Consider the following 138,531-nt stretch of genomic DNA (forward strand, 5'->3'; position numbering starts at 1 on the left):
GCTTCAAATTCACTTACCAATTGCTTACATTTTTTTTTAATTATTATTATTATTAGAACAGCATTTTGTATTTCTTCAATTCAACTGATGTAGACTTCTAACTTCTCTGTCGTTGAACAGGAAATTGAATCCCATGTACCACACAGCATCACCAGGGCTGCGTTCCAGGGCTGCGTTCCAGTTCGGTTTTAGACACGCACTCGCGAACTTCCCTAAACACTTCGCGAGGGAAGGGCATTTAAAAACCGAACTGGAACGCAGCCCAGTTCGGTTTTTAAATGCCCTTCCCTCGCTAACTTCCCTCGGTCTCGTTGACTCGGATGTACGTCATTGCTTACGTTGCACGAGTGCCCACTTCTGGCGGAACCTTTGCAATGGGCTGAACTGGAACGTCCTAAGCCCTTGATCACTTGGAATCCGCAATGGAGCTGATTTATTATTTTTCCCCCTTACAAATTTGTTTAATACAGCATTCTATATGTATATATGTGTGTTTTATATGTTTTAAAAAATAATTAATATGTCATAGAATTGTTTGTGGTAGGGTAAATTAAACGCGATATGCGGTGACGTCATAATCGTGTTGCATTGTGGGTTATGGAGCTGCCTGAAGTGTACATGTGAAATAGCAGTTAAAATCGAGGGAGCGAGGGTCTGTCCATGTAAACTTCCCTCGTCCACGAAGTGGAACGCACTTCAAAATGGCGGCAGGGATTCCCCCGAGGGGAAGTGTGTAGGGAAGTTCGCGAGTGCGTGTCTAAAACTGGAGTGGAACGCAGCCCAGAGCGCCATTTACCAGAACCAGTCTGTTTCCACCACCTATGACAAGGACAAGGGATTTGGGCATGGTGGCAACAAAAAAAAAAAAAAAAGAGGAAGAGGGTTAAGCCTACTCTGGCTGCGTTCCACTCCAGTTTTAGACACGCACTCGTGAACTTCCCTAAACACTTTCCCTCGGGGGAATCCCTGCCTCCATTTTGAAGTGCGTTCCACTTCGTGAAGTGGACGAGGGAAGTTTACATGAACAGACCCTCGCTCCCTCGATTTTAACGAGGCTACTTCACATGTACACTTCAGGCAGCATTATGACGTCACCGCATATCGCGTTTAATTTACCCTACCACAAACAATTCTATGATATATTAATTAAAACATATATTAATTTTTTTTACATTTAAAACACACATATATACATATAGAATGCTGTATTAAACAAATTTGTAAGGGGAAAAAAATAAAATAAATCAGCTCCATTGCGGATTCCAAGTGATCAAGGGACGTTCCAGTTCAGCCCATTGCAAGGGTTCTGCCAGTAGTGGGCACTCGTGCAACGTAAGCAATGACGTACATCCGAGTCAACGAGACCGAGAGAAGTTAGTGAGGGAAGGGCATTTAAAAACCGAACTGGAACGCAGCCTCTTGAAGCTGCAGTCATTAAGTTTTGCCTCTTTGTCGCCATCTCTATTCTAAACCTGCAATTGAAGTTATTTGCAGAATTATCATCTTTATGTGGGTTGTGCATTGGCACGGCTCCTCAGCGCAGATTAATCTAATGTTTTGAGGAGAATGTGTGTCTGTCAGTCACACACAGGTACTTCGGAATCACAGATTGTAGTCTTGGAAGTATGACCAAAATAGGAATAGAAATTGAAAATGTCATTTGAACAAGTAAGTATCATGTCTGCCATTTTTGTTCTGACCATCTGATAAAAAAGCATTACAATAAATCACACTATAGGTGATTAAATTTAACAATCGCTAAGCTCATATCACATCAAACCGTGCAAATTATTATTATTGTTATACTTTGTTCTCAAATTGTTAATGTTAACAACATCAGCATTGCTGTATTTAATGTGTTACCTGTAGATTTCAATTTCTGTACACTGTAAAAAATGACCGTGATTTTAACAGTAAAAGACTGTAAAAACGCTGCGGTGAAAAACTGTCAATTGGTTTACAGAAAGTTTCTGTACTATATACGGTGAATAACTGTAATAGATCTAACGGTACATTTAATGTAATTTTACGGTAAAATACCGTTAAATTCACAGTTTTTGGACGTGAAAAATAACAATTCATTGTAAAATTTACAGTGAAAAACCGTAAATTGACATTCCCACAATTCCCTGCGTGACACTTCACATTTGATATATTTTCGTTGAAATAACTCTGTTTCTTCTTAGTTTTTCTCATTTTTTTCTAATCAGTTATGTACTTTAGGGTTTTATGTTACATCTAATGTTGTTAAATTAATGTTTATTGCATTTTTAAAATTTCATGCATGTTACCATGATGGTGTTTAGTGTGTGTGTGAATGACACTGTGTGCACCTTCTATATATTAGTATTGTGCTTCTCAGCTTGTGGAAAAGCTGCTTGTGATGAACTTTGATTCATCATGTGACTCTCATCACCACTGTGTTTGGTGACTGTCAGTGTATTATAAAGGTATAAAATATAGTACTATATTACAGATATTAGTACTTCATTAGGTTGGTAAATTAACATTATATCAGTTAATGAAATACGTTATTTTACCGTAAATTTTACTGGGATTTTTTTTTACAGTGTGTAACAATGATGTTAATATTACTGAAATCCAATGTTAAATATACATATTTAAAATGTAAAATTCACATGTAACTCCGTAAGTATGTTTACGGTTTGATGTCATTTTTACAGTATTGTTCTGGTAACCACAGCTGCCGGTATTTTTCCGTAGAAACAACGGGATTTTTTTTACAGTGTACAGTCTAATATCTTTGTCCGTTTGTCATACCATACAATCTACCGTCAAAATAAATTTAATTATTGCAGCTGCTGTGAGAAAAGGGTATAAATGATCCTCCACCTGCAGCATCCTCACATCATATAGCTACTAGCTGGGACTCATTCTTTATGTAAATAGACGTGATGTAATGACGCAAAGACGAACGGCTGCATGCTCGAATTCACAGCAGAAACCTACCAGTACCACTACCGTTGTGAATCGGGCTAAGGTAAGGAGATAGTTTTGAACACTGGCTGAATTTTGGATCATTTTTTACCAAAAAAAGTTAGGGACAGCACAGAAACTTTCCATCACACAAGAGATTCTTTACAGTGGCAAAACGTTCCTTTTTATTTTTGAAATGTTCTTCACACTAAGAAAAACAAATTGGTTCCATTAAAGACTTTTTACTGAAAGGTTCTTTAACCATAAAATGGTAATTTTATGGCCTCACTGTAAAATGGTAAATCAGCATGCATATTTGGTGTGCCTTGCCTTCCAATACCTCAGATCCCAGGATGGCCAGAACGTTTTCTTCCTCTGCCGTCAGAGGAGGAACAGAACAGGTACCACCACCAGTCTTTTTGCTTCCCTTTTATGTGCTGCAACCCTTCACTTTGTGACACTTGCAAAGTCTCTTCACTTATTCCTTACCTCTTTAGGGTTTTGCTTGTATCCAAAGCCAGCTGCATTTATTTATTTATTTATTTATTTTTTGTGTCTATCTGCCCAGTGCCTTGGAGTGTGGTGCTTGCACCATCAGCCAATGAATTGCTGTGATTCTATTCTATTTGTGAGACAATTTCCACACCTGAAGGGTGTTCCCACAGTGTCAGCTACTGATGCAGCGGGGGGGGGGAAATCTGTCTTTAGTTCAGACAGATAACATTATTAAAGCTCATAATCATCTGATGCTCAGCTGATAAAGATGTCAGATACTTGAGAGTGGTTCTTTTGAAGTACTCCATTCATCTCAGATCTCCATCTCTTGTGTTGCTCTTAGGAAATCCAGGCTGGCAGTCTGATTTGTTTTTGTGCTTTTTATACAAATGTGTTTTTGTACATCAGAAACAACTTACTTGTTTCTCTTCTCTCAAGTTGCTATACAATGATGTCTCTTATGAAAATAATAAAAAAAAAAAATTGACAAAAGTGGTCCTGACAGAACTTATTCCATGCTTATGTGTGCGACAGAAAGCTTTTGCAAGCACTTGTGTTGGGTGCCGAGGGCCATGGCATCATAAACATGCCAGTGGCATTACTCTGTGTTCGCATGCAGGTGTTCTTTTTTACACGGCAGTTCAAAAAGACTTTTATGACCTTGCACCGAGATAGAGAGAGACAGTCTGTGAGATGAAGAGAAAACGTATCCAGTCTACCCTTACGAAAAAGAAGTTTATTCTAGTGTGCTTTTAGTATACTTCTTTTAAACTAAAAATAAGACTTTCAGTCTACTTATTATATACTTCTCAGAAATATACATAAAATTGCCCTTAAGTATACTTGACTTATACTGACAGGAAAGTCTAAGTATATTTGGCCTGTACTTGGATTCTTGGACATTTGATTGAGATATACCTAAACATATATTTATAAAAGTATAGTATAAAAGGACATTGTTTGAAAACAGGCACGTGCACACATAGACATAAAAGGGGGCTTGAGCCCCTGCCCTTTTTCTTCCTCGAGAGAAAGTGCCCTTTTTCCTGGGGTGCTTTTTAAAATTTTTTTATAAATATTCCTGTTTGCACACAGCTTCCCTGTCAAAAATATATTTACTGAATAAATAAATAAATAAATAAATAAATAAATACTATATATCAGGTTGGCTTTGTCGAGTTCAGCCGCCCTCCCTCCGCGACATGACATTCATTCCCGCACGCGTGCGCGCGCGCCCCGCTCCACCTCATGTTTGCTGCTGGCTGAAAACTTGTGACAACTATGCCCGGGAAAATACAACTGCTGTCTGGCGATGAGAAGCGAAAAGGAAAAAAGCCCTAGATGGATCCATCCCGTGCATTTCTTTCAGGTGGCCTATGTATGTTCACAAACGTGAAATTTGTGAAACTATTGAAATCGGTGAGATTATTTATACGTTTAACGCCGCGTTAATAGTTTGACCACCAGAAACGCATCTGCCTGATTTGATACTAATGTAATTTATGTCATATTATAATATCAATTATTTTAATGTGCTATGCATTGCGTTTTGAACCATGTTAAAGATATCTGTAGGGCTGTCAATACCAGATGAGGAGCATCCATGAACTGCATTATTAGACAGTTTTCTAAGGATGCACGATTTATTAAAACTATTTAAAAATCATAATACATCATTACATAATGCTATTTTTAAATCTATGCTTACACAGGAGAATACATCAATAAAATTGGCTGTAGCATTTTTATAAAAAAAAATAAATAAATAATAATAATAATAATAATTTAAAAAAATAAGTGACCGAATATTATTATTTTACTAATAATATATTTTTTTAATTATGGTGGTTGGCTTTAATCGTGGATTTGATCGTGCTGTGCTGTGTAACAACAAAAATCAGCAGGCTTTTGGCGCCCTCTGCAGGCATTTGTTATAATATATAATGAATTTATAACATTTCAGGGGGAAAAAAACTCTTGATGTATTTAAAAATGCAGATTAGCTTGTTTTGGTTTAGAAGAAATCTACAGATGCAAACAGATGGATGGTAGTAGGCTTAAAACTAACACCATCGGATTAGGGTTAAGTTTTCTTTCCATTAGAGTAAAAGACATGGCAGCAAAAATGGACCACAATCTTAAAATTGCCCACTACATGAAAGAAGTATTCCAATAACACCAAAAGAACGATTTATTGATTTGTGCAAAATAAACAAATTATTAGTGAAACTATGTCCCTCTCCTTGGTGCAGTCATTTATTCTAAATATATAACTACTTGAAAATAGTAGTGTAGAAAACATGCACACTGTGGCATCCTTTGCTGTTGTCTGCTCTTGTGATAAACCTATGAATACTAAAGGAGACCAATACTAATGAAGACCATGGTCTCTGTGTGAACTGATTATTTTGTAGAAATCAAGAATAAAACAATTCCGTGAGTGTGAGGGAATTAAATTGGTAAGAAAAACAGAGTTGTCTTTATATATTTAAGGGTTATTATTTTTTTAAATAAATAATTATGACAAGTGCCCTTTTTTCTACTTGAGCCCCTGCCCCCCAAAATGTCTGTGCACGTCCCTGTTTGAAAATATTGATTTATAAAGAAAACAGATATATTCCAAATTCTGAGTATCTGAATTTTGTGTAGGCTAGTCCACTGGTAGTGTACACAGAAATTTACTTAAAATCTACTTTACTCTTTTCTCGCCATTGACTGAATTTTCAGGCTATACGATAGGGGGCGCTGTTACGCATCTTCTGAAAGAGTACAGAATCTCCGGATCAAAATGCAGGAGAAGAAGAAGCTGAAATAAGGGATAGAAGATTACTCACGGAAATGTAAAATAAACAAATGTAAAAATCATCAAACATACATCATCAAAACTGCCTAATGTTACTGAATGAGGACTATGAAGCTTTGGGGTGTTTATGGACTTGATCTACTCCACCTGTGTTTGATCATCATTCTGAATCCCACCCGGACATAGTCTTTGACAAAAATGCAACTTTCTCAGCTTTTTGTTTAAAATGTTTCCTTAAAAAAAAAAAAAAAAAAAAAATGAAACTTACCCACATTTAAGTGTTGATAAAAAGGATTCATGAAGCTAGTAGCCTATAAAATGTTTTTAAAATGGAAAGAGATAAAGGTATTTCAAGTACAAAAAATAATACCTAAATAGGAACATAGAAGTATACTTAAAGTGTAAAAATTATATATAAAAAGTAAATTATACGTGTGATGTTATGTTCAGTATACTTGCACTAAACTAGAAGTACTGAGAATATCTTTCAAAGTGTACTTTCATATGCCAAAAATGTAGCTACTACTAGTATTAAAATAGTAAACTACTTATAAGTTCACTTGTAGTACAGATGCAGTACAAATGAGAAACGTAGCTGTGAACTAGTTGTGTACTTAAAGTTTACTAATTTTACAATTATAGTACACTTAAACGTACACTTCAATTGGGCCAATTTAGTCCCAAGCGGTATTAAAATAGTACACTACTAGTACATTGATACTAGTATACTTACTACATAAAGAATACTTAAAAATATACTTGAACATTACTTTAGTATACTTGATCAAATGAACTTGAAGTATACTAGTTTTTCATAAGGGTATCAAAGAATAAGAAAGCACATCTCCTCAAAATATACTTGCTGAAGTTACTCTGAATGTTTCTTTAGCTCGTGCCATTCAAGTAAAAGTCGAAATACGGCAGTATGTATTCAAACATAAGAAGCAGTTTATTGAATAAAATAAAACAAGGGTCTTTGTATATTAATGTGCATTTTTTTTGGAGGATAAAGAGGCAGTGTTCCATATGGATGTCTAACAACACAATCCTCTTAGTGTTCTTGGAAATGTAGGGCAATAAAAACAGTGATTTTGAAAAGTGACTTTATCATGCACGAAATGTCTTTTAATGTGTCTAGACAGAAAATATGTTACTGAGAAAAGCTTCTGTCTATGGTCTGGTTGTTAAGTTTGGTAACTTGACAGAGAAAACTCATTGTTTACAACTTGGCGACCATTCCAATTTTGATTTTATCAATGACAACAAGATTTACTGCTGTTGTGAGTCAGAAGTCTGCAATCTCCCCCTTTTATGTGAGACAAACTAACCCCACCAAGTACGCAGTAGCGCCACCCTACAGGCAAATAAAAAGAACAACAATAAAATTGTCTTGTTTTCCTCACCCATCCTCCACTTTTACCATAACTGTTCATTCATAAAACCTGCCTTCCCCCACCCTGAATTTACTCTTGTTGATGGAAAGATTGTGGCAGAGGCTCAAAGCACTATAGGTAAACCCGTATTTTAACATGACACTGTGGTCATGAGCTTTGCTGGCAAAAAGGCATGCACATCCGATTCTGTAGCAACCTAAACCACAGTGAAAAACTTGACATTCTCAGAACAGTTTTTCATTTAGCTGCATGCAGAATCGTCACTTTTTACGCCATACAGCTCAGTTGCCTGTATAAAATGCCTGAGAAACTCCTTGAACATTTTATAGTTGTGGCTGTTGAGCTGTGTGCCCTTAGGTTTTTATATTTTATTTATTTATTGCTGTGTTGCATGATTGTCTAGATGCTATTCTGCATATGCAGACTGGCTTACACAATACACTTTTCTGTACTGTGGAGAATGCATGACTTCTGCATGATGACTGAACAATCTACAAAGATTCTGATCAGTCACACTATATTCCCATGACCTTCTGAAATTACAAGAATTATATATAATTATGCTCCTTTGCCAAGCCCTAAAATGGTTTAACTTGTGAATTTTACAAGAAAATTAAATCAAAATAGCATGCACTTTGTTGGTAGCGCTGACATAATGCAGATGGAAAACAGAGTTTGGAGGCTCATGAAAGCCAGTATGCTGTAGGTGGCAGCAAAGACCCCAAAATCTCTATGAAAAATAGAGACATTTAATTCTAATTCTGAATGAACAGAATTACATTTCTAAATAGTGGAAAGATACATATAAAATAAAAGAAAAAAATATGCAAACAGTTTTTCTGCAGAGTTGAGTTTTGCTGCTCTAACAAAATGGATTCAGGTTTGTGGTTGGATAATAGTTGGAAACTGTGGATAGTGGTTGGAAAAAATGTCTAATTCTAAACTTTGAAGAACAATGACAAGCTATTTGCTAAAATAGCAGTATGAAGACTAAATGATTAGGGGCCGTTTACCTGGCACCTTTTTCAACTAAAACCGGAAAAATGTATGCATTTTGGCCGTCCATTTACACGACAACTGTGTTTTGGGATCCTGAAAACGCAAACTTTTGAAAACAGGTATCAAAGTGCAAGTTTTTGAAAATGAAACTGATATCGTCTCCTTGTAAACTACAAAAACTTAAATTTGTGAAAACGGTGTCCTCATGCGCATGCGTTTTATGTGTTCATTTTATAGGAGCATAGTCTTTCTTTACAAAGTGACATCGCCAACAACTGGCCTGGCAGCAGAATACAGCGTTTATTCATTTTCGCGAATCCTTGTGAATCATTATGACAATGTTGTTGTCTGTACAAAAAATGCAAAAGAAAAATTTTCAGTTTATAGTAGCTACATTGTTGTCATGTAAACATACCCTTAGACACTCTCAAGTGTTTGAATCTCCTTAAAGAGTAAAACTACAAAATAACAACTTTTTCTCCTCTACTTTTCTGTTTCTCAATTTCTCTTCTTTCAATGCTCCCTCTCTATCTCTCTTTTTGCACTTGTCATAATTAATATTCTAGTGCCGTACAACTGCAGTACAGGTGTAATTTATCTAAAATGCTGCTTTTTTATTGTCTATTTTGCCTTAATCAGAGCAGCAAAAAAGGCAATTGATGGCTGATGGCACCACTGACTGTGCAGCATTTTTATGGCAAGATTTACAGGCGATCTGCTGCAGGGCCACTTTATGGCTCATGCTTACCAAAAATGCTTATTTCCATAGAAGGATTAAACTCAAGGGTAAAGCAAAGAGGTGTGTGTAAGAGCGAAGGTCTACATTTCACATATTTACTCCAGTAGCACGGATAAATATGTAAATATGTGCTGTGCGCTTTACTCTTAATAACAAAATAAACATACAACAAACATGACAGCAGTGAGAAAACCGCAGTTAAGAAAACATCTGATCATAGTAATAATGTGGATGTGTTTGCAATTCGGCACTCCAGTCAAGTCACGTCATGGTTATAGCACTTTATACAATAGATTGCTTTAAAGGAAGAAGCTTTGCAGTATTAACCATGAAAATAACTGTGTCTATTTAAATTAGAATTACTACTTCAATTTCTAAAGCAGCTCTCCAGTGTGTCTTTAATAAGGATTGGTGTGGCCTGAGAAAAAAAAAAACTAAAACAAAGATACAAACCCGATTCCAAAAAAGTTGGGACACTGTACAAATTGTGAATAAAAGAGGAATGCAATAATTTACAAATCTCATAAACTTATATTTTATTCACAACAGAATATAGATAACATATCAAATTTTGAGACATTTTGAAATGTAATGCCAAATATTGGCTCATTCTGAATTTCATGAGAGCTACACATTCCAAAAAAGTTGGGACAGGTAGCAATAAGAGGCCGGAAAAGTTAAATGTACATATAAGGAACAGCTGGAGGACCAGTTTGCAACTTATTAGGTCAATTGGCAACATGATTGGGTATAAAAAGAGCCTCTCAGAGTGGCAGTGTCTCTCAGAAGTCAAGATGGGTAGAGGATCACCAATTCCCCCAATGCTTCGACGAAAAATAGTGGAGCAATATCAGAAAAGAGTTTCTCAGAGAAAAACTGCAAAGAGTTTGAAGTTATAATCATCTACAGTGCATAATATCATCCAAAGATTCAGAGAATCTGGAACAATCTCTGTGCGTAAGGGTCAAGGCCAGAAAACCATACTGGATGCCTGGATGGATCTTCGGGCCTTTAGACGGCACTGCATCACATACAGGAATGCTACTGTAATGGAAATCACAACATGGGCTCAGGAATACTTCCAGAAAACATTGTCGGTGAACACAATCCATCCTGCCATTAGCCGTTGCCGGCTAAAACTCTATAGGTCAAAAAAGAAGCCATATCTAAACATGATCCAGAAGCGCAGGCATTTCTCTGGGCCAAGGCTCATTTAAAATGGACTGTGGCAAAGTGGAAAACTGTTCTATGGTCAGACGAATCAAAATTTTTTCGGAAAACTGGGACGCCATGTCATCTGGACTAAAGAGGACAAGGACAACCCAAGTTGTTATCAGCGCTCAGATCAGAAGCCTGCATCTCTGATGGTATGGGGTTGCATGAGTGCATGTGGCATGGGCAGCTTACACATCTGGAAAGGCACCATCAATGCTGAAATGTATATCCAAGTTCTAGAACAACATATGCTCCCATCCAGATGTCGTCTCTTTCAGGGAAGACCTTGCATTTTCCAACATGACAATGCCAGACCACATACTGCATCAATTACAACATCATGGCTGCGTAGAAGAAGAATCCGGGTATTGAAATGGCCAGCCTGCAGTCCAGATCTTTCACCCATAGAAAACATTTGGTGCATCATAAAGAGGAAGATGCGACAAAGAAGACCTAAGACAGTTGAGCAACTAGATGAATTGAGCAACTCAATTCATTTACTGCTTTACGAGAGGAAGAATTGTCTAAACTTGTTAAATCATCAAAATCAACAACATGTATGTTAGACCCTATACAGACTAAGCTATTGAAAGAGATGCTTCCAGAGGTCATAGATCGTCTTCTTAATATTGTTAATTCATCTTTATCGCTAGGATACGTACCAAAAACTTTTAAGCTGGCTATTATTAAACCTCTTATTAAAAAACCACAACTTGATCCTAGAGAATTAGTCAATTACAGGCCGATCTCAAATCTTACTTTTCTGTCAAAAATACTAGAAAAGGCAGTATCATCACAACTATGTTCCTTTTTAGAAAGAAATACTATCTGTGAGGATTTCCAGTCAGGATTTAGACCGTACCATAGTACTGAGACTGCTCTCATTAGAGTTACTAATGATTTGCTCTTATCATCAGATCGTGGTTGTATCTCTCTATTAGTGTTACTGGATCTTAGTACTGCATTTGACACTATCGATCACAATATTCTTTTAAATAGACTCGAAAACTATGTTGGTATTAGTGGAATTGCATTGGCATGGTTCAAATCATACTTATCTGACCGTTATCAGTTTGTAGTAGTAAATGAAGAGAGGTCATATCGATCACAAGTTCAATATGGAGTACCGCAAGGCTCAGTACTAGGACCGTTGCTTTTCAGTCTGTACATGCTACCCTTGGGAGATATCATTAGGAAGCATGGCATTAGTTTTCATTGTTACGCTGATGATACTCAGCTCTATATTTCTTCGCGCCCTGACCAAACTTACCAATTCGCAAAATTAACAGAATGTATAGCTGATATAAAAAACTGGATGACCAGTAATTTCCTACTGCTAAATTCAGAAAAAACAGAGATTCTAATTTTTGGACCGAAAACTTCTTCACGTAATAACCTAGAATACTGTCTAACACTTGATGGCTGCTCTGTTAAGTCTTCGTCGTCAGCTGCTCTTTGATACCAATCTTTCATTTAAAGGCCATGTTACTAGCATCTGTAAAACCGCATTCTTCCATCTTAAAAATATATCTAAACTACGACATATGCTCTCAATGAAAAATGCAGAACAGTTAGTTCATGCGTTCATGACCTCAAGGCTAGATTACTGTAATGCTCTACTGGGTGGTTGTTCCTACAGCTCATACAAAATGCAGCAGCTAGAGTTCTTACTAGAACTAGGAAGTATGACCATATTAGCCCAGTTCTGTCATCACTGCATTGGCTTCCTGTTAAACATCATATAGATTTTAAAAATAGGTTTAGCTCCCCAGTATCTGAGCGAGCTCTTAAAGCATTATAGTCCTTCACGTTTATTGCGATCTCAGAATTCAGGCCAGCTGATAATACCTAGAATATCAAAATCAACTGCAGGCGGTAGATCCTTCTCCTATTTGGCACCTAAACTCTGGAACAATCTTCCTAGCATTGTTCGGGAAGCAGACACACTCTGTCAGTTTAAATCTAGACTAAAAATGCATCTCTTTAACCTGGCATACACATAACACATTATAAATTTTCAAATCCGTTAAAGGATTATTAGGCTGCATAAATTAGGTCAGCCGGAACCGGGAACACTTCCTATAACACCAGATGTACTCGTTACATCAGAAGAAGAATGGCATCTACGCTAATATTATTTTTTCTGTTTATCCCAAGGTTTACCGTAGTCAACCGGATCCGGGCCGTATCCAGATGAGACCGAGGACCGGTGCCCTGACACGACCACAACGCAGCCCTGATGTATCAACATAGATCGAGTCAACTAGATCATCCACTGTGAAGGCCTCATCGACACGACAGCCAGTGCCACAGTTCCTCAACAGACCGTCCATACCGGCGTGATGAATACGATCCTCAACTGGATGGTACTGAAATAAATACTTTGAATGTTGTGATCCTATCAGACTTATGATAGCAACCTGAATCGTAACAAAGCACTGTTCGCCAGAGGAGAACTGGCCCCCCGACTAAGCCTGGTTTCTCCCAAGGTTTTTTTCTCCATTTAACACCTATTTGCCACCTGTTTGCCACCTGATGTCACCTGTTGGAGTTTGGGTTCCTATCGCCTTTGGCTTGCTTAGTTGGGGACACTTGACATTTGACTTGACATTTGATATTCAACAGTATTCTTGACATTTATTCAACAGTGCTTTGATCTGCCTGCATTGACACTATTCTTTAAGTGCTGCTGTGCAGCCAAATTATATACCAGTTATCACTGTAAAGCTGCTTTGAAAACATTGCATTGTAAAAAGCGCTATATAAATAAAGGTGACTTGACTTGACTAGAAGCCTGTATTAGACAAGAATGGGACAACATTCCTATTCCTAAACTTGAGCAACTTGTCTCCTCAGTCCCCAGACGTTTGCAGACTGTTATAAAAAGAAGAGGGGATGCCACACTGTGGTAAACATGGCCTTGTCCCAACTTTTTTGAGATGTGTTGATGCCATGAAATTTAAAATCAACTTATTTTTCCCTTAAAATCATACATTTTCTCAGTTTAAACATTTGATATGTCATCTATGTTGTATTCTGAATAAAAAAATTGAACTTTGAAACTTCCACATTATTGCATTCTGTTTTTATTCACAATTTGTACAGTGTCCCGACTTTTTTGGAATCGGGTTTGTAAATAGAGAGTGAAATTCCAAGAATCCCCTCAAAAAACAAAACAAACAAACAAACAAACAAACAAACAAACAAACAAACAAACAAACAAACAAACAAACAAACAAACAGGGAATTTGGTCATATGGACAATCAAACACTATTCCCTTTTCCTCACTATTTCTCATTCCCTTTTTGCCCACCAAGCATACAGCTGTCATTAATTTTGTGAAATTACATGAAACCCATTCTTTATGTGGCTTGCAGCCCAGTGACAGTTATATGACGGGAACTGATGCACTAGCAGATGCTACGGCTTGGGTTTGCATACTAACTACCTCCATCCCTCCTTCTAACCCATCTTTCACTCTTCATCATTTTAGTTTCATCCTTACAGTTTTATTCTTGTCAGATAGGGAAAATTCCTTTCTATTGCTCTTACAACATTTTTACCAATTCATCATTATGGCATTCATCAAAGACACTGTCACTCACACACTGCTTCCTCATTCTCTCTCTCTGCTACGGTTCCTCTCACTCTCCTACCACACCATTTATGGGTGATTTATGTCTTCTATGCATAATCTAAAATTTTCCCATCATCCTTTTCTGTAGTCCTCATTATCACTGTTCCACATTAGCCCACTCCTATGCTAGAGTCCAAACAAGATTGAAAATTTCATTTTTCTCCTCAACGTAGGGAATATCTGAACCACACACACACGCACATGCGGGTTCCTATGTTTTATGGGGGCATTCCATGACTTTTATACTATATACTGTGAAGTAAATACTACAGAAAAAACAAACAAACAAAAAAAAACAATGTAATTTCAGGCATGAATTTTAAAAAAAAAAAGTAAATTTTATATTAGTACTCAATGTCATAGCTTATCAACATTATAAAATTAAGTAAAACCTACTCAGCTTTTCTGATACTGGTGTTCCCATCATGCACTGGGCCTTGAATAATTAAAGGATTAGTCCACTTTCAAATAAACTTTTCCTGATAATTAACTCACCCCCATGTCATCCAAGATGTTCATGTCTTTCTTTCTTCAGTCGAAAAGAAATTAAGGTTTTTGATGAAAACATTCCAGGATTATTCTCCTTATAGTAGACTTCAGTGGAGCCCAAAAAATTACAGTTTCAGTGCAGCTTCAAATGGCTTTAAACGATACCAGACAAGGAATAAGGGTCTTATCTAGTGAAATGATTGGTCATTTTAGAAAAAAATACAACTATGCTTTATAAACACAAATGATCACCTTGCACGTGCTTCTGCCAGAACAGCACTTTCGTATTCTTCAAAAAGCTTACGCTGTATGTCCTACGCGTTCCCTATTCTACTTACGGAAAAAACAGAACTGGCACTGAAGTGTTGTTTTGAAGTGCTGGTACAGAAGTGCTGTTTTGGCGGAAGCATGTGCAAGGCGATCATTTGCTTATATAAAGCATATATATTTACATTTTTTTTTTCTAAAATGACCGATCGTTTCGCTAGATAAGACCCTTATTCCTCATCTGGTATCGATGAGGAATATCAATACCAGATCGATATTCCTCGATATATCGAAGGTCAAAACTGCAATTTTGACCTTCAACTGTTTGGTGCCCATTGAAGTCACTATAAGGAGAAAAATCCTGGAATGTTTTCATCAAAAACCTTAATTTCTTTTCAACTGAAGAAAGAAAGACATGAACATATTGGATGACATGGGGGTGAATAAATTATCAGGAAAATTTTATTTGAAAGTGAACTAATCCTTTAATGAGGTTGATTTTTCGCTGTTTTTCAGCTGTGTTTACACGGTTTTATCATTGCTGTTGTTATTAGGTTTAGTAAGTTGCTGTTTTGTGACTTATGGAGAATGGGACCAAATTCCAACACCAAAAAATTCCAGAAACTCATAACCTTGATGCCCAGACATCTTTAAACTGCTTTGAAAAGAAGAGGAGATGCTACACCATGGTAAACATGCCCCCGTCCCAACTATTTTGAGACCTGTAGCAGGCGTCAAATTTGAAATTAGCTCATTTTGTGCATAAAATTGTAAAATTAGTTTAAACATTTATGTTATCTATGTTCTATTGTGAATAAAATATTGGCTCATGTGATTTGAAAGTATTTTTGTTTTCATTTTATTCAAATTTAAAAAATGTCCCAACATTTCCGGAATTCAGGTTGTAATATTTCACTATATAAATGAGGATATTTGGCCCTCACAAGCATAGCCAAACTTGTACACACACACACACACACACACACACACACACACACACACACACACACACACACACACACACACACACACACTATGTAATGTAATCTTCCTTGCAATCCTTGCAAAGTGTGACCTTGCTCAGTGATTGGTGATGTTTTGGACTTCATTTCCCAGAGTGCAACAAAGGGGGCAGTTCATCAACATGTGCATTTGTTATTGTTTGTTGCACTCACACAGTCAGTTTAAGTCTCATCAAGATCACAGGCACACGTACAAGGACATGAAAGTTCTCAGGTGATCTGATTCTGCATTAAACCTATCTTTGTATTAAGGTAAGAGTAAATTTACCCTGTTATTGTAGCAATGGTGTTCCTATGACATTTTAAAATGCATATTTAAACTTTAAAAACTTCCTTGTGGTATTTGTTGTTGTTCATTTGAATGCTCATTTTCTGCTGTTCATGATTGGAGTTCCTGTAGCTGAACTGGTTGAGCATTTAAGGGTTTAATTCCTAGGCAGCACACATATATAGTGATAAAATGTGTACCTTGATTCTCACTTTGTGAGAAACTTTTTACCAAATGCATAAATGTAAATGAATGTGTCAAATGTGGCATTTTACTTATTGAAAAGCTCTCTGCTGACTGTGAGACCATTCAGCTGTCAATATGTCTACACAAGACTTTATATTTGAAAACTGTAATGGATTTTCACAGAAGGGCCCCAGTGGGTGTGTTTACATATACAATGATTAAACAATTAGAAATGTTGAAAATCATGAAATGAGAATGATTATAGTCCATTAGATTCGACTGCTACTTCTGCTGTGTAAACATTCACAGAAAGAATGCGGTTACCCCATCTCTCATGCAGTTTCACAACACATGGAAATCTAATATAGTCGTCTGCAGTGTCAAGCATTCCTGTAGTTTGTAGTTTAATGGAAAGACACTAAATATAGCACACAAACATGACTTGTACATTTCCAGCCACTTGAGTTATTTCGAAGGACTGAAAATGTTCAGCAATCGTACATCTGATCTATTTGAACATCGGTGTTATGGTCTTCGATGCTGCACACACACAGTCACAAGTTTTCAGAGTAGGTCTTTGTCATGTCCGCTGTTTGATTGATTTCTTTGTCAGCGCAGACATCTGACCTGATTTATAACTATGGAAGAAAACAGAACTGTGAAATTCAGAGATGTTGCAGAGAACTATTTCTCACAGACGAGGGTGGACTGTCGCTACACTATAAGCAGTCAACACAGTTGGAGCAGTCATGACTGGATAGGTCTATTTAAGGTAAAACACAGTGTTTATTCACTACAGAACACAATAGCTTTGTCCCAATTCAGAGGCTGCATCCTTCAAAGTTTGAACCGAGGGTTGTTAAATGGGACGGTCTAGCCTATAGAGGATTGCTCTTGCTATTTCGCCATTTGTACTGGAGATAATCAGCCTCTGAAATCAAAACATCATCTAAATGTGTTCACCTTGGTCCATTTATGTACATGATAAAGAGTATAAACTACCTATAAAATAGATATGTCATATGAAACCTAATACTTCCATTTAAAAGTGTAATCCGGCATTTTCTCTCAAAAAAGGCCACGTTAGAAGGAGCCTTCAAATTGGGAAAGCCTTCTTCACACCGCTGTGATGCATTCGGCCTTCAAGGGATGCAGCCTCTGCGTATGTGTAGGATGGATCCTGCAAAGCAAATGCATTTTTTTAATATAACTCATCTTGTTTCACAGGTGGGATGGCTGACAGTGAAAGATTACCACACTTTTGCCTGGGCTCTAGCACCAGAAGGGTACCAAACAGGAACAGATGCAAACTGTAGTGTGGCCTTTTACTGTATGTTTACATTTGATATATAATATACTATCTTATTTATGTTTGTGCATATAAAGTAGTCTATTTGATACATTTGCCTGTCATGTATGCGGTCACATGTCCTACACCAACAGAGACAGCAAGTGAAATAACAACTGCAGTTCTTGGTAAAACAAGACCACTCAAGTTGCCATCTGATACTTTATAACTATTGCAACACTTTTGCAAGTGCCTGACATCTTTAAGGCTGTAGCAATTTAGCCCAAATGGAAATATGAATAATTAATTATAACTAGTTATAAAAAATTTTTTAGTTTAGCTGTAAGAATTAACTTGATGTAGCAGAATAAAAGGGATAGTTCACCAAAAAATTAAAATTAGCTAATTTACTCACCCTGAGCCCATCCTAGATATAGGTGACTTTTTTTCCCCCAGTAAAAGAGTAAAGAAGATTTTTAGCTGAAACCGTGGTCTTCGGTGATTCATATAATGAAAGTCAATGGGTGCCATCACTGTTGAGATTCAAAAAAAAAAAAAAAAAACATATGCAGACAAAACAAAATGAATACCCGCTTCTCCTGAATGAATACACTTGAGGTCTTAAGAAGCAAAACGATCAGTCTGTGCAAGAAACTGAACATTATTTACAACATTTTTACCTGTAATCCACAGCCTTGGCAAACAGGTCCTGAGCGAATTCACGACAGTCTGGAGCTCGAGCTTCCTGTCGCATAATGATCGAATGCGCTGGAGCTGAAACGTTGGGAATAAAATTCAATCATGCCAATTGAGACCACGCATATATAGGTTGTAGCATCCAGGGTAAGCACAAATAAGTACAATTTTGATGAACAAAATAACACATGCGTCAAGGAAGCTCTGCACTCCAGACTGTCGTGAACACGGTCAGGACGTTTGCCGAGGCTGTGGATTACAATTAAACATGTTCAGTTTCTTGCACAGACTGATCGCTTCAGTTCATAAGACCTCAGTGTATTGTCAGGAGTTGCGGGTATTAATTTTGTTTTGTCTGCATGTTTTTTGGACCCACTTTATATTAAGTGGCCTTAACTACTATGTACTTACATATAAATTAATCATTTAATACGATGCACTTATTGTGTACATGCATGTTTTTACATTGTACTTTTATTTTTAAAACACCTGCATGTAATTACATCTGTAATTAATTTCTGTACATTACATTTATAATTACACTGTTGACCCATCCGTTAACCTTACCCCACCCTTAAACCTACCCATACCACCAAAGCTTTCCCTAACCTTACCGTATCCCACCTCAATAGCTGCAAATATGTTTTGCAATTCAATATGAATCCAATAAGTACATTGTACTTATTTTTTGATGTAAGTACATAGTAGTTAAGGCCATTTAATATAAAGTGGGACCTGTTTTTTTTTAATCTCAAAGTGATGGCACCCATTAACTTCCATTATATGAGTCACAGAGGACCACGGTTTCAGATAAAAATCTTCTTTACTGTTTTACTGGATAAAATAAAGTCATCTACATCTTGGATGGCCTCATGGGTGAGTACAATTAACAGCACAATTCTCATTTTTGGGTGAACTATCCCAGTAACACCATAATCAACTAACCTGTTTGTCCAGGGAATTACTTGTTCAATAATTCTACGAAATGTTAATTTCCGGGGTATGTGGAAATAACTTTCTTACTGGACAGAGCAAATCTGCATAATTTGGGACTCCAGTATATGAGTATGAACCACAAACAAGTTTATATGTGACAAGAACAAGACTTTATTAACTAAATGAAATTCAGCAGATTCTTAGTTTTATCCAAGAGACTAAGTTTGATACTTGCATTTCTCGCCCATTTGAATAAAACATGCCCAGATGCAATTTGTTGAGGCTCCAGTTGATCTTTGATGAAGTTATCTTGATGAGAGAGAACCAGTTTGAGTCAGAGGATCTTTGATGAATGGAAAGACAAGGCCACAGCCTGGCCAAACTTAGGGCTCCTTAGAAGACTTCTAGCTCATCTTCAATTTCTCAGAATCAGCAAAGGGAAAAAAGGAGGCCTGGTCTTGTGATTAGTGATCCTTTAAAGCATGAAGATGTCACAAGTGAGAGGCAAGTGAGCCAATTAGGAGCCGTTCCTTTGGAGGGAAACTTTACGATCCTTAGTCTTCAAGCATAGTGTTTTGCATATGTAAATTGATTAGGTGTCGATGGAGAAACCTATTAAAGATTCTTATAATACTAATATGCTACATAGGTTTTGACAAATAATGTTCATGATCATTCAAGAAATTAAAATAGGAAATCACAGATACCAAACATGATATACATGTGATCTTAATTAAGTAATGCTAACACATTCAATCAAAGAGTTTAGATTAATACATAGGCAAAACACTGATTGCGTTGGGAAATTGGATACATGATTGTATATCTAAAGTGACTATTTATAGAGGTTATAGGATTAGGATGGACTGTATAGAAAAAGGGTACATTTGTCTATTTCAAAGTGAATTTAGCCTGAAACTCTACATCCTTTGAGTTGTAAACAAGTCTTTGCTCATTTGGTGAGGGGTATTGTGGATTATTTGTTGAATATACCAAATAATTGTGTGTCTGATCTGTCTTAGTCACTACAAGGCTGTACCTGGCCATTTATGTGTATCATGTTTTTTGGTTTTCTGATCTTTATTCCACTTTTCCTGCCATCTTTCAGCATCTTATCTACCAAAACCCGACGGGGAGGCGTATCAGTTTGTGTATGTGGATGAACATGGCGAGATTTGTGCGGTCAGTTCCCAATTTACTTTCTGTGCTCCAAGACCTCTGGATGAACTTGTTACTCTCGAGCAGGAGAAAAACGGCGAGGAAGAGGAGGAGGGAGATGACCTGCTGCTGGTGGTGCCGAAGGCTCTGATCCTGCAGGTGGGGCTTCCTTCAGCACAAGAGATCAGATAGCAGATTTGACTTTAACAACAAAGCTTTTTAAGAACCCCAAATAATATTTGGACACTTAAGATACAAAAATGTCTGTCATTGCATCATATGACAAAATATCAAAGCATTATTTTAAAATGAAAAGTTATTTCAAGCAAAATGTTTCACAAAGTTTGAAACCAGTTGGTTCAAAATAGCTAGGAAAAAGCTCTAGCATCATTTACAGATATATTGTTAACAACATTCAGAATTTTTTTTTAAGTGTGACTTTAGTGTCCAAAAAAACTTTTTTAGGCCACTGTTTCTGCCATACTGTTTTGCTCATTCTCTTGCTATGTTTTGAAATATTTTTACAGAGTCTCTTAGAAGGATGTCAACGTGAGTTACACGAGTTGCATAAGAGGCTCGAGGTTGCAGATGATGAGGTGGAGAGGGAGAGGGAGAGATGGAAGACGGACAGAGATGAGTTTGAAAGAGCGCGGAAAGAGATGAGGAGTCAGATTGATGAGCTTAAAAGACAACCTGAGGCAAAGCACTGAAAAAATTGAGGAATTGGAGCAAAAACAAAAGGTACAATCAAAGTTAACACTTTATAATAAGGTTCTATTAGTTAATGTTGGTTAATGCATTAACAAACCTGAACTAACAATGAACAATACATTTCTGTCAAGACAATTCTCAGAGTGTTTAGCATGGTAATGGATATGATAATCAGATCTATACAGGTGGAGCTAGGGAAGGTGGAGGGTTTCTGAAAGCATGCTGCAACTGCTACAGCAAATACTGACCAAGTATTTGAAGGTTGAGCAGCGAGTTCATTGGCTGCTGATAGAGCAGGAACCAATCAGCTGTGCCTTATAGAGAGGGATGTGATTGCAAGCAGATTAAGTTAAGAACCTATTAGCTTGCGCCATCTAGAGTTTCATGACAGAACTTAATTTTTCATTGTTAGTTCATGTTAACTAACATAGTTAACTATGGAACCTTACTGTAAAGTGTTACCAACTCAAATTTTGAGCATGTTTCTGGACCACCACAAATTTGTAATCAGAAAAGCAAAAACAAAAACGCAGAGACCTGCTGTGTATGAAACCCTAAACTCTGGTATCTTTACTATCAGGATGTGCAAAGCACACATGAAAACCTGTCTACTGAACGTAGTGGACTTCTAGCAGAGAGAGCTGAAAACCATCAGCAAATCAAAGAACTCGAAAAGGATGCTGCCACTCTGACTCAACAAAAACAGGACATAGAGGCCGAGCTGGACAGGTGATTTGGGACTTCATGCTTCACAATCACATATTATACTTTGTTTATGGACTGTTAATTTCTATAATATAACCAACTTATTAAATCAAATAGCAGTTAAGGAAAAGAAAACACATTACGAATAGAAACATGCCGTTTTTCTCGGCAGAATGAAGGAAAGAGTTAAAAAGATGACCACACAAAGGCGGGATGAAGAAAAGGAGAAGAAAGATTTGCAGGTGAATTAGATTGAAATTTTGTGAAGTCAAGTCCACCTTCATTTATATAGCGCTTTATTCAATGCAGATTGTTTCAAAGCAGATTCATAAAGAGTAGGGGTGTAACAATATATCATGTCACAATATATCGCAATACAGAAATGCAACAATATGTATCGGGGATAGTAACAATATGTATTGTGTATAGTTCACCCAAATTGAGAAAAATTCAAGTTTACAGAGTTTTAGTGTCAGTACTACATTAAGCTACTATATATAATGTTGAGTATAATGTATAATAATGCAATGGGGGAATATTTGAGGGTTCTGAAAATGCCAAATGCCAAAAAAGTGGCCTACATTATTTTAAATATATCTACACTGTAATAATTTATTTTCATGATTTGTTATCACAACATTGTTTTCTTTTGTTAAATCAACTTAGATAATTAATGTGATTCAGTTAACATAATATTTTGAGTTTCTGTTGAATAAACCAATCGCCTTCACTGTATTAAAGGATTAGTCCACTTTTAAATACACTTTTCCTGATAAATTTACTCACCCCCATGTTATCCAAGATGTTCATGTCTTTCTTTCGTCAGTCGAAAAGAAATGAAGGTTTTTGAGGAAAACATTCCAGGATTTTTCTACTTACAGTGGATTTCAATGGCTGAAAATGACCGATCGATTCGCTAGATAAGACCCTTATTACTCATCTGGTATCGTTTAAAGCCCTTGAAGCTGCACTGAAACTGTAATATGGACCTCCAATCTGTTGGTAGCCATTGAAATCCACTATAAGGAGAATAATCCTGGAATGTTTTCCTCAAAAACCTTAATTTCTTTTCGACTGATGAAAGAAAGACATGAACATCTTGGATGACATGGGGGTGAGTAAATTTATCAGGAAAAGTGTATTTAAAAGTGGACTAATCCTTTAACACATTTTTTTTAATTTCAATGAACTAAAAATTTTAAGGCAACCAGATAATTTACTTTTTTTAAAAGTTAAACCAACAATTCTTTTTTACAGTGTAATCAGTGACAGAGTGCAAGCATAAAATAATTCTGTATTTTCAGCTTTAAAATCATGAATATTTTTATTCTGGTTGTCACCATTGTCCTGTGCATTGTGTTACCAGCATCAAGTGCAAGCCTATTCATTCCCACTGCCAATGTAATACCAAAAGTAGCATTTTAATTAACAGTACATTTTTTGTTAACCTTTTACTATATGTCTTGGAGTATTGCAATAACAACAATGACCAATGAACTCTGTTAGAGAGCTACATATGGTGATATATCTGTTCAATAAAACTTGTTACTCACCTGTTGAATAAAAAAAAAAAAAAAAAAAAGCCATCTTTGCATCACTTTTACAACATTTCAATCCTTCATTTCCCAAAAAGCCAAGCCAATGTTGATTCTGGTTTTATAGTGAGCTCTGCAGTCTCTCCTCTGTCTAGTGTTTGTTTGAAACAGGTGATGCTACGTTACGTGGACTTCAGAATTTATATCTCCGAATAACGCTGTAAAACTGCATGATTTGTATGATAATGAATATTTCCTCTGCAGATTGAGAATGAGCAGGCACATGCTGAACTGCGGAACTTGCAGGAGCGTCTGGAGGCCAGCGAGCGCAGCACTGACGCCCTCCGCAGGGACCTGAGTGAACTGGGCTCCATGCAGAGTCACAGCCATGCAGAGCTGCATCAGGTCAGACTGCAGTCTGCACAGATGAATTTACAACTGTCCCAGGCTAACCTGGCTCTGCGTGAGGGACAAGCCACCTGGGCCCAGGAGAGAGAGACTCTGAGACAAAGTGCAGAGGTTACTACGTTACTACCACTTTAATCAGTCCAGCCATAACACTACTAGTAAGTGTGTGACTCAAACTCTTTGTGCTCCTGTTAAAGTTGGATAAGGATCGGGTCCAGAAACTGAGCCGTGAGCTTCAGAAGAAGGAAGAGTGGCTCCAGGAAGAGAGAACGGAGCGAGAGAAACTGGAAGTGGAGCTGGGGAACGAGAAGGATTGTAACCGGGTAAATATTCCATGACAAACACATGGCCTATAATTAAACTTTCACGTCATTCAGAGCCTTCTGTATACCCGGCACATATGTGGGTCAGGTTACTGGTCTTGGAGTAACACCAGTATGAGGCAAGAGTTGCTTTAAAAGAAACATGTAAATAAGTCGACCAAAATAGATTTAAAATACAGCTATAAATTGCACATGTATATGTTTACAGAAGTGTTTTCCCCCCGATTATTCATGTTAATGGACACCGTGGGACACTAGTTAACTTGGTTGATAAGAAATACTTAAGAAAGTGTTTAAATCAAACACTTGATCTCGTAATATTGAATGTGGAATCATATTTTAATTTCAAATAAAAGCACAATAGTATGTATAACATATGTAATTGCAATGAAAGGATAACATTGGCTGATATATGAACAAACATTTAAGTTAACAATGAAATGTTTAATGTTACATTATTTAAATCGATATGAAGTTTCAACAGTCTTTTTTTCCCTGTTGTGACATACACTGATGGGGCATAACATTATGAGCACTGACAGGTGAAGTGAATAACACTGATTATCTCTTCATCACGGCACCTGTTAGTGGGTGGGATATATTAGGCAGCAAGAGAACATTTTGTTCTCAAAGTTGATGTGTTAGAAGCAGGAAAAATGGGCAGTTTGACAAGTGAGTTTGACAAGGGCCAAATTGTGATGGCTAGACGACTTGATCAGAGCATCTCCAAAACTGCAGCTCTTGTAGTATCTATCAAAAGTGGTCCAAGGAAGGAACAGTGGTGAACCGGCAACAGGGTCATGGGCGGCTGAGGCTCATTGATTCACGTGGGGAGCGAAGGCTGGCCCATATAGGCCGATCCAACAGATGAGCTACTGTAGCTCAAATTGCTCAAGAAGTTAATGCTGGTTCTGATAGAAAGGTGTCAGAATACACAGTGCATCAGTTTGTTGCGTATGGAGCTGCATAGCTGCAGACCAGTCAGGGTGCCCATGCTGACCCCTGTCCACCACCAAAAGAGCCAACAGTGGACACGTGAGCATCAGAACTGGACCACAGAGCAATGGAAGAAAGTGGCCTGGTCTGATGAATCACGTTTTTTTTTTTTTTTTAAATCACGTGGATGGCCAGGTGCGTGTGCGTCGCTTACCTGGGGAACACATGGCACCAGGATGCACTATGGGAAGAAGGCAAGCTGGCGGAGGCAGTGTGATGCTTTGGGCAATGTTCTGCTGGGAAAACTTGGGTCCTGCCATCCATGTGGATGTTAGTTTGACACGTACCACCTACCTAAGCATTGTTGCAGACCATGTACATGCTTTCATGGAAACGGTATTCCCTCTTTCAGCAGGATAATGCTCCTGCCGCAAAGTAAAAATGGTTCAGGAATGGTTTGAGGAGCACAACAACAGTTTGAGGTGTTGACTTGGCCTCCAAATTCCTCAGATCTCAATCCAATCGAGCATCTGTAGGATGTGCTGAACAAACAAGTCTGATCCATGGAGGCTCCACCTCACAACTTACAGGACTTAAAGGATCTGCTGCTAACATCTTGGTGCAGATACAACAGCACACCTTCAGGGGGTCTAGTGGAGTCCATGCCTCGATGGGTCAGGGCTGTTTTGGCAGCAAAAGGGGGACCAACACAATATTAAGAAGGTGGTCATAATGTTATGCCTGATCGGTGTATATTTGAGTGAAACAGATTCTGGAATGTAGGGCGGGAATTGGATTTGTCCATGGGGAATTGATTGGATGGTCTTATATGAGTGACAGGTTGCCCCGCCCTTGCGCCAGTAAACCAGTAAAGAGAAGAACTCTCAGCGAACAGTCCCTCCTCTCACACTGTATGAAGTTTTCTCTATCATGTGTGTAAAAAATACAGGAACTGAGAGCCAGTCTGAGAGCCCTGCAGAAGGAACAAGAGCAGCATCAGCTGGAGAAACAGGTCAAAGCTTTCTGAAAGTCTGAATCTTTGACTGGTCTGATCTCATCTGATGTCATGCTTGCTGACTAGTGTTTTATTCAAAAACAGGAGCTCTTAGATCATATCCATGTGCTGGAGCTGAGGCTAGACACTGAGACAGATGCTAAGTGGGCTGAGGCAGCGGCTACACCAACATGTCAGTTCACGTGATGCGTCATTTCCTCTCATTCTTTATGCAGATATACATAAAATGATGTAGTGCTAGTGATATTACAGTAAATCATCATCTTATTTTTTTGCAGCTTGCACTGATAGTCCTCCATCAATTGAAGAAGAGCCACCACAAGAGTCTTTACCCGAGCTATCTTCAAGTGTGCTAGATAGTGAGCAATTCAACTCTCATTGGCCAACAGAGCAAAGCCAAAAGGATAATGAGAACGATATGATGGCAAGTACCACACAAATGAAATAAGGTTGATTTAATATTAAACAAAACTTAATGTACAACTAAAGCATTTGAAGCACGACTTTCAAAAACACAGTATTGCCCTCAGCAGGGATTTTGCATTGTGTGACCACAAAGTAAGAATGATGTACTTTTTGCAAAATGAACTATAGCTTCAAAATATTATGGTATTCCAACACATTAATGATGTGGTGCCAAAATTAAGTGAACCAAATCTGCCTCTGAACACTGTAAATCTGTTACAAATATTTCACAAACCACTTATTTGTGTTCTTTGTAATATCGTATAATAACTATAATTTGTCACAATTTCAAAACATACAGTGACCCCAAAAGGTATTTGAATAATTTTGGACACATAAATCTTAATTCAGTGAAATGCACACTTTAAAATGTCTGCTTTTTACTTAGATATAAAATGTCAAAGTGACAAGTGACAATTGAAAACAACTGATGCTGGAACTTTTGTTGTTGTTGTTTTACAATGAACTTCACTTTTCTGAGCCACTTTTATTTTAAACCACTTGGTCACTTTTCATGGAAGTAAGTCAGTTCAGATCAACTTCACACTGGTATTTCTGCAGGAAAACCACCGTTGATATTATTAGCATTTGAACATGTTCCAGAAAGTCTGACAACCAGGAAGTGAAGTGAGAAAAAAAAAAAAAAAAAAAAAAAAAAAAAAAAAAAAAAAATCATCACAAGTAGCTTTTCCACAAGATGAAGTATATACTAATATAAAGAATGTGAAGTCATTCATGCAAACACAAAACACCATCATGGTAACCCACAACAATTAAATAATGCACTAAACATGAAGATGTGAAGAAAGAAACATGATTATTTAAAGGGGGGTATAATGCTATTTCATGTATTCTGACTTATTTACACTGTTAAAGAGTTATGCTAAGATTGAGATTCATGATTAAAGATTCATGCTAAACATGGGCAAAGTTTCAAAACACAAGATGGACGTATGAGTATTTCTGTGCCAAAAATTCTCTTCCAAATCCTCATAAACTTCGCAATCTTTTTTTTTTTTTTTTGAGTATGGGCCTTTGTAAAATCATTAAGGTCGGAATTCCTTGTACGGGCACTTCCCCCGGAAGAGGGCACGCGCACTCGTCAACCAGAGCGACAGAGCAAGAGCTAGAGCACGCCCATCAGCGTTCTTCATTTGGCTTTACAGAAGTTGTTGGCAGCCCTGCACAGGACTTGCTCGAGAAAGATTTATCATTTTGTTTTTAGACCAGGAAATCAACAATGTCACCAAAGAAGTGTGTTTTTGGTTGTGAGGGAAAGATAACCTTGCTTCCCAAAGAACCCAGTGTTCAGTGGAGCTGAGAGATTTGTTCTCACGCATTACATTGATGTACTCTCGATATGTGTCATTAAAATAACCATAGATAACCAACTGATAGTTGCGATCACTTTTTTATTGGTTAAAATGAATGGAGAATATCTCATGTTTTTCCGTGGCTGCTCGAGCCCTCAGGATCGGCGCTTATGGTTTTATAAACAAGGCCCAGTTCTACGCTGGATTTACAGTTCTACCAGAAAGACTCGGGAGGCAAGGATAACATAACAATGAAATTTATTAACAACCAGTAAGCTACAGAATAAGATAAAGTTCTTTGGCGTAGGCCCCATCCGTAGCACACATCCAAAGGGTTGTAGGCTCAGCATATCCTGCCCGGAATTAAGGCAGGGGCGTAGCCGACCCGCACGGGGGTATGGACAGGGACCATCCTGGTGGTGGTGGGGAGGATGGAGGTGGAGATTGGCGTCAGCATCTGCGAACTCAGATAAGTGTAAGTACCGATGCTTTATACCCAAGTGTTCGATAACGATTGGTTAGATCTGATCTAATGGATGACGTAACATTAGAGTCTTCCCGGCAGAACTTACGCTAAAGCTTTCATATCGTTTGAAACTGAAAGATGGAGCGGTTACAGCGATAACGATCCCGGTCATGAGTCAGAACCGCAGGTGGTGAGTAAAACTGCATCAAATGTCTGTTTTGTTGGAAATAGGCGCCTAAGTGCATATTATGTAAACAACACAAATGTAAACAACACGAACGTATTCACTATACGCTATATTCTTTATAGTGATCCAAAAGTTATCCAGGGATAATGTGATGGTGTATTGTGTGTGTTTAAATACATTTGTTTAGCTGACCATTGATAGCTTGCAGACGGTCGATACGCAAAAGCTGCGTGTGCTCATCACTCTTTAGCTCCGCTCACACGGCACGCCTCCAGGAGCTCGGCTGTTTTCGGGAAGACTTGGTACAGCGTATGTATCTTTTATAAATATGATAAAACTAAAACTAAAGACTTTTCGGATACACTACTACTCTATAGATACTCAAGATTAACATGAGATTAATCTTGAGTTTACATGCAAATGACCCCCCCCCCCCCCCCCCCCCCCCAACCCCCCTTTAAACAAAATACTTTCAAATGTGGAGTGTCAAACAGGGAATTCTGGGAATATTAGTTTACAGTTTTTGACTATAAATTATACATTGATTTGTTATTTTTTGTTATTTTTTTTACTGTAAACTGTAAAAATTAACAGCATTTTACTGCAAAATTACATGAAATGTCTGGTTAGTGCTTTTACAGTTTTTCCCTGTATATAGTATGGGAACTTACTGTTAAACTATTAACAGTTTTTTTTTTTTTTTTTTTCTGTAGCACTTTTATGCTGTGTTTGAGATAAATGCTACTTGGTTTGATATCTTCAGAAAATAGTGAAATTTTCATCAAATATCATGAAAGTTTATACAGCTACTACTGTACATGCATAAAAAATGTGATTAACTTTTTTTTGTACCAACCCCCTTATAAAAAGCAAGAGGATCTAGAAGTGAAGCCTTATTCCAGTGTGACTGCTGACAAACTGACAAACCTTTACTGCTTTCTGAACACAAAGACGGTGTCTTCAGGTGATTATGATGCACAGATTCAGTGAACTGGAGCTTTTCTGTTGTAGAACTCAAGCCTGCTGCATCTTAATGTTTCAGGGACATTGTGCTCCTTATGAACAAAACGTGTTTGGAAAGTATTTCATATACCTTTTCTCAAACTTATCTCACTCGTCACCATGATGGTTAAGTTTATCGAAATTAAAAGAAACAAGTTCATAAAACTCAAAACAATGAAACAATTCAGATTACTTAAAATAAGTCAGTTTTGCAAACTCAAAAGAAAAAGAAAGTTCTTAATACTCATAAAAGTTAATTAGATTGAACTAATTTAATTTGAGTTTGCCTATACTTCAACCAATTAATTATTTTGAGCGCTAGGGTTTACAGTGGGACTCTTGTGGCATGTTGCATTTTGATTAAGTTTCATTCATATAGAATGTGGATGAGCCATAACAGCACATTTACAGCAGACAAGGCCAATAAAAACTTAGGCCCTGTCCCAAATCGAACCGTAAGCCTTCGCAATCTTCCTCCAATTCCACACTTTTGTGGTAATGCCGCTTACTGATGAAATCCCGGAGCTAGCTTGAGTGTAGCCTAAGCAAAATGAGCATCAAGGAATTTAACGGACATACAGCATCCATTGTAAGACCACTAGTGCACATAAATTTTGCCAATTGGGACAGGGCCCTCTGATGGTTGGAGTAATGGGCATGCTGAAAGGTAGAGGCCTGCCAAAAGCCCTTTATGATTGGTTGTGAAAACTGCCTGTTAATGTGTAGGGTAGGGTTAGGGGTTAGTTGTAGCATTGTTTAACTTACCTTTCGTAGCGCTCATTTCTCTGACCTGTAGCTATCATTTGGAACTGCTCTAATATACTTATCAGTTTACCATATTCTTCATGGCAGAAATAGTAAGAGTAGTATGCGGTTCTGAATTCAGCACCTATCTCTGTTTCCCCTACAGTTGTCTTACTGACGCCCCCTTGTGGTGAACCAGAGGTGGAACAGAAGAACCTGTGTGCAGCTTGTTTACATCAGCGCATGAAGATCATGTGCTCCTTATCAGTGTGAAATATCAAAACAGTTTTCTGAGCTGGCTTATTATGTAATCTAATAATCTAAGAGTGAGGTCTGTGGTAGTCCCAGCAGTGTGAATGTGAAGTCTGTCAGTATGAGTTTCCTTTAAGAGTAAGGTGATGTGAACTTCTGTATGTTGTCTAGATATGCCATTTATAGAGCATTCAACATGAAAGATCACTTATGTATGATGAAAAAAAAAAAAAAAATGCCATTATGGTGTGCTATAACACAGGTTTAGATTTAAAATAATGGGAATGAATTGTTATACATTTGATGTAGCATAAATTAGTTCATTTTAGATTTTGAAGGAGCAAGTCAAGTGTTTCTGATCAGAGGAGTTGCTAGAAGAGGAAAGGTGGGGAACTATTTGGGGTCCCCAAAATATCCCCTCAGGGGTCCCCCAGATAGCGATCTTAACCGAGGAGACAATTTCAGCTTTTGATTTAACCTTTCTCTGTTCAGAATGTTATCTCTAGGTGTGCTGGTTTGTTGTTCTGTATCACCTGACAATGACTTGAATGCATTCAAGTGATCAGTTCCCTATTTTAGATTTTTTAAATAAATTTTATCACAGTTTGTTCTCTTGTTCTCTTCTCAGTTTGTGATGCTGTTATCCTTGATCTAAACTCTATATGTTCTCAATCTTGATCTCAATCTCTTCCTGTACTACTCTTTTCTCTCTCATTATGAATTTAATTGTGGCATACGCCTTGTTTTACTGCCTCCTCTAAACCTTTAACCAAGAAATAAAAGGCAGAATGATGGCCCTCTGCTCCTTTACCTTTGATCATTAGAAACACAGAAGGCATGGAGTCCACAATAGATGACGACTCTATTCTGTCGTTGAACCTCGAGCATCTGTCCTTTCCCTGATCAGTAAGTTTATGCTAAACTTATTCTTTTCACTATTTTTATTTTTCTAGGCATCTCCTGGTTAACCTTTCTAGCACTGAAAGAAGAAAACAAAAATTACTAATGTGAAATACTGTCAACAAGTTTAAGACTTATTTTTAGACACAGACATATTTAAAGTTTAAGCACAAAATGCTAGCAAGGAAATAGACAAAGTTAAAAAAGGCACCCTTTGTACTCAGCATGTCCTTACTCATTTGCATTGCCATATTACATTACAGTAGCCTTATTTCTAGCATATCAATTATACATGAAGACAGAAGCACATAAAACAAAGTAATAAAATATATGGCAGAAACCCTCTAACATGTTAAGTTACTATGGAAACAGCCCTTGGTGGTCAGATAAATGAGGTTGTTAAATGCTATAGCTTGTAAAACAATGTATAATGTATGGACCTAGTTTTAGTCTGAGCAGCACATTATCGATCTCTGTTCAGAAGAACCTTAATTATGGCAGTGATTTAACTATTGTCTAAGACTATTATCTTATCCTCTTTCTCTGTATTGCTGTTCGCTATTCATAATTAATGAACTTCCTAACCAAAAGCATCTATCTTGTGGTGCCAATAAGTCTAAAACATGATGCATATCTCACGTGTAGACCAGATTTGGTAGGCTAAATGTCTTACTAGTGGTTTGGCTTTTGGGGAGCCACCTTAGGTCACTTGCCATCCTGAAAGACATATGTGACCAGTGCTGACAAAATGCAATTAGCAAATGATCAAAAATGAGTTATCATTATTTTCACATTCACTATAATGGTTTATGATTTGTTGGAATCTGGAAAAAAAAGAAAAAAAGACTGAGCTACACCTGTTTGAAGTCGATAGAGTCAGCAAAATCAATTTTAAGAAAAATCGAGTTAAAGTTTTCTGAATGTTCCAAAAATAACCTAGCAACAATACCTTAAAATCCCCGGTAACACCACCAAGTTTGGCACAAATGAAGTCAAAACCCATATCTATAGGAAGAAATATATATTCAACTTTTTTTCCATTCCACAATTAATGAAACAGCCTATTTATTAATGGCCTGCTGTATCACATGGATGTAATATAATGTTACTGTAACAAAGTTCAACGTCAGGAAGGAAGAGGACAGGGTCAGCTTGACTACTGACTGCTTTATTTGTGTTTTCAAAAATAACAAAACAGGTGTGCAGACAGGCACAAAACGGTCAAATATAACATAAGCAACTCCAGCAGATAATTCCAGCATCCAGGAGGTAAGCAGTCAGTAGTCCTTCTCTCTCTCTCTCTCTCTCGGCCACTCCTGTTTCTCCTGACGTTATATACTCTCTCCACGCCAATTACTGAAACAAGAAACAGGTGTTCGTCATTTACATTTAACCCACTCACTCAACCGCTCGTCTCCTGCCTCTCTCTCCCGCTGCGGACTTCGCTGAACCACGCCCCCCTCGCCACAGTTACACATCAGATGTTTTTCCCCAACAGTTAACCAAACGTTCACTTAAGACATAACAGATAATGTCTGCATGAATACTCGTCAAGACAGATTTCTTTTAAAATGCTGTAATTATTTATATATGTGAATATTGGGATCGCGCGCTGTCTGAGGCGTCTTTGTGCTCTCGTTTCGGATCTGTCAGTCAGGGAGAGTATGATCGTTTTGTTTACATCAGCATGAGTTTGAAAATCAAATTTCATTGGTTCAGACTCAAACCATCGAGAACTCACTATGAATATTCACAAAGTTGGAATGCTGCACTTTACATCAATACTAAACTTGTGCTGAGGGAAACGCCAGTCGTCCAGAAGTGAGCAGAGAAAAACAGCATTTTTCATGGACAGAGGAAAGGTACTTCTCTCAGAAAACATACAAATAAAGATACTTTTAGATATTCAATTGCTATTTGGAGCATTGGGATGGCTAGATGAGATCTTTATGAACTCATTTTTGTGAAAACCTCAAATTCGACTAAAATTGAAATTTTTCACTTGTTTTGCACGTAACTCAAAATGAACCCGTGCGCATTCCCACTCATTTTGCCAGCACGGGTCACATATTGTCTTAAGAGACCTGCAGAGTAAGGTTTTACTCAAAAATAGTTCAGTTTCAAATTTTGTTTGTTTCAAATAAGACAAATCCTACTTGAGATTAAGGGGTAACTTAGTTGATGTTTTTGTTCATTCCTAGCAGTTCCACTGAGGTGTCAGTCACCCTAACTAGTTACTTCTTTATGGCTATATTTTAGTAAACTGACTAAACAGTGTCTTTATCCATGACATATCAAATCTACTGATTTCCTGTCCTGTATATTTTACCTCTACTTTGTTGAGGGTGCTGGATTGATTGATTGATTTTCAATTATTTTCAGTAATTTAACTTATCTGAATAGTTTTGATTTGTCAGCTGCTAATTGCACTAAGTGAAAATAGTCTTATCTTGGCACTAAGTGTAAATAGTAGTTAGATGCTATATATTGGCCTACTTAATGGAAATAGTGACAGATACTATTTGCACCTCAGTGTATTGTAGTATATTATAAAACCGTATGCAATAATAACAACATATTCAGTGTGTATTATATTTATTAAAATAATAAATGGACGCCACTTTATTGGGACATTACTTGTTGCTGTCTCTAAAGCACTTCCCTACACTTACCCCTTACCCTAACTCTTTATTCCCACTATTAAATACCCATTATTTCCACTTTTTGAATATTTTCTTAAATTTTATTTAAAATAAAGGCTCCTCCGAGCCGATATGCGATGACAAAATGGAGAAGAATGACTTCGGAAAAAGGCAGATTCAAACTTGTGTCGGTTGAATCGAAAGCTAACGCCAACTGCCTTACTCTCTCCACACCACTGCTCCTGTTATCAGACAGGTTTCTTTTGTAATTTTGTCTGGCTCAATCAGACATTGGTGGGTGGAGTTAGTGTAAATCACCTCTGCCAACACTTGGTCTTTAATGGCACAGCATGAGACGAGGACATCTGGATGAAGCAAAACCTGGATTTATGAAACACACAGAGACAGTGAAGGTGAAGATTACATAAGGGAGCATAAAAAGTTCCCTCTCTTAGTTCAGCAGGAAATCATGACAATACAGACTATGATGAGAAATTTCTTTATAAAATCATAACATTTGAAAAACATACAGAAATCATTTTTTTAAAAAAGAAGATGAAGGCCAGACATGATATGGACATCATTTAAAGTCATCAATACCACTTGTATCTTTGTCTTAAGGATTTTCATTTGGATGTACAGTAATTAATAGATTCTTGTAACAGTTTCCATGAGAGTTGTGCAAGGCGACTGGAACATTTCTGCAAGGCACATAACTAAGAGAAATACTAAGTACAATGAAACACAAAATTAGATTTGGGAGAATACAAACAAAATGTTAAATGCTATTATATTTAAAAAGAAGTGATGTTAAGAAACAGGGATTGTTTTTACAAGAAATAACACATCTAGGCTGCTTTCGTAACACCATAATTAGAGCGCACACATAGATCATTTTGTAAAATTCTCCTTAGCAAATGACCCACCATGTTTTCTATAATTCAAAACCCAAAAGAGAGACAAAATCACAAATAAAATTACAAATTTAGCAACAAATAATGCAAATGAACAAACAAACAAACAAACAGGTAATATACACATATTCCAAGCCACCACAAAAATCATTCTTCATCAAGGGAAAAAATGACCTCTACTGCATTAAATGACAAAATACAAGCACAAAAGGTAAACACTGTTTAAGAGCAAAAAAGAAAAGAAATAAAAGTCTCACATGTTAAATCCAATATCTCATGTTTAATTTACAAAACAGACGTTGAGTCTGAAAAAAACTATTCAAATGCACAAAACAATAATATCCTGCGGCCTTTTTGAATTACACTTTGCCATGGACTGCTACATTTATACACTTGTCAAAATTAAACTGACACTGAAGGGTTAATGCATTTCTAAGGACTTTTATCATATTTTCAGAAATATGGCTGTGTTCCCTTGGTTATTAAAACATGTGAACATGCACACCATATGTGGACCATAAACTTGAACTGCAAATTTTGCTTTGGTCTGAAAATCAAGTAGAAGAGATCAAATCAGAGTACCACCGTTTACTGCTGCAGGTCATATTTACCCTGTCACGCATCCGGATCAGTGCATTTACATGAAGCTGCTAGACTCTATGATCACTGCAGATTTATCCAGCACACTATGTGGTAATCATGCGTTCATTTTGGTCCTCAAACTATACAACTGATCTCATTTTGTTGTCTAACCACAGTTGAGTATTGGCTGATCATTACTTTACGCGGTCAAAAACCCAGTTCATAGCATGCACCACTGATTACAGATAAAACAAAAATGTAACAAGACAAGGATAAATAAGTAATAAATAAAAGAACATGTATAGCCTATAATGTGTATGTTTATGTATGAAAATATTTAAAGAGACAACATTGTAAAAAAAAAAGTTGAAAAGTCTGAGATGTCCTCTTGATGTATTCAAATAAAATAGTTTGCACTGACACAAAGATAGAAAGATACACGTAGAAAGAAGATATCTTTACAGTTTTAGCAAATAGTATACATGCACACAGCTTTCAATCTTTACCTTATGGCTCTATCCCCAATATCTTACAGAAGCTTATGACTTTGTTTTGGTAACACTGTTCTGTCATGTAAGGAGGTATAACGTTGTTATCAGCGGCGCGCACAGACCTCAACAGGGATGGAAGGATGAAAAAGGACTTATTTGTAACCACAGAACTAATTTTGTTTGCCTTTTCTATTATTCTCCTTATAGGTGTACTCAGTAGATTTTGAAAAACACTGTTTGGAAGTTAGTCGGGCCGACACCAATAACAAGCGTGTAATCAATCAGCATTATGACGGTCGAGGAGAGAGAACGAGCAAGAGGGAGAGTTGAAAAGAAGAAGAAGAAAAAAAAGCAGACCGAGAGATGGGACACGATACAAAACAGCTCAAAACGATATCACTGGAATGAAGGTTTATAACTGGGCAAGCGCTTTAGGACCATGTTTATATTAGAAAAGCTTTCTAGTGCTGGAGAGAGCTAAGCGGTAAGGCCTGAAAACAGACGTGGAGGCTGCTTTGATTCTGCTTCATATGTGACTAACGCTGGGTTTTGAGTGTCTGGCGACTAAAAACGAAAACAATGTATTTACTCTTGTGTACTGTGCATTCATTTTTTTGTGCTTCCTGGTCATTCGTTCATCAACTGTGCTTTATTTTTCGTGAAGCATTTTGTTGCACGTCAGCTGTGATAAACAGACATCCACTCGAGTTGCGTGTGTAACACTGGCCAGATAGTGAGAATTTTGCAGTTAAACTGCTGCACACTGATGACAGATAGAGAATGTGGTGTTTAGTGTCATTGATAGTGTTACTCGCCTCACATGCCAGCAGCGATTGGGCTGACCTGGTTAGGATTGGAGTGTGACTTTTGGAGGCGGAGCAATGAAGAGAGGGCTGGGTTTGTTGATATTTGAAATCAGCCCAAACAATGTCCAACAGCATTTTACAAAATCTACTTACCCCACCTTTAACTTTCTATTCTCTTATTCATCATCAATAAAACCCTACTCTGTGACAACAAATAAGTACTATGCATATTTTTGGACATGTACCATAGTAATACCATGGTATTCTGTAAAGATCCTTGGATTATTTAACTACAATGGTATATTTAGTATGTTATAGTTGTTTTTTAAAATGGTTTATTAGTTTTAACAAAAAGCTAAATCTTTGGCTGAGTTAGACAACTCTTCAGTTTTTGTTTTTTTTCTTCTTTTTTCTTTGATAGGGTATTCTATGAGAGATTACAGTTTTATAATGATGTCGATCATTCTAACTGATTGATGTAATCTAAAATACAGTTTTATATAATTAATTTTTATATATTAGTGTGACAGAGAGCTATTAACTCTTTCCCCGACAGTCCCCCTGTGGTGAAAATCAAGATTTTAATGTTGTTTATATGTCCATGTGGTGTTTTAATATGCTTTAAGACAAGCTATGTGCAAATTCATCATTCAGCACCATTGCTGAGTATTTTCTCTTTAAAACTGCACTGAAAAAAACCCACCTCGGTTTGAAATCGCTGACGTCACAAACTACCTTGTAACCAATCACGTCAATGTGCCGGCATGCTTTAGCATATTATTAACAGCGAACTAGCAGGGGAGTCTCGAGAGAAGCCAGGTTATCCCGGTCTATTTTTTTGTTGATATGAAAAATCGTGTTGTTCTAAGCATTTGTAAGGATACTGATTGTTAGAAGGCAGCTGTCTGACTCTGAGATGAAGAACGGGAACATGGTTTGTGTAACATTAGCAACACATTATTAACTGTTTGATTATGTAGTCAAACTAAAGGCTAATCATATTAATTACCGTTATGTGTCTGATGTTGTAAAGAGCGATACCGTCGTGCAGCGTTTACCTCAGTAAGTTGACCGAGTGGATCTCTGAGATGCGTGAGTGAATGGAGGTGGGACTATATTAAATGACGCAAGGGTGTACAGTTAAATTAAAGCTATTTTAAGGCATGAAGATTTTTTCTTATTTTATTTTTTTTTTCCACAGGAAAAAAATGTTTAAATATGTCATTTTGGTAAACAAAGATGAGTTTTAAGGGATACAATTACTGACTACAGGGGGACTTTTAAAAAAAAGCCAGCATTTTTGATAATTTTCATAAAAATTTAGGCCCTGTCCACACAGAGACGAGTTTCTGTGAATACGCATAAAATTTTTATCGGATAGGCGTTTCGTCCACACGGATCCGGTGTTTTCGAAAGGTGAAACCGCTATTTTTTGAAACCGGGTCCCAGAGTGGAAAAATGTGAAAACGCCGTCTTTGTGTTATCGTGTGGACGGGGCAATTCGTATATTTTCTGAAACGATGATGTCATCACCCCACGTGTCGACCCTAGTCAGACGCGCTAACACCACAAAACAGCACCAACAACAGCAATAGCAGACTCTACATGCTTGCGTTCAGGCGGCAGAAGCTACTGAGCCAAAATAAAGCGTTATTTCTAAGCTTTGATATAGTTTGTATTCAGAGCGCAAGGTTTATGCGCATGCTCCAAGTCTTCTTCGCTGCTTTAAGTGCATTTCTGTGACAGAATTACAGCGCCACATAATGGTCTGGCATGTATACTACATCATTTTGAGTCGTTTTAGTTGTTTCGTGTGGACGCAGATATTTTTTGAGACAAGGAAAAAAAAGATCGGTTTAGGGTAATCTCCGGCTTCGTGTGGACGTAGCCTTAATGGCCCCCAGAATATTTGGTTGTATGAATATCTGAGCATGCTATATAACAAAAGAAAGAACAGAGCATCTGCTTTTAAACAAACAAACAAAAATCTACGCTTCATGGATTTTTTTTTATCAACACTTGAATGTGGGTAAGTTTCATAAATAAAAAAATCAGCATTTTGTTCAAAAGAAAGAAATGTTTTTTTTTTCCTTTTTTTCCTTTTTTTTTTCTTTTTTTCCCAAAGACTACAACATAACCAAGCAATGCTTTTATAACTTTTTTCTGCTCCTTTTTTGCCTGTGTTTTGATCTGGAGATTCTTTACTCTTTCAGAAGATGCGTAATAGCGCCCCCTACTGTTTAATAGTGAAAACAGAGAGAGACAGAAAATTCCGTCAATGGCAGGGAAAAAGTAAAAAAAAGTTTCTTGAAGCCACTCTGATAGGGAACCTTCGCCTAATTATTTTTTTCCCCCCCACGACCTACAAAGGAACATTTTTGACATGGTTATGGGATTGAACGGAATCGCTTGTGCACGCCACTACTCATATATGCTCGGCTCATATTTGACACATTACTATAGAGTTCTTGTACAACATAGTGTATTATTGCTTTTAATACCTAATCATGGAACTCTTCTAGATCCCAGAGTAAAACGTTACATTTCAGCTTTTAAAGCTAAAGATCAAATAGTGCACGCATGCTCTGATCTATGAGACATGTCACCTTTGGTCCTTGATTTGCCCTGAGTGAAAGGTTTGATTTGTACGTAATAACATAATGAATGTGATGTATTCTGTATTCTGAGCTAATGTTATAAATCTAGATCTAAAAATTTTATTTTAAATTTAAAATATCAATCTAAAAATTTATATAATCTTCTAATGCCCAAAACCCTAAAATTGGTATAAATGTCAAATTCAGATGTAGAGTATGGCTGTAGGATAACATGTTGGAGCGTTTAGTAAAAAGCATGTACTCAAAAACACAAAAAAACACACTGAAAGAAGCATAGAGATGTTGAAAAGTGTGCATATACAAAATGTCATATAACTGAGACAATGCAACATCAAGAGTACAAAGTTATGCAGTAAATGTATGTCTCGAAAAAAGGTTTTTAGACCATTGAATCGGTCGTTTGTGTGGTTGTTTGTTGTTTTTCTCTTTTCTCATTGAGCAGTTCTGATTATGCATCCATATACAGTCGTGAAAAAAATGTTTCCCTTAAAGAACAAGGCTTTGGGATGCATTCTTAAATATTTGGCATCTCCAAATGTAGTACAAAATACGCATATACCAAGTAACTTCCAGATATGGCACAATGGCTTATCTTTCTCTAGTCTTGCACTCTTTTTTTTAATTTCTCTCTCTATTCATTTAGAGAAACACTGTCTGAAGTAACAGCGTTGTCATGTTCTTAAGGATGTTATTTTTAGCTGAGGGAAACTAGATGTGCAAAGTTGTGCATGTTTATTTGTTTCATATAAAGTCATTATGGGAAACAATGCTGTTTGTTTGACTGAATGATGGAAAATCTGTTTGTTTCAACTGATCAGGTGTCTAAAATACAATGTTGGCTGCTGTTGTATGTATGTATCAGACCCGCATACATACTGTCCTCCAGCAGTCACTGTGCTCTTCCTGTTGCACTCTTTCTAGCTCCACCCATGTCCACTTGCAGGAGTCCCCATTCCTCATCCTCACTGTCCCCTGCTCTATCCCGTCCCTCCTCTGCACACTCATCCTCCTCGTCTTCTTCATCCTCCAGGGTGGATTCCTCGTCCCTCTCACGTTTGATGGCCTGGATGGCGGGAGGCGGCAGGGGGGCGGCAGCTGCACTATCTTTAGAGTCAGAGTTCTCCTCAAAGGCCTCCGGGTTCTCCAGCATCTCTCTGATCAGAGGAGGCATCGGTCCTGGGATCTCCATCTTCAGAGTGATGGCTCGCTCCGCTCCTGAACAGACACACAAGCATGGTCGAATTTATGTTTCGAGGTTTTTATCTCTTCATTTAGGTCATATTTTACATTTTTATCATGAGCTTGTGGTAGAGTTTACAGCAGTTAGTCAGGTAGTATGACTGAATAGTGGACGCTTTTCAAATTGCTGGGATCCTTAGAAGTTGTCATAGTTGGGTAAACTTCTATTGTGGTGAATGGAAACTACAACAAATATATTTTTGGTCCCATCCAGTTACCCAGTAACTACTATGTACTTGAAGAAAATAAATTGTTTTGTACAATGTACTTATTGTGTTGAAAATGTATTGCAAACCACTTGTGCTTCTATTGAGGTGGATACAGGTAAGGTTAGGACAGGTTTGGTGGGATGGGTTGGTTTAAGGCAAACAAAGCGCTCGCGTCACTTCATAAAATTGAGGTTAAACCACTGGATTGGATTACTTCAATGATGTCTTTACTACCTTTCTGGGCCTTGAAAGTGGTAATTGCGTATACTGTCAATAGAGGGACAGAAACTCTCAGATTTCATTAAAAATATCTTCATCTGTGTTCTGAAGATCTCAGGCCCTGTTCACACCTGGGATTAAGATGCGTTTTGGTCGATCGCATCAAAAGTGGATGATGCTAAATACAGGTGTAAACAGGGTTTAAAACAAGCTTGTCCACTTTCGACCACTTCCAGAGGGAGTAGAAAACGCATTAAACTGGATTGCTTTCATAGTGTAAACGCTGATGTGGACAAATGTGTTCATACAGACACAAAAGACCACCTACTCTCCGCCTACTGACCTAACGCGTAAACATTATGGGAAGCGCGCTAGCCAGATGGGATTTAAACTTTGTTGCCTGAAGACCCAAGTTTGGTTTGAAGAAGAAAAATGTACCAAGCACAATGTTCTCTCACCATTCCTGATTTCTAACACACATTCAGAGTGTTCGGTGTGATCTTGCGGCTGTCAGAGCAGAAACGAAAGCTGATGCCCTCCGTATGTTTTTCCATCATCTCCGGTCAAGTTCATATGTAAATTGCGTGAGCTTATTTAGTCCATTAGATCGAAAGATCTGAAAAAGTGCATATATTTACCTGCCCTCCACTCAAAGAAATTAGGACAGATATGGTTCAAAGTGGACAAAAGAGACAGATTAAAACAGGTATAAACAGGTATGTGTCTCCCTTGTCCACTTGTGATCCGATCGACCAAAAGATGCATCTTAATACCAGGTGTAAACAGGGCCTTGTGGGTTTGGAACAACATGAGGGTGAATAATGAATGACAGAATTTTCATTTTTGGATGAACTACACCTTTAATAACTAATAATCACCTTTAATAGCATTATCACATTCTGTGAAAAGGGTCCGCCGGTGCTGTCAATAGGGATGTCCACATCCGATCACGTGATCGGAAATCGGGCTCGATCATGTGGTTTCAGACTCGATCGGATCGGACGTTACCTCCCGATCAGGACTCGGAAATATGTTATATATTCCATTATTTTTAACACATCTATAGACGGTGGCACAGAGTTAGGCCTGTTTCACATGCAAGCGTAAGCGGCGCGTAGTAGCGCATATTTTTTTCAGCGTGCATGTCAACCAACGGATGCATTCAACAGGCAGCAGAAGCAGCTCGTATTGTAAAACGTCAGGCAGGAGCGTCGCGTAAGCAGAGTGCCGCGATGTCTCGGCACCGAGTCATCCCTGTGTCTCATCAGCCCCTAGCTCCCTAGGTCGTGAATCAGTTTAATGAAAGTGAATGTGGCTGATACCGTGATCAGTGCCCTGACTACTGAACTAGGGAGCTGTTGAGACACCTTTTGATGGAAAAATAAATATAATTTCCACAAAAAAGTTCAAAATCAACATCCATGTCTAATGTGTTTTAACAAGAATTTGAGTATGACAGAAAAGAAAATTAAGAATCAAAAATAATAATAGAAGATTTAGCCATTTAAACTTGTTTTTTATTATTCAGTTTGGGTTAAAGTATGGTGTATTATAAAAACTAAAGTAAACTAGCCAGAAAATATGATATATATAAACATTATTTTAGTTATTACACAGACTGCAGCATACCCAAATCAAACCAAATATATTTGTTTTTATATTAGCCTTTTTTATATTTACTGTTGCACTAAAGTGAAGTGAAGTGAACAATTTATGTTATTTATTACTTGATTGTTCAAGCTACCTCACAGAAGTGCTCTGTTTGTAATTAAATAAAAAATAAGGAATGTCCTGGATCTGTTTTTTTTCGCTCTTCTTTATTCTTTTTTTGTCGGATCGGGACTCGGTATCGGCAGATACCAAAATCAAATGACTCGACTCGGGGCAAAAAAACCTGATCGGGACATCCCTAGCTGTCAAGCATACTTTAACCATATCACAATGTAAAGTTCCATAACTTTACCACATTTAAAGTTAACCGCGTAACCCATATTGTAAAACATACAGACATGAACAATGCCGACCTTTAGTGCTGATGCCTCGGAGGTCAGTAACCTTCATCAACATCCGTGGGAACATGTGAGGTTTGTTGGGGCGTCGGCGGCGAGCGTAGATCTTTAACGCCTCTAGCAGAGGCTCCTGTAGCTGATCCACCCGATGAGGCTCCTCCAGGTCCATGCGGTCTATTCATTCAACCAGTCAGAGAAAGGCAGGACATGTCAATCAGAGTTTGACAACAACAGAAGGAATAAACCAAACATGGAGTCAAAATAAAAGAAACAGAGCAAACGGAGCAGCTAATTCTGAAGGTGCAAAGATTAATACAGCACTCAAGAGATTAAATAAGCACTCAAACAAAATATTTTCACTATAACAATTATACATTGTTAACCCAATTTAATGTTTCCCCATGCAATTACATTTCTATCCATAAAGTGTTGAAGAAATAAAGCAAATAATACATTGAGAGATAGCAGTACCTCCGCAGATAAGGCAGATGGCGCTAAGGAGGCCTGTCTCTGTGTCATCCATCTCCAGAGGCAGGAGCTGCCCGGCAAAAGCAAACACCAGGTCTGTGAGTGGACCGAAACCAGCGTTGTGCATCTGTGTTCTGTTGAGGGTCAGCCCATCCGAGAAGGTCATAGTGTCCTGCTCCGGAGTGTAGCGAGTACAAATCCGCAACATCTGCAGGAAACAAAGCATTAAGACAAAGTGAATCATATGAAGTTGAAGTTAACAATGAAGAAATACATATACATTATGGACAAAAGTATTGGGACACATGACCATTTCACCAACAGGGACTTTAAAGTGACAATTCACCCAAAAATGAAACTATCCCATGATTTACTCACACTCAAGCCTTTCTAGGTGTATATGACTATCTTCTTTCAGACAAACACAATCAGAGTTATATTAAAATATATCCTGGCTTTTCCCAGCTTGATAATGGTAATGTAGAGGGTGTGAGATTTTGAAGCCCAAAAAACTGCTCCATCCATCATAAAAGTAATCCATACGGCTTCAGGGGGTTAATAAAGGCCTTCTGAAGTGAAGCGATGGTTTTTTTTTATGAATAATAGCACTATAATAATTAACTTCCGTCAGACAGCTGTACGCATTGATTTGCGGCGGAAGAGTTACTCCTAACCTGACGCATGACGTATTGACGAACGCGGAAGCACAGAGGAGAGAGCAAAACAAAACACCAGTCATGAGTTAGAAGTCTAAAATGAGGATTTTTAAAGAGAAATGTCAGGGGATTTTGATAGAAGAGAAAAGGAGCTTGAGTTTGTTGCCCAGCCCTATTTGTTTCTTAGAGGCGTCTAAGCTTAAACTACTCCTACATCCTACGTCAGGTCAGAGGTTACTCTTTTGGTGTAAATCGATGTGTACGGCCATCTGCTGGAAGCTAGTTATTATAGTTTATAAAGTTTTAAATATGTATATTTGTTTTTTTTTTTACAAAAACCCATCGCTTCACTTCAGAAGGCCCTTATTAACCCCCTGGTGTCGTATGGATTACTTTTATGATGGATGGATGCAGTTTTTTGGGCTTCAAAATTTAATTCCCCCTTTACTACTATTATCAAGCTTGGAAGAGCCAGGATGTATTTTAATATAACTCTGACTGTGTTCGTCTGAAAGAAGATAGTCATATACACCTAGAATGGCTTGAGGGTGAGTAAATCATGGCATAATTTTCATTTTTGGGTGAACTATCCCTTTAATGACATCTAAATACATAGACATTATTCTGGCGTTGGTTCCACGTTTGCAGCTATAACAGTTTCCACTCTTCTAGGAAGGCTTTCCACAAGATTTTGGAGTGTTTCTGTGGGAATTTTTGCCCATTCATCCAGTAAAGCATTTGTGAGGTCATGCACCAATGTTGGATGAGAAGGCCTGGCTCGCAATCTCCGTTCCAGTTCATCCCGAAGGTGTTTGATGGGGTTGAGTTCAGGACTCAGTGGGGGCCAGTCAAGTTCTTCCATACCAAACTCCCTTCATGCTTTGTGCACTGGGCCACAGTAAAGCTGGGATAGCAAAGGGCCTTCCCCAAACTGTTCCCACATAGTTGGAATCACAGCATTGTCCAAAATGTCTTGGTATGGTGAAGCATTAAGATTTCCCTTCACTGAAAGCATGATTCGTTACTCCATAGAACATGTTTCCACTGCTCCAGAGTCCAGTGGCGGCATGCTTTACACCACTCTATACAATGCTTGGCATTATGGCACTGGGACTTGGTGATGTGAGGCTTGCATGCAACTACTTGGCCATGGAAACCCATTCCGTGAAGCTCCCGCCGCACAGTTTTTGTGCTGATATCAATGCCAGTGGAAGTTTGGAACTCTTCAGCCATGGAATGTTGGCTCTGTGGCTTTATGTGGTCATCCGTGTTACTGCTGTTCCTAAACATTTCCACTTTACAATAATACCACTTACAGTTGACCGTAAAACATCTAGAAGGGATGAAATTTCACAAACTGACTTACTGCAAAAGTGGCCTCCTATCACAGTGCCACACTTGAATTCACTAAGCTCTTCAGAACGAAACATTTTTAAATGCAGACTGCATGGCTAGGAGCTTGATTTTATACACCTGTGGCAAGAAGTCTGACTGAAAAACTTGAATTCTGTAATGAAGAGGTGTGTCCCAATACTTTTGTCCATGTGGTGTATATGAAGGGGCATAATGTGTCATTGTATTTTCTGAATACTGCACCATGTGCAGTGAATTAAGACTTTTAAAACTTTTAAAATCATGCATGCTATCCACTTCCACTGTATTACATCTAGCTGTTTTTGAATGGAAGAATGAGTCTTGTTTCTACCACCCCCCAAAAATTACACCAAACATTAAAATGAGACAACTTTGTTGTTTATTCTATATTGTTAATTAAACTTATATAGTTTTTGTTGTATTTACCAGTATATCAAGGCAGGCAGATTTCAGTAAAGGTGATCTGGTCCGCAATGGTGAGTGAAGTAAAACCTGGCAGACGTTTGGCAAACTCCACAATCTTTATAATGCATTTAGTAGAGAGCTCACTGAACTTATCCCACAGTCCAAGATCCAGCTGAACCCTGTGATCCGCACTGGAGTTCTGAAACGGAGAGAAAAACAGGAAAACTTTGAGAATGCATTCCCATACAGTTTAACCAATAGTAATCATTGTTAAATCACGGAAAGGAAATAAAATAAAAAAAAAAAACAGGTGAAAGTCAGTGTGTGTGTGGATGTACAGCAGCAGTGATGGCAGAAGGAGATATACAGCAGATGAACGGGACCCCACTTTGCCACTTTTAATGCTTTCAGTGTTACTATTCACACTTCAGTTTTGACTAGCCAGTTGAAAATTTTCACTATTAATAATTCACAATGCAGATATCAGTAATGCGATTCAGGACTAATAATAAGAAATCTACAATGCAATTTTGACTAATGAAAATCCAAGGCTCATATATCCATAATTCACAAGTTTCATTTATTTTTTAATTTAGATTTTATTTCGAACTAGTACTCATTTATTTTAAGACCTGCCCAGCTGCAATTATGTCTAGTCATAATAGCATACAGATATTATAAAATCATTTATTACTGGAAAAAAAAAGTATGTATTTTGGCACTGAATGTAACTCAAACCATATAAGAAGCTTTTAAAGCCGTGACCATACATATCAGTTTCATATTTCCTATAGATGGATGGATAGACAGACAGATCTATGTTTATATGCTATCAGTTGGTTAGCAAAAGTTCTGAGTAGTAACAGTTAAACTGCAGATATCTGTAATGGAAATTATGACTAGTCAAAACACCATTTTGAGTTAAAAGTGTCTAGTTTTAACAAGTCAAAAAAAAAAATATTACTAGAAAAAATTATTATTATGTCTCTTGCATCTGACTCTTAAGAAAGAAACCACTCTTTATGTTTGCTGTGGTTCAATGGATGTGTAATGTTATGAAATATTTTGCTCTGTTGCAGATCATTTGCATGATCTCACCCAGACCCGCACAGCCCGGCTCATGCCAGTGTTTATTTAGCTGACAGACAGAAGGAGGTGTGCGAGTATGAAGCGTGGGAGCTCCGGACTCACGGTCGTGTATTTTCCGAGCTGACAGAGGGAAGGGAAGGTTTCCCTGTGCGCTTTGCTGACTTTGTTAACCAGTTCTTCCAGTTCTCCACTCAGCTCGTAGCTTTCTGGAAGAACCACCTCCTCTTTTACATCCTTCTTTTTCTTATTCCTGTCGTTCCGCACCGCTAAAAGAAGAAGAACACAAAATGATATATGTAGCATATATGAGTGTTCCAACACAAACTTAATACAAAAGAAAAAGATGTTGGGACAGTTCATCTCGAGGTGACTCTTGGACTTGAGTGCAGTTTCTTTTGGGTTTTATTTATGCCAAGACATTTTTTGAGAAAACCGTTCACACAATCATAGACTTTTCATACAGCTGTTTGTGAACTGAGAACTATAAAGTTGGTGATGTATAACTGCTCTGAGCTTTACCTTCCTTAGACATGCCAACCTCAAAGCACTTCTGCAGTCGGCAGTACTGACAGCGGTTGCGTGTCACCTTGTTGATCTGGCAGTTTTTGTCTCTGTGGCAGGTATACACCATGTTTTTCTGGATACTGCGACGGAAAAAACCCTGATATAGAGAAGAGAAAGAGAGAGAGAAACACAAAAATATAAGTATTCAACTATAAAATGAAATCTTTTGTGATTTCATGAAGCTTAGGTCATGAAAATTACTCAAAATCGTATGTACAAAAGTGACCAGATTTCTTCAACACTTCAACAGAGCAATCAGCAGAGGGCACTATAGATGTGTGAATGAAATCAAAATTCTTGAACTTGACAGTAACACTAGGTGGCAGCACTCAAACCATGACCTTTGCTTACTGTTATGCATGTGCTGTTATAATGTAATTACAATGTAATATAACGTTCCTTTAGGGTTATTTGCCACAAATCTCTTTGTCAATATGGGATTCAAACATAATTAACTGTTTCAGGTTTTTATGTTTCAGGTTTGTATATGTGTCCTTTATTTTTAAGTGCATATTAATATTGGTCTAATCAAAAATCATGTTTTTTTTTTTTTTTTTTTTTTTTAAACCAGTTTTACTGATTGCAGACCTTTTTATTTGTTAGAATAAAAAAATATGATGCATGTTTTAAAAAGACAACACAATAAGCCTTAAGGTCTTAAATATTTATTTTTATTTATAGTAAGTAAACTAAATTAAACTTTGACTAACAAAATGTTTTATTATTAGTGAAAATTCTTTCATATTTTAGCTAATTTAGCTTTTGTTAATGGTGAAATTAAGCTGTAAAAAGCCAAAGAATTATTATATTGACCTACATTAATTAACATTTTGGCTTGTGTATAAAGAAAATATATTGATTAAAGGGTTAGTTCACCCAAAAATGAAAATTCTGTCATTTATTACTCACCCTCATGTCGTTCCACACCCGTAAGACCTTCGTTCATCTTCAGAACACAAATTAAGATATTTTTGATAAAATCCTATGGTTCAGTGAGGCCTGCATTGACAGCAAGATAATTAACACTTCCAATGTCCAGAAAGCTACTAAAGACATATTTAAAACAGGTCATGTGACTACAGTGGTTCAACCTTAATGTTATGAAGTGACGAGAATACTTTTTGTGCAGCAAAAAATAAATAAATAAATAAATAAAATAAATAACGACTTTATTCAACAATATCAAGTGATGGGCGATTTCAAAACACTGCTTCTTGAAGCTTCGAAGCTTTACGAATCTTTTGTTTTGAATCAGTGGTTTGGAGCGTGTATCAAACTGCCAAAGTCACGTGAACCATTGAAATTTCAAAACGTTTCGAAACACTTATGATGTAACAAAGCCTCGTTTACTGAAATCACGTGACTTTGGCAGTTTGATACACGCTCCGAACCACTGATTTGCAACGAAAGATTCATAAAGCTTCGAAGCTTCATGAAGCAGTGTTCTGAAATCAGCCATCACTAGATATTGTTGAATAAAGTCGTTATTTTGTGTGGTTTTTTTTGTTTTTTTTGCCGCACAAAAGTGTTCTCGTCACTTCATAACATTAAAGGTGCCCTTGATTCAAAAATTGAATTTACCTCGGCATAGTTAAATAACAAGAGTTCAGTACATGGAAAAGACATACAGTGAGTCTCAAACCCCATTGTTTCCTCCTTCTTATATAAATCTCATTTGTTTAAACGACCTCCGAAGAACAGGCGAATCTCAACATAACACCGACTGTTACGTAACAGTCGGGGTGTACGCCCCAATATTTGCATAATGCCAGCCCATGTTCCCATTAACATTATGAAAGGGATTACACAAGGGCAGCCAGTTAACGTCTGGAGCTGCACACAGCCAAATCATCAGACTAGGTAAGCAAGAACAACAGCGAAAAATGGCAGATGGAGCAATAATAACTGACATAATCCATGATAGCATGATATTTTTACTGATATTTGTAAATTGTCTTTCTAAATGTTTCGTTAACATGTTGCTAATGTACTGTTAAATGAGGTTAAAGTTACCATCGTTTCTTACTGTATTCACGGAGACAAGAGCCGTCGCTATTTTCATTTTTTAAACACTTGCAGTCTGTATAATGCATAAACACAACTTCGTTCTTTATAAATCTCTCCAACAGTGTAGCATTAGCCGTTAGCCACGGAGAACAGCCTCAAATTCACTCAGAATAAAACTTTTAACATCCAAATAAATACTATACTCACATGATCCGACGCATGCATGCAGGATGCATGACGAACATCTTGTAAAGATCCATTTGAGGGTTATATTAGCTGTGTGAACTTTGTAAATGCGCTGTAAAGCGCAAGCTCGTGTGGCAGGAAGCTCGCGTCTTAAAGGGGCGGCGCCGAGTGTAAATCAGTGCATTGTTAATGATGCCCCAAAATAGGCAGTTAAAAAAATTAATTAAAAAAAATCTATGGGGTATTTTGAGCTGAAACTTCACAGACACATTCAGGAGACACCTTAGACTTATATTGCATCTTGTGAAAGAACGTTCTTGGGCACCTTTAAGGTTGAAGCACTGTAGTCACATGAACTGTTTTAAATATGTCTTTAGTAGCTTTCTAGGCATCTGAAAGTGTTAATTATCTTGCTGTCAACGGAGGCCTATCTTAATTTGTGTTCCGAAGATGAACGAAGGTCTTACAAGTGTGGAACAACATGAGGGTGAGTAATTAATGACAGAATTTTCATTTTTTGGATGAACTAAGCCTTTAAGTATGATATATGGTCTTTATAATAAATAATTATTTTACTTTGTATGAATGTTTTTGTCATTGAGAAAAGAAATAGCCTATTTTTAATTAATATTACATTGAAATTGAACCAAATCGTAAAGGTAATTTGAGAAAAACCAAATTTGACTGCACCAAATTAGAGTATTTTTATAGAGTTGTTCCAAAGTGTCATTTTTTTTTAGTGGGGTTCTATATAGAACCCTAGGGTTCTTGACTCAATAACCCTTTATGCCAAAAGGTCCTATTTAAGGAGAAATGTCTGAAATGATTGCATAATACTAACAAACATTTATTTTTTTCTAGCTACGAGCTGTTTAATTCATACAATTTAATTACAGTTAAAAAATAATTAAAACAAAATGAATTAAAACTAAATCCATACAATGAACCTCTAAAATGTTCTATATATGAAACGCCTGACAGAAGCCTTTAAGGTTCTATATAGAATATTCTCTTCTAAGAGTGCATACCTTGCAGCCCTCACAAGAGCTGACTCCATAATGATAGCCAGAAGATTTGTCCTGGCACACAAAGCAGGGTTTATAGACACGAGGAGGAGGGGGTGGAGAAGGAGAACTAGGAACCATCTCCTCTGAGCTTGTGCTCTGGGTCTCCACCGCTGCAGAGATCAGGAAGAAAAAGAGAAGATATTTAGAGGTGATTACTAAGACAGGAATCTCTATTGGTTTTTCAAATCCTCAACCCCTACAGGCAAGTTTTGAACTGGCAAACATCACTTCACCACTCTTAAAAAATATCAAAATCTCTCTTATTCTTTAAACAACAAAGCCACTTTCAATCCCTGTCCTCACAGCATATTTTAGAGATTGAGCTTGTGGCTTTACAAAATTGGTGAGTTTATGATGCACTCTTGATTTTATTATTTGATGCATCATCAAAAATAATGAGTTGAATTGAGATGGGTTGCCATTTTAAAGAATATTAAAGAGTATTCATTATGCCTTTTTTTCCATGTTCATCTCTCTTTAGTGTGTAATGTTGCTGTTTGAGCATGAAAAAGCTCTACAAAGTCCCTCCAGTGGGAGTTCTTCTCTATATCAGTGTCAGTGTTTCTGAACTCCCTGAAACGCCTTCATTGTAGTCTTGAGTTTTCTTCACAATTTTCCTCATTTAAATAATATTTAGTAAATATTTATATTTTAAAGAATAAAGGGGTGGGACCTGGTTGAGTTAGTTAGTAGTGTGTTGAAACTGGGGTGGGACATTTCCCAAACACGCTCAAAGCGCTTGACCAATCACAACACACTGCTCCAGCCAACCAATCAGAACACATTGTGGGAGGGGCTTCATAGAGACAGGAACTAAACAGGGGTGTGTTCCCCACAATGACGTAACTCGCTGCTTCATGCATCATTTAAGAAATCAAGCTAGTCACGACTGTTTCCCGAAACCGTATTGCCACAAATTTGTCGCTCAGCCACGTTGGTGAATGATGTCACGCAGGTGGTGGAGTAATAACTTCTTTAAATTAATCCGTTTGTGATCGAATTAATGCTAGATTATTTGCTATAAATTACGGACATGGCATCTTGAGGACTAATTCTCATTTTTCTCAGTTAATTTTCTTTATTTCCAGATTCAATCATAGGCTCGTTCTTACGTACTAGAGCACGTACGCACTAGCCTGGTAATACCAGACTCTGCTACTTCACTTTGCTTCGTAGACAGAGTCTGGAATGGCATAATAGAGAAGTGTTTTCTCTCTCGCTAGGGGACGCTTGTCTGAAGTTTAAAATCATTGGTTACCCGTAAGCCAATCAGATACGTTTAGTTATGACGTATGTTATCCGCCTGTACAGCCGCATCGAAGCACAGACATCATGCATCTAACTCAAATCTATGATTGAACTTCCACTGTAAACCTGTTGTAAACACATGATGATGTGAGCGAAATACCGGAGTGAACATGGCTGTAAACGACTTTTGCAGATTATGCGAAGTTAATGCATCCCGAAGTTTGCATCCCGTGTCTCGTTTCCCATTTCCGCGGTCGTTTCGGTTTTCGATTTCTCTAACCTACAATGTAAAACTCGGCGCTTAGCATCTACGTCACGGCTCTCAGCCCGCCCTCTGTTCGTTGATTGGCCCGGCTGTTTCCAGACCGGTGGCAAACACAAAGCTATGACGCTGTATCAGACTGAGTACAGAAGCGAAATGAAATTGAGCGGAAGTAGGAAGTCTGACGTAGTCAGGCTACGTACGCACATGCGCACTCTTCAAAAACTATGCCTAAAATTTCTTGACAAACTAAATGACATAAAAGACATTTGTATATATCAAAATGAAAGATATAGATTGTACTGAATGTCAGCTTGCTTAATTTGCTCAAGATGAGGATTTATTAAGTCCACATGTCATAAAAACAATAAACTATGTTTCTAACCACAGCTTGAGAGCTGTTGTTCCAACCACACAAGTTTGTGATTCAGTTTGCAAATGTTTGGTGGAACTATGGTTTCGGGAAACACCAACTCATTGAACTGTGCTGATAATGACGAAACTTGCAAACAAAGTTGGCTAACGATGCTTTTGGGAAACACACCACAGAGCGTTACTGACAGACTGGGAAGACAGGAGCTGCAACAATGTCAAATATAGGGGAAAATAATGTGTTTTTGAACATTCAAGCATAAAAACCTGTTCCAGTACAGCCCAAAAACAAAATGAAGACTTTGAAAAAGTGCATAATATGAGAATAAGAATGAATGAAGTTGTCAAATGCATTAGGAAGCCTCTGCCTAGGGGTCAGAGCTCAAAGACAAATATTATGAGAGCACATTGAGGGGCCGAGCTGCTTGAAAGAGAAGAGAGATGAGAAAAATGAACTAACAGGACCGATGAATGAATAGTATCACAGTACTTCACAGTATGGTCTCATTTATTAACATTAGTGAAAGGATTAGTTCATTTCAGAATTAAAATTTCCTGATAATTTACTCAGCCCCCATGTCATCCAAGATGTTCATGTCTTTCTTTCTTTCTTTCTTCAGTCGAAAATAAATGAAGGTTTTTGATGGAAAACATTCCAGGATTTTTCTCCATATAGTGGACTTCACTGGGGTTCAATGGGTTGAAGGTCCAAATGTCAGTTTCAGTGCAGCTTCAAAGAGCTCTACACGATCCCAGACGAGGAATAAGAGCCTTATCTAGAGAAACCATCAGTCATTTTCTAAAAAAAGTAAAAATTATATACTTTTTAACAACAAATGCTCGTCTTGCGATGCAACGCGCCACGCAATACGTTGAAAGGTCACGTGTGACGTAGGTGAAAGTATTGATCCAGTGTCTACAAAGCGAACGTGCAAAGTCAAATGGCCTTTTCAAAAAAAGGTAAAACAACGCACAACAACAAACAAGTTTTTCGCCCTACCGCAATACTTCCACCTATGTCGCGCGTGACCTTTTCAACTTGATTTCGTAATGCGTGGTGAATCGTAGAATAGTGCATGATGAGCATTTGTGGTTAAAAGTATATAATTTTTTTTTGTTTTTTGTTTTTTTAAATGACTGATGGTTTCTCTAGATAAGACTCTTATTCCTTGTCTGGGATCGTGTAGAGCTCTTTGAAGCTGCACTGAAACTGACATTTGGACCTTCAACCCATTGAAGTCCACTATATGGAGAAAAATCCTGGAAAGACATGAACAACTTGGACGACGTGGGGGTGAGTAAATTATCAGGAAATTTTAATTTTGATGTGAACTAATCCTTTAATGTATTAACTAACATGAACTAATGTTATAGTTAATAAAAATACGATTGATCATTGTTTGTTCTTGTTATTCACAGTGCATAAAATAATTCACAGAATTATTGTTCATTGTTAGTTAATGTTGTAGCAATGTTAACAAACAAAACCTTTTTGTATAGTGTTAATGTATGAATTAATAACATGCTTTGACTGACACCTCAGCATGTGTTCAACTTGCTGTCACGCACCCAAATGGTCTTATAGTCAGATTCATAAACATCCTGGAAAGCAGCCATACAGATGCAAACATACAATATAACACGGTCTGCCCAATTTAAACACCACCGTGTGAATCCAGTGTTATATCATTTTGTCCACACTCTCACTCAGGTTCAACTTTCACCTCTAGACACCCTTTCCCCCCTCATGCTCTTGTTTCCTGGACCCTAAATTCCTCAAGCCTGGATGACTGGCTTTTTACTAGAGGTCCAGTCTCAAGATCACCCGTAAAGCCCGTCTGTGGTCTGACTGAGGCCTGAGGCCTGCCTGACCGGCACTTTATTGGCAGTGAGTTCTCTTGGCCAGCCATTCACACCAGCAGCAGCTGTCCCCTCACTCTCCACTTGTAAAAAATGAGAGAAAAACAGCTAAAACGGGGCAGATTTTATGGCCCACAGAGGCCTTCATCCCTTCCTCCTACTGAATGGAGTGAATCCCCCAAATGTGCCTCTCATTCTCTCTTTCTTCTCCTCCCTCTGTCCCTCCATGGGCACCATTTAACAAGAGCAAAATGACAGAAGGTATAGATGAGAAATCTCATAAAAACCAGGGGGGTGGGGGGAGACAAATGAAGAATGCGTGAGAGAGGGTGAGTGAGTTTCACTTTGACCTTGGCTTTGACAGCAGTTTTGGCTTTTCAAACATGAACGTGAACCGAGAGTCACACAAATGCTGCCAATGATCTAATCGCGACCTCAGCTGAGATAAAATATGCTGCATTGATGATGTGACATTTGGCAAACTATGAAAGGACATTTCGTTTCCAAACAGCACAGAAATCTGTGCTAGAGACGTTCCAAAGTCACAACCCAGTTTTTTTTGTTTGTTTTTTTGTTAACAGCAGATATTCAAACTTCAAAATACATGGACTTTAGTCTCGGTAGACGCCATATTTAATTTGACTGGAATGAAAACAAATATGTGAAAGTATAATGCATTCAGTGGACTGAATTCATGAAGAAAAAGAACATTTCTGTGTAAATTTTTCATATTCTTGACTAAACAGATGCATACATTAATAAATATATACTTATGCTATCATTTAAAAGAAATTAATACATTTATTTAGCAAGAATGCATCAAATTGATCAAAATTGACAGACTTTTATATTGTTACAAATTTTTTTTTTTTCTCAAATAAATGTTGTTCTTTTGACCTTTCTATTCATCTGAGTATCCCGAAAAATGTATCATGGTTTCCACAAACATCAGAAGCAGCACAACTGTTTTCAACATTGATATTCATAATCATGAAATGTTTCTTGAGCAGCAAATCATCATATTTGAATGATTTCTAAAGGATCATGTGACACTGAAGACTGGAGTAATGATGCTGAAAATCCAGCTTTGATCACAGGAATAAATTACACGTTACCATATATTCACATAGAAAGCAGCTGTTTTAAATTGTAATAATGTTTCATAACATTACTGTTTTTTTTTTTTTTTTACAATATTTTTGTTCAAATAAATACAGCCTTGTTTTATTCGCATATGAGATTTTAAAAAATCAATCCTAAACTTTTAAAAACGTGTATGCAAGATTTGTGAACACAAATTCATTCTGTTCTTATTTCATAAAAATGACCCAAAATGTTGTTGATGAAACACTAACAATTCCAGTGGAAAACAATCAAACAAACAAACAAAAAATAGTAAACATTAGCTGTTCAAATTAGACTTGATCTAAAACCCTAAGATTGTATGACATACTGAGCAGGGCTATTCCCCACAGTCTCATTTAAAAATGACCTGCTTAATGACTTACTGAAGTATTATAGTCTATTGTGTAACTTGTAGAACATATTTTCTTACAATAAAAGAGGGTGTTCACAAAGGACATTCTTGTGTTCACAAACAGACAGATTGGAACAGAACGCAGGGTCACAAGACGTGTTTTAAAAGTTGAACTAATTTTAACTTGACACACCATCTTAAAAAAAAAGCCATAATCATGGCACACAAAGCTGAAAAGGCATTTGTCTGATGCATGTGTATATTATTGTGCATTGGATTTTGTGTGGTTCTGTCTTGCATATTAAGACTTCTAGGTCTCTGGAATGCTGATAGACGTAGTTCTTACACATAATGTTCCGTGAAACACAAGGTCGGGGGTGATGGGCAGTGAGTGGGTGAGAACGCAACCTGATCACTGTGTTTATGTAGTAACTTAGGCTGAATTGGCTTTATGTGTTTATATGGCAGCAATGCTTGAGTGACACAGAGCGGTTCTGAAAACATCAGCCCCTTTTGTGCTGGAGGAGTGGAAACCTGGCGCCACCAGAGAAATGACTGACAGACATTAAGGGGAAGAAAGAAGGAATGCTATTCTGTTCCCATTCTATTTTCTGCATGTCTTTGTTATATTTGACATGCTATTTATGAAGTTGTGGAGAATACATGTATGGTCGGTTTTGAAGTAAAGCAGGTGGAGCATTCAGAAGAAACGGTTAAATGAAAGAAATTATTACTGTCTGATTTGGCACTTGACAGCATAATCAGATTTCAGAACAAACAAAAAATGAACTTGAACTGGAATGAATTTTACAGACTTTCTTCCATTAAAGTGCAACCATTATGCTAATTTAATTTGCAGCATCAGCTCTTTTCTCTTAGTGTCTGAAACGGTTTGATCAAGGATTCAGTCTCTTTAATCCCCGCCTTTCTGAGATCTTGCTCTGCTCTGATTGGTCAGATAGCCCAGTCTGTTGTGATTGGTTGACCACTTACAGTGCGTGTCAGAAACAAAACGCTCATTACCATGTCTAAATATCAGCTCTTCCTTAGCTCTTGATTCACAGTGATACGAACAGTAACGATGGCGTCTGTATTACTGTATCAATCTTATGAAAGTGGATTTGCTTTGGCAGCAGAAAACAGCTTCTCGACATGAACAACACAAACCAAACTCTTCCAGTCTCAGATACAACTACAGTGTTTGAGGACGGGGCAAAGGAAACGCTGTTCAGCCAATGAAGACCACTTATTTTTGTACAAACCCGATTCCAAAAATGTTTGGACACTGTACAAATTGTGAATAAAAAAAGGAATGCAATAATTTACAAATCTCATAAACTTATATTTTATTCACAATAGAATATAGATAACATATCAAATGTTGAAAGTGAGACATTTTGAAATGTCATGCCAAATATTGGCTCATTTTGGATTTCACGAGAGCTACATATTCCAAAAACGTTTGGACAAGTACCAATAAGAGGCCAGAAGAGGTAAATGCACATATAAGAAACAGCTGGAGGACCAATTTGCAACTTATTAGGTCAATTGGCAACACGATTGGGTATAAAAAGAGCCTCTCAGAGTGGCAGTGTCTCTCAGAAGTCAAGACGGGCAGAGGATCACCAATTCCCCCAATGCTGCGGCGAAAAATAGTGGAGCAATATCAGAAAGGAGTTTCTCAGAGAAAAATTGCAAAGAGTTTGAAGTTATCATCATCTACAGTGCATAATATCATCCAAAGATTCAGAGAATCTTGAACAATCTCTGTGCGTAAGGGTCAAGGCCGGAAAACCATACTGGATGCCCGTGATCTTCGGGCCCTTAGACGGCACTGTAATGGAAATCACAACATGGGCTCAGGAATACTTTTGATATATGATATATAAAATATTGTCAGTGAACTCAATCCACCGTGCCATTAGCCGTTGCCGGCTAAAACTCTATAGGTCAAAAAAGAAGCCATATCTAAACATGGTCCAGAAGCGCAGGCGTTTTCTCTGGGCCAAGGCTCATTTAAAATGAACTGTGGCAAAGTGGAAAACTGTTCTGTGGTCAGACGAATCAAAATTTGAAGTTCTTTCTGGAAAATTGGGACACCATGTCATCCGGACTAAAAGAGGACAAGGACAACCCAAGTTGTTATCAGCGCTCAGTTCAGAAGCCTGCATCTCTGATGGTATGGGGTTGCATGAGTGCATGTGGCATGGACAGCTTACACATCTGGAAAGGCACCATCAATGCTGAAAGGTATATCCAAGTTCTAGAACAACATATGCTCCCATTCAGATGTCGTCTCTTTCAGGGAAGACCTTGCATTTTCCAACATGACAATGCCAGACCACATACTGCATCAATTACAACATCATGGCTGCGTAGAAGGATCCGGTTACTGAAATGGCCAGCCTGCAGTCAAGATCTTTCACCCATAGAAAACATTTGGCGCATCATAAAGATGAAGATGCGACAAAGAAGACCTAAGACAGTTGAGCAACTAGAAGCCTGTTTTAGACAAGAATGGGACAACATTCCTATTCCTAAACTTGAGCAACTTGTCTCCTCAGTCCCCAGACGTTTGCAGATGTTTGCAGACTGCAGACAGAAGTGGGGATGCCAGACAGTGGTAAACATGGTCTTGTCCCAACTTTTTTGAGATGTGCTTGATGCCATGAAATTTAAAATCAGCTTATTTTTCCCTTAAAATGATACATTTTCTCAGTTTAAACATTTGATATGTCATCTATGTTGTATTCTGAATAAAATATTGAAATTTGAAACTTCCACATCATTGCATTCTGTTTTTATTCGCAATTTGTACAGTGTCCCAACTTTTTTGGAATTGGGTTTGTACATTTCTACCCACAATTCTGCACATTACTGTATGTCTGCACTGTTTAGATAACAAACACAGTGAAAGGTGATGCAGGTTTTATCAGTAAAGGAGTTGAGGACTTCAGCATCACAATCCATGTTTTCTCTGTTGGCTCAGACTGCAGGGAAGAGCTGACGGAAACACTGATTCAATTTGAGTCTTTCAGCAAACTCATCAACACTATCAGGTGAGCACAGTGACAACATCAGAAAGAAGCAAACTGTCACTCTATACAGAAGCATCTACTCAAAGTAACATCTACTCGAGACTAGTAAGTTTATGGTGTTTATTATTATTTAATGAATTAGTAATAGATTCAGACATGACTACATTTTAGTATAATTTGTACAAAGGTTCTGACAATTCCAGTCAGTACAAAGATTTGTTCAATTCGTGAAAAGGTTTACAGTTTCAATATGTTGCTTCAGTGTCTATCCAAACATACATGTATGTGCACACATTACATACATGAATAAATGGCCTAGTTTTGCCGGTAGGTGATGAACAGAATGAATTTATGGTGCATTATTTGTTTTGTGTTCCTGATAAATTTCACTGTGTCTTGAATATATTTCTCAGTCCAATCTCTTTCCTCTCTCGTGTTCTTGTAATCAATTTAAATATGCCAAATGTATGTCTTGCTTGCACTTTATTTTACAGTATGTGTACATACAGTGTACTTTTTTCACAAAGTAGGCTACTGAGTAGGTTAGGTTTAGGTTTAAGGGTAGGTTCAGGGTTAGTACCTAGTTATTACCCAGTTATTATAATATATTACCCTCTAAAAAATGTTGGGTTAAAAATAACCCAAGTTGGGTTGAAAATGGACAAACCGAACAGTTGGGTAGTTATATTTAATTCTACTTATTGTTTAAAAATTATTATATTGCTTGCTTAAAATGAACCCAAATTTGGAAATGAACATTTATTAATAGGTTTAATTGCTAATTTATTAAATAGCTTTATTAATAAATGTTCACCTTTTCATTATTAGTGTTGCCTCTAGTAATTATGTGTCTGATTTTTAATTTCCAACCTATTTTGGATTCATTTTAAGCCAGCCATATAGTCATTTTTAAACAATAGTTGAGCATGTTGGGGAAACATTTAATCCAACCGCTGGGTTAAAACAACCCAATCACTGGGTTTTTCCACTTTCAACCCAACTTTTTTTTGTTTTTAACCCAGCATTTTTTAGAGTGTATGTACATGCGTAACAGGACTATAAAATAAAGTGCTACCCATGTCATAATGAATGTACTGGCACACAACACAAAAAAAAGGATGTTGTTTTTAAAGCACACAGGAAAATGAAAAATGAAATGCAAAATCGCACATTTGTCATGTATGTCCAATATATTTTGGAACCAAACACACATAATGGTTTGCAGACTGAGGGCAGAGATGAATGCCTTCTTTCATTTCTTCTGCGTGGTTGTACTGTATGTGTGGATGGATTGAACTGCATGATTGAGTCACAAAAAGCTACAAAAGGAGTTCATGAAGCTCTTCACGTTCTGAATTCCAATATGGAGCAAAAGCAAATTAGTGCATAAACAGATTTTAAGTTAACACAAAAACTTTATATACAGGAATGAAGAAGAAAACTTGAAAGAACATCGAATAACTCTTCAATAGTTAGTTGTGTGGGTGTATTTGAATACATCAGACATTAAACAGATCTCTAATGCTTTTCTTACTTTTTTGTCAGGGAAAAAGACAACAGTACTGTAAGACAACAGTATTTGTCTTGACTCTTTTTTTAGTCAAACGCTGACACCGTCGGTTTTACAGGCTTTCTGCATGTTGTTAGATTTTGTAACATCTCACCAACATTCGACTTGAAGTGTTACTGAGAAATTTAACAGGTTGGGTCAATTCAAGTTTGCTTCCAAACCCTTATGCTTGGACTTGGAGGGTTGTTATATGCTGTAAATGCCAATGTTTCTGAACATTTGATATGGGATTGGTGCATTAAAACCTCAATCGATTCAGGACTGTAATAGTTATAATAGTGGAAGAGCTTATTTGTTTAACAAAACATACTCTGCTACTTGTTGAATGGCACTGTCCAAAATGCAGCAGCAATCGAGCTCTTCTTTTTTCCTTTTTTTCGATTTCTGTCACATACAACAACATCAACATTGTGTTAATAGTAATAAACATCATTTTTAAGTATCACTTGAAGTCACTTTGATGAGAACGTTTGCTGTTCTTTGCTGGTGAAATTATCTTTATAACTCTGTCCTTACAGCCAAAATCCTTGACATCAATCAACAGCTGAAAATTCATCTCTTCTATTCTTTCACTATTTCTTAGTCCATCCCTATTTTTTTTAACGTGTACTATTGATGTTTTAAACTTTTGTATTACTAGCACTTCTCGTGTTATCACCTCTTTTAGATGAACTGCTTGTTGTATTCCTTATTTGTAAGTCGCTTTGGATAAAAGCATCTGCTAAATGAATAAATTTATATGTAAATGACTGCTGCATAGCTCTGTTGCTCAAACTGCTCCTGCAAAAGATCTCATTACTTTCATGCATGTTTGAAATATTAATACTGTCATTAATTAATTATTACTCACCATCACTGTGTGTGCATACTTTTGGAATAAACCTTGGCATAAGATTGTTTTAGGAGTACACCGTGAAAAATTATTTCCATGATTTGTTATCACAACATTTTTTTCTTTTGTCAAATCAACTTCAGTAATTAATGTGGTTCAGATAACATAATATTTTGAGTTTCTGTTGATTAAACCAATCGCCTTCATTGTATAAACTAAAATTTTTAATTTCAATTAACTCAAAATTGTAAAGCAACCAGGTATCTTACGTTTTTATGTTAAACCAAAAATTCTTTTTATGGTTTAGATCAGGGATATGCATCCACCCATGCATTTTTTAAGCGCTTGTCCTCTGTAGGGTCACTGGAGTCTCTCCCAGCATCTCGGGCCACAGGCAGAGAAACACCCTGAATCGATGACCAGTCTATCAAAGGGCAACACACACAGACATACACACATTCACATTTACGGATGATTTAGTGCCTCCAATTTACCCATTCAGCATGTCTTTGTATTGCGAGGGAAACCAGAGCACCGGGACTCACACACATGCACACAGACTTTTCCCTGCCCTGGCATGTCACCGTTTTGAAAATAACACCCTCAAATATTTCAAAACACATAATGCTCATGCCTGTGGACTGAGCCGATTCTTGTTTTCACATTCACAAGAGACACACATAACAAAGGCCACAGTCTTTGGCAAGACTAAAAGCTCATTTAATCCTCTAACAAGCTGTGTTCGAGTCAAACCTGTGTGAAACTACATACTAAACATGTGCTAATATGATGCCTTTGACCAGCATATGACCAGACTGAGAGCACAAATACAGCTATTGATATACTGAGGATATGATCAATAAGTCATGACAACATATGTTTTACTAGGGATGTCCAGATCCGATCACGTGATCGGAAATCGGGCCCGATCACGTGGTTTCAGACTCGATCGGAATCGGACGTTACCTCCCGATCAGGACTCGGATATGTATTAGGGGTGCAACGGTTCTCCACTTACGGTTCGGTACGCACTTGCACCGCGGTCCATCTCGAATGACGACGCATCTATTGGTTAATATGGTTTGTTTAAAATAGCAACGTGGAAAACAGACAGAGTTCAGATAATGTATGTTTCAGTCGATGGATGCGCAAAACGTTACAACAACGATAATCAGAAAGCGTGGACAAAACAGTCACTCTTTGTAAACTGTTCAATGCGAGTGCCGTATGCTCAATGTCCAGTCGCCGTCATCACCCGGGTGTTGATAGCGCGCGAGTGCAGGTGAGACCTGAACAGCACACATTGCTGTCTGTGTTTAAACTAACTCATTTAAGCCTTGCTGATTTACACCTTCAAGAACAAGACGCGAAAGAGAACTCGCGCGCTGTGAGAAGATTTGTGTGCGCTCATCCGAAGCGCGCACACGCTTATTTCAGTCAGCGCGCAAATACTGAGTTCTCTTTCAAGTCTTGCACTTCAGCGGACAAATTCATACAAAAATTATGTCAACATGCCCGTCTTAGCGAGTATCCTAGCAAACATAGTCGGTTATGTCTTAAGTGAACGTATATTAGTCGAGAAAGACAGCGCATGTGTAAGAGTATATGTACTGGATCGTGCATGTCTTAAAGGGGAAAAAAAACTATTCCTGCTGCCTGTTTTTAATGTTAAATCAAACAACAAATAACAAAGAAATCACTCTGCTCTTGACTGAATAGTTTTTGTAACTTCAATAATGATTAATCTTTATTTATTTTATACAGTAAAGATAATATGCAGTGATATTTTATATTTCTTTATTCTTTTTTATTATAGAATATCGGATCGGGACTCGGTATCGGTAGATACTCAAAATCAAATGACTCGGACTCGGACTCGAGGGCAAAAAAACGTGATCGGGACATCCCTATGTTTTACTATTACTTGCAACATGTTCTCCAACCAATACGCCTATATAGGTCGTTTGTCACTTTCCTGAAATACGACCCATAGGAGCGTTTACTAAAGTTGCGCCCCTATCGACAACAGGACACTTTCATTTCGGTGCATTGTTCCCTTTTATCTGCGTCATATTTCGGGTTTTGCGTTAGTGCTCATAAAGTGTATATGCATTAGGGTTGGGGTAGGTGTAGTCATTAATAAAAAAATAATAAAAAAAAGAGTTTTGCTAAGTATGGTGTAAAATAGATGGTAGGAAAAATGGTGTAAAAATTGCATTTAAATGAACAAGCATTTTGATTTTTGACAGTCATATGTCATTTCGTGACGACAGACGTAACACAACGCTGTCATTATTTTTACGCCAGCTAGAGGGCGCATGACTTTAAAACGTAAATATAGGTTGTAATAAGGTGCTTGAAAAATGACCTAAAGGCTGGGCCGCATTAATGCACGGGCTTACTTGGGCTTAAGCCCAGGGCCCCGGGCTGAGGGAGGGCCCCCGTGGAGCCGGAAAAAATATAACCGCATTTTATAATGTGATGACTGTCCCTTTAACATCGCTTTGCTTTGAATACATGTGCGGTTCTGCACGTGAAGTGCATCAAGACGCGCCGCGTCTAGCAGCAAGTAACTCACAGTATCAGTATCTGGACAACGCGGACAGACCCAGTGGCGCTGCCTGTGTGCGTACACTCATAGGGCTCGTTCACACAGAACGCGGGTAGTGGAATGGGGGAAACCGCAAAGTCTCAAGATGCTTTTTAAAACTTTTTTTAACTGATTTTAACTTAGCTGAACTGATTCATGGCTTTAGAGCATCATGTCATGCGCGAGATGCTGCAAGACGCGAGTACCAACGTCGCGTAGTTTACAAAGAAATACCGCATTGGAATGGAAAAGCGCGTTCTGTATGAACAGCCCCAAAGAAAACAATGTGTTCGAATTTTTATTACGTGGTGCGGCGCTACGCTTCTCGACCGCTGTGCGACCCTTCACTAACTGAACCCTGCAGTTGTCAGTAGTCCAATAAAAATAAAAATCATACAAAAATACAGTTTCTGAAAACGTTCAATGAGGCACTGTACTAAAATGTTGAAATTAACAGTGAACAATACTTTCATTAACCTTACAGACAGAATCTTATTATAAAGTCATGCTTAAAGAAGCCCGTCTTTAAATATCTACACAAAGGTCATAGCATTGACATTAGACACATATTGTATGTATGTATTTGCTTCCATTTTACACTTCATTTGCTTCCATTTTAGAACACTGATTATTATTTAAATAAGATTTGTATTGTATTACAGTGATGATAAAAGAGACCTGAAATCGAATGCATTTCTGATTTGTTTATATATGTCTGCTGCATGACGATACAGCTTGCTTTCTCATGACAGTAGTTTTAATTATGCAACTTTGCTGCATAACGAATCGATAAAAGCGACCAGCTGGATATAAACTAATGCAAATAGATGGTAACAATCATGACATTAAACATTTGGGTCGAACTTGCATGTGTTTTTGTCACATTGTTTTAAAGATCAAAGTGCAGGATAAAAAAGTAATTTTTGCCTTAAAGAATGAATTGATTCTGAACAGCCGAAATGAGTCTCATTACCTAACAATGTAAAAATTTCCGTAATGGCAGCCGGTTGCTCACGAACAACATCTATTTTGACCCGCCTTCAAACACTGAGACTGGAAGAGTTTGGTTTGTGTTGCTGACATGTTGACATGACATCTTTACAGTTTGAAAGCAAATCCACTTTGCATGCACATACAAAAGACAAGGACTCACACTGGAATTGAAATCTGCGTCTCATTTCAGAGGCTGCGTCCTCCGGAAGTCGCATTTGAAGGCTGCATACATCATTAAGGATGTCTTATTTAAGAAAAGTAACCATAATAAAAATTGATGGTTGTTCCTCGTGAGGTGCAAAATGCTGTATTTTCTTTATTACTTTGCAATCCAACGGTTGTTTTTCTTAAATGAGCCAGCCTCAATGACATATACAGCCTTCAAATGCGACCCCCGGAGGATGCAGCCTTCGAAATGAGTAGCCTGTACAAATAGTTCAGACTATGTGCCAATATGTAGTTCATGCAGTGATATTTATATTTTATAACAGATCTATAGGTTTGGATGTTTTGGTAATGGCATTTATTCATGCAAAATAAAAGGCTGATAACTTTCACTTTGGATTAAGAAGATTGAGTGAATGTAGGTAATAGTTCTGGTGGATCGCTATACAAGATCAACTATACTAGATTTAAAAAAAAAAAAAAAAAGGCTCATAACTTAAAAATTGAAGGCACCAACTAAACATTTTTAGTATATTGTACATTAACTTACGTAGACAAGTTTGATTAATTTAGTGGTAAATTCTGAGTGAAGAAGACTGAAACATCTGAATTTATCCCTCTGTGGCTGTTATTAAATAGAACATTTTTGTAAGACATTTCTAGAATGCGGATCTCTTTTCTATGGACTTTATTGTTTGGTTGAAGCACCAGGACTTGCTAGAAGAGCAACGTGATTATTTTATTTTGGATCAAGTGGTCCAATGGAGGTTGCTTGACCATTTGAATGAGTACCTACAAGGTATTGGCCTTAACAAAACCACCAGTTTTGTTTTTATTTTATATTTGGTTTAACCACAGCAGCCATCTTTGTGTCATTGCACACAATACATTTTTTACAGAAACCTCAATATATCAGCTCAGGATTCAAATTAAAAAAGAATATTGAAAAATAGTGGTTTTATAATACCAATAGACAAATGGTAATCATTCAAATAAAAATTACCAAGACATGGCGACAAACACACTCTACAAACGCAACTCTTGTGTATTCCTGTGGGCGGAGGTTAGTCAAAAAACTGTTTTAGTGATGTCATTAAAGAAGGAAGTAGAGGGATGTAGTCCAAACTGGCCGTTCGATGTAGGCGACTTCTGTTAAATAAAATATCTCGTTTGGCATTGAACTTTGAGCTTTAAAATTTTACAGATTTTATTTATACTCTAACAACAACATTACACACTAACTAAAGTTTGAAATATGGGATCACGAAGAACGGGACCTTTAAGCGCATGAACGCAATGGCCAATCAGAGGTGTTTAAGAATCCGCTCAACATTGGTCAAAATGCTAGGGGGAAATTTTTAAAATTTCAGTAGTTTCAAAGTCTGTATTTTTGACAACACTAATTAAAAGACATTTTGTTCTACATTAGCATCCTAAAACTAGGTTGTACATGCAATAATGTCAGATTTGCAATTGTGGTCTGTGTTGATCGAATAACAATTGACTATATCAGTGAAAGTAAACCATGGTTTCAGAAACGTATCAGTTGATGAAAGAACAACTTTGCTTAAACCTTAACTAGCATCTTCTGCACACATGGACTAACACATGTCCTGTTGGGATAAAGGTAGACTGGTAAAACAGGAGCTGTCTTTCTTAGAAGCAAGTTGTTAAACTTGGATTGCCCCGTTCATTCAACTGCATGCATACAAAGCTTTCTTCTTTATAGTACCTCATAAACTGACCCTTTTTATTTAGCCTTTTCAGGATGAAGCCGAAGTCAACATTTGGCCACCGCCTGCCCAGCCACCTTCAAGATTATTACACCAACCGAAAGACTAAAAACTGGTTCCTAACCAGATCCCACCACATCCTGACAAGAACTGAACTTCATACATGAACTTCAGCCTAACAAAACATTGCAATTCGTTTAAAAACAACACTGAATTGTATACTCCGGTCAAAGAGTATGATGAAGAATCTCCATGCATCCATATTAGTTCAGCAGTGTTAGCAAACCAAATGAACTAAATCAAACAAGTTCAAGTTTAGATGGAGAGGTACGACTCTGAGACCTCAGCTGCTGCTCATCTGGTTCAAAAGGGGTGAGAAGAGACATCAGACCATTGTAAAAGGATTCATTGTGGGGTGGGCCTTGTTGTGGGGTGCAATGTTCTCTCAAGCAGTCAGTCTGGCTATAAAATGGCATTACAGCATAGGGGCAAATTCCAGCAGGGGCATGTGAAATCCACTCAGGCGCACATAGAATAAGACACAGACACATTTGCACGGGCTGTGATTCATTTGTCTAAATACAGCTCTTGTTTCTGTACTCTCCTTTCTAGTTCCCTGAGAATGCTATAAACTTGATGCTGAGTCAATGCTGCATGAGTTATTTCTTCATTGAAATATGTAATGAATTCCAAATGATTGGACAAAGATGAAGACAACAGGAAGGGTACTGAATATTTTTCCTCTACCAGGAGATAATTACAACTGTGTCTTAGCCAATTCAGTAAAAACAGTAATTCAGGATAAGCCAACAGAATGAAGAACTTGTTTTGAATCAGTGAAGTCTGAATCCTCTTCAAAACTGTGACATTTCAGTTCAGCTATTTAATATCAACTTATGAATGTGCTAAATAACTTGGATCTCATCATGTGGCATTTAAATATCATTATAAATATGTAGCATTTCCATATTGAATGAACTTGCCAATGGACTTTCCTGTGATTATAAAGAGACAAAAGAAAAAAACCCTAATGATCCCCCTCTTCTTCTAGTCTTTGTCTCCATGGGCTCCCTAATCCTTTAATTGAGTTCATTGTGTTCATAATTGAATAATTAAAGATATCCATTAACATCCATGAGCACACACACACACACACACACACACACACACACACACACACACACACACACACATTAAACTGTTTTTCACACATTAAACTTGAAGCTTTTATATATAATGCACTATAAAAGTGTTTTAATGCAGTAATCATATTTTGTATTGCACCTTATAAGGCATTGTATAAAAGGGTCAATGACGTGACGGGTCTTTTTTTTTTTTTTTTTTTTGTCTAAAGGCCTTAAGAATAATAAAAAACAAAGATGTGTCATCCAAAGTATGTAAGGTAGTACAACTAGATCTCTTTCATTGAATCAAAAAGGTTTTAATTATATTTTGCTACATATAAATGTATTTTAAAGATTTTGAATGTCCAAAGGCCAATACAACCATTTAATTTGTTATTACAATATCTTAAAATGTAATAAATGTATATATTTTTTATTCTGGCATGATTTTATAACATCATATATCAATATAGTGAAAAATGGTATTAAGATTATGTGTTGAAGCCGTTGCTTTGTTATGAGAAAGAATGTCCAGAAAAAAATTAATTTTATTAATGTCATTCGGAGTAACCGATATAAAGGGACCGTTTTGGATCAAGTCATGCAGGTCAATATCATGTTACAGGATGTGACATCATTCAGATGCCTGCAAAGGACCATGATCGTGAAGCAAAGTAACTAACTCTCTTCTTAACTATTTGAAAAATTCATGTTGTTTCACTTGCTCATCCGCATGTCCCAAAACATCAGCTCATTCAACCATTATAAATGTTGTAATATTTTAAAAACTTGTACTAAATATAAAATGTTTGATTGTCCTTTTGCTAGCTAGCTAGATATGAGCCTGTTAGCATTGTTCGAAAATATTGTCATTTGTTATAACCAAAAGTGTCATTTTTGGTGACAAATTTAGTTGTAAATGTTCTTGTAAATAATGACAAAAGCAGTGTTAACACTTTATAAAAGTTCAAAATTAATTACATCTCCATTATGTTTTTTTTTTATACTTTTAAAAAAACTTATTCGTCAATTACTTTTATAATACATTTTAATGCTTATCGATTCATTGTTGCACCTTTAGAAAGTACAATGCATTAAAACTCATGTCAAACAAACAATTTCAGATGCAACAAGGAATCTGCAAATATTATACAGCATTTTAACTTGGATTACAATTATTTATGAAAAGATATAATACATCACAATGTACATTATGAATACCTAAAGTGTTGGTAAAGTGTTTTCTGTGTGTTATTGAACAGTGTGTGCAATTTTTCATATTTGTATATTTTATTTTATTACCATAGACCATAAATATATCATATTCTCTTCAGGATGCTGATATAATATTTTACATTTCATAGTTTAACCACCTTTTTCTGCACAGCAAAATCACCAGAGTTAAATCAACTTTGTTCAGAGTACATATGGTCCCTCTCTAAATAGTGTTAAAGTAACACTGAAAGCAGAGCTTAAAGTTAATGAGATAATTAAGCGATTAATTAAGTGATGATTGAGCATTAGTGATGAACACCTTCTGTTAAAGGGATACTCCACCGTTTTTTCATATTAAACTATGTTATTCCCTTAACTAAGACGAGTTGATACATACCTCTCTCGTCTCAGTGCGTGCACTAAATCGCTCTGTCTTGCAGCGAAACTTTGTTAGCACTTAGCTTAGCCCAGTTCATTCAATAGGGGCCAAGCAGAGAAGCTACCAAACACCTCCACGTTTTCCCTATTTAAATTGGCAGTTTGCACTCGAGTAGTGTAACTCGACCTAGGACGGTGACAATTAAATTTACAAAACGTTGCGCTTTTCTAAGCGTGTAAAATGGATAACTATATTGTATGGCGGAATACCATAGCAATTGCTCGGGAGCACTTTGACTTGGCGCAGTAATATCTTCACTCGTGAAAAGTCCTCTCACCGGCCCCCGCTCCCTCTCCTCCTCCCTCTCATTTCCGTCAATAGAACCAACGTGACTTTTACCACCTGTGCTATTAGCAAACTGCAAGATATCATTTGCAATGGCGGACTTTGTAGATGATTATGACTTGTTTGTAGCGGACCCAGAGCCATATCTGTTTGAACCCGAGTACACGGAGGAGGAATTAGCTCTTATGGACCATGAGAGGGAAAAAAGATACGAACCAGAACAGACCGGAGCCGGCGAAAGAACACGGGCAAACAGCAATTGGTGGTGCAAGTGTGACCATGTTGCGAACAGCAACGGTGTTTTTGGATTCTTGTTCAAAGCAGCTAACTAAGCTCTCCGCTGTATGTGGTGAGTTGGAATTCTGTGAAACATGACGGCACTATATACCTTCTCCTTGTTATCACAACCCTTTACGATGCACGTTATAAGCCATGATTGTCCACAAACTATCTTCCTACAACCTGATACTTCGTCAACTCTGCTCAAACTATTACTACTGGTGCAGGTCACGTTGGTTCTATTGACGGAAATGAGAGGGAGCGGGGGCCGGTGAGAGGACTTTTCACGAGTGAAGATATTACTGCGCCAAGTCAAAGTGCTCCCGAGCACTTGCTATGGTATTCCGCCATACAATATAGTTATCCATTTTACACGCTTAGAAAAGCGCAACGTTTTGTTTTGTGTCACCGTCCTAGGTCGAGTTACACTACTCGAGTAACTGTATTTAAATAGGGAAAACGTGGAGGTGTTTGGTAGCTTCTCTGCTTGGCCCCTATTGAATGAACTGGGCTAAGCTAAGTGCTAACAAAGTTTCGCCGCAAGACAGAGCAATTTAGTGCACGCACTGAGACGAGAGAGGTATGTATCAACTCGTCTTAGTTAAGGGAATAACATAGTTTAATATGAAAAAACGGTGGAGTATCCCTTTAACAAACAGAATCAATGAAGAGAAACACAAGAACTACAACTGACTTCAGCCACAGTCTTAGATGAAATCACCTGAAGATAAAATACATTATATCTCTCAAGATCTCAGCAGAGGAGGATTATCTTTTGTTCTGCTTGTTAACAGCAGGTGTTCATCAATAATGCTTCAGTGTTACATTAACACTATTTAGAGAGGGGCCATATGTACTCCGAGCAGAGTTGATTTAACTCTGGTGATTTTGCTGTGTGTGTACATTTTAAAAGTTATACAGTGTTTGAACACACTGGGCCTGTATTTATATATTCATTTTTGACTGTTTCAATTAAATATGAGCATGAAACATTTAGCTACAGTACCGTCTGATATGTCTATTAATTACGTCAATTTTGCTGGACAACTGTTTATAAATAAGTAATTATTGTCATTAGCATCACTAATTATAAGCATCTATCACAATGTCAGTATTCATAAATATGCAAAAGTATCAGCATTTTATCAACATCAGTACATTTGTTCTGCAGCTAGACAAAACGTCTGGCCTTTAGAAAGTTAACAAAAGTACCATTTAAGTCAGTTAGCACATGACAAGATGCTGAGCACAGACTACACTCACTTAGACTCCTAGAATACTTGTAATAAATGCAAATGCTTAGAAGGACACACATAATCAATGTGGCTAAAAGCTGATAAGAACACATGCAGCTGGAGTGAGTATAGAAACTCATCACACTTACACTGCAGTCTAGTGTTGTTGCTCCATGAGAAGGGCTCTAGCGCAGGGAAGAAGGACCTCGCTTTCCTGAGCATGCATGAGCTCTGAGCGCTCACGTCAAAGAGGGGTCTCGCCCCGACCCCAAGAGCCTCCACACAGTCAAACATGACGCCCAGCCTTCACCAAGAACTCAAACGCTGTCCCAGATGTCTGTCAGTACACAGCAGACGATGACCACCAACAACAGCAGTGTAGAGTCTGGAGCTCTGCAGTCAGTCTGGCACTACTGCCAAAGCAATCAATCACAATAGAAAGTCTCAAGGACTTGAGACTTCTGTTTCAGGTGTAGTTGTCACTCTAGCCAACTGGTTCTCTCTTAGTAACTCGAACTCTTCTGTAGCTGCTCTTCGTTGAGTCAAACGGCTCCTGCGCAGGTCTGTGGTGATCATCACACTATGCTTCTTTTCCTCTGTTAAGTTCATGAGCTTTGTCAAACTGTCAAGACTCTTAAGTGTCAGCTAACATACTGTGTCTCGACAACCTGCTCTGCTTCACTCGCCACAGCTAGCTCAGCCCACAACAGAGGGAGAGGGGGAGGAATTACAGAGGGAGCAAGGGAAGGAGGGAGGGAAGGAGGCGGGTGCTTTTGTGGTTGGCTGAAAGATGAAAACTTTCCCTTCCATTTTCTTCTAGAGCAATCTGTCAGTCTGCATCATATTTTATACCTTTGCAAATGAAAACAAACAACACAACCTCCTCTCACTCCCTCTATCTATCAATCTTCTCCAGCTCTTCCTCTGAAATATATTGCCTTTCTTTTCTCTAGAGATGCACTCTCTCATACGGAAGTGTTGATGATGACAGTGAGGTATATCAAGCAGTGCAACTGAATTGAACAATGCCTTTTTAAATACAAGCAAATACACTATAAAAAATGACAGTGGTTTTAATGGTAAAAGACTGTAAAAATGCTACGGTGAAAAACAGTTAATTGGTTTACAGAAAGTTTCCACACTGTATACGGTGAATAACTGTAATAGATCTAACGGTACATTTTTATGGTAAAATACTGTTAAATTTACAGTTTTTGGCTGCTTGTGATGAGCTTTGATTCATCATCTGACACTCATCACCACTGTGTTTTGGTGGTTGTCAGTGTATTACAAAGGTACAAAACAGATATTAGAACACAAAAGACACAAAATTAAGAGAAAATATTAAAGATTTTCTTGCATTTCTAGGTCACTAATGTAAGTATATTTGTGACATACTAAGACATGCTGAAATTCATGTTAATTTTTCAGTTCAACTTTTCACTCAGATTGTTCACTCAAGTATTCTAATAATATAATTTGCAATTAAACATTTTGTATTAAACTAAAAAGTGCAAAAAGCATTTTTACTAGTGGTCTTGGACCCTTGAACCAATAATTTTTAATGATTTTAACTCTTTCCCTGCCATTGACAGAATTCTCTGGCAATCCATGTTTTCACTGTTATTCGTCTTCTGAAAGAGTACAGAATCTCCAGATCAAAACACAGGCAAAAAAAAGAAGCAAAAAGAAGCAGAAACAAGCGATAGAAGCATTGCTTATATATGTTGTAGTCTTTGAAAAAGAAAAAAACACACTGATTTTCTCAGCTTTTTGTTCAAAATGCTGCTTTTTTTAACGAAACTTATCCACCTTCAAGTGTTGATGAAAAAAGAATGCATGAAGCTAGAATAAAATGGTGAAAGATTTGTGAAAATGATCAAAACACTGGCGCTGACTGGCAACTTTTAAAAAAATGCTGGCGGGGAAAGGGTTAATTGTTGGAAAATGAATAGAAATTAATAAAACAAACTGTTCATTTGTCTTGGAAACACATTTAATGTTATCTTAATCTTAAATTGTAATTATTTCCACTTCAAAAATTTGATCTCTTAACAAATGAACTATGCACAATGATTTTATTAATAACAGGTCTCAATATAGGCATAATGAATGGTGTTCTGTGATAGCCTTGTGTGCTTCAGTGCTGCTTAACAATTAGTTATAACTTTTAAAATATTCATATAACTAAAAAAAAAAATTAAGATGAAGACTTGTTTTGTCTTTAGTATTTTCAGATTGCATTCCTCCCTCTCCTATTGTTTACTTCCTGCCCTTTGTCAATAAAAGTGCATTAATAAAAGTGGCAAAAAATGAAATGAAATGATTCCATCCAGTTCTATAGAGGGTTTTGGTTTGACTGTAAAGGTTTATGGATGAACAGTGTGACTATTTGAAACATATCGCCACCTCAAGGTGACTCATAGCCTGGCAAAAGCCCTTCAACCCCATCTCTCTGTGATGTTTTGACTGGCAGTCCCATCATTGCCCCCGACCCTCACCTCTCCTCAACGGATTTACTTTTCAGTTCATACTTTTCTACAAACTCGATTCCAAAAAAGTTAGGACAAAAACTGTGAATAAAAAAAGGAATGCAATAATTTACAAATCTCATAAAGTTATATTTTATTCTCAATAGAATATAGAGAACATATAAAATGTTGAAAGTGAGACATTTTGAAATGTCATGCCAATTGGCTCATTTTGGATTTCATGAGAGCTACACATTCCAAAAAAGTTAAGTAGCAATAAGAGGCCAGAAAAGTTAAATGTACATATAAGGAACAGCTGGAGGACCGATTTGCAACTTATTAGGTCAACTGGCAACATGATTGGGTATAAAAAGAGCCTCTCAGAGTGGCAGTGTCTCTCAGAAGTCAAGATGGGCAGAGGATCTCCAATTCCCCCAATGCTGCGGCGGAAAATAGTGGAGCAATATCAGAAAGGAGTTTCTCAGAGAAAAATTGCAAAGAGTTTGAAGTTATCATAATCTACAGTGCATAATATCATCCAAAGATTCAGAGAATCTGGAACAATCTCTGTGCGTAAGGGTCAAGGCCGGAAAACCATACTGGATTCCCGTGATCTTCGGGCCTTAGACGGCACTGCATCACATACAGGAATGCTACTGTAATGGAAATCACAACATGGGCTCAGGAATACTTCCAGAAAACATTGTCGGTGAACACAATCCACCGTGCCATTCGCCGTTGCCGGCTAAAACTCTATAGGTCAAAAAATAAGCCATATCTAAACATGATCCAGAAGCGCAGGCATTTTCTCTGGGCCAAGGCTCATTTAAAATGGACTGTGGCAAAGTGGAAAACTGTTCTGTGGTCAGACGAATCAAAATTTGAAGTTCTTTTTTGGAAAACTGGGATGCCATGTCATCCGGACTAAAGAGGACAAGGACAACCCAAGTTTTTATCAGCGCTCAGTTCAGAAGCCTGCATCTCTGATGGTATGGGGTTGCATGAGTGCATGTGGCATGGGCAGCTTACACATCTGGAAAGGCACCATCAATGCTGAATGGTATATCCAAGTTCTAGAACAACATATGCTCCCATCCAGACATCGTCTCTTTCAGGGAAGACCTTACATTTTCCAACATGACAATGCCAGACCACATACTGCATCAATTACAACATCATGGCTGCGTAGAAGAAGGATCCGGGTACTGAAATGGCCAGCCTGCAGTCCAGATCTTTCACCCATAGAAAACATTTGTCGCATCATAAAGAGGAAGATGCAACAAAGAAGACCTAAGACAGTTGAGCAACTAGAAGACTGTATTAGACAAGAATGGGACAACATTCCTATTCCTAAACTTGAGCAACTTGTCTCCTCAGTCCCCAGACGTTTGCAGACTGTTATAAAAAGAAGAGGGGATGCCACACAGTGGTAAACATGGCCTTGTCCCAACATTTTGAGATGTGTTGAAATTTAAAATCAACTTATTTTTCTCTTAAAATAATACATTTTCTCAGTTTAAACATTTGATATGTCATCTATGTTGTATTCTGAATAAAATATTGAAATTTGAAACTTCCACATCATTGCATTCTGTTTTTATGCACAATTTGTACAGTGTCCCAACTTTTTTGGAATCGGGTTTGTATTCCCCACTACATCATTTTTATTTTTCTCTCATTTCATCAAGCGCACCACAATCTAATGCTGTCCAGATCTGTGGTCACTCTTCCAAGCAAGCTACTGAAATATGCCGAAATCTACGTCAACTGTCCCTGTTGACTCTGTATTGCATTTCTTTATTCTTTTGCACTGTCTTCCAAACTTGTCTTGACCCAGCCAAAGTCTGCATCCAATGTTCTTACTTTGACATGTTTTTCATGGTAGTGTGCATTATTTAGAGCACATGCAGTCAAACACATTTGACTCCACATATTTACAGAGACTGTTTTATAACTGCATCAGTGAGGAAACTGTGAGTTAATGATGATAGAGATGTTTTTATGCTTTTGCTCCAGACATTGCAGTTTGTTATTTTCCTGAGAAAAACAAAATGTAATCTATTTATATTATGACTAATTGTTAGTCTTTTGAAATAAGCGATTTTTCCTATTTGTAGCATTTCTGCAGTTTGTTCTCAGCATAGCACTTTGAATCAAATTTAATCGCTGACTCATGAGTCTTATTATAATCACATTACCTCCAGTGGAGTGTGAGAGAAGCAGAGCGGCATGAAATTTACACAAACCCACAGCCTATATGATCCACCTCTCACTCTTCTTTTCCCTTTTCCTCCCCTCATTCAAGAGGACTGAACTCTGAAAGCCAGCCCCAGTGGGGTGCTAACTTCCCCCAAAACTTCTGCCCACCCTCCCTCTCTCTCTCTCCCTCTATCATTCACTCACTGTCTCTGGTGCCTGGTTCTCTATGCCTGCCTCACTCTTGTTTATTTCCCACAATTTTCCTAATACTCTGTTGGTTAGACTTTATTTCGACGGTCCAGTTTAGGCATTCTACTAACTCAGTAAATACATAACAACTAAGGGTTCGTTTTACATGACAACAATGTACTCAAAACGAAAACGTTTTTCCTTCGCGTTTTTAAAAAATGTTGCATACAGATATCAAAATTGGCAAAAAAATAAAATAAAAAATCCGTTTTGCACGGATTTGCAGAAATTACTAAAAAAAAAAAGCTGTATTCTGCTACCAGACCAGTAGTTGTCAATGTCACTTTGTAAAGAAACACTACGCACTTGCACACATACACATTCTTCTACAGAGCAGTGAATACAAACAATCAAGATGCCGAAAGCATCGAGCAAGAGAAGCATTAAAGGATTAGTTCACTTCAAAATTAACATTTCTGATAATTTACTCACCCCCATGTCATCCAAGATGTTTCTTTCTTTCTTTCTTTCTTTAGTTGAAAAGAAATTATGGTCTTTGAGGAAAACATTCCAGGATTTTTCTCCATATTAGTGGACTTAACTGGGGTTCAACAGGTTGAAAGTCCAAACATCAGTTTCATTGCAGCTTCAAAGAGCTCTACACGATCCCAGACGAGGAATAAGGATCTTATCTAGAGAAACCATCGCTCATTTTCAAAAAAAAGTCTTGCAATGCTAGAATGCGTGTAGTGATATTTCCACTCAGGATCGATCACTTATGTGTTACCTGGCTGCCAGTTTCTCCGTACATTGCTAAACGTGCTATTTGAATGACGTGAACACAAATGAGTGATACAGTTAACATAAATATCTAGTCATCCTTCATAGCGCAGTCGCTATTTGCATCTCATATCGTCTATAAACTCTTGCGTTTGTATTACATTGCCAAGAGCTCCGTTATCACAGCACAACAGTAGAAAACGAAACCATATCCGTACCGGCCGGCTCGGCACGAAATGCAGCCGTTAAACAAACAGCGTGGCCCGATGGAAAAGTGGCTTCACCAGTCTTGGGAAACATTAAGGCTCATACGTTTTCGAACTGAAACCGAGCGCCGTCCAAAATACAGCGCAAAACAATGTTGGGAGTGAGTAATCTGTTAAACGTGCTCGCGCCTGAATCATGTGAATTTTTTTTAACTAATATTAATGCTAATGTCACTTTATTTTAGGGTCTTTTAACTAGTTGCTTATTAGCATGCATATTATAAGAATATTGGCTATATATTAGTACTTATTAAGCAAATATTAATGCCTTATTCTGAAGGACCTTATTCTAGATTTTCAATCCTACCCAATACCTAAACTTAACAACTACCTTACTAACTATTGATAAGCAGTAAATTAGGAGTTTATTGAGAGGAAAGGTCGAGGTTAATAGTTTATATGTGTTCCCTGTACTAAAGTGTTGCATGTTAACAAATGGAACCTTTTTCTTCCGGCACTGAAAAAAAAAAAAAAAAAAAAATTGTAACACTTTACAATAAGGTTCATTAATTAATATTAGTTCACTACATTAGTTAACATGAACTAATAATGAACTGCACTTATACAGAATTTATCAGTCTTTGTTAATGTTAATTTCAACATTTACTAATACATTATTAAAATCTTGTAAATATCAGTTAATGCACTGTGAACTAACATGAACAAACAATGAACAAATGTATTTTCCTGAACTAACATTAATGAAGATTAGTAAATACAGTAAAAAATGTATTGCTCGTGGTTAGTTCATGTTAGTTAATACATTAACTAATGTTTAACTAATGAACCTTATTGTAAAGGGTTAACAAAAATACTAATCAGTGTTATTTTATATTTGGGAAATGCAGCACAAACACACTCCACGCTGCCTAAGAGAAATAAAAAACATTTTTATCAAATTTTTGTTTGTTTGATTAAAATGCAGCAGTGAAACACTATATTGTACTAAAGAACAGATGTAAAACTTTTACATTCAAAACTTTTTCTGTTGCCCACATTCTTGTTTTGTCAATATCTGTTCATGTTTATATATATATATATATATATATATATATATATATATATATATATATATATATATATACAGTAGTCTATTTACGTTTTACATACATTTGGCAATGCAGAGATGATTCAAACAAACAAAAATCTTAAAACATTTTTTCTAAATGTTTCAGCCAAAATACATTACAAAATACTTGTGCTTTGCCTGTCATTTTTGTACAACAAATAGTTTGCAAAATGCATTTTTCACTAAAACTGAACCAAATTTTTAGTTTAACGTTAAACACTCATGTTTTTCTTTCGCCTGCTTCCCATTTTGTAGACATCTGTTAATCCGCACATACGTTACCCCCTATTTCACCCCCTACCTTTGCTCTCTCTGCCTCAACATTTTCACCTGTCTTTCAACACATCCCCCTCCCTCTCTTGCTTTTTTCATTCTCTTGTTCTCCCTCTCTCTCACACACACATACACACACTCACACACACACACCTCGCAGTGACACACAGCAGGGAGCAGCACTGCACAGTCTCAGCCAGTTCTGTTCTCTCCACACCTTGAGGCAATTACACCCCCCTTCAAACACACACACACACACACACACACACACACACACACACACACACACACACACACACACACGCAGGCCAAGGCTTGAGGACTGCAGAAAGGAAGGGGGAATGCAGACAGGAAAAGGTGCCCCATTCTGTCTCTTTCTCTCTGTCTCTTTCTCAGGCCCTCCTGCTTTTCATCTATCTGCCAATCATTCCTGTCCATCTGTGCCTCTGCTCCTTTTGTATCTTTTTTTTTTTTTTTTTGTATATTGTCTCTGTCTTTCTCCATTGGTGTCAGTGGCTCATCTGCAGGCTTTTTACTGCCGAGCACTGGCGTCATGGGATGCCCAGACAGACCGAACAAAACCTACTCTGTTCAAACAGCTCACTCTTCTTCCAGCGAGGAACATAAACCTGGCCCTCATAGTTTGTGGTCAGAGCTACGCAGCATTTGGGTTTGGATTTCTGACTGCATGTGTGCTGGATTTGCTTGTATTGGAATGTGTGGTTCCTTGGGGGTCTGTAGTGTTTGTGTGTGTGTGTGTGTGTGCTGGTCATGAATTGTAATCTGACCCTCAAGGGGGAAAACAGTCTTTTCTGCATTACAGGGCACTTATGTACACATACAAACATTTGCAAATGTGCAATTAAGTACATTTGCATTGAAAATAAACCTGCAAAAAGTTTGCTCAAATGAGAAGTTCATTAAAAAAAAAATCACAAAGCTATCATATTATTTCAGAAGACTTACACTGTAAAAAAAAATAAAGATTTTCAAAGTTCCTTTCAAAAAGGAAGTAAATTTACTAACAATTTCACACACCTAAAAGTGCATTGTATCAAGTGATTAATTTAAATGCTATTACATAGTTATTACATAGTAGATAAAAACACTGGTTACACTTTATTTTAAGGTGACGTTGTTACAGTGTAATTACACAGATAAGTACTGTGTAATATTAATTAAAGCTGCAGTCCATAAGTTTTGCCTCTTTGTCGCCATCTCTGTTTGAAACATGCAATTGCAGTTATTTGTGGAATTATCATATGTGGGTTGTGCATCGGCTCAGCTCCTCAGTGCGGATGAATCTAATGTTTTAAGGAGAATGTGTGGCTGTCAGTCACCACATCGGTTTGGATACTATACTTTGGAATCACAGATTGTATTCTTGGAAGTATGATGAAAATAAGAATTTTCACTGGAAAATGCAACATGTTTGCCACTTTTGTTCTGACCAACTGAGGGAAAAAAACATTACAAATAAATCGCGCTACAATGGTGATTAAATCTAATGATCGCTTAGCTGATATCACATCAAACTGTGCAAATTATTATTATTGTTATATTTTGGATCATTATTAACCCCCCCACCCACCATCCCCCTTAGGACTGGGGATTGGTTTAGGGTTAGTTACTTGTAATTATGCAGAATTTACTGTTATTACTACAGTAAGTATGTAACGTGTGTAACTATGTCATCTTAAAATAAAGTGTTACCAAAACACCTATATATAAAGTGGGACCCCAAATTATTTTCAGGTCATATTCTTTCATATGACCAGGAAAAGAGCAGCGCGAACATTCTGCTAAACATTTCCTTTTGTGTTCCACGCAAGAAACATCAATGGATGTTCGGAATTTTAAATGCTGTTGGAATTTTTGGGTGAACTATTCCTGTAACTGAACAAACAGAAAGATTCATGCACAGCTTGACAAACGCTACTGGCATAAAAGCGCTCGACTCGCTCTTGGTTTAATGATAGTAAGTCATGCCAGCTAACTTGTGATGGGACGGTTTCCCTGCAGCATGTGCAAAAGCCGGCTGATCTCTATCACCACCCACTCTTTGTTCCTTTCTTTCTTCAGTGTTGAACAAATTAAGTAGATAATCCCGTATAACTTTGCAATCTTTGTTTTATTCAAATGAGTTTACTAGAATTCTCTATCATGCAAACATTCAATCACTACTTCCAATTTCTCTCTCTCTCTCTCTCTCTCATACACACACACACACACACACACACACACACACACACACACACACACCACTGGTGGTTTAAAGAATTGGGCCAAACCCCAGAAATTCCACTCCAATTCTATATAAATAAATAACGAGGCACAATGTGGAGTTTGTGCTTTCACAGCCTCAGTCCTGCAGTAACCTCTGCATTTGGCCATCCTCTGCCTTGCTCTTAAAACAAGAAGAATTTGCCATTTGTTTCAAATGCTACCTCTTTTTTCATCAAAGTTTCTGCATTTCTGAAACCAGAAGCTCCACCAGATTCCAAGATTGTGTGTGTGTGTGTTATATGGTAGATGCAGTCCATTTTGTGCACATGCTACTATTTGTAGTGAGAATGCTAGATTACATACTTCAGTGTGATTGATTAGTAGTCCATATTTCCCATTGCTTTCAAAAATATTTTTTTAGAGAGAGAGAAAAAAAAAAAACCCTTCATAATCACATAATGAAAGACGTCAACTAATGATGTCATTGAACTAATATACCATATTTGTCCTGTGGGGGCAGTAGAGCTACAGAAGAGTGACTTGTATCATCAAAGTCCCTTTCAAGGAAAGTCTGTTCACTCCGCGGCCATATTTGCAACACCTCCGGGCAGCTATTTCGGGCATCCAAGACCAAATCCTATCAGCTTGAATGGGAGAATCCTTGAAATCTCAAAAACTGATTGCTGAATTTACAATTAAATAACATATTTCAAATCAGCCACAAAATCTGACATGAACTGTCCCATAAATGTTGTTTCATATGCCCAAATAGCATTAAAATAATAGCTTAATAGCCTATTCTTCAGGCTGGAGCGGCCGATGCGCATGTGTAGGCATAAGTGTGTGTCTCAGAACATTACTGTTTCTATATTAACCGGAGCTGCAGTGATGCCAATCAGCGATTGGCTCTTTTACTTAGAAGGCGGGACTTATTCAGCCATATTGTGCACCATATTTGTATATCTACAATCTTTGGTATTATGTATTTTTATTTTTAAAAACATTATATTTAAAATAATACATTTTGCATTAGTGCAAACGTTACATTTACAACTTTTTTATACTCTATATTTCACAAGAACAGGGTAAGAACTGATATCTCAAATTTCAACTACATTTTTAGCTGTACAGAACTCACAGGTTTCAGATGCAAACTAAGCATGCAAACTGTACTGGACTTTACTCCGTATTCGTCTGACATTTTAGGATGTTTAATCTGAAGCTAATAAAAAAGTAAAGTGGTCTTTTATGTACAGTTAATAGAGTTGCTGTCAGTACTGATGCTGAATAATGTTTCAGCGCTGATGTCATGAGCTGGAAGAAGGATAGTTGAGTATGCCTTCACTTCAACAGCTTCTGTGCCAACATCGTAGAAATTACAGCAAACATTTCAGAGACCAAACCTCTGGCCTGAAAACATTGGAGAATCTGATGAATCTGCATGTGTATTTATAAAGATAAAACTGTACTTACATACTAATCACATTTACAAAGCAGGATGATGATTTTACCAAATTACTCTTAATATGTCTGTAATTATTTCTTAAAGGATTAGTTCACTTCAATATTAAAATTTCCTGATAATTAACTCACCCCCATGTCATCCAAGATGTTCATGTCTTTCTTTCTTCAGTCGAAAAGAAATGAAGGTTTTTGAGGAAAACATTCCAGGGTTTTTCTCCATATAGTGGACTTCACTGGGGTTCAACGGGTTGAAGGTCCAAATGTCAGTTTCAGTGCAGCTTCAAAGAGCGTCTACACGATCCCAGGACAAGGAATAAGAGTCTTATCTAAAGAAACCATCGGCCATTTTCTAAGAAAACTTAAAAATTTCTATAATTCTTAACCACAAATGCTTGTCTTGCAGCTGCTCTATGATGCACCACGCATTACGTAATCACGTTGGAAAGGTCACGCTCATGACATTTCTCTAGATAAGACTCTTATTCCTCGTCTGGGATCGTGTAGAGCTCTTTGAAGCTGCACTGAAACTGACATTTGGACCTTCAACCCGTTGAAGCCCAGTGAAGTCCACTATATGGAGAAAAATCCTGGAATGTTTTCCTCAGAAACCTTCATTTCTTTTCAACTGAAGAAAGAAAGGCATGAACATCTTGGATGACATAGGGGTGAGTAAATTATCAGGAAATTTTACTTTTGAACTAATCCTTTAATATTTATACAGCATGTATACACAGATATATGCAAATTTTCTGTGTACCTACTACATTTGCTATGTGTATTATACTACGAGAGCACACTGCCTGGAATAACGTTTCCCACAATGCACTCCATTTCCAGAGTCATGAATGAACCAGAAAGCAAACAACCATTATTATTGCAAAAAATGATCTGCAATGTAAGGAGGTGCACAGCACAGCAAACATTTATATTATTACATACTGCAAACTGTTTCACATACTATTTTTAAAAAGTAGTGAGCAATATATAGATAGTGGTAAGCTACTATTTTAGAAGCTATAATGAAACATCAAAAACTTTTTAAATTTCCAAATTAACCATATAGATCAACTCCAGAACACCATGAATTTTATTATATGGTTATGGTTCTGGTATTCATAATTCGGTTCTTAATAAGAAAAGAGTCTTTGTTGAAGCTAAGATGCTGCCAAGTACGGTGGCCCAGTAGTGCACAACACAACGAAATTAAAAAAGCAAACATAAGTTCACAACACAACGGAAACAAGCCACAACACAACGAAATAAAGCCACAACACAACGGAATAAGCCACAACACAACGGAATTAAACCACAACACAACGGAATAAGCCACAACACAACGGAATCAAGCCACAACACAACGGAATCAAGCCACAACACAACGGAATAAGCCACAACACAACGGAATTAAACCACAACACAACGGAATAAGCCACAACACAACGGAATCAAGCCACAACACAACGGAATCAAGCCACAACACAACGGAAATGCTCCCGACCACTTGGGGGCTCTCAGAGCTAGGTAATATTACTATTCCTTGCCACTGTTCTATAAAGTCGACAGTTTTACAAAGATATCAATACCATGATTAGTTTTAAGTATGTAAGCATTGTATATCGACATGGTATATTAATTAAAAATCAACTACGTTCACAATAGCTTCATATTTATACTTGTGAATGATTTGACGCGATACCACGGCGCATGATAAAGGGAACATCCACCAATTCCACCAAGTGGTTAAAACGTATAATTTGTATTCATTAAAATTACTTTTAACATTTAAAAACAGACATGTTCAAATTCCAAAGGTTGTTAGTTCCTGTTGGTAAGACTGACAAGCTTTGGAATTTGAACATGTCTGTTTTTAAATGTTAAAAGTAATTTTAATGAATACAAATTATACGTTTTAACCACTTAGTGGGATTGGCAGACGTTCCCTTCATCATGCGCCGTGGTAGCGCGTCAAATCATTCACAAGTATAGGCCTAAATATGAAGCTATTTTGCACGTAGGTGATATTGAATTAATATTTCATGTCGATATGCAGTGGTTACATACTGTTTAAACTAATCGTGTTATTGATATTACTGCCGACTCTATAGAACAGTGGCAAGGAAAACTAACTTTACCGAGCTCTGAGAGCCCCCTAGTGGTCGGGAGCATTTCCGTTGTGTTGTGGCTTGATTCCGTTGTGTTGTGGCTTTATTCCGTTGTGTTGTGGCTCGATTCTGTTGTGTTGTGTCTCGATTTCGTTGTGTTGTGAACTTATGTTTGCTTTTTTAATTTCGTTGTGTTGTGCACTACTGGGCCACCGTACTGAACAAACTTGGCCTGAAACACGCTCTACTCAAATACATTAAAGCTTTTATAGACAACTTGGATTTTGCATTGTTGCATTATGCAGTATGTTAGATGTATACCTTAAAAGCTATTTCTACCTGATTTAATGCATAAAATTTGTTTTGTTGGTATACATTTATGTATTAAAAATTATATTTTTTAAGATTAAAACGAGTTAATTTAGATATTACATTTTAGATTTGTATTTTTCATAATACTGAGGTTTCTTACAGCCACAGAAACAACGCATGTTACGGTACTGCAAGCTTGCAACGGGTTAGATCATTATTTGTGCCTGTATTGCATATGTTCATAAGTCTCTGGGCTTATTTTTAAGATGGTGAAGGCTTTAAAACACTCTGTTGAGTACGATGCAAACAATCGACTGATCGCCCGTCTAGCCCTTCTGTCTCTCTCTCTCTGTCTGTCTTTCTGCATGTTCCCACTCTGAAAGAAGAAAGGATAGATTGAGGGATGGGTAGATGTTATCTCTTATTAAATAGAGCTAATGGAGCTAATCTGTGTATGAAGGCACCACATAAGGAGATCACACAGGGTTGTTATAGCACGGCTACATTACATTTGCTACTTTTTGTCTCTAATGAAAACACAATATGAATGCAGTATTCCAGGTAAAAATACGTCAAACATCCCGTGACCTCTGTGTGACTTCCTGTGTGTTTTTGTTGTGTATTCTTTTCATTGAAATGTAATCTTTGTTCAGTTTGATGGCGTTGTTTCATACTCTTTCACTCTTTTCTGGCTATAAATGGACATTTGTGTTTTATGAAAGGATTTGAATGAGAGTGTGTGTGTCGGCAGGATTATTCCAGGAGGTTGTGATTGTTTGATACAGCAGATGAGCATGTCTGAACACGACCACCATCGAAGAACAAACCCTGAATCACACCAGCTAACAGAACTGAACAAATTCAAATCACACTTTACTGGAATAATCTTATATAATAGCCTCATATATAAATTTTGCACAGTCAGAAACCAAAAATTATTCAGACGTTTTGATATTTTTGGTATATGTTTACTAGTGGGTGCAGGACACTTATAGTTCATTTATGTAAGTATGTATGTAAACTGTGACATATTATACCCAGAAAATCTTCACACAGTGGACTACCAGTAAAATTGATAAAAAAAAACTTATTCAGACTACATTATTAACATTATTAAGATTCATTTTTTTCTGACAAAGATTAACTCTGAGATTTTTTAAACTATAGTGAATAAACTGTATTAATGAATGAAATGATCAAGGTGTCTGAATAAATTTTCATTTGACTGTATATACTTTAAGTCAAAAGTTTGGAATAATTAAGATTTTTATTGTTTTTGAAAGAAGTCTCTTCTGGCTGCATTTATTTGATCAAAAATACTGTAAAAACAGTAATATTGTTAAATATTACAATTTAACAACTGTTTTCTATGTGAATTGTAAAATGTAATTTATTTTTGTGATAAAAGCTGAATTTTCAGCATCATTAGTCTAGTCTTTAAGGTCACATGATCCTTTAGAAATCATTCTAATATGCCGATTTGCTGCTCAAAATTAATTTCTTATAATTATCAATTCAAATTTTGCATATACAGCAATGTAGTATATGGGTTAATGACGTGACGGGTCATTTTTTTTGGCATTATAATAATAAAAATCAAAGATATGACATCCAAAGTATGTAAGGCAGTACAACTAGATCTCTTTTATTGAATCCATATAAAAGATTGCTTCATATAAAGGTATTTTAAAGATTTTGAAGTGTCAAAAGGTCATTCGGTTTAACCATCCAAAGGCCAATACAGCATTTCATTTGTGATTAAAATATCTTAAAATGTAATAAATGTATATATTTTTTTATTCTGGTATGATTTTATAACATCATATATCAACATAGTGCAAAATGGTATTAAAATTATCTGTAAAAGTCATGTTTGTTATAAAAAGAATGTCCAGAAAAATGAATTTCATTGATGTCATTCGGAGTAACCAATATAAAGGGACCATTTTAGATCAAGTCATGCGGTCAATATCATGTGACAGGATGTGACATCATTCAGACACCTGCACAGGACCACATGGTCATGAAGCAAAGTAACTAACTCTCTCTTAACTATTTGAAAAATTCATGTTTTCACTTGATCATACGCATGTTCCGAAACATCAGGTCATTCGGTACAACCGCTATAAAACATGGAAAATGTTGTAATATTTTAAAAACTTGTACTAAATACAAAATGTTTGATTGTCCTTTTGCTAGCTAGCTATCAAGCTAATATCAGGTAGATATCAGCCTGTTAGCACTGTTTGAAAATATTGTCATTCGGTATAACTAAAAGTGTCATTTGGTAAAATAGAAATTTTGGTTAAATTGAATGACTTTTTTGGTGACAAATTTTGTCCATCTTGTAAAAAAATGACAAAAGCAGTGTTAATTGATTATAAAAACCACATAATCTCATTGTTAACACTTAATAAAACTTAATAAAAATTAATTATATCTTCATTATATTTTTTTTACACTTTTAAAAATCGTCAACGACCCATATACAGTTTTTGCTGCTTAATATTTTTGTAGAAAACTGTGATAGACTACGTTCTAAAAGTTTAGAGGAAAGAAAGAAAGAAAGAAAGAAAGAAAGAAAGAAAGAAAGAAAGAAAGAAAGAAATTGATCAAAAGTGACAGTAAAGATGTTTATAATGTTTTAAAAGATTTCTATTTCAAATAAATTCTATGCTTTTAATTTTATATTCATCATAGAATCCTGTATTACAGTTTCCACAAAAATATTAAGCAGAAAAACAACAGAATCAACAGTGATAATAATAATAATAGGAATCATTATAAATAATTGAGCACTAAATTCAGCATATTAGAATCATTTCTGAAGGATCATGTGACACTGAAGACTATGACATATGAAAACAATATCAACACCAATCAAGGGCAACATAATAAAGGAAGAAATACATGTTTGGGGCACTGCAGACACAAGATATTAGTTTCAGTGTGTGTAGTTATTATTCAAAAGATTGGGTTATTCTGAAAGCTACTTACACAGAGCTGCCATCTCTTTAGGGAAGGTCCGCCCCAAATCGTCCAAAGAGGCTGCCATTGGCCAGAAGATCAAAGGGGGAGTGGTTTCGCATTGAACTGAAGGCAAAGGGGTAGAACCCTGTCATATGACTCACAGGCCTCTCCCTATTGGTTGCCATTTTTATGATGGCGCTCCTCCAGCGTCGAAAGATGGTCCAATGTTGCTGTTGTTGAGATGGTGAATTATCTGTCTCCTACCACTATCTCACTTCTCACTTTGGCACTTTTTATAAAAGGAATTCTCTTACTAAACTCTGTGAGCTAATCGTAAATCCATTATAAACTTTTGTTGGTTTGTGTAGCACTGATTTGGAGGGATGATGAACTCAAGTGATCCAAAATTGATGTACAATTATAAAATCCAACAGGTGCCTGTAGAAAAACACAAGAGGGGGGAAAAAAGTGTTTAAACTTTAAAAATTACTATTGGAAACTTTAAAAAAATTTTTTTTTTTTTTAAGCATGATCATCTAGTAAATTGACCACAATGCACTATTTACAACAATTCAGCACACATGCTTTCTCATAAAATTCCTGAGATTCAAACATCAGAGACAAGACTTATACAATACTGGACATTATTACCATATAAAGCAGAATAATGCAGATTCTGAACTGTCTGTATCTGAATCTGACAGATCTGAGATCAGTGGTTTGGATGGTGGTGCAGAGTGTAAAATGCCTCTTTTCTGTTGCTCTCCTCTACATCAGAGTGGAAAAATAGAAATTTGTCTATAAAATATGCCATCTATAGCTGTTCCTAAATTCATAAATTTTATACATACTCTTTACTCACTGCTGCTGTGCATTGTATCGGATGTTGCAACCTGAATGCCAAAAAAAATAAAAAATAATAATAATAATTCTGATCTGACCGTTCAGATTGAAAGACATTTCCAAGAATCTGAAATTGCAATCTGATTTCAGACCACATATGAATGTGGTTTGGAATGGCTTTGTAAAAGCCAGATTTCATGTGGTTTTCTGCTGTTTGGACTATAAACAACTAAATGGATTTGAGCCAGATAAGTACCCCAAAAAATTATTTCTGCATGCATGAGCAAAGACCTTTTTTGCTAATATATTTGTCATTTAGATGATAAAAAGTAGAGAAATGGCAGGGTTAGGTATAAACAATGCAGGCTGAACCCGAACCCACTTTTCTAGCCTTGAGCACCATCCCTGCGTCTGATGCCTACTTCCACTTAAAGGCACAATATGTAAGATTTTTGGATTAAAATATCCAAAAACCACTTGAACAGTATTATATATTTTGTTGACTTGTGTACTTACATTATCCCAGATGTTTCCAAGAATGTTTAAATCCAGGGAAATAAGCAATTTTAACCAAAACAGTGACTGTGTCCATTATTGCCTATCAGTGACATCATACCTGCGTTAACCTCGATTTCCGGTTTTATTTTGTAGAAACCATGGAAACAACAAAGATGCTTTAATATATTATACATTTTATTATACAGGTGAGCAACAGTTTGGATACATTTATAGACAGAAAACTATTCATTGTTATATAGCTCAACACATTTAGTCTTATTGTCTGAATCTCGTTTTCTTGATTATATTAAAGATTATATGTTTTTAATATGCTTGAAGACAAACCATGTGCAAATTCATAAGTCAACACCATTGCTGAATATTTTCTCCTTAAAACTGCAGTGATCTAAAGACAGTTTCAAACAACGTAGTTTGAAATCGCTGGTGTTTCTGATGTCACAAAATGCCTTGTAACCAATCACATCAATGTGTGATCGTCGACGAGTGGATCTGAACTGGTATGAGTGGGGGCGGAGGTAATTTGCATATTCATAGAACCACATATATTAAATGAGGCAAAGGTATAGCATTACATTGAAACTATTTTAAGGCATGAAGAAATGTTTTTTTTTTTTTCAAGGAAAAAACGATTAAATATGTCATTTTGGTGATCAAAGATGAGTTTTAAGGAATACAATTATTTGCTACAGGGGGACTTTAATATGATATTCTAATATTGACCTATCTTACTGCAGTGTGCAACAAGTGTCTCACAGCAGCCGCCGTGCGAACGCTCAGTGTAATTTTATAACATAATTTTCAACTCAAATGTATCTAATATGATAAACAGTGCTGCTTTACCCCACAAACGACTGGAAAAAGCAGAAGTGGCGACTGTGGCATAATAAAAGCTCCACTGCAATCGAGGCGTGTGTCGCACTCGTCTCTCATAAGCAACCGCTCCAGCCGCATCGTTATGACATTCATAAGACATTCTCCTAACTATCTTTGCATGTCAACTAATTCTCATTCATTTGCAACAACATGTCAACTAACTCTTATTCGAGTATTAGTAGATTGTTAAGTTAGGGTTTGGGTTAGTAGAATAAGTTGACATTTAGTTGCAAAGTTACTTATACACCGCGTTCCAAATTATTATGCAAGTGACATATCAGTAAGATTTCAGTAGAATAAACATTCAGATTTTAGTTTTTCTAAGAAAATGTATGTCTTTTTAGATAACTGGTATCAATCTCAGACAAAATAATTTGCCAGGTCTACTTAAGTCTATGGAAACCCTACTTAGAGGTTGTTCCACATTATTAAGCAAGTCACAGTTCTCATGCCATATGGAGAGGAAGAAAGATCTTTCTGAAGATGAAAAGCATGAAATGGTCCAATGTTGTGCAAAAGGCATGAAAACAACTAATATTTTGTGAAATTGAATGGAGATCATCGAATTATCATAAGATTTCTGAGTGATTTAGAGCACAGCAGAACTCGGTCAGATAAAGGCTTATTAATGAAAGTTCCTGTCAAAATAATTACTTGTATTAAAAGGTCAGCTATAAAAAAGCCAGTGTTGAGCAGCAAACAGGTATTTGAAGCTCCTGGTGTCTCTGGAATCTCAAGAAGCTCTCCATGCAGTCTGGCAGTTGTGCGTAAAGATGCATTTTAGCCACCACTAACCAAACCTCACAAAGAGAAACATTTACAATGGGTTTAGAAATACATTTTCAAACAGTTTTATTGCTGTGGTGTTTTTTTGCAGCATGGGATAGTGCATAGTGCATTGTATTTCAGAAGGCACTATCCTCCTTTTTATATCATAGCTGAAAATGGCCAGTTATGAACTTCACATATCTTGCAAAAGTCATTTTAATACCCTCAGAGAGCCTAAAGGGACCTTCCATCTCACTTACCAATATTCCAGCCCAAATCATCACCCGCCAGCTCCTTGCTGACATCGCAGTCTTGTTGGAACGTGGTGGCCATTCACCAACCATCCAGAAATCCATCCGTTTAGACCATCTATTGTACTACAGCATTAGTCAGTGAATAAAACTATTTAAAAAATGAGTCTTCATGTATTTCTACACCCACTGTTAATGTTTCTCTTTCTGAGGTTTGGTTAGTGGTGTCTAAAATGCATCTTTACGCACAACTGCCAGCCTGATGGAGAGCTTCTTGAGACTCCAGAGACACCAGCAGCTTCAAATACCTGTTTACTGCTCAACACTGGCTTTTTTATAGCTGCCCTTTTAATACAATTAATTTTTTTGACAGGAGCTTTCATTAATAAGCCTTTATCTGACAGAGTTCTGCTGTGTTCTAATCATTCACAAATCTTATGATAATTTGATAATGTCCATTCAGTTTTCACAAAATACTAGATGTTTTCATGCCTTTTGCACAACATTGCACCATTTCATGCTTTTCATCTTCAGAAAGATCTTTCTTCCTCCCCATATTGCATGAGAACTGTGACTTGCTTAATAATGTGGAACAACCTCTAAGTAGGATTTCCATAGACCTGGCAAATTATTTTGTCTGAGATTGATACCAGTTATCTAAAAAGTCATGGATAAATAAACAAACAAACATTTTCTTAGAAAAACTAAAATCTGAATGTTTATTCTACTGAAATCTTACTGATATGTCACTTGTATAATAATTTGGAACGCAGTGTAGTTAGTAGAATGTCTATTGGGGAGCATCAAAATAAAGTTATTAACACTCTGGTGTTGGCAAACATGCTGGCGCGTTTTGCTGGTTTTTCATCACATAGCAGCAAAATCGACTTAAAATTCTCCATCATTTTTTGTCATACATATAAAAGTAATACATCAATTGAAACTACAGAATGTCTACTTTTATCTGTGTGCACTCATAATAACAGCAAAACAACATGCTTTTGTAAAATAAAGAAAATAAACAGGGTGCGCTGTCTGATGTCTAAGTCTCTGTGGATTTCTTTCTGAAATGCATTTCAAAAACGATCCGAAACTCAGCGAATAGTTGTCACATACACATGAGAAACATGTATACACTCAATTTCAAAACAAATGGTCTCTCTTTATGTAATCCGTACCAGTGAGAGGTACATTCTTTCCTACATCCTATAAATGGCTCCATTCTCAATGTAAACAAAACAACTTCGAGTTTTTATCGAGTTTGGAAGACAGTCTACTAGTACTCTAATGACTGCTAGTTTGCATGTTGTTGTAAAGTTGCTTGTAATTAGTAGAATGCCTAAAGTGTTACCAATTAATTTTGCCATTTAAATGATAAATAAGTAGAGAAATGACATGTAACAGTGGGGAACAGAGGGTTTTGTATACACAATGCAGGCTGAACCTGAACCGAATATGCATACTTCCACTTACAGTAAGCGAAAAATACTATGTGAGCTGAGTAGTTCTTCCAAATTCACACTACTATAAAACAGCAGTCGAAAAGTACCCATATGACCTACTACTTCTGGTGAGATTCTGAAGTGCAAATCTGATGGACACTTTACTTTCCCATGAGGCCACGGGAGAAAATTGAAGAGACAGTGAAGCAATGCAGGTAGGTCACATGACAGTGACAACACGGCAAATTCTTACTGCACACATTAATACTAGACAGAACATATTTTATAATGCTGGTAAAGTAAGGCTGCACGATATATCGCTTTGGCATCGATATCGCAATGTGCGCGTGTCAAGTATAGGGATAGTGTATCCGTGATCCGTACAGGCCAGCTGCCCCCCGGGTCGGAACGCATGTGATTTGCGAATTAACTGCGAAGTTTAACCATCATAGAGTGAAAGTTTATCATTTGCATGCGTTTTTAAATCTTGTCAGTTTAAACATCAAGCACAAGAAGACTGTAACCCGTACACTGTTTTCTGTGTGCGCACACAGAGTCGTGCAGATAGCACATGAACACCGAATTCAGTTCTCTCTTTTTTTTCTTTCTTTTTTTTTTTTTGAGCTTGAACGGACACGTGCAAGCAAAATTAAGTCAAAATGCCCTTCTTAGCAACTATCCTTATAAACACAGTCGGTTATGTGTTGTTAACAAGTGAGAAAGAAAACGGATGTGTATCATTATATTGGATTCATGAATTTGTCTTAAAGTGACAGCAGCCTAATATACCCACAGCCATATTTGTGTCACCAATGTTAATCAATCCACAAGAGAAAAAAGCGAATCACTTTTGTAGCTAAAATGTATTAATTAATTATATTTAATTTATACAGTGAAGACTATGCTGTGTTATTTTACATTTAAATATGTCTGTACCTGAATACAGATTTACCTGAAAAACAAAGCATTGCTTATTCAATTTGTATCTCTGTTCTATTGTATTTATTTATGCTTGTAATTTGTTGATTATTTTCTATAAGATGCACTACCCTACAAAATAACCCCAATCATCCTAGAATGATTAATTCTTTACAAATAGAGCTATTCAATTCATCCGGTGAAACTGTTTTCATATCGCAATGTAAGTCGCAGAAAAACCAAATATCACAATGTCAGGTTTTTTTTTCAACTTCCAAGGTTTTTCCAAGTTTTGAAATGTGCAGCCCTATTGTGAAGCAAGTTTCAAACCTAATGACATACTTACAATAGTGTATGCGATTTCGGAGGCAGTGCCTGGCTTAAATGGAGTTAACTGCTAAGCCAGTTACGACAAATCACTTGTTATCCTATAACACAAATTATTTGTTATTTATTATTTTTAATGAGGGAAAGAAACCACTGAGTTTCATTACTTAAAGGGTTAGTTCACCCAAAAATGAAAATTCTGTCATTAATTACTCACCCTCATGTCGTTCTACACCCGTAAGACCTTCATTCATCTTCGGAACATAAATTAAGGTATTTTTGATAAAATCCAAGAGGTATATGACTTGTCCATAAATTGACAGCAATAAAATCAACACTTTCAAGGTCCAGAAAGGTACTAAAGACATTGTTAAAACAGTCAACATGACTGCAGCGGCTCAACCTTAATGTTATGAAGCGACAAGAATACTTTTTGTGCACAAAAATAAAACAAAATAACGACTTTATTCAACAATCTCTTCTCTTCCCTGTCATTATCCTAGGCAGTTGACTCAGTGAACGCAGTTCAAAGCTTCCGTGTTAACATCCGAATACCGGCTCAGTATTTGCCAAAGCTGATCATGTGAGCAGCACGACGTAAACAACGTATGAGAATGACACAGAAGAGAAGATATTGTTGAATAAAAAAATAAATATTATTTATTTTTGTTTTGTTTTTGCGCACAAAAAGTATTCTCGTCACTTCATAACATTAAGGTTGAACCACTGCAGTCACAAGACATTTTAACGATGTCTTTAGTACCTTCTGGACCTTGAAAGTGTTGATAGACGAGTCATATGCCTCTCAGATTTCATCAAAAATATCTTAATTTATGTTCTGAAGATGAACGAAGGACTTACGGGTGTGGAACGACATGAGGGTGAGTAATTAATGAAGAAGTTTTCATTTTTGGGTGAACTAAACATTTAAGTTTTGGATTTTGAATAGTTTGACTAATTTTGTCAAATAAGAAAATTTACCTTGAAGAGATATAAAGACAAAGAGCATAATCAAACAGACATGATGCCATTTGGCTTTAGTGAGAAACACTGTGAAAGAAAGCGAAAGCCAACAAACAGATGAAATGAGGGGGAGAAATAGAGTGAGTCTCTTGTTGGGGCATTCATTTGAACAGCCTCCAAGCCATGAAGTGATTCCAGGCAATGCCATATGATTTAAATCAGAGACACAGCTCAATAAAGCTGCCTCTGTTCTACTGCCACATGCCCAGGGTGGAGGGCACCCGACGCTCACCGACCCCTCCTTCTGCCTCCATCAGGACTTGATGGAAAGTTCCAGAGCACAAACCATAAATGGTGAGGCAGACTTTCCATATCTTCATACAGATTACAAACACAAATTTTCATAACTCACATACATGGCAGTAATGGAGTGCACTTTTAAAAAAAAATCACGTTTACAGTCAAAGGTCTAGCTGTTTTGCATATAATACTCTAATACTCTTTAATTATAGTAAGGAGTTTCCATATTGTTTTTATTTGAAAGGTACATTACCTGGTACCTTTTTGCATTTTTAAATTAAGAACAAGAACAAGTTCACTCCTTTCTACTTATGTGTAGACTGTTCTCTCTCAGTCTTTGTGTCTGTGTCTCTCTTTTAATTGCAGTCTGTTGCTCTGTGTTCATTTTGGAGCAGGAGCTGCAGTAAACTGTTCCACATGTGAGGCCTGGGCTGAATAGCCATGTTTCAGAAAGCATCGACACTCAGTCCTGCTCTGATCATACACACACAAACACAGAAATACAACTCACCGCCCCATGTACGATACTGACTGGCATATATGACCTGTTTATGATCTATTAAAGGCCCAAATTCCCCAAAACTGAATTCCTTATGTCTTCCCCATCCCTCCCTCTTTGACTCGCTGTCCTCTGAAAATCCCCCTCCTTCACATGTTTTCGTCTTCAGCGGTTTCTTCATCTCATTCAAGATGACAGTTTTCAAGATGTTTTCAACAAAGCGAATGAGAAGAACAATCATAAAAAACAGAACAGGAATGAAAGAAAACAATGAGGATGTGTTTTCAAAAAGAGTGAAAGAATGCAAGGTTGGAGAAAGAAAGAAAGAAAGAAAGAAAGAAAGAAAGAAAGAAAGAAAGAAAGAAAGAAAGAAAGAAAGAAAGAAAGAAAGAAAGAAAGAAAGAAAGTTAGGGGAGAGAGAGCATTGTATGGAAAACTGTATAAAGCACAGAAAATCAAACAGAATCACGATTAAGAACTAAAAAGTGACCGAAATAAGAATAAAAGAGTAAACTAAAGAGGAAAGAGCAAAGACAGGAATGAAACAATTCCTCTCTTGCGCAGTAGTTGCTCATTAATTAGATACACATTGGGCATAAGGAGAAGAGAAGTCTAATGTGTGTATGTGTGTGTGTGTGTGTGTGTGTAGCAAGCGAGGCCTTGCAGTATATAAAATGCAAAGGTTTTATTTCCACCAGTAAAATATCAAGCAGCTATGCAGGATACTGCCTGTACAGGTTAATGACTTGTAAGAAAAATGTACCCGAATTCACCTACCGTACATTACATTTGTTATACCGTACCCAAATCTAATCCTTACAAAAATCTTTGTAGCATTATTAATTAGACATTATTTAATCTATTATGCAATTTTATGTATACACATGTTTGTCTCTACATTATGGTAGGACTTTTGTTGATCCCAACTCTATCTGGACAGCCGAATCCCTGACAATATTCATGAAACGGCTGAAAACTCTGAAAGCTCATCTCTGCATCCTGCTGACAACAGAAACAACAACAACAATAATTCAATGCTTTCATTATTTCTTATGTCCTTCCCTGTACAATGACGTAACAGGCTGCTTCACTATTATAGTACGATGCATCGTTGAAGAAATCAACTAGCTAGCCACGACTATTTCCATATTGTCACAAATTTGTCATTTAACCATGTTGGTTAATGATGTCACGCAGGTGGTGGTAATAACTTATTTAAATGAATCTGTTTGAGATCGAATTAATGCTAGATTTTTTGCTATAAGTTACGGACATGGCATCTGATTTCCAGTGTAATCATAGGCTCATTCTCGTTCATACTAGAACACGTACATACATGCGCACTATTCAAAAACAACACTTTAAATCTCTTGACAAACTAAATGACATAAAAGACATTTCCAAATAAAAGATATAGATTGTACTGAATGTCAGCTTGCTTATTTCGCTCAAGATAAGGATTTATTAAGTCCACATGTCATAAAAACAAGAAATATGTTTCTAAACACAGATCAAGAGCTGCCGTTCCAACCATGCAACTTTTCGATGCTGTTTGTGAATGTTCATTGAAACTATGGTTTTGGGAAACATCGACTCGTTAAACTGTACAGTCACGACGGAACTCGCATCCCTGGACAATGTTTGAAACTTAGTATTGCTAGCACTTCTCGTGATATTGTTTCATAAGATGAACTGCTATTGAAGGAGTAGTTCACTTCAGAATTAAAATTTCCTAATAATTTTCTCCCCATAGTTTTTCCCCATGTCATCTAAGATGTTCATGTCTTTCTTTCTTCAGTCGAAAAGAAATTAAGGATTTTGAAGAAAACTTCAGAATTTTCTCTATATAGTGGACTTCACTGGGGTTCAACGGGTTGAAGGTCCAAATTGCATTTTCTGTACATGATCCCAGACGAGGAATAAACATCTTATCTAGAGAAACCATCAGTCATTTTCTAAAAAAAACGACAATTTATATACTGTTTAACGACAATTGCTCGTCTTGCACTGCTCTGCGATGCGCCACGCATGAAGTAATCATGTTGGAAAGATCACGCGTGCCATAAGCAGAAGTACTGCGGTAAGGCGAAAAACTCCATCTCAGTCCTGAAATGTTTTCCTCAAAAACCTTAATTTCATTTCAGCTGAAGAAAGAAAAACATGAACATTTTGGATGACATGGAGGTGAGTAAATTATCAGGACATTTTTATTCTGAAGTGAACTAATCCTTTAAGGTACATTACCCATGCTCAGCTTTTAGTTTCTATGTTCTTTTCGTCTAACCCCTCCAGATGGACACATGCTGCAGGACTGTAGGGTCTGTCTCTCCTGTGGCCCTCGGCAGGGTGCACACCTTTACACTGTCAACAAAAGCGCCTGTGTGCCCTGCCTCAATGCTGCCTTCATGGAACGGCCGCCTGGCAGGGTTTGCCTGGTCTGGGTCTGCTCTCATTAACCAGCGTGAACAGAGTATAAAGAGAGGGGGTAATGAGGTAATGCCCCCAAACTTTCTGTGATGCAATTTTGGGAAATATTTATTTTGTGGGGTTAACGAAAATGACAGATCGATTCTGAAGGTCTGGACAAAACTGAAAATAATCGACAGAACTCATCAACTATTCCAGTCAATTCATCCTTCATGTTCCTTAACATTAGGAAAATAAGATATCTGCCTCAGTTTTAAAAGTAAAGGTACTTCAAAGGTCCTTTGCAGCACCACAAAGCTGTGTGAACTAGAATCAAGACACTCTTAAATATAAAGATTACATTTCTATGGGTCCATGAAGAACCTTTAAAATCCACAAAACCTTTCCATTGCACAAAATGTTCTTTAGGTTATTAAAATGTGACCCATGCTGTCAAAATGAGGAATGCACAAGTGGCAAATTTCAAGCTACAGGCAAAACAAGTGAAAAATGTCAATTTTGGTCAAATAGGGTTTTCACAAAAATGAGTTCATAAAGACCTTGTCTAGTGATCCCAATGCTCCAAATAGCAATTAAACATCTAAAAGTATCTTTATTTGTTCGTTTTCTGAGAGGAGTAACTTAAATGACTTTTTTCTCTGACTGCTTCTGGACGACTGGACAAAGTTTGGTATCATTGTAAAGCGCAGCATTCCACCTTTGTGAATATTCATAGTGAATTCTCGATGGTTTGAGTCTGAACCAATGAAATGTGATTTTCAAACTCATGCTGATGTAAACAAAACAATCTTACTCGTGCTGACTGACAGATCTGAAGTGCCTTAAAGGATTCAAAGATGCCGATATACAAGGAATTACAGTATTTAAAAAAATCTTGGTGAGTATTCACGCAAACATTATCTGTTATGTCTTTAGTGAAATTTTGGTTAACCCTCAGGGGTCTGAGGATTTTTGGGACCCTGGAAAGTTTTGACATCCCTGACATTTGTGTTTTTTCAGTTGTTCATATACATTTAATGGAAAAAGTGTCATTACACTGTATTCAGCACAAACTAGGCTACAATTTGTGAGGAACATTATGTAAGTTTGTGTTTTTGAAGGAATCGTTTATGCGTGGTTATTGAAAAAACAAAAAACTTAAGTCACTGAAATAAAGCCAAAAAATATATATTAAATCTTTGTTCACAAGACTTCTGGGTATTTGAGGTTGTAACTAAGTTTTTGCTTCAAAATGAGGTAAAAATTTGCTGCCTTTGTTCATATAAAACAATAGAGAGATAAATTTTCTAAAACATCTTTGGTCAAGAAACACAGTATGCATGGAGGCTGAATCCTCATGTATAATGGGTGATTCTCACCTGGAAGACAAAAGAATCACATAATAATGACCTGAAATGACTTGCAATTATGAGGCCTTTCAGTCAGTGGTGTGAAAAACCCCTGTTGATCAGTTAAGCAATCAGGTATAAATCAAACATACAGAAAAAACAGCAATACTGCGAAATTTTTATAATATAAATAATGGATTCTATTATATACTTTAAAATATAATGTATTTCTGTGATGCAAAGTGTCTGAACAATTATGTTACCTCTATGGCATTTCATATAGCCTTTTAGCTTAAAAGCATGCACATTTGGAGAAATATTGATGGATTCTCATATGTTTGTCAATTTTCTATACAGAAGAGTAATATTTATTCAGGATTTATTGTCATTACTATGAGTGCTGGATACTGTCAATTCATACTTGCAGCCGGAGGGCGCTCTGTACACCTTTAGTCCACAAATGCCTGAGCACTAAAGAAGAATAGGCACTAGGAACTAGGAACTAACCGAACTAACAGAGGACAGAGATCGCTAACTATGGCTATTCAAAACACTTTTCAAGACAATAAATCCATTGAGACATGAATCCTGTATTGACTCAGAATTTGCGTCTGATAGCGCTTCCTCCGTGGGCGTGGCCGCATTAGCGGATAATGAGCTGAATCACGGATTTCTGACATGGCTCTCTTTTCATACAGATTACATAAACACAGAATGTTTGTTTTCGATTTGACTTACACGATTTAAAACCTGAATTTCAACGTTTTTTTAGACTAGTCTAATTTTTTTGTAATTAGTTTTCACTAAGTTACAGTTCATTTTCTGAGAACTATCAGATTGGAGTTCGTTCAGAGGGAGACGAGAGATCACGCATCATGTTAGTTTTCTTTATTTTACAAAAAGCACAACATTTTGTTTTTACTTGAGTGTACACAAATAAAAGAAGATATTCCACAGATTAAAATGGTGTATAACTCTTAATTGTATGTGCAACATTGACAGAGTATTTTGAGTCTGGTGGTATCGCCGGCGATATCCTCAGACCTCAGAGTGTTAACTGTTGATGAAAAACATCTGATGTGTAACATTGTATCTGCCTGTTTCATTAAAGATCAAATTGTGGAATCATGAAAAAAAAGTTGATTATTTTTTCATGTAGATATGGGCTTTGGCTTGGTTTGTGCCAAATTTGGTGGTGTTACCAGGGATTTTAAGGTTTGGTTGGTAGGTGATTTTGTTTTGGAGCCTTCAGAAAACTAACTCGATTTTTCTCAAAATTGACTTTGCTGACTCTATCAACTTCAGACAGGTGTAGCTCAGTCACTTTTTTCAGATTCCAACAAATCATACATCATTTTGAAGGTTTTTATAAAGAGAATGTAAATAACAATGCCTCCTTTTTGAAAATGTGCTCATTGCGACTTATTTTGCCAGCACGGGTCACAAATGTTCTTCACACTAAGAAAAAAAGGGTTCTTTTATGAACTCTTCAATGAAAGGTTCCAAAATAGTTATTCAATGTCATCACTGTGAAAATCCCCTTTTGGAACCTTTTATTTTTAAGAGTGTACTGTTACTGTTACCAGTGATCCCCAACAGCTCAATCAGGCAAATGTATCACCTCATCAACTCTTTATATGAAACTCAAGGGTCGCTATGGCATTCACAATGACAGCAATTTGCAGCAAAAGCAACAGGAAGTCATTCATGTGCAATGGGAGTTGGTGACATGGCAACATGAGCAGCTGAGACAGTTGGCGATATCACAAAGTTAACTTCATTTAACTTCGCAAATGCAGCGACTCAATACACGAACTACCAATAGGAGTGCAGACATTGAAACTCACATGATCACCCACATCCAGAGCTGGGTAGTAACGGATTACATGTAATCTGGATTACGTAATCAGATTCCAAAAATCAAGTACTTGTAATTAGAGTAAACTGCTTTTTAAAATACTCATAATCAGACTACAGTTACTTTTTTATGGATTACATGATTACATATTATTTACACAATGGCAGTAAGTTTTTCACAATTCATTGATTCTCCTAATTTTTCATTTTTTTTAACGTTTATATTTTTTTCATAATAAACCTGCCGCTGATATACGTTTGTGATTCTTTGAGTTTTTCCGGCAGTGAGGGGGGAATGTAGATGAAATATAGATGAATATATATGAAATACATATATGAAATAATAATAATAATAATAATAATATATGAAATATAGATGAAATACTTGATGTAGCAGTGATATTGCTGTGAATGTCATATTTTTCAATATTTGTTTCTGTAATGTTGCTGTTTTCTAAATTTACTTAATTTTAAGTAAATATGTCTTAAAATCATAAGATGTGATTGTTTTATTCAGTGTTACTATCAGCAAACACTAACAAGTACATTCGTGGATAGTATTTTGAAGTATTAACTGTCCATACATTACACTTTAAAAAGAATCTGTTAAGGCTCTTGTTGGTGAATAGAATATATTTTTTGGATTTTTTTTATCTTTATTTCTTTGTGTCTGTCAAAATAGTACAAGATTATCCTACAATATATGTGACATCAAATAAGGGTTAGCACAAAAGTAACTAAATGTAATCCAAAAGTAGTCAGATTACATTACCAAAAATGTGTAACCTAAGAGATTATATTACTGATTACAAATTTTGTCATGTCATTTGTAATCAGTAACTGATCACAATGCATAAGTAATCTACCCAGTTCTGCACACATCATACAGATGGACATCACAGCCAAGCATGAAGACCTACTAGTGACCACAAGTACAGTGACTGAAATACAAATCACCGAGACCTCCTTCTAGCAAAACTATAACAGTTTTGTTAGCAGTATTAATCCTTATTTATCCTTCAGGGTTTTTTAATACTGATAATGCATTCATTTTCTGGTAGGTAGAGCTCGAAAATCAAGTCCAAATCTGGATTCCAAATACATTTTTACGTGTTTGGGGGTACAAATTAATGTCACAGTAGAATTTAGCCGAAATAGGTGCCAACATGGATATTATGACAAGTACAATATGTTTCTGGATCAACATCTTTGTTGATCCTGGAACAACATTCCATTCAACTAGATTTGAGGGACAAGTTTACAGTTTATGTCAAGTTTAGGATTAAAATCAGGGTTTGGTGCTTCATCAGTGTTATTCGCCTATCACATCCCTCTGATTTTAGGGATAACTTATGGGTAGGGTTAGTTTTAGGGTTAGGACTAAATTTTCAGACAGGAATGTTGTTCCAGGATCAACAAAATATGTTAACCCAGGAACGTGTCTAACTCAGACGTGCGACAGGCGGAATGATTTCTCCTCATCATCAAAAACCATGAACAAACACTAAAGCTAAAACAAAACCATACTATTACTACTCTTTTTTCTACTTTGTGAACTCCTGAAACTTAGCATTGACGTATGCAAATATTGTGGGCATGTATTGCTTCTAATGCTCATCATTGGACAAAAGACTGCTAAATTACCAAAGTGTGATGTCTTGGGCACACAATGTTTGACTTTAGTCTCAAAATACACTGTGTGCAGAATTATTATTAAGTTGATTTTCTGATCATATTGTTTTTCCCAAGCACATTTTACCAATTCCAATCCACATCAATCTTAATAACTACTATTAATATTGTTTTTAATCATTTATAAGTGATATATAATTGTTCATGAAGGCTGGAAATGAAAAATGCCTTATATTCAGGTGTGCAGAATTATTAGGCAGGTTTTCCTTTACAAGAAAAATGAGCCAAAAAAGAGATTTAACTCAGACTGAAAAGTCAAAAATTATTAAATACTCATGAGAAGGACGCAATACTAATGCAATACTAGAAATTGCAAAGTTAAAGCATGACCAAGGGACAGAAAAATGCTCATTGAATCAGCGGGGTCATACAAAAACAGGTGGAAAAGAAAAGACACATGTTAACTGCAAAAGAATTAAGAATTAAGGTGAAGAATTAAGTGTGAAACCACCAGGAACCCTGTAGTCTCCAGCGCCACCATTTTCCAGAACTGCAACCTACCTGGAGTCTCCAGAAGAGCAAGGTGTCAGGATCTCAGAGACTTAGGTTAGCTAAAGAATCCTAAAAAATGACCCGCTCTTAATAAGAATCACAAGCTGAAGTGTTATAAAATACATGAAGACTGGGTTTTTATAGGCCTTATAGACAGACAGCTTGAGGGTGACTCTTGAAGGACCAGCACCACATCCTCTTGTACCACTGTTTGAAGAATCTTCCAAAATCTGGCAGTAAGGTGTGGGAGTTCACTTTTAGTCCATCTCTTATCCTGAAATGTCCGTCTTGCAGAGATGGACTAAAAATGATCTTTCAAAACTTACTGCCAGATTCTGGAAGATAAATTCTTCAAAAAGTGGTAAAAGAGAATGTGGTGTTGGTCCTTCAGGAGTCACCCTCAATCTGTCTGTCTATAATAATTTTTGACTTTTCAGTCTGAGTTAAATCTCTTTTTTGGCTGTAAAAGAAAACCTGTCTAATAATTCTGCACACCTGAATATAAGGCATTTTTCATTTCCAGCCTTCATGAACAATTATATATCACTTATAAATGATTAAAAACAATATTAGTAGTAGTTATTAAGATTGATGTGGATTGAAATTGGTAAAATGTGCTTGGAAAAAAAATATGATCAGAAAATCAACTTGCCTAATAATTCTGCACACAGTATAGATAATCCTCTCTTTATTCAAAATCAGAATTGTGCTTTGGGTTTAAAGTGTAAAGTCTCCAGGAAACATACTTTTGTGAATATACCAAACTTTTTGGCAACTTTTTAAAAATGTGATATAAAAATAAAATGAAATGACTCTTCAAAAGTCACAGAATGCATAACCCATTTTACAGACTGTTAATTGCTCTGAAGTGCTCATAGAATGGTATTAATTTATGACTTTGAGTAGGAACATCCAATTAGCTGTAAAAATGGCGTTTTGGATTCGGTCAGACACGTCAAGTGCATAATAAAAGAGCGAGGAGAAAATTTTAATAGCTTTCCTGGCCAACAAAATACGCAATTGCCATAGACACATAAACTGCATGTGTTAATTCGACTTCTGTGGAATATTTTCAAAGAAAGGCAATATTATGACATTATAACACACTATATGTAATACCCTGGCACATAATGGATGAATTCATCAAAGCAACCTTCTCAGTATATGAACACATAAAAAATGCACTGTATTCATGACCTGCTCTCTTTGGATTTGAGCAGTGCTGCTTGGGTACAACACTTTAAAAGTCACTGATTTGTTCATGTTAAACAAGGACTTTATGTCACTTTGAACGTGGATTTTTACAAAGGTCTACCTCAGCACCTGGTCATGGCCATGTGTGACATACGCTGACATGGCTCCAGGTTCGAGAGAGCTTGTCTTTGATGTGTGCTAATGAATGGAGTTTGGCACCTCCAACAAGAGCCCTGCAGTTCCCCACAGAAACGACGAACAGCCACAAAGGCAAAACACGTCTGGAAAAACATGAACTAAGCGGGAATAATTACGTTGCTGAAATATGAGCCATAAATCAAGGTGCCTTGAGGGAGGTTGTGAACTTCAAACCAAAGGATGTGGTGCATTAAAACACAGACATATTAACACACATATGCAAGGCAGGGATTTTCACATGCATGCCTATGGGCTCACCAAATACAGATGGCCATTATTGTACACGAGCGTGCATGTATCAAAACTGGGATTCTGAGTCACATATTTCATAAAATATTAAATGCCCATGCATGCAGGTGTGAGACTGCTCATGAATGTTAACTCACCTTTTTACACTTCAAGGTTTTAGATTTTACACTTACGGCACCAAACTTAAACCAGAAACATACAGATGCAGGTAATGGCTTAAATTTCCATCCTCTAATAAATTGGAACACAAGACTTTCCTCCCTCTAAAATATTTTTATGTGTGCGGTCACTGTTGGTGCACAATAACTTCAATTTATGAATGTCATTTTGTCATTGGCTGTGTAGTAAAAAGTGGTCAGGATGTGCGTAAATATTCTTAATGGCCTCAGGATTGCATACAGTTAGTAGACACTATAGTACAGAGCTCTTATTATGAGTCCTGCTACAGCGAACTGAGTGAACCACAACATAGCTGACCCAAAAATTCTGAGCACATCATTTACTTACACTCAAAAAAGAAATCATTGATTATTTTCCACCATTCTTTACAATGAAAGTCAATGAGTTCCAAATTAATGGGGTTGTTTAGTTCACTTCAGAATTTAAATTCCCTGATAATTTACTCACCCTCATGCCATCCAAGATGTTCATGTCTTTCTTTCTTCAGTCGAAAAGAAATTAATTTTTTTGAGGAAAACATTCCAGGATTTTTCTCCATATAGTGGACTTCACTGGGGTTCAACGGGTTGAAGGTCCAAATGTCAGTTTCAGTGCATCTTCAAAGAGCTCTACATGATCCCAGACGAGGAATAAGGGTGACGTAATCACGTTGGAAAGGTCACGCGTGACGTATATGGAAGTACCGATCCAGTGTCTACAAAGCGATTGTGCAAAGCCAAACGCTCTTTACAAAAAGAGGTAAAACAACTATGTCAGACGATTTTGAAGTTGGAGGAGAAAACGAGATGGAGCTTCCACCACGGTAGGGCGATTACGTAATGTGTGGCGCATTGCAGAGCAGTGCAAGATGAGCATTTGTGGTTAAAAAGTATATAAATGGTTTTTTTTTTTTTTTTTTTAGAAAATGACCGATTGTTTCTCTAGATAAGACTCTTATTCCTCGTCTGGGATCATGCAGAGCTCTTTGAAGCTGCACTGAAACTGATATTTGGACCTGTTGAACCCCAGTGAAGTCCACTATTGAGAAAAATCCTGGAATGTTTTCCTTAAAAAACCTTCATTTCTTTTCGACTGAAATGTACAATACATAATGCAAATTTATATCACTATATCTTTGCATTATTTCTTGCCATTAAATTACAGAAAACTAATGTTGTTAGTTGCTGCGAGGGTGTTTCTAACACAACGGCTGAGGGAGTGACGTCTTCTGACCAACATATTCAATCAGTCTTCAAAACACTCTCATGATTTTTTTCTTTTTCTATTGGAGCAAATTGGAACTGAAAAATATGTATTTGTTGTAGTTTCCATTCACCAGATGTTTACCTAACTATGACAACTTCCACTGTTCTGAGAATGTGGAAATGTGAAAAGGGTCCACTGCGAAGCAACAGTTTGAAGAGGATCCCCTGAGCATTTTAGTTAAGTGAGTAAACCATCAACATGTTTATGTAGTTAGCTATTTAACAACACAGTCATTTACTGTCACCTTTGAGTACTCACTTGTCAAGAATTCACATATGCATTTGTGTTCTCACATAAAAAGTATGTCTCTGTCCTGACACTGCTGCATTGACTCCCCAGCTGACAGGGAACGTTCTCAGAGCTTTAGCCAACGTTCTCTAAAGGTTCTTTAAAAGTTCTTCCAGTAACGTTAATAGAATGTTCATTCAGAGTTACCTGGTCTTTAATAAAGTTCTCAAAAAATGTTATTTATACATCATTCATGGTTGGAAGTTCGTCTAACAGTTTTTAAAAGTTAGTACTTGTTTCAGAACGTTTAGAGAACATTCAAAAGTAACGTTCCCATAATGTTTGAAGAATGATAAAAATGGAGTGTTTCCTATGTTAAACAACTGGCAATTTTGAGTGTTGAGAGAGCATTCAGAAAAACCGTTTTCATTAACTGTATTCTGAAGATCAAATTTCTCACTTTAGTTCAAAGTGTTCTGAAGAATTTCTAGAGACCTAATTTTTAATTTGAAAATTATTTAATCCAAAACCAGGTCTTTGAATGATCATTTTGCATTCATAAAGAGTTAAATTGTTGGTGTTATAGCAAGTGCTGACACTGATGACAACTGCTTTGAATATGAACCACACAATGGTGCCGTTATATTGAGCAGATTGACCCAAGGAGTGGAAAGGTCACGGTGGCAGTCACCTTTTAGTGCCTGAGGCAACGAGTGTGGGTCAGAGGTCACGGCTAACTGAGATTGTGGCCAGGTACTAACACACACTCAACACATAGTGGGCTAAATTACATCTTTGTCTACTACTCTGTGGATTATGTTTGAGTATTAAGCTCATGCTCTTTTATTTAAAAGGTTTAACTGCTTTATAGAAAAAAAACATAACTGCTCAAATTTTGACTCCTGAGAATTGTTTTGAAAAATCATTAAATGTGTTATAACTTTAACTTATAAAAAATATAATGAACAAGTGCTACACACACACATATATATTATAAACATTTATGTTAGATGCAATTAATTGATTTGACAGCACTAATATCAATATAAAATATATATTTCTATAGAAATACTTAATTCTGCTTAAAATAAATGAGAATGCCAGGATAGTTTTAACTCATAGGCATCTCATCTGTTACATCTTAACTCAACATATTTCTCTAATAAGCCGGATGTAAACTGTTTTTAAAATTCCAAATGGTTTGAGTCACTTTCTTTGTTCTTTCTGGCATCTCCACCAACTGTTGTATGTTTCCTTTTGTCTATTTCTCACCATCTTTCTCACAAATAATCAATCCAAATGCACTGCGAATGCGGCAGCCGGCCGCCAGTACAGCCTGCCAGCGCATATGAAGAACACTTCGACACAACTTCTGCATGAATTATGTATGTCCTCTCTATGAATTATACCAGCTGCAGTGAACTTCACTATTGTATTACCTGCTCAGTTTCCTATAGCAGGTGGTACAGGATGTGCTATGTGGGGAAAAAATGACTTCAGTCTGACAAAAATGTTCATAATTTACTATTGTTTTATTATTTTAAAAAGATAATATGCTTTCTTCTTAGGCTACACTGGATAAAGATAAAGGGGTTTTTAGCAGTGATGCCATAGAAGATCAATTTTTTGTTCCCCAAAAAACCTTCCAGTGGACAGTTCTTATTTATTTCTTAGTGTGAAGAACATTTTAATAATCTAAAGAACTCTTTTCCATATGGAACCATGAATGCCAGTTAAGAACCTTTATTTTTAAAAGTGTAGGGTTAGGGTTTGTGCTTATGGTAATTATATGTGTGTTCACAGTATATGTTGACAGACAAGCAGAGACAGTGAGACGTAGAGAGACAGACAGAGTTCTCTGCCTGAAGGAGCTGTCATTCACAAAAAGCTGAGAACAATGAGAAACTGAGGGAGGTGCAGTTAAAGTATTTAAATACAGAGTGCTCTCCTGCTGTCAATCACACACAAACACTGCACTGGTGGAAACTGGAGCAATGCGTTAAAGTGAACTGATAACGTGCGGCTAGACTAGACCAACAACGCCAGCCTGACCTGTGAGACGAGCAGAGCTCAAGACACTGCGCTGACAGATTGACTGATGATCTATGAAAAACACACCCTTATGCTCTAATTACTGTGCTCATGTTCCTCACAAACACAATTTAAGAGAAACATTCAGTTTACAAACTATTTTAAGGTGTGTTTATTAGTATAAATCACAATCGTTCTGTCAAACATGATGCGCTACTGATGGTGTTAACGATGAGGGTTTCAGGGCATGACTTTTAATGTAAATCACAATGTCAAAAAATATTGTTTACACAGACTAGTACAAATAATTGACCATAGTGTCCATATAAATACCGTGGTTACTGCAGTTATTGTTACTGTGAAGTTAAATCTTTCTGTCAATGTGCTTAAATTAGTTAACAGTAAAAAACAGCAACTGTGGTTGCCAAAAATTTACCGTAAAGAAGCAACATTATAGATTTAAATTAATTTTACAGTAAAATACCATATTTCATTAACTGATAAAATTTTAATTTATCAAATGGTCACACAGTGGTGATGAGAGTCACATGATGAATCGAAGCTCATCACAAGCAGCTTTTCCACCAGCTGCAGATTAAAACTGACATTAGATGTAACATAAAACCCTACATACATAACTGATTAGAAAAAATTAAGAAGAAACATTGCTATTTCATCGAAAATACATCAAATTGAAGTATCACGCAGGGAATTCTGGGAAAGTCGATTTACGTTTTTTTTTACTGTAAATTATACAATGACAATGAAAATGAAAGACTGTAAATTTAAAGGTATTTTACTGTAAAATTAAATTAAATGCACGGTTTGATCTATTACAGTTATTCAATGTATGTAGTACGGAAACTTTCTGTTAACCAATTAAAAGTTTTTCACTGTAGCATTTTTACAGTCTTTTACCGTTAAAATCATGATAATATCTCACAGTGTAGTTTCCATGTGTGGTGGTGGCTAGTTCTGTTTTTATTATAACTATGGCGCATTTTGTGGACAATATGGTAAATTCTTGATAATATATACCACAAACTATTGGATCTTTTCAGTGTACATAAGCCACTGAAACTCATGGCATGCACATACCTGATTTTATACATATGTAAATACAACTGTGGTCACCAGTGTGTAGTTTAGTGAAAGATTTTGTTGAGTAGTTTTTGAGCAGGTCTAAATATATACATATCTGGAGAGTCCCTCACACAACTTCTGAAAGTGTGTGTTAGCTAAATAAATGCTGATGAAAACCCACAAAACCCAACATAGCTGCTGAAGTTACGGCAGCACACATCACAGCAGGCCGTGACAAGAACAAGTCTGTGAGCTACTTCATGCTTTTGGAGATCATTAAATATGTGGGTGGTACATGATAAGACATTGTTTAGTCCGCACTCTTAAAAATAAAATGTATCCTAAAAGCAACTTTTCTTCAGATTCTTGAGATTCTTTTTTTTGTTGTTGTTGTTGTTTTTTTTTTTTTTTTTTTTGGAAACTTTAGAGCACTAGTACATAAACAAGAATGTACAAGGATCTCCAATGAGGCTGCAAAACCTGACTGCCATTGGGTCTAATTGCCATCTTTACCTTTAAGAGCCTAGGATACAATTTCAGTGTTCAGATGTTGATGATCGCAATTATGAATTATTATGTATTATTGTCTCCTTAAAAATCCTAATCAAAATAAAAATAGATCCAAACAAGACACATCTTGACATAAAGTAAGAGTATACTAGATACTCTTACTTTATGAGATGTGTCTTGTTTGCATCTATTTTTATTATTTTTAAGTGTTTTCAATTGATAAAAAAAAAATAATTGGTAAATATAATTGGTCTTGGGAGAATTTAATGGGAATACTTGAGTTCATATTGAGAATCCTGACTTTATATTGCAGACGTAGTTATTTTGGTAAATATAAGAAGAGTTTGAGTCATTTTGTATGTATCTTCTCAAAATAACTTTTCCTTTAAAAAACATCTGACACACAGGAGCAAAATCCTCTTTGACCTCCATTAATCTGTTGTTGTCTCGGACAACTAATTGAGATTTAAAAGTGATCTCATTTCTGATCTTTCCATCTGAATGAACAGGTATAGAGTAGCTCTTTCCTGACATCCCTGTACAAACACATGACATATTTCCAGTAAGGAAGCTACAGCAATCCCAACACAAACATTTTATCACTCACGATATTCAAAACAACCGATTTTAATATTTCCATTACATTTGGATAATTGCCGTTTAAGGTGTTTACGTAACCTTCAACAACGTTATTGACAAGGTCCCATCTGTCCCCATGTAATATTAACGTATCTATTCATCAAAAAATAACAACCCTTATCACTGTGATTGACTCATTTGCTGCTGTTTTGTTTAAAAGGCCATCAAGCAAGGAAAGAAAAAAAATGTTTTCTTATAACAACCACCCAGTAGAATCATATATGAGTCTCTGCGCATCTGAGAGTATAATATTGCGTCACTACAGTCAAATCGAAACACAGCATTCATCAGAAGCCTATTGTTTGTAGTGGATATAGTGAGTGTGTGTAAAGGTTAAGCAACCATTTGACAAAAATAAAAGAGAAACAGTGCTTTCTTTGAAAAGGCACAAATCACCTGATGACTGATACAACCAAACAATCTTTTCAATATTTTTAGCAACAAATCTTCATGTCTTCAGATTTCTTTTCTGACCAGATCTTCTCAAAAACATCCACTTGCACAGTCATACACCATGTAAACAAGTCACCTCATGACATTCTCAAACACATGAGTTCAACACTCTTCATAATATTCCTGTGCTAAAATAACGCTTCCATTAGAACCTTTTTGGGAAGCAAAACCCCTTTAGCAACATGCAAGCAGGGTTGGACAGTGGTTTTCCAAAGTTACTACCCACTCAGCATTTCCACTGGCCACAAATTTGACATCGATACCAGGGGAAAAAACTGCTATATACATATTTTTAATATTATCTTATAATTTGGCAGTAGGTATATTAGGCTGCTGTCACTTTGATGCCTGAAGCACGGATCCATTATACTGTTACACATGCGTTTTCTTTCTCAACTGTTTACATTCACTTAAAACATAACTGACAGCGTTTACGTCAATACTCACCAAGACCGGCATTTTTGACATTATTTTGTGTGTATTTGACTGTTTAAGCACAATAAGCTGTTCGAACAACAAACCCCTCCTCTTCGAACCGCCCGCTCTAAGTGGGACTCGAACCCGGGTCTGCCGGCATGGGAGACGGGCGCTCTAACAAGGACGCTAAAGTACCGGCCTACGTCCGTTACACTGAGAGGCACTTTATATATGCGCACTTTGGGTGTGAGCACAAAATCTGTGGGAACGAGTAAAATTATGCGCAATACGAGCAATCCCTTGACGAAATTCAAGCCCTGTAACACCAACAATATTCATTCTACAGAAGATGAGCATTGGAAGCGTTTCAGATATTTCAGTATCGATATGTATAGAAAAAAAACGATATTTTTGACAACACTACATTGCACTTAGTTCATTATTTCAGATGTCTTTTTAAAAGACTACAATTGAAAAATGCATTACATATAAAAGTGGCTAGTAGTAGCTGAAATCCACCCGCATTTGGCCGTTTGGTGGGTGTTAATGCCAAGCCCTGCATCCAAGCAATGTTTGACGTATCGGTGAAGTACTTCAGTCTGTCATTTCCTAGCAGCAGGTTGAAGCCGTTTCTGTTGATTTCATCTCAGTATGAACTTGATGATCTTGATAAGAAGACGGCCGCCAGCTCGGCTCATTGAGATGTCACTTTCAGTTGAGTGACACTTATGTCAAGAACAATGACTGACTCACAAGCAAGGCAAATTCATGAAAACCGTCACTGAAAAGGACATATTTTGCTTTCTCCTTCAATATCTCTAATCTTGTCTTAAGTTCAAACTCATCAACAGAAGATTCCAAACGACTACACACAAATCTGTACGCAGGAATTGCCTGTACAACACACATTTATTCCTGCTCTAACTTGTCTTTCTCATCCACTGTCTCTTTCGCTTTTATGAGTAGAGCTCTACGCTGGGGATTGAAAGGAAACTGTCTTCTAAAACTTTTTAAATTATTTTATTGTCATCTGTTAAAGATCAGGCTTACCTGATATGGTGATTCTGGCGGTAGATGGAGGTCTGGAGTGAAGGGCTGAACGAGAGCAGCTCAGTTGACTTGTATAAGTCAGATGTGTCTCTCTGTGTGAATAAAGGAGCCTGTTGCATTCCGCCTTTTCTCTTTCGCTCCCCCCCACCACTCACTCTACCTCCTCATTCGCTCTCTGGCATTCTTGCCCTCCCTCCTTCAATCAAACTTTCTCTGCCATGCATGTCTTCTTTACAGCAGTTGTTGTCTTGCATACAGTAAAGTGTTGCCTTCTCTCGCTCTCTGTCTTTCCCTCAGAAATGACGATACTCTTTGATTCATAAATACAGCCCTGGTCACGTGACACGATACTTCAAATATACAGGGCTTTTTTTAGAAACCACAGAATGCCTTTAGGGATGGAAAATCAGGGCCAGAAAGCTTAAGTTTCCCTCTCTCTGCCCCTCCACTCTATCCGTCTATACGTCTCCCCCTATAGCATCTCTCCACCCCCTCCAGCCCTTCTTCTGGGTGTCAGTTTCTACATCCCATTATCCTTCCATCTCCTTCCACGTTTCCTTGACAAACTGCTTGCTCTGCTTTTCTCTTCCCCCTAATTATTTTCCCCCTCAAGACTCTATGCCATCATGGTCTCTTTTGTCTATTGTCCTCCTTCAGACCATTTATTTTCATACAATTCATGTTTACAACTAGACAGCAATTCTATATCCAGAAAAATGTCATTATTTCCACACTCTTAAAAATAAAGTTTCCAAAAACGTGATGCCATAGAAGAACCAATTTTAATTAGTGTGAAGAACATTTTAAAAATCTAAAGAACCTTTTGTGGAATAGAAAGTTTCCAGTTCCTTCATGGAATCACTGGCGCCAATAACAAACCTTTATCTTTAAGTGTGTAGTTCACCCAAAATTTAAATTCTTTCATGTTTTTCCAAACATGTGTGACTTTATTTTTTCTGTGGAACACAAAGGGAAAAATTTGAAGAATGCACATATTGTTTCCATCCAAATACAATGAATGAGGACAGAGGTTTTCAAGCATTAAGGAATCATAAAAGTAGACATACTTGTGTGCAAGTCATTCAATAGCTTGTAATGGACAGACTGTAAATGTAAATCATTATTCGCTGAATATCCTATCATCCACCATAGCGCACCTTGGCTCGTTCATAAGAGCTCATGCAAAGTTACCAATATGAACAAATTCTTCTTTTGAGTCATATCTTTCAATTAATTAGTTGATCCATTCACAGACTTAAAGGGCTAGTTCACCCAAAAATGAAAATTCTGTCATTAATTCCTCACCCTCATGTCGTTCTACACCTGTAAGACCATCGTTCATCTTCAGAACACAAATTAAGATATTTTTGTTCAAATCTGATGGCTTAGTGAGGCCTGCATTGAAAGCAAGTTAATTTTCTTTTTCAATGCCCAGATAGGTAATAAAAAATATTTAAAACAGCTTCAACCTTAATATTATAAAGCAACGAGAATACTTTTTGTGCTGCAAAACAAAAAACAAAACAAAAAACACTTTATTCAACAATATCTAGTGATAGGCGATTTTAAAACACTGCTTCATGAAGCTTTGAAGCTTTACGAATATTTAGTTTCGAATCAGTGGTTCGGAGCGTGTGTCAAACTGCCAAATTCACGTGAATCATTGAAATTTCGAAACACTTATGATGTAACGAAGCCTCATTTACTGAAATCACATGAATTTGGCAGTTTGATACACGCTCCGAACTACTGATTCGAAACAAAAGATTCGTAAAGCTTTGAATCTTCATGAAGCAGTGTTTTGAAATCACCCATCACTAGATATTGTTGAATAAAGTCATTATTTGTTTGTTTTTTTGGTGCACAAAAAGTATTATCGTCACTTCATAACATTAAGGTTGAACCACTGTAGTCACATGAACTGTTTTAAATACATCTTTAGAGGGCATTGAAAGTGTTAATTGTCTTGCTGTCAGTGTGTCAATGCAGGCCTCACTGAGCCATCGGATTTGATCAAAAATATCTTAATTTGTGTTCTGAAGATGAACGAAGGTCTTACGGGTGTGGAACGACATGAGGGTGAGGAATTAATGACAGAAATGTAATTTTTGGGTGAACATAAAGTGAAAATAAAGTCATATGCTTTTGGAATGACATGAAGGAGAATAAAAATATGTTGGGGTGAACTATTTCTTTAATCCTTATATATATATATATATATATATATATTTTTTTTTTTATTTTTTATTTTTTTAAAGGTGTACTAAACCAGCAATGAAGGATATTAAACATGGAATCACACATGCATAAATGTTACCTTTATGTCATCATCACTCATACAAACACGTGCCCTCACAGATGTTTTGTTGTTGTTTGTAATATCAGAAGACTGGCCTTGATTTCTCTGGAGGAATTGCTATTGATTTCTGGTCTTCAGAATGCTGCTTTTGCTCAAGTAATTTTCATTCAAATCATGTGGTGTTGTAGTTATATAAATAAATAATAAGTAATAAGAAGAAATAAAATAATAAAATAAAAAACTCGATTTTGTCTTGGGCAGTGGTTCTCAAATCTAGTCGTAGATTTGGTTTAAACATTCCAGTCAATCAATCAATCAATCAATCAATCAATCAATCAATCAATCAATCAATCAATCAATCAATCAATCAATCAAATTTTGAACAAAAAGCTAAGAAAATCACATTTTTGTCAAAGACTATAACATGCATAAGCAATGCTTTTATTGCTTGTTTCTGCTTCTTTTTTACCTGTGGTTTGATCCAGAGATTCTCTACTCTTTCAGAAGATCTGTAATAGTGCATCCTACCATATAACACTGAAAACACAAAAAGCCAAAAAATAGTGTCAATGGCAGGGAAAGAGTTAATTAATAATTAACACAATTCCTCGTCTGCACAGGATACACAACTATGGAGTATTTTATATTATTTGGAACCTTTTCATTTTGACAGAAGTTTCAAAGTGCCATAGGAAGTCTAATATGTTCTTCTATTTAAAATGCTTATTTTCTACTACTCTTTACAGATATTGTCTTCATTTCATCAGGCCCTTAATGATTTATGTAATCTTTCTGGATATCAATAAGCCAGGTTTTTCCTAAAATCATTCATCATTGGAACAGAACCCATTTTACACACAGAGAAAACTAGCTTGGTCCATATAATTCATGAAGGTCCAGACTTTAAAGTCCTTGATTCTACTTTGTACTTGCCCTTATAAAAATGTACTATAGTTCTTGTAATTGTGGCATTTGTTAAAGCTATAATTACAGTCAAGTCACCATTGTGCAAAACAGATTGTTTAAAAGCATCTTTACAGGGATAAAAAGGAAAATAATGATTCAATGATGCAAACAAGTGATGCAGTTCAAGTAAGACCATTAACGCCCCCCTTATTACCATGCTTTATTGGCCAATGTATGTTTTTTAGAAACAATTTATAGTACGTTCTATGAAAAACAGCAGCCTAGAAACTACTGTATAGACTTATTACAATAAAATGTGCAAAATTCTTGTAAGGGTTGTCATGAGAGCATTGTGTGGCTGTTTAGATGATTGGTTTCTGCATAGCGTTTTATGGTAGTACATTTTCTACACAATCCAAATGGGTTTTTGTCAAACCGAGCTTCAGTTTACGTTGCATAGATAGTTGCGTGTTTCGGATGAGAACCTTAGTGCTAATCATTAAAGTTCTGATGCTTGCTACCTCAACCCCACCCCTCATCAGTCAGCTCGTTAAGAGTGTTTCAGATACATTCACACTGTCAGTCCAAATATTTGTGTATCAGATTGTAATCTGATCTAAATGATTGACTATCCACACTGTGTATCGCAACTCTTCAGATCCAATTTGTGTGTCCCGTGTAGGACAGGTATCAAGAACCGGTACCCTTTTAGAACCTGTTCCAAATTTCCAAGAACCAGTGATTCAATAAGAAACGCACATTTCGATTCTGTTTATTGGTTCTTGTTGTGCACATTTTAATGTGATTTTAAACCATTCAAGCACAAGAAGACCTGTGTGCTGTTTTCACAGAAAGCCGCCTCTCATACTAAACAATACTGAACTGAGTTCTCTTCCGCGTCTTTTTGCACTCAATGGGTAAATACAGTCGGCTATATCTTAAGTGAACGTAAACATTTGACAAAGAAAACGCACGTGTAACAGTATGTTGGATCCGTGCAGCTCTTAAAGTGACAGCAGCATACTATTCCTGCTGCCGTTTCTATAATAATGTTAATCAAACAACAAAAGACAAAGAGAAAATTCACTCGCTGTTTTTGACTGAATAACGTTTGTAACTATATTTGTAATGTAGCCTATATATTATTCATAAAGTGCAGTGTTATTTTACATTTGATTACAGTTTCTGTACCTGAATACCTGAAAATCTTAAACACTGTTTATTTTACACAGTTTCATTGTCCATGTTTACTTGTCTTTAATAATGCTTGAAATGTATATTATTTTGGCTAACTGTTTTTGGTATGGTATTTTTAAACCATAGGCAAAAGTTCCTTCTGTAAGTGTTATTTGGCCTGTTGATTTTTGTTCATGATATTGAGCTACAATGAAATGTTTTACAATAAGACCTAAAATAAATGTGAATGATTTTTTTTTTTTTTACCTTATTGGAATCAAAATTAGGAATAGATAACAATCACAATAGTTAAGCAGAATCAGAATCGGCATTGGAATCGTTAAAATTTATACAATATCCAACCCTAGTCCCATGGTGGTCTTTCATTTTCTGGAATATCTGCATTGGTTTCTATGGCAACGACACTGTGTTGGCAGACCTACGCCAAAAAACAACAACAGTGACATGGATTGGGTTTGCAATACAAATAACGTGCAGCTGTGGCACTGGACTACTACAGAAACATAGGAGGCTGGCATGAGCTGGTCTCAAAATTCAAAGAGACGTGTAGACCAAGCCGACTGGCAGTATATTGTAATTTTCCACTCAACCTTCACTTCACCACAACGCAACCTTCTATTTGTAATGACTTTCATCATGTTTCCTATACCCCAGCATTTACATGGCGTGAGAAAGTGATAGAAAAACTAAGCAAAATCCGATTAGAGCGAACGGATTTCAAGAAATGTGATTTCAACACATGAATGTAGCTTGAAATAGATTTGTAAATATTGTATTTTATGTGATATTTTTGCTGTTCACACTTGCTAAATATGATTGGATTCCAATTGCACAAAAATCAGATTTGGACTGCCTAGTCTGAACAAGGTCTATGGTCTACTCTAAGTGACCCCTGTGCTGTTTAGACATGACTATTACATCATGCCTAATAATCAGATAAACCAAAGGATAATGAAGAGATATTTATTGCTTTATATAAAACTGAAAAGTACCAAAAGTCTAAAAGTGTTTTTGAGTGATGTGAATGCAGCGAAAGCATGAAAGAAAGAAATAGGCAGAGAAACTTATAAAATAATAAGAGCAGTGATGAAGAAACCATCCATACTGCAGAAACAGCATTTGTTCTTTTCCCTCAAATTTGCATATTCTGTCAGTCCAAAACATCTAAAAAGGTAGCTATGGTTTGCATGTGCAAATCACTCATATGGTCGATTAGAGCAGAACAAAGGTAATAGATCAAAGGAAACAGATGTGAGTGACCAGTGAAAATGAAATCATTTTTAACTGTTTATGCGCGTGTTCAGAGGTGGTCAGTGTTTGAAAGGCTGAACAGCAGTGTTACAGGTCAGAGGTCAGTCCTGTTAGTGTTGTGTCAGAAGTGTGCAGACAAACAGGGAGCAGTGAGCGTAAATGTGTGCAATCTTAGTTATATGTTTTGCAAAAGTCGTAAACTACTAGTGATTCGTCATCTTCTATTTGTCATTTTTCTAAAAAGTTTTTTTTTTTTTTTTGCATTACACTGGACATGGGTAGATAAAAAATAATGTGTTTTAGATTTCAGATTAAAATGTAAAAAATGCACAAAATGTCTATAAAAAGGAACATATATATTTTATATGCTGTGACTGAATTTCTTTCATGTCTTATTTTAAAAGTATAGTGTACCATGTTGCCTTTCAAACACTGCAAAAAATGCTTTTCTTACTTAGATTTTTTTGTCTTGTCTCCAGTCCAAATATCTAAAAATTCTTAAATCAAGAAACCAAAAACAAAATTATTTTGCTTACCCTACTGGCAGATTATTTTACTTGTTTTAAGTAATAAACTTAATTTTGACTTGTTTTTTCTGAAAACAGGACAATAATTCTGTAAATGCTTTTTTTTATAGATATTTGGACTAGAAACAAGACAAAAACTCTGAGTAATAAAAGCATTTTTTGCAGTATGTATCAAATCAAATGAAGTATCTTCAAATCTACACGCATAATACTTAGAATTAGCAAAATACTCTATTTTTTCAAACTCCTATTTTTTTTGTCAATAAACCATAAATATTTCTTCTTTATTTTACATGATAACATTTTATTTGTGTTACCTTTTTTGAAAACCTGAACTGTTCTGTTTATTTCTAGGTTTAGATAAAAAAATTCCCAGATTTTCAAAGCGGTCTCAGATGTTTGGACCGCTGCATATACCTGCTAGTTTGCAGTGTGAATTAATTGGGCATGACAGAAGCTTTCCAGTACATATCAGCATTAATAAAAAGTATTCTTGTGGCATAACTATGGAATTAAAGAATATATCCAATCTATACAGATCAGTAAAACAAATATATAAGGGCATGAGAGCAACAAAGTAAGGAAAATAACAGAGAAGGAAAGTACGGTTGAGTGAGTTTTTAGAGAACATAAAATGGGGCCCCGTTTGGAAGCGAGCAGAGGAGAAACCGCAGAATGGAGAGAGCCTCGGGCTGAAGGAGGAAAAGAGAAAAGAGAAGTGTGTGTGTGTGTGTGTGTGTGTGTGTGTGTGTGTGTGTGTGTGTGTGTGTGTGTTTGTGTGTGTGTGTGTGTGTGTGTGTGTTTGTGTGTGTGTGTGTGTGTGTGTGTGTGTGTGTGTGTGTGTGAGACACAGTAGGCTTTAATCAACAGCAAGTTGTCTGTAATGAGATCACTGCACAGTCCACATTGATTGATGTCATGTGAAGTTTTGTGTGTGCATGTCTATGTCTGTGTGTGTGTTGGCATATGCAACAACACACCAACAACAACACACAAGCACACATAGACAAAGACGTTAAGCAGAATGTAAACGTGTGTCGTACTCAAACGTCCAAAATCATGCTCAGTCGGGGGCAAACACACAAAGAGCACACTGTGCTGCATTTAAAGGGACCTGGCAAGAACAAGAGGAGAAAATTAGATAGAAATGGAGAGAGAGAGAGAGAGAGTTTTTAGTTTTGGGTTATAAAGTTAAGCTCACATCCTAACCAATGAAAGAGCACATTCATTGTGCAGACGCCCAAATGTTAAGTCATTTATACATTTATACATTTCCACTGCCATGGAAACACACACAAACCCGTTAATTACTTCATGCATGTTGACACAAGGCCATGCGCTCACACACAGTTCCATACACTAATATAAGCGTTAGGGGTGAACGGTGCACGTATTTGTAGCGAAAATGTTCCGTACGGGTCTTTCGGTTCGGCGCGCATGTGTACCGAACTAATGCAACGTCATTTAATCACTGCGTGAACGTAATTTATAGGGGTGGTTGATTATGATTTTTTAACTTTAGTTAGTGTGTAATGTTGCTGTTTGATCACAAACAACATCTGCAAAGTTACGACGCTCAAAGTTCAATGCAAAGGGAGATATTTTCTTTTAAGGAATTTGCTGTTTAAGGACTGCAACAAATGGCTACAATGAGCTTCTTCCCGGGTTAGTGACATCACCAACCCTAAAATTTACATAAACCCTGTCCCCGAGAACACATGCCGTCATTTTACGCTGGACTGCTTCACAAACGAGGGTCAATTCAATGCTAGATTGGCAAAAAAGATTAACATGACAGCACATGCTAGTCGATGAGTTGAATCAACTCCACAGCAACAACATAAATGTATCCACTAACCATTCAGAAACGTCCAGTTTCATTCTAAAAGTTGTAACTTCTTCCTTACTGACAATCCTCATTTTGGCTGCGTGAGATTCTCCAGCTTTGTTGTTGTTGAGCTGTTAAAGCTCCGCCCTCTTCTGGAAAGGGGCGGGAGCAGCAGCTCATTTGCATTTAAAGGGACACAAACAAAAACAGCATGTTTTTGCTCACAGCCAAATAGGGGCAAATTTGACAAGCTATAATAAATGATCTGTGGGGGATTTTGAGCTGAAACTTCACAGACACATTCTGTGGACACCAGAGACGTATATTACAGCTAGTAAAAGGGGCATTATAGGTCCCCTTAAAAACTATAGTTTTACTCAGCACATAAATTAGGCCTTCATCTTACAGTATCCTTATTAACTGTAAATGTTAGATATTTAACTACTACTAAAACTCTAATGAGAGTTAGTTGACACATAGGAGCACCGTTACTTATAGTCAACAGAATGTTCAAAGAGGACCATCAAAATAAAGTGTTACCAAATATTTTTTATCCAAAAATTGGAAGCATTTCAAATGATGTTTTATTAACAAAATTCTGGAGGAACTCTTCAATATGCACTGAAAGTGATCCAAAGCCTTATCTAGGTACTAAAATATTTCGAGTGAGCTCTTATGTTTTGTAAATCCAATGTTCTGGATATTGGTGTCCCATCCGGGCTTTTTTTTTTTTTTACTGGAAACCAGCATGGTTCACCAGCTAGACCAGAAACTAGACTGGAAATGTATGCTGGTCCAAACAAGTCTTTTCAGCACAGAGCCAGCTAGCAACACCCTAGCAACGTGCAAATAAACCACTCTGATCAATGAACCACAAAGCAACACTCCAGCAACCACCCACAACAGCGTGGCATCATATGGTTTCTACATGGGCAAAGGCCGCTCACATTTTCTTCAGAAAAAGCTAATCTAGTTTACAGTTCAGCATAGGTATTCCATGTTTAACTACATGTGTATGGTGAGACAAAAAACTTTTCTCAAATTTGCCAGTGATGTCATCACGAACCTGCCATGAACTCACGTCTGTCAACTACCATTACTGTCAGATTCCCGTCTGCTTTGCAGTCATTCTTTTTCTTCGTCTTTCTTGCCATTTTCCCTCACCTAAACCTCCACTACTTTCCACTCCTCCATCTGTAATGGAACATCTATTTTTGCTCGAGTCGCCTCACAGTCGAGAGAAAGATTGTTACCACAGTCGTTCTGTTTTTACTCTGTTCTTTTTTGTAGTTTTTTTCTCTCTCACTCTCTCTGTAACTTTGACTTTTTCTCTTTCTCTGTCTCTCTCACAATGATTGAATTACTATAAGTTTGTAGCCATGCCAAAATGTGCCAGGTTGTTCTGATTAAGACAGACATCATAAAAGTTTTAAAAACTCAAAATTATTAGAAAAGAGAGAGAGGGAGAGGGATGAGAGGGGAGAAGGAGGAGTTTGAATAATGGAAAAGCAGTTTGATGCACATATGGAAACAATTGTACAATTTCTGCTGTTTCTGCCAGGAGCATGAGTTTAAAATCACCACCAGAGAGACGCTGTCCTCTAATCCATTAGTCCATTAACGTCTGCCTCAGGCCTTCTAATCTGAAAAAAATGTATCTCAAAAATATTAATTTATTTTTTAAAGTTATTGAACATAATTTGAAGCATCATTAGAATTAATATCGATTTCTATGCAGAATGAATTTACTCTGTCAAAGTAAGAAAACTGAGTCTATGTGTTATGCGTAAAACTGAAATGTTTTGTGCATTTATCTGCTTAGAGAATATAAGCCATTTAGTCTGTTTCTGGCATAATGTTTACAATGAAGCGCTTACAAAATAACATGTTTGTAATGATGACTTCTGCAGAACTATATTGGGTCAGGTGGTCAGCAAACCATCCAAAATACAGTAGGGTCATATTGTGAAATGACGTGATGTGTGGCCAAATATGGTGTCCCATACTCGAAATTTGTGCTCTGCATTTCACCCATCCAATAGCACACACACAGCAGTGAGTAAGGCTGCTGCTGCTGTTATTGCTGCTGCTGTGTCTGCTGTTATTGCTGCTGCTGGTGGTTACTGTTGCTGCTGCGGCTGCTGATATTGCTGCTGCTGGTGGTTACTGTTGCTGCTGCGTCTGCTGTTATTGCTGCTGCTGGTGGTTATTGCTGGTGGTGGTGGTTACTGTTGCTGCTGCGTCTGCTGTTATTGCTGCTGCTGGTGGTTATTGCTGGTGGTGGTTACTGTTGCTGCTGCATCTGCTGTTATTGCTGCTGCTGTTGTGCTGCGTTATTGCTGTGGTGGTTATTGCTGTTACTGCTGCTGCTCTGCTGTTATTGCTGCTGGTGGTGGTTACTGTTGCTGCTGCGTGGTTATTGCTGCTGCTGGTGGTTATTGCTGGTGGTGGTTACTGTTGCTGCTGCATCTGCTGTTATTGCTGCTGCTGGTGGTTACTGTTGCTGCTGCGGATGCTGATATTACTGCTGCTGGTGGTTATTTGCTGCTGCTGCTGTTATTGTGCTGCTGGTGGTTATTGCTGTGGTGGCGGTTACTGTTGCTGCTGCGTCTGCTGTTATTGCTGCTGCTGGTGGTTATTGCTGGTGGTGGTGGTTACTGTTGCTGCTGCGTCTGTTATTGCTGTTGGTGGTTATTGCTGGTGGTGGTGGTTACTGGTGGCGTGGTTACTGTTGCTGCTGCGTCTGCTGTTATTGCTGCTGCTGGTGGTTATTGCTGGTGGTGGTTACTGTTGTTGCACTGTTGCTGCTGCGGATGCTGATGCTGTTATTGCTGCTGCTGGTGGTTACTGTTGGTGGTTACTGTTGCTGCTGCGTATGCTGTTATTGCTGCTGCTGGTGGTTATTGCTGGTGGTGGTGGTTACTGTTGCTGCTGCGGATGCTGATATTACTGCTGCTGGTGGTTACTGTTGCTGCTGCATCTGCTGTTATTGCTGCTGCTGGTGGTTATTGCTGGTGGTGGCGGTTACTGTTGCTGCTGCGTCTGCTGTTATTGCTGCTGCTGGTGGTTATTGCTGGTGGTGGTGGTTACTGTTGCTGCTGCGTATGCTGTTATTGCTGCTGCTGCTGCTGGTGGTTATTGCTGGTGGTGGTGGTTACTGTTGCTGCTGCGGATGCTGATATTACTGCTGCTGGTGGTTACTGTTGCTGCTGCGTATGCTGTTATTGTTGCTGCTGGTATTGCTGCTGCTGGTGGTTACTGGCTGCTGCGTATGCTGATATTACTGCTGCTGGTGGTTACTGTTGCTGCTGCATCTGCTGTTATTGCTGCTGCTGGTGGTTATTGCTGGTGGTGGCGGTTACTGTTGTGCTATTGCTGTTGGTGGTTATTGCTGGTGGTGGTGGTTACTGTTGCTGCTGCGTATGCTGTTATTGCTGCTGCTGTGGTGGTTATTGCTGCTGCTGCTTTTGCTGCTGGTGGTTATTGCTGCTGCTGCTGTGCTGTGGTTACTGTTGCTGCTGCTGCTGATATTGCTGCTGCTGGTGGTTACTGTTGCTGCTGCCTATGCTGTTATTGCTGCTGCTGGTGGTTATTGCTGGTGTTGGTGGTTACTGTTGCTGATGTGGCTACTGTTATTGCTGTTGCTGCTCCTGTTGGTTATTGCTGCTGCTGCTTTTGGTTATTGCTGCTGCTGGTGGTGGTTATTGCTGCTGGTGGTGGTTACTGTTGCTGCTGCGTATGCTGTTATTGCTGCTGCTGGTGGTTATTGCTGGTGTTGGTGGTTACTGTTGCTGATGTGGCTGTTGCTGACTGTTATTGCTGCTGCTGTTGCTGTTATTGCTGCTGCTGGTGGTGGTTACTGTTGCTGCTGCTGTTATTGCTGCTGCTGGTGGTTATTGCTGCTGCTGCTGTTGCTGCTGCGATGCTGTTATTGCTGCTGCTGCTGTTACTGTTGGTTATTGCTGTTGCTGTTGGTGGTTATTGTTGCTGCTGCTGTTGTTATTGCTGCTGCTGTTGTTATTACTGCTGCTTTTTGGTTATTGTTGCTTCTCATGTTATTGCTTCTGCTGCTGCTGCTGTTAGTTATTGCTGCTGTTGTTGGTATTGATGCTGCTGTTGGTTATTGCTGCTGCTGCTGCTGTGGTGTTATTGTTGCTGCTGCTGGGTTATTGCTGCTGCTGCTGTTGGTTATTATTGTTGCTGCTGCTGTGGTTATTGCTGCTGCTGCTGTTGGTTATTGCTGCTGCTGCTGCTGCTGTTAGTTATTGCTGCTGTTGTTGGTATTGATGCTGCTGTTGGTTATTGCTGCTGCTGCTGGTGGTGATTATTGTTGCTGCTGCTGTTGGTTATTGCTGCTGCTGCTGGTGGTGATTATTGTTGCTGCTGCTGTTGGTTATTGCTGCTGCTGCTGTTGGTTATTGCTGCTGCTGCTGCTGCTGCTGCTGCTGGTGATTATTATTGCTGCTGCTGTTGGTTATTGCTGCTGCTGCTGCTGGTTATTGTTGCTGCTGCTGTTGGTTATTGCTGCTTCTGTGGTTATTGTTGTTGTTGCTGCTGCTGCTGCTGTTGTTATTGCTGCTGCTGTTGGTTATTGCTGTTGGTGGTGGCTATTGCTGCGGCTGCTGTTTGTTATTGTTGGTGGTGGCTATTGCCTGCTGTTGGTTGCTGTTGGTTATTGCTGGTGGTGGTGGTTACTGTTGTTGCTGCTGGCAGTGGTTATTGCTGCTGAAGCTTATTGCTGCTGCTGCTGCTGTTGTTATTGCTGCTGTTAGTTATTGCTGTGCCCCATAGATTGCAAGCAGGTTGAGTTATGGACGTATTAGCCTGCGGCATCTTGAGTTTCATGACAGAACTTTGTATGAATGAATTTGCTGATCATGTCTAGCCTGAGGATTATGTATTTAATTATTATGTATTTAATTGATTGCATTTCATCAGATAAAGCTCTCAGTTCACAGATGCTATTGAGGGAAAGTATGACAATTGTAAGCCGTCTTACACTAGAGAAACAGTCTGACCAACCACACACTCCAGTCTTTTGTTTATGATGTTTCCAGATCAAAACAAAATGAAAATAAAAGAACAGAAGTATTACATGCACACTTTTAAAAATGCAATCTTTCCTTTCATTGCATACAAGCTGTTTTTCGGAATGTATTCATCAACTTTCAGGCAGTTCAAACCTGTAGTGTGCTTGCATATACATTGACTAAACGTGATTTGCCAATAATGCTGATTTCATGTGTGTGTGTGAATGCACATATGCTTGTGTTTATAAGAGTGTCGGTATGAATTAGGGCGTTGAATGCTCCAGGCTCAAGGTATTTTGCAAGTGTGTGTTGGCAGAGCTGTATGCTGAGTTTCCAAACACCACGCTCACTCTGTAATTACCAACATGCCCATCACAACATGTCCTGACAAAAACCCTTTTTCTTCTCTAGATCCCTCCTTATTTAATTCTCTCTTCCTTTCTGTATACAGTTTCCCCTCAACACATGCAGACATATTGTAACATGTGTATTTGGATTTATGTTGCATTCTGCACATCACTAGCATCATTATCCAAAAAAATAAATCTTAAGGTGAATAGGGGGTGATCCAGAAAGCAGTTTAACTGTTAACGATGAAGTAGCCTATGGAAGATTCGGCCCTCTATTGGTTGAGGTGTAAAACTGCAAGTTACTTGCAGAGAAACAATGTTTTGGTAATAACAAGAGCTGGTCTTCAGCTCGGCTCTTCAGAACAGATGGATGAATGATGGTCTGAGACACACCCGTGATTACAAGGTGATCATTTTATTGGCACCCTCCTAAAAGAAAAGATCTAAAGTAAATGAATATCAATAGGCTAAATGATGTCTTCTGAGCAGGTCTACCACTGTTGTGTTGACAATACCAGTCTTTCCGATACGAGTTGTATTATGGACTCTGTCACTTTCCTTTACACCTTGTAATGGTGCATAGTTTCCTTTTAAAAGATACATTTTTTTCATATTATCGCTAGTTAGGTTTAGTTCACCCAAAAATGAAAAGTCTGTCATTAATTACTCATCCTCATGTCATTCCAAACCAGTAAGACTTTCGTTCATCTTCAGAAAACAAACAAAGATATTTTTAATAAAATCTGAGCCATTTCTGTTCTCTCCATTGATGCTTCTCTCTCTTTGATGCTTTAAGCGTTTTATTCACATCTAAACATTGATCAGCAAACAGAAGCTCAAACGTGCTGCGTAACACGTCAAGCGAACATGCTTGAGCTTCTGTTTACCGTTCCATTTTACTTCCGTTATGTGTGAGTTGATCAATGTTAATATGTGAATATAAGCCTGAATTTAAATCTGTTCATCATATAAAGCAATCATGTCTTTTCTGAAAATTTGCTGTCTAGATTTCATCAAAAATATCTTAATTTTATTTCCAAAGATGAACGAAAGTCTTCCTGGTTTGGAATGACATGAGTGAGTAAATGATGACAGAATTTAAATTTTTTTGGGTGAACTAACCCTTTAAGGCTATGCACAAGCTGTGAACTAACACGCCTGACGTAACCATGTAGGAATTATATAAAACTAAGATTTCCCGCTTAATCCAAACCACAGCTTAAATTCTTAATCATTATTATTAGCTTACCATTATGAGTCAGGGTAAGCAAGAAGTTTTTACTTGCTCGTCTTTTTATCCCTAGTAGCTGTGAAAAAACATTTTGCAAACAGTGTTAACCTCAGCTTAAGTTCCAAAAATCAGGTTAACTCACAGGGTACTATATTAGTAACCATAGCAACTGATCCAGTGAAACTAACCTGCTTCTGTATTCCAGTTACTTCAGGTAAATGACACATTTCCTGAGGATCGAGTGGTTGTATTAGATACAGATTCTGTGCAAGATTAGAATTATTATATCACAGTATAATCCCACATATTAGAAGTACACAGAATGCTCATTAAAATGGGTTGATCTGTTTTTAATAAAAATCTCTGATAGTGCTTTAGATTAGAAATTACTAATATATTTTTAGGATTTTAATGTTATCGAATACACAAACTTCTACAAATTGTCAGTGGAGGAGAGAATGTCTTTTAAAAACCAATTTAATTGTAGTAGATTAACTTTGAATTGAGCTGATATACAGAATTGCATAGTTGTAGAATTAAAATTAATTCAACAAAATTTATATAACTGCAATAAATGTTTGCTTTTTTTTTTTTTTTTACTAAAAAGGAAAGACTGTTAATATTGGCTTGGCAATACCTTGTTTGAAAAGATTCAAAAAAGGCTTTTTTTTTTGTTTGAATTTTGAATGTTAGGCTTTTATAGACCTCACAACAGACAGACAGATAGATGAGATTGTATTTAATTTGTTTCATTATATTTGATAAATTAAGCTTCTTTTAGTGTGGATGAACAGTTCATGTCCAAAAATGCTGTCACCTGTGTTGCATCTCTTTAAATGTACAATAAAAAAACATATATTTCTTTTCTGATATATATAATAATATCTATTTCTTTCTGTCATTATAATTCAACTGTGAGACATTTCAATTCAAATTCTAGGCAATTCTATCTTTTATTGTAAGAGCGCCATCTTGTGGTTCAAATACTGAAGACAACTGCAAGTTCTATGCAAAGACATAAAAAAAAAAAAAAGTAAAATAAAAATAGTAACTACCTACAGTGAATCCAAACACATCTCCAAATTCTCAATAATGACTCTATTTAAATAACAGAGTAAAAGCTTTCTTTAAATTCAGTTTTATTATTGAAATACCTGTGCAAAGCCAAAGAATATAAATGTATGGGTAAAATGATCCAGAACAGCAGTACAAATAAAAAGCCAGAGGAATGTCCAGAGGGTTATTATGACATTCAAAGTCCAGTGTGAAATAATAGTCATCAGATTAAGTACAAAATATGTCTATTGTGATAATTCTGCCAAAACCATCAATCATTATCAAATTTTGATTCTTGTGGTCTTTATATTTATTGTGATATTTTTGTTAGTTTTATTTATAATAGGTTTAGTATAATTATATTTGGGTCATTAACGAATAAGGTTTTTAAAAGTGTAAAAAAAACAAAAAAACATAATGGAGTTATAATTGATTTTGAAGTTTTATTAAGTGTTAACAATGAGATTATGTGGTTTTTATAATCAATTAACACTGCTTTTGTCCATTTTTTACAAGTTGGACAAAATTTGTCACCAAAAAAGTCAGTTTAACCTAAATTTCGGTTTTACCAAAAGACACTATTTGATTATACCGAATAACCATATTTTCAAACAATGCTAAAAGGCTGATATTTAGCTAGAAAGCTAGTTAGCTTGTCAAACATTTCATATTTAGTACAAGTTTTTAAAATATTACATTTTCCATTGCAATTGTACAGAATGACCCAATGTTTCAGGACATGTATAAGCAAGTGAAAACATGAATTTTTCATATGGTAAAGAGAAATTTAGTTACTTTGCTTCATGATCTTGTGGTCCTTTGCAGGTGTCTGAATGATGTCACATCCTGTCACATGATATCGACCACATGACTTGATCCAAAATTTTCTCTTTAGTTACTCCAAATGACATCAATGAAATAAATTTTTCCGGACATTCTTTCTCATAACAAAGCAATGACTTCTAAGCATAATTTTAATACCATTTTGCACTATGCTGATATATAATGTTATAAAATCATGCCAGAATAAAGAATGTATATACATTTATTACATTTTAAGATATTTTAATCACTATCTGTATTGGTCTTTGGACGGTTAAACCGAATGACCTTTTGACACTTCAAAATCTTTAAAATACTTTATATGTAGCAAAATATAATTAAAACCTTTTGGATTCATAAAAGAGATCTAGTTTCCTTACATACTTTGGATGTTATATCTTTGTTTTTTATTATTGTTAAGGCCTCTGGAAAAAAAAAAAAAAAAGACACGTAACGTCATTGACCCATTTTTGAAATTACTTTAAGAATACATAAAAATATTAATCAGGAGTATAAACATAAGGAGACACAAAGGCCAAATACCCATAATCATCACAATGAGTAAAACCAAAGAATATAGTTCTGATGTGCAGCAAAAGATTGTTGAGTTTCACAAAATAGAAAGTGGCTGTAAGAAAATAGCTAAAGCATTGAAAATCCCCATTTCCACCATCAGGGCAATAATTAAGAAGTTCCAATCAACTAAAGATGTTACAAATCTGCCTGGAAGAGGACCTGTGTCTAAATCTTCCTAATGCGTGGTGAGGAGGAGAGTTTGAGTGGCCAAAGACTCTCCAAGGATCACAGCTGGAGAATTGCAGAGATTAGTTGAGTCTTGAGTCTCAGAAAGCCTAAAAAATGATCAAACAGCACCTACATCCCCACAAGTTGTTCGGGAGGGTTTCAAGAAAAATCCTCTGCTCTCATCCAGAAACAATCTCCAGCATATTCAGTTGTCAGACAAGACTGGAACTTCAAACGGGAACGGCTTCTATGGTCAGATGAAACTAAAAAAAGAGCTTTTTGGCAGCAAACCTGCCAAATGGGTTTGGTGCACATAATGGATAAAAAGTACTCCATGCCCTCTGTTAAATATACTGCTGGATCTTTAATGTTGTGAGCCTATTTTTTCTGCTAGAGGTCCTGGACATCTTGTTCAGATATATAATATCATGGATTCTATAAAATACCAACAGATACAAAAATCAAAAACCTGACCGCTTCTTCTAGAAACCCAATAATGGGCCGTGGTTGGATCTTCCATCTGGACATTGATCCAAAACAAACATCAAAACCAGCACAAAAATGTGTCACTCAGCACAAAATGAAGCTTCTGCCATGGCCATCCCAGTCCCCCGACCTGAACCCTAAAGAAAATGAGTGGAGTGAACTGAAGAGAAGAAGCACCAACATGGAGCTGGAATCTGAAGGATCTGGAGAGATTCTGTATGAAGGAATGGTCTCTGATCTCTTGTCAGGTGTTCTCCAAACTCATCAGGCATTATAGGTGAAGATTCAGAGCTGTTATCTTGGCAAAAGGAGGTTGCAAAACGTATTGAATAAAAGGCCAATAATTGTGGCCAACGTGTTTTGGAGAAAAACGTTTATTTCATAATGTGACTTGCCCCCCACTTTCAATTCTTTTCCTTCAATGAAAGGTTAGATTTTTGCTAATTTTTTGAATTAAAGATCAAAAGGATAAACAATGCAGATTTATTTTTAGTCATCTTTGAATATATATTAAGGGTACCAACAATTTTGTCCACATCTGTATATAACAGTGCTGTTTTTTCCTTTCCTTTATCATCCTGCCTCTGAAACAAAATGTTGCATAAATTTCTGTCGTACAGCACAGGCCTCATGACCACCTCAGTTGTGAGGGTCCTCGATTGGCTCTATGAAGTTGGTCCAGTCTCCCAAAACCACTGCTCTGTATCACAAGGCCTTGTTAGAAGATATAAGAGTGTCAACCTTTTCAGGCAGCATTTGTATACACCCGCTGAAAATTCTCCATCGGGCAGCAAGATTTGCCAAAGGCCTTTTCTACTGTCATGAGAGCTCTTGAGAGACAATAATTGAATGTTGCCTTCTGCCTTGACAGGTTTCCTCCAGCAAAAGGCCTCATGAGATATGACTTGAGAGGAAGGCCGCATCTGCTATGAAGACATGTGGAACCTTCCCCAGGTTTTCAGCACCAGGCAGACACTTTTCTGGTGGCACATGGAGGGTGTTGCTCTCCATCTCTTTGCCAAGAGCTGAAGTTTTGTAGGTGCCATCATCACTAGCTCTCGCAAAGTCTCCTACCTGTATGCACGTACATATGTAAAAACCCATCGCCTCACTTCAGAAGGCCTTTATTAACCCCCTGGAGCCATTTGGATTATATTTATGGTGGATGGATGCATTTATTTTGGGCTTCAAAACAGACCCCCTGTTCACTACCATTATAAAGCCTGGTAGAGCCAGGATATTAGGCAGCAAGTGAACATTTTGTTCATGTGTTAGAAGCAGGAAAAATGGGCAAGCGTAAGGATTTGAGCGAGTTTGACAAGAGCCAAATTGTGATGGCTAGACGAATGGGTCAGAGCATCTCCAAAACAGCAGCTCTTGTGGGGTGTTCCCCGTCTGCAGTGGTCAGTATCTATTAAAGTGGTCCAAGGAAGGAACAGTGGTGAACCGGCGACAGGGTCATGGGCGGCCAAGATCACTAATGCACATGGGGAGCGAAGGCTGGCCCGTGTGGTCCGATCCAACAGATGAGTTCCTGTAGCTCAAATTGCTCAAGAAGTTAATGCTGGTTCTGATAGAAAGGTGTCAGAATACACAGTGCATCAGTTTGTTGCATATGGAGCTGCATAGCTGCAGACCAGTCAGGGTGCCCATGCTGACACCTGTCCACTGCCGAAAGAGCCAACAGTGGACACGTGAGCATCAGAACTGGACTACGGAGCAATGGATGAAGGTGGCCTGGTCTGATGAATCACGTTTTCTTCTACATCACGTGGATGGCGGGTGCGTGTGCGTCGCTTACCTGGGGAACACATGGCACCAGGATGCACTATGGGAAGAAGGCAAGCCGGCAGAGGCAGTGTGATGCTTTAGGGCAATGTTCTGCTGGGAAACCTTGGGTCCTGTCATCCATGTGGATGTTACTTTGACACGTTGTTGCAGACCATGTACACCCTTTCATGGAAACGGTATTCCCTGGTGGCTGTGGCCTCTTTCAGCAGGATAATGCGCCCTGACACGAAGCAAAAATGGTTCAGGAATGATTTGAGGAGCACAACAATGAGTTTGAGGTGTTGACTTGGCCTCCAAATTCCCCAGATCTCAATCCAATCAAGCATCTGTGGGATGTGCTGAACAAACAAGTCCAATCTATGGAGGCTCCACCTCGCAACTTACAGGACTTAAAGGATCTGCTGCTAACATCTTGGTGTCAGATACCACATCACTTTCAGAACTTTTTTTTTTTTTTCAGCTGTTGGATGATAAAAAACACAGAGAGCCAATCAGAATCTATTGTAATTTAAGGGCTCATGCATTTAAAATGGCAGACAACATTGCGGAGAAGTTACCCGCCAAGGTCCAGAAAAATCCACCAGTGTTTGACAAGTCAAACCCCCTTTTCAAGGATACTTTAAAGGGGTCATATCATGAAAATCTGACTTTTCCCATGTTTAAGTGCTATAATTGGGTCTCTGGTGCATCTACCAGCACAGAAAATATGAAAAAGGACAACCCAGTAACTTTGTTTTGGTAAGCCTTTCTCTGCAAGCATGAGACAAATCGAACTGTTCTGATTTCGCTCCCCTTGCGACGTAGGAAGGGGTTCTTATTATAATATTACTGCCCCCTGAATCTGTATGTTTCCACCCACGGCACCGCCATTGTTTTCACAAGCGACGAGTAACACTAGAATGCTTCACACAATCATCAGTAAAACACAGGATTTGCACAGAAATTGATTCTCAAAGACAGATTGATACCAACTGATCCAATTTCATATATATTTATTTCGTGATTTGCAAATTGTCTTCCTGAATGTGTTTAGTTAGCACGTTGCTAATGTACTGTTAAATGTGGCTAAAGTTACCATTGTTTCTTACTGTATTCACAGAGACCAGAGCCATTTCGTTATTTTCATTTTTAACCCAAAAACGTGTGTAGTCTGTATAATTCATAAACACATCTTCATTCTTAGTCTCTTTAACAGTGTTTAGCTTTAGCCACGTTAGCTGTGCATCAAGCTATCAAACTCATTCAGAATCGAATTTTAGCAAACATGTAGGTGGCACATGATCTGATATGCTGCATCACGTTCAGTTTGAAATATATCCATTTTGCGAGTTTTATTTGCTGTGTTAGCTTCTGTGTTATGTATGCCTCAGTGTATTGGAATGATGAGTGAGCTTGGGGGCGGGAGCACGAGCTCATTTGCATTTAAAGCAATCTATCCACAAAAAAATGGCTTAATTTTGCTCACACCCAAATCGGGGCAAATTTGACAAGCTATAATAAATGATCTGTGGGGTATTTTGAGCTGAAACTTCACAGACACATTCTGAGGACACCAGAGACTTATATTACATCTTGTCAAAAGGGGCATAATAGGTCACCTTTAAAGAAAATGGATATATGGAAAACTATCGGTCATATCCTCAGGAATAAGTGGTCAGAAGTATTAACAATTAGATGATTCAGGTATCCAGCTCTAGTTTCGACAACATTGTCTTGCTTCCTTTGAAGTTGCAGTGAAAAAATAGCCATTGTTTTGTTTTTTTATTCCACTATATTGACTTTGTCAGCTAAATTAACTGTTAGATTAGATTGATTACACTAGCTATTCACTCGAATCATAGCATGCTGAGGACATCTGCTGGTTAAAATTGTGTAAATTCATCAAGAACAGCAAAAACATGTTGTAAACACTTTGAAACCGCAGCACAGTTAGAATAACCAGACCGTTAACATTTGTTAATGTGGACGCAAATATAGTTATCGTTATAGTTATCTTTATAGATAAAGGACAACTTTTATAAGACTTAGGTGGAACATCTGGTTTCACTGAAATCGTAGCAATAATGTCCTTCAGAGTGCCCAGTTAATTCATATTAACTTCACTATACTTGTCAAGTACTTCATGATAGACCCAGGCTGCTTGACTCATATCGTATCATACTTGCATAATGAATTACTTTCCAATTAAGCTTAACTTTCTGGAGCCATTTCCTACCACACAGGTTTGGACCATTCCCTTCCACTACAATTAGTGGTAACTCAACATGCTTTTTAATGTAAATTCTTCTTCTTCTACTCTTTTTTTTATTTGAGGGAGGTGGTGAAGCATTTAATTTATTAAAAACTAATTAAATAACTGGTAATCAAACTGGAAAAATATGAATTAGAGTTTCTGACAATTAATTATAGTTTCTTCGAAGCTTTACAAATCTTTTGTTTCGAAATCAGTGGTTCGGAGCACCAGAAGTCACAAGATTTCAGTAAACGAGGCTTCGTTATGTCATAAATGTTTTGAAATTTCAATAGTTCATGTAACTTTGTTAGTTTGATACGCGAATCCGAATCACTGATTTGAAACAAAAGATTCGTAAAAATTCGAAAGCTTCATGCAGCAGTGTTGTGGAATCGCCCATCACTAGATATTGTTGAAAAGTCATTATTTTGTTTTTTTGCCGCTTAAAACGTATTCTTGTCACTTTATAACATTAAGGTTGAACCACTGTAGTCACATGAACTGTTTTAAATATGTCTTTAGTAGCTTTCTAGGCATCTGAAAGTGTTAATTATCTTGCTATCAATGCAGGCCTCACTGAGCCATCAAATTTTATCAAAAATATCTTAATTTGTGTTCCAAAGATGAACGAAGGTCTTACGGGTGTGGAACGACATGAGGGTGAGTAATTAATGACAGAATTTTTGAGTGAACTAACCCTTTAAATAACATTCAGTTCACATGACACATTTCATGAGGACATGTACTCATGTGTCATGTTTTTGGCTAAATAACACCAAGTTAGAAAACATGGCAATATATTCTATGGAATCAAGTGTAGGCTGTAGGGAAAATGCTTATGCAAGGCTGCACATTAGGGTGTATGTTTGAACTCGATGTATGTTAACAATTAACACCACATTTTAAACTTATAGGCTACATCACTGTTCAAAGGTTTGGGGTCAGTAAGATGTTTAATGTTTTTAAACCAGTCAAAAACCATAATATTAGGAATAGGTCTCCACGGGTGCAGCAAATTATTGATAAGGATTGATTATTGTTTGGTGTGCACGTGCACAGTGGGAGCAGACGATCCTTTTCCTTTTCTCCTAGATGAGAGATTCATTAAAGTTGGTGTGTACTGCTTGACTTTGTAAGTTCATTCTTTTGAATTTTGTCTTTTGTATAGTGATGGGAAACAAAGGCTTTCATCAAATGGTGCTGAAATCGGTTCATTACACAAAGCTTTTAACACAATGCGCATTAGCGACATCTGGTGGTCAAACTTGTTTTCTCAACAATAATAAAGTCATCCTAGGTGTATATGACTTTCTTCTTTCTGATGAACACAATCAGAGTTATATTAATAAATATCCTGACTCATCCGAGCTTTATAATGGCAGTGAACGGGATCAACGAGTATGAGCTGAAGAAAGTGCCTCCATTCATCATAAACATACTCTACATGGCTCCGGAGGGTTAATAAATGGCCTTCTGAAGCAAAACAATGCATTTGTGTAAAAAAAATATCCATATTTAACAAGTTATAAAATAAAACATCTAGCTTCTGCCAGTATGCCTTCCATATTCAAGTGTATTCAATTGTGTATTCAAAACTACTAGAGTTTTACACTTCCATCGTAAGTTGAATACAGAAGGTGGTTTGGCGAAAGCTAGATATTTTACTTCATAACTTGTTAAATATGGATAATTTTTTACACAAATGCATTTCTTCACTTCAGTAGGCCTTTATTAACCCCCTGGAGTCGTATGGATTACCTTTTTTTTGGTGCATTATTTTTGTCTTCAAAACGTGGCCTCCCATTCACAACCATTATAAACCTTGGAGGACTAAGGATATTTTTAAATATATCTCCGGTTGTGTTCATCTGAAAGAAGATAGTCATACACCTAGGATAGGCTTGAGGGTGAGTAAATCATGGGATAATTTTCATTTATTGCTTTAATATAAAGAATGGTGAATAAACTGGCTTGGAACTACCTGTACATTAAAGGTCCCGTTCGTCGTGATCCCATGTTTCAAACTTTAGTTAGTGTGTAATGTTGTTGTTAGAGTATAAATAAAATCTGTAAAATTTTAAAGCTCAAAGTTCAATGCCAAGCGAGATATTTTATTTAACAGAAGTCGCCTACATCGAACGGCCAGTTTGGACTACATCCCTCTACTTCCTTCTTTAATGACGTCACTAAAACAGTTTTTTGACTAACCTCCACCCACAGGAATACACAAGATTTGCGTTTGTCGAGTGTGTTTGTCGCCATGTCGTCGAAACGCTGTTATTTTCATCCCGCAGTCCAATCACCGGGTCTGATTCCGGCTCAAATTGATAGGGTAAAATTAAAGACATGTTTACAATAACACTGAGCGCGTGCATCTCCACGTTATGGTAAGAGGCGTGACCTTTCCGGGCAAGGTTCGCTAAACTGCTGTCGAATCACAACACAGGAACTGCTGGCACAATCAGAACTCGTTACGTATTTCTGAAGGAGGGACTTCATAGAACAAGGAAGTCATCAGCCCGTTTTTATGACAGTGGAAACAGCGGTATACAGATAAGTAAATTATGTGAAAAATACTGTTTTTTTTTTACACGCGAAACATGAACACGTTATATTGCACACTATAAACACAATCAAAGCTTCAAAAAAAACACGAAAAAAGGGACCTTTAAACGGTTTTACTGCACATCTTCCAGCCAATCAGAATTGAGTATTCAGACAGACCATGGTATAATTTAAAATAACTGTTTTCTATGTGAATATATTTCAAAATGTAATTTATTCCTGTGATCAAATCTTCAAAAAGCTTTATGAATCTTTGGTTTCGAATCAGTGGTTCGGAGTGTGTATCAAACTGACAAAGTCACGCCCCCCAGTGGTGAGTCAATTTCGAAACAATTATGATGTAATGAAGCCTCATTTACTGAAATCGTGTGACTTTGGCAGTTTGGTACACACTCCGAACCACTGATTCGAAACAAAAGATTCGTAAAGCTTCGAAGCTTCATGAAGCAGTGTTTTGAAATCGCCCATCACTAGATATTGTGGAATAAAGTCATTAATTTTTTGGCACACAAAAAGTATCATCATCATAGTAACATGAACTGTTTTAAATATGTCTTTAGTAGCTTTCTGGGCATCTGAAAGTGTTGATTATCTTGCTGGCAATGCAGGCCTCACTGAGCCATTGGATTTTATCAAAAATATTTTAATTTGTGTTCTGAAGATGAACGAAGGTCTTACGGGTGTGGAACGACATCAGGGTGAGTAATTAATGACAGAAATTTCATTTTTGGGTGAACTAACCCTTTACGTGTGAAACCATCAGGAACCCTTTAGTCTCCAGCTCCACCATTTTCCAGAACTTCAACCTACCTGGAGTCTCCAGAAGTGCAAGGTGTCAGGATCAACTGGTTAGGTAAAGAATCCAGAAATATGACCCCCCAACTAATAGAGTTCATTTTTATTCCATATCTGCAAAACGAACTTTTCAGGATAGCAAATGGACTAATAAAAATGAACTCCCACCTAGATTCTTTGATGAATAGAAAGTTCAAAAGAACAGAATTTATTTCAAATAGACAATGAAATATGTCACATTATAAATGTATACTGTCACTTTTGATCAATTTAATGCGTCATTGCTGGAAAAAAAAGTATTCATGTCTTAAAAAAAAAAAAACTTACCCTTTATTTATGACGTGTAACTTATATACAGGCACATTTCTC

At 37.1% G+C, this 138,531-nt stretch overlaps 2 protein-coding genes across 2 annotated transcripts; one reads left to right on the forward strand and one right to left on the reverse strand.

Moving 5' to 3' along the window:
* Positions 1 to 16,094: 16,094 nt before the first annotated feature.
* On the forward strand, positions 16,095 to 31,198 carry calcoco1b (calcium binding and coiled-coil domain 1b). Its single transcript, XM_048172919.1, is given in 15 exon segments — positions 16,095 to 16,250; positions 17,071 to 17,224; positions 17,680 to 17,782; positions 20,481 to 20,689; positions 21,058 to 21,210; positions 21,212 to 21,271; positions 21,822 to 21,970; positions 22,119 to 22,188; positions 23,746 to 24,000; positions 24,087 to 24,212; positions 26,098 to 26,160; positions 26,248 to 26,335; positions 26,442 to 26,587; positions 29,465 to 29,558; positions 30,507 to 31,198. Coding segments are annotated over 14 exon segments (1,755 nt in total). The 5' UTR covers positions 16,095 to 16,250; positions 17,071 to 17,092; the 3' UTR covers positions 30,614 to 31,198.
* A 7,736-nt stretch (positions 31,199 to 38,934) lies between these two features.
* Positions 38,935 to 113,354, reverse strand: rargb (retinoic acid receptor, gamma b). The gene is given in 11 exon segments (XM_048172763.1): positions 38,935 to 40,760; positions 43,237 to 43,395; positions 43,693 to 43,897; positions 46,146 to 46,175; positions 46,177 to 46,323; positions 47,316 to 47,479; positions 47,733 to 47,874; positions 50,999 to 51,147; positions 88,103 to 88,124; positions 88,126 to 88,513; positions 113,052 to 113,354. Coding segments are annotated over 10 exon segments (1,479 nt in total). The 5' UTR covers positions 88,261 to 88,513; positions 113,052 to 113,354; the 3' UTR covers positions 38,935 to 40,434.
* Positions 113,355 to 138,531: the final 25,177 nt, after the last annotated feature.

Source organism: Megalobrama amblycephala, linkage group LG21, assembly GCF_018812025.1.
Source record: "Megalobrama amblycephala isolate DHTTF-2021 linkage group LG21, ASM1881202v1, whole genome shotgun sequence".
Classification (NCBI taxonomy): Eukaryota; Metazoa; Chordata; class Actinopteri; order Cypriniformes; family Xenocyprididae; genus Megalobrama; species Megalobrama amblycephala.